General features: G+C 36.0%; 1 non-coding gene across 1 annotated transcript; it reads left to right on the top strand.

The window, feature by feature from the left end:
* Positions 1-37999: 37999 nt before the first annotated feature.
* LOC114671138 (U6 spliceosomal RNA) lies at positions 38000-38104 on the top strand. Its single transcript, XR_003721034.2, has one exon. It is a non-coding gene; the product is annotated as a U6 spliceosomal RNA (small nuclear RNA).
* Positions 38105-144179: the final 106075 nt, after the last annotated feature.

The following is a 144179-nucleotide window of genomic DNA, read 5'->3' as shown; positions in this document are numbered from 1 at the left end:
ATATCATTTTCTAATACTGCAATGAACTTTCTCACTACAGATAGGATTTTGGTCACAGTATCCAAAAAAGGAGACAGAGGCACAACAGTACAAATTTCATGCATGTGACAGCAAAATAACACCTGAGAATCTTCACTTGTGCTGTCGTTAGCTGACATAAGTAATTAATTTCAGCATGCATCTTCCTAATAGCACATAAAGTTTACTCAGCAATATAGTGTGTGTGTGCGTATGTGTTTACATGTGAGATGAATGGAAACAGGTATAGAAGAAACAAGTCAGAGTAAAGCAGTAAATTTTATTTGCTGCTTTACTTCTCAACCAGAGCTGAAGTATTTTTCTGAATTAGATGTCTCTATATGTTTAGGTCATCATAATCACTACAGTATTAAATCCAGACTTTTGCCTGTGAGCGCTTACATTTTACCTTCTAAATGAAAGCTGATCCAAATATAGTCAAGTTTGCTTAACAGCAAGGTACTTTATGGGAAGAAGTCTTCATATGCCTAATACAGATCTAATTTGAGTGATGGAAAAATCTGATTTCATAGAGACATTCTATGCATAATTTTCACGACATGCTACTTTATCTTGATGCAATGTCACCTCATTTATTCCCAATAAAATCTAGTATTAGAAAATGTTGAACTAAAACTAAGGCAGGCATACAGTTCTGTGTAATACAAAAATTATCTAAACCTTTGTGTTTCAACTGTGTTTCTCCCAGTGATCCCATTTAGAAACTGGTTGTAACATACTTGCCAATTTTAGGGATTCTTTTTTTTTCTCTGTCTTACCTTGAAAGTACTAAGAAGGTCAAATCTCATGAGTCAATTTCATATCCTGCCATAGGAAGTGAAATCTTGTGCTGAATCTCTTACATACAAAAAAAAAAAAAGGTCAGTTTCACTGTAAATATCATGTCTGTCATTGAAACAAGGAATTGCTTAGCTACTGACAGATGTAGTTATTCACCTACAGGCTTCCCTAGAGTAGTTTTCTAGTCTTAAAGTCTAGCCCTCTTCAGTATGAATGCCAATCCAGTAACAACAGATCTATGTGAGTGAAGAATAAACGCAACCTGTGCTACCTAAGAGCTGTGTGACCTTCAGTAATTTACTCGGTATCTCTGAGCTTGATTTTCCCAATTTACAGAATGGGGATTTCAGATTATTTTAAGAATTTCTTGACATAATGTATATAAACTACCTGACATATAGCAAGCACTAAACCAATAGGCTCTTACCACTATTATGTTCCATTTCCACTTTAGTTTCCTCTAGTCCCCCCAACCAGCATACTCTTTCTCCATTGTTAACTAAAGAATCTTACCACTCTTGTAAATCCTATCTCAAATTCAACATTTCTTCGGAAATTTTTAAAAATGTCCTAAAATGGAAGTGATTTCTCTGCCCTCTGAAACCCTTGAATGCCTTCTGTAGGTAAAAGTAAAATGGAAAGCAATTGTCACCTTGTTTTAAAATTCTACGTATGCAATTTTCATTTTCATCAGTATGTACTTGGTTGCTAAAACAATAACCCACATATGAGATTTGTTTAATAAATACATGTAAAAATTGATTATCTGAATTGGAGTTATCTTGTCATACACAACTAAATTAGCATTGAGAGACCAGGACAAAAAAGCAGTTGGGCACAAAGCACCTGCCCAGAAGTTATCTCACAAGCCAGCTGCCAAAATGACCTGCTGTAACTTTAAGGGTAGGTTTACCTAGTAGCTGCTGAAATGGCCCACAGCGATTCTAAGACTAGTTTTCCATACCACTGTCACTTAGCAGTCAGAGCTTGCCAGCTCCTGTAAACATTCACGGTAATGAGTTTTATTTCAAAACAATACATAACATTTTTCTTTCTAATAAAATGTCTAACTTTTTCTTTCTTCTTTGTGCATACCAAAGACCACCCTGGTCTGTATGTATGTCCAAAATTGCAATTCTCTTTTTTATATATTGCCAGATAAAAAGTTTTGCTTAGAGATTCATCAGTTTATTTTTATTTTGCTTAGACATCTGGGCTTAAACAATGGATATATGAATAAATATATAAATTCCAGGTCCCCAATTGGGTTAATATGATTTGTTCTTCAGTGGTGAAATATATCATTGTATGTTTCACATATGCAAAATTACAATATGTAGCATATGTAGCTCATTTAGGTGAAAATAAGGAGCAAGCCTAAAAATGTTTGTGAATTAAACCAGAAAAAAAAGAAGAGAATCGTCTGATTTTGTTGTATTAAAACTAACATTGCTTAATCTTCAAAAACACTGGAACTTTTAAAAGTTTATAAAGAAAATATACGTGACAAGTTTTGTTTTCTTAAATGTGAGGTATGTTTTTGCTAACTTTATAAAGTGACACAAAAATTGGTTCCAGTTTTGGCAGTTTTTTCACAGTATATGTAAGATGTATTTTAGACACATGTTTTCTCCAGAAAAAGAAAAGCTGATCTCTTGATATAAAGCCATTTTGAAGGACTTGCTAATTGAAAGTGTTTCTCAATGATTTTTTAGGCAAATTGGCAACTTGAGCAATTACTTAGTGAATTTGATCCTGATATTTGGACTTCTAGACATTTGTTTTTCAGAACTCATGCTTTCTTCATTCAAATAATGATGCAAGCATTTGTTTGTTTTTTTGAAGGAAATCTAAATTTTGTGGAATAATTACACTTATTGAGCAATGAAATTTGATCAACTCAATTGAACAAATATTTGTTAAAAGAACCAATATGTGTAAAGAACAGTACAATTCACTATTGTAGGTTCTAGAATTCGAATATGATTTTATTGCATCATACAATTACGATGATGATATTTTAAAATAAGTATTAACAAGAACAAAAACAGATTTCTTTTACACTCAAGAATTTTTCCTGTTCAAGGGTACCTTCCAAAGTACATGAAAATCTTCTTCATACTTATATTTGGAAATCACATAAAAGATTTTTTAGCTAATGAGTTGATTGGCTTTTGTGGCCCCAGAAGGACACAATAAGCTCATCTATTTTTGACCTTAGTCTCAAGCATTAGTCTCAAGTGTTTCCAATTCATTTCCTAAAATGTGTAAGAGCATCATCAAAAATTTATTAAAATATCCTCTTTTTTCCTTTTTTTTCGCTCCCAGGAGCACTTCTTTCACTTTCATGTCCCTGGTTTTGCATGAGAATTTATATATCTTTATTTGGGGTAGATGAAGGATAGTCAGAGAAGAGGTCCTGAAGGCTCCCTCACCGAGTTATGAAACATGAAGGATAAATACCTGTTACCCTGACGGGGAGGAGGAGAGTGAGGGTCTGTGGGAATCACTGGGAGAGAGCTTGATTTTGTGAGGAGAGCCTGAGAGATGATGTTACCAAATTGTCAAGAAAGAAAACTAACCTCATTAGTTTTATTTATCCTTATTTATGTTTAAAAGATTTTTTTCATAAAAAAGTCTTCAAGTACACATTTAAAACATTGTGTTATTTCCATTTCCAAGGAAACTTCTGAGAAATTGTATCTTAATTATTGCACTAGTGTTTTGCATTCAGAGAGCCACGACGATCAGCTCGGCATTTGGAATTAAGCAACACTGCCCTCTAGAGATCTTTGAGGTGCTGCCTCAAGAGATGTCCAACTGTCAGGAATGAACTGGGAGAAACAAATGCCCTTCAATATTACCTAATGCACTTGGGCTCTAAAAGCAGTGTAAAAAACCAGGCTGTGGTCGTAACATTGCTTTCGGTCATGTACAGGTCTATTGACGGAGATATGCAGTGAAAGGAATCCAAGCTGGCTGGGATGAAAAGCACTTGGCCCCTGAGATAAATATGGTCAAGGAATCCTGACTGACAATGTCAGCAAAAGCAGAAATGTCAGTCAGCACTTTGGAAATAAGGCCCATATACAAAGACTTCATAATTCTGCTGTGGGAATCTTTTCTAAAGCAACTAGATATATACAAAATAAAATGAATTTAAAGGAACTTCAGGGAGGAAGAGCGGTAAGGAGGAAAGAGAGAAAAACAGCAGCGGAGTGTGATGGATCTAGAGGAGTTCAAATAATCTCTTGGGTATCATGAAGTTTGATGATTCAGAAGACATGAAGAACACTTCACACAGAGACCCAGTCAGCTATTGTATATTGTGAACCATAGAATAGTAACAGTCAAAGGAGAAGTAAGGCAATGAGAAAAATGGTCATCAGAACACACCATCTCTAATGCCCCCATTATCACCATCTTAGGGATTCCCTGAGGACATACTCAAAGATAAATTATTAGAATCAACTATTTTTTCAGATTTTGTTGCAGTTTTGGTAAAAACTGCCCTCATCAAATGAGCTGAAAAATATTCCTTTCTCTAGCATTTTCAGGAAGAGTTTGTGAAGGTTTGATATATCTTCTGCAAATATCTGACAGAATTCACCAACAAAGGCCCAGATTTTCTTCGTGGGGAGATTTTTAGTTAGTAATTTAATATCTTTTTTGTTATGGATCTACTCATTTTCACTTTTTTCTTGAGTCAGTTTTGATAATTGTGTTTTTCTTGGAATTTACTCATTTCATTGAAGTTGTCTACTGAAATAAAGTTGTTTATAGTATTTCCTCATCATTCTTTTCATTTCTGCAGGGTCTGTAGCGATGATCTCTCTTTCATTCCTGTTTTGTCAATTTTTGCCTTTTCCTTTTCCTTCTTTTTTCAATGCTTTTTGAGTAGAGGGCTTGTTGAGTTTCTTACTGCACAACTCCAGAAGTACTACCATGTATTTGATTTTTTTTTTTTTTTCAGACAACATAATCCACTTTAGGTGGTTGAATAAAAAAAAATCGTTCCAATATATAATACAGAAGAGTCAAGGACCTAGCCCTGAATATTATGCAACCAGAACCAGGGAAAATGAGCTAGGGGAAATGCTCTGCTATGCCACAGGACTTAGGCAGAGAATGGATATAAAAAACGCTGTTAAAGCAGCCACATGCAAACAAATGCCTCCTACTTTTCTACCTGCCTGAAGATACATTCTTCTAGTGTGTGGTGCCACCTCAAGTCACTCATTTCTGACTCACACCTACTTGGTAGAACTTAGGTCACATATAGCAACCCAATTGAAAAAGAGTCAGAAATGTTTATTTTCACTAGCATTATTATACATAAAATAAGTGTAGAGAAGGTTGAAGTAGGTGTTGAATGAGCCAATTTACGTTTCATACCACAATGACTTCACATGATCTGACCACTTACCATTCCTCCAACCTTATCTCAATACATTCCTCAAATGACCATTCATTATGCACTAATCACTCCGTCCTTTTTTTCTGTCTCAGGATAACTGTGGAAAACCTCAGAAATTTTGCGTTTTCTGTTCTTTGTGAGTTGACGGCCCTTATCTTAGGTTTTGTTAATGTCTGTGTATAAAATGTCATAATCATAAATAAATCTTCCTCAATCATTCTTGGTAATCCACCTCTACTCCCTGAAACCTTCTTTCTGTTTTCCAAATATTCCAAGAGTACCTGTCCCTGGCAAAACCTAGATTTCATCCAGAACCTTAGCTTTAAAGAGGAATATAGAAAAGAGTGATGAAAGATGCCAATTGCCATTGGGAATATGGAATTTAGGTATTTCTTTAGTTGTGCTTAATTTTTGCCTCCATTGGCAAAAATCTTCCCACACTTGGCATTATATCTAATGATGAAAGCAAAAGCCATGGACGCAGAAATGTTCATTACTTTTTATCTTTCTAACTTAAACTTGATCCAGTGTTAAGTCATATACAGATATACATAAATCACAAAATATTTTCCCTAACTGCTAATGACAGACTTTTAAATGTAAAAGTATGAAAGAAGTAACAATTGTATGTAAATCAGATAATAGTTTCCCATCAAATGCTTCTTTTGAAGTCCCAAAAATCTTTTTCACTGTAAATTTAGCTGTTGTCTTTGCATCTCAAAATAAATTTTAAAGTAATAATATGTTGAACAAAATTTCTCTTTGAGTTTTTTGGAGGATGAGAGCTAGGTAAACTGCCAGAAGCTTATCTATATGCATTGTAAACATGGTGTTAAGAAATTGTGATTTCAACTAAAACTAGCCACATACTGCTAGCAGCTATTTAGGAGCAACTAAAGGAAAGTTGAGAAAATCAAAATTAGCATTATACACAAAAAAAAATTTTATGGTTGTAAACTCATGGACAGAGACTACTAAGGTTTATGATTAATGCCAATCTAAGTTTAGAAAGCTAAAGATCTACAATTATTTAAGGGTAAAAGAAGAGAAACAGGCTATAGTTGGCCAGAACAAAATCTGCTTAGTAAGTCCATACCATCCAGACCAACAGCTCATGTTAAAATCACATATACAGTCTAGGCCTATTTTATCCCATCCTCATATGCTTCACTGAAGAAAGGTTAAAGTTGAACCAATTATCCTGCAATTATTTCAAAAGCAATGATTTTAAGTGTTTTCTGGTCAAAAGGAAACACGCTGTATTTCTTTCTAGGAGGTAAGGTTTTATCTATGTTCTATAGTAAGTTCTACACATGGGTTAAAAATAGCTACACATGGGTTAAAGATTTAGGTTACTCTCATTTTTTTTCATTACTAAACAAGTTATTTCTAATCCAATTTAGGGCATTTTTAAAAGAAATATATCAGTTTTTACTAGACAATATTTGAAAGTAGTGGTGCACATTGTAAACTGTGTCAAATAATGGGTGGAAGATGGGAGGATAAAAGCTTTAGACAAGCTGGGGTTATTTTAGATTAGGTGAGCTAGAGAGCATTTCTCTAAGAAGGTAATATGTAAGTAGAATAAAGATAAATGAGAATAAAATAAAGAAGCCACAAAAGATCTAGAAAAATATTTTTGGCAGGGGAAAAAGCAAATGAAAAAGCCCTGAAGCTACAATAGACTTGTCTGGCTCCAGACAGAGCATGGAGCAATATAGCTAGAGGGGAGTAAGTTGGGGGAAAATGACTTTGGTGAGGCAGCCAGAGGCCAGGGCAATCAAGACCTTGCAGGACATAATGAAGACATGAATTTTAAGGGTGATGGCAAATCACTGAAGAGTTTTGAACAATGGTGTGATATGATCCAATTTATAATAAATAAATTTGTAAAACCTCTCTTTGTGGCTAATGCCAAGAGAAAACTACAGAGCATAAGAAAAAGTAGCAAAAGCATCTGTCTTCATTTATTTTTGTTGTTATAACAGAATAACTGAAACTGAGTAATTTATAAAGAAGAGTGGGTTATTTCTTACAGTTCTGTTCTGGAGGCTGGGAAGTCCAAAACTGGGCAGCTACATCTGGTTGGCTTCTAAAGAGAGCCTTATGCTGTATCATAACATGATGGAAGACATTAAAAGGTGAATGAGGAGGCAAGAGAAAGCTACAGGAACTGAACTTGCATCAACCTACTCATGGGAAGCAATTCCATTCCCACAAGAGCTATTCCAGTCTTTTCATAACTAACTCAGTCTTGTGAAAGACATTAATCCTTCTTAATGGCCTAATGACCTTTTAAAACCCCACCCCATAACATTATTACATTGGTAATTAAATTTCAACACGAGTTTTGGTGGAGACCAACCATATCCAAACCTTAGCAGCATCTATCAAAAATTATCCTTAAAAAATAGATCCAACGTGTTATAGCAGTGAAAAGGAAGTAATGATTAATTTAGTCTGTGTGAACTTAAAACTTATTAAAAGAATGAGTGGTTAGTAGAGACTTTGAGATTAAATAGAAAAATACAGATGGACATAGGATTTTAGAGAAATACATCCCCAGTTAAGGGAAAAGCTGATCAAAAACAGGGCCACTGGATTAAGCAAATTGTGATTAGTGAAAGGCTGAGGGTTGGTATGACTACTAATTTCATGAAGAGAAGAATTAGATTAGATTGAGTAGATTGGGACCAGGTGATGCAGATTCTTGCATGCACTGTTCTGGAGTTTGTGAATTATTCATTTAGCAATTGATTCCAATTGTATATTTTATTAATGAGAAAATCTATTTATTTACCAACATTTTCCAAAGTTCCACAGGGTAAAAGATGCTTTGCTAGGAGTTGGAAATATAGGGGTAAATAAAACAAAAACAATAATAATTATCCCTTTTGAATTTCATAGTTTCTACACTTTGGTTAGAATAAAGTAGCTTCTTATAGTGAGTAAAATCACCTTTTCTACAGTCTGGTAAAATGGAATTCTCCCCCAGTTTTGCAGTTACTATGACTTCATTTTAGACCCACTGATTTTCCATTTTTGAGGAGTTCAATGTCAATATGCAAGGTGACATAGACTCTTGCCCTTCTCTCAATAATGACCCCATCCATCCTATTTGCAGTATTCCAAGTTACCAATTTATCCTGGTCTCACGAAACAGTGGGGGGAAATTAGTTTATATTCTCATTAAGCACTCAAATAAAAATTGACATTGAGTCCCCTTGCACATGGTACTCCAATTATTTCTGAGAGCTCTCAAAGAAGCTGTCTTATAAGGGCTCAGGAATACGTTCCTCAAATTTTCCACTTGAGCTTCCTCATTAATTAATTCCCATTTATGTTGATAATAACACATTAGATAGAGAACCACTCTACACAGTACAGTCAGCCACTCCTGGTGATTGTCACTTACTGAAGCACTTGGAAGGATGGCCTCACCACCCTCTCCAATGCCACCCCACCCGTAACATGGATCAGGCTTGACTCACAATTCTCCACTGCATAACTGTGATGATACCAAACATTTTACTAATATTTCACTGAAGATATGAGAACAAGAATACATAAATATAACACCATGAATAATGTAAAACTGGCTCCTCAATATGTCTGTTCTATGGTGCTACAAGTCCACAGCCACTTTCAGGGTCTCTGCCCTATCTAGCTTGTAGGAAGAGGCCAACTCTTACTCAGATCACACACACATACACACATAGGCACATGCACACACACATACACACACACACACACACACACACACACACACACACATCTGAGAAGCTGCTATGAATACTCTCTAAAAGTACCTGTAACTACAAATCAGAAGTCAAATTGCCATGAGGTGGAGAGAGGTCCCAGTTTTAGACTCATATCTGTCAATCTATTTCTTTTTTCCAGCAAAACTCTTCTGAAGATGCTTGATAGTAAGAACACCTCACTGCTTAGAGAAAACCCTATCCTCCTACCTGAAAGCATGTGGAACCATCCTCTCACCAGCACAATCCAATGGGTTGAAATACAGAGCAGCATTACTTGTCATTCATTTAAATAATAACACACATGAATCCTTAGCTCACTATTACTTTTTTACTTTAGAGACTTTTACATTTTTTTAACCTTTTGATCCTTTTGTAATACCATTTAGCTTAAAACACAAACACAGTGTACAGCTGTAAGAAAACATTTTGGTCTTTATATTCTTATTGTTTAAGTTTTTCTCTATTTTTAACATTCTAAACTTTTATGTTATTACAGTTTTAAATTTTTTTGTTAAAAGTTAAGGCACAGACATGCACATTAGCACAGGCCCATACCAGGTCATGATCACCAATATCACTGTCTTCCACCTCTACATCTAGTCCCACTGGAAGTCCTTCAGGGGCAGTAATACTCATGGAGCTGTCATCTCCACTGATAACAGGCCTTCTGGAATGCCTCTTGAGGGACCTTCCTGAAGCTGTTTTATGGTTAACATTTTTTTTCATAAGTAGAAGGAGCACATTCTAAAATAGTGTTAAAAATATATAGTATGGTGAATTCATAAACCAGTAACATCCTTGTTACCATTATCAAGTATTCCATACTGTACATAATTGTGTTGTTGTATTTTTATATGACTGGCTGAGCAGTAGGTTTCTTTACACCATCATCACCACCAGCACGTGAATAATGCTTTGCACTACGCTATTATGACAGCTATGATGTCATTAGGCAATAAGAATTTTTCAGCTTCGTGATGATCTTATGGGTCTACTGCTATATATGTTGTCTGTCATTGACTGAAATATGTTACAACACATGACTGTATTTATATAATTAAAAGTTACATTCTAAGGCAATTTCCTTAAAACAAAAGCACAATTTACTTCAAATTTTCCTTGAAGTTTCTATATCTAGAAACAAATGGATTTTCTCCTTACACACATAAAGATTTCCTAAAATTCTTAAGATCTCTGTTTTGTTTGGGGAATCCTCACAGATGAGGTCAGTTGCTCCAGTGCTCACGTGGTGGACTCTTGTTCATCATCCACTTGCTGGGCAAATTCCATCTCAAGTAATAATAAAAGGTATTATTTGTCTTTCCCACAAGAATTCCAGTTCTCTGGCAGCAGAGACTCTTTTCACCTCTGTGCCACTAGGGTACGTCCCAGAGGAGTGTCTGGCAAATAAAGGTGTGCCTGGCACATGGTAAGCACAGTGCTTACTTAGTGAATTGCTACAATCTAAAGATGTTTTTTTCTAAAAGTAACTGTTAAGTACAAACAAGTAGGGGCTCTGATTACACTCTTAACTGTATACTTCATGCTATCTTATATTTAGTTTTCATTGCCATAGTTTCTTTTTCCATTTTTTAAACTAAATTGACAGTTTCTACTACAATGAATGGATTTTTAAAATAAATTATTACTTATATGGCAAATTCCCTTTTCTAAAATGCCCAATTCAGATACTACTTCAACTTTATATTCTTCCCTGACATAACCAGAAAAAATACTTGTTCTCTAACTTTTTTCTCATAGTGTTTCATAATATTATGTTTCTAATATTCCATTTCTCACAAAGCTTAATTATTTTTTAGTATTTTTACTTTCCTATTTGGTCACTGAATGTTCCAGAAAAGAAATAATTTAATTTTTTTCTGGCTGAGAGCAAATTGTGGCACTTTTATTTTATTTTATTGTTTTATTTTACTTTAAGTTCCAGGATACATGTGCAGAACATGCAGGTTTGTTACATACGTATACGTGTGCCACGGTGGTTTGCTGCACCTATTAACCCGTCATCTAGGTTCCCTCCCCTTGGCCCCACCCACTGACAGACTCCTGTGTGTGGCGTTACACTCTCTGTTTTCATGTGTTCTCATTGTTCAGCTCCCACTTATAAGTGAGAACACGCAGTGTTTGGTTTTCTCTTTCCGTGTTAGTTTGCTGAGGATGATGGCTCCCAGTTTCATCCATGTCCCTGCAAAGGACATGATCTCATTCCTTTTTATGGCTGCATAGTATTCCATGGTCTGTATGTACCACATTTTCTTTATTCAGTCTATCATTGATGGGCATTTGGGTTGGTCCCATGTCTTTGATATTGTGAATAGTGCTGCAATAAACATGCATGTGCATGTGTCTTTATAGTAGAATGATTTATATTCCTTTGGGTATTGACTCAGTAATAGACTTGCTGTGTTAAAGGGTATTTGTGGTTCTAGATCCTTGAAGAATCACCATACTGTATTCCACAATGGTTGAACTAATTTGCACTCTCACCAACAGTGTAAAAGTGTTCCTATTTCTCCACAGCTTCACCAGCATTTATTGTTTTCTGACATTTTAATAATTGTCATTCTGACTGGCATGAGATGGTATCTCATTGTGGTTTTGATTTGCATTTCTCTGATGATCAGTGATGTTGAGCTTTTTTTCATGTTTGTTGGCCCACACCAAGTCAGGATCACCAATATCACTGTCTTCCACCTCTACATCTAGTCCCACTGGAAGGCCTTCAGGGGCAGTAATACTCATGGAGCTGTCATCTCCACTGATAACAGGCCTTCTGGAATGCCTCTTGAGGGACCTTCCTGAAGCTGTTTTATGGTTAACCTTTTTTTCATAAGTAGAAGGAGCACACTCTAAAATAATGTTAAAAACATATAACATTAAAATGATGTTAAATCACATTAACGTTAATGTTAATGTAAATAACATTATTTTAATGTTAAATAACATTTAAATAAAATTTAGATAAATAAAATTTAACATTTAATGTTAAATAACATTATTTTAATGTTAAAATAATGTTAAAATATATAGTATGCATCAAAAGATGCATAAATGTCATCTTTTGAGAAGTGTCTATTCATATCCTTTGCCCACTTTTTGATGGGGTTGTTTTTTACTTGTAAATTTGATTATGTTCCTTGTAGATTCTGGATGTTAGTCCTTTGTCAGATGGGCAGATTGCAAAAATTTTCTCCATTCTGTAGGTTGCCTGCTCACTCTGATGGTAGTTTCTTTTGCTGTGCAGAAAGCTCTTTTGTTTAATTAGATCTCATTTGCTGATTTTGGCTTTTGTTGCAATTGCTTTTGGCATTTTTGTCATGAAATTTTTGCTCATGCCTGTGTCCTGAATTGTATTGTCTAGTTTTCTTCTAGGGTTTTCAGAGTTTTGGGATTTACATTTCAGTCTTTAATCTATCTTGAGTTAATTTTTGTATAAGGTGTAAGGCAGGGGTCCAGTTTTCAGTGTTCTGCATACGGCTAGCCAGTTTTCTCCAGCACCATTTATTAAATAGGGAATTTTTACCCCATTTCTCTTTTTATCATGTTTGTAAAAAATCAGATGGTTGTGGATGTGTAGTGTTATTTCCGAGGTCTCTATTCTGTTCCATTGGCCTATATGTCTGTTTTGTTACCAGTACTATGCTGCTTTGATTACAGTAACCTTGTAGAATAGTTTGAAGTCAGGTAGTGTGATGCCTCCTCCAGCTTTGTTCTTTTTGCCTATGATTGTCTTGGCTATACGAGCTGTTTTTTGGTTTTAAAGCAGTTTTTTTCTAACTCTGTGAAGAAAGTCAATGGTAGTTTGATGGGAACAACATTGAATCTATAAATTACTTTGGGCAGTATGGCCATTTTCACGAAATTGATTCTTCTTCTCCATGAAGATGGAATGTTTTTCCATTTGTTTGTGTCCTCTCATTTCTTTGAGCAGTAGTTTATAGTTCTCCTTGAAGAGGTCCTTCATGCTCCTTGGTAGCTGTATTCCTAAGTATTTTATTGTCTTTGTAGTGATTGTGAATGAGAATTCACTCATGATTTGGCTCTCTGCTTGTCTATTGTTGGTATATAAAAATGCTTATGATTTTTGCACATTGATTTTGTATCCTGAGACTTTGCTGAAGTTGCTTATCAGCTTAAGGAGTTTTGGGGCTGAGAACATGGGGTTTTCTAAATATAGAATCATGTGGTCTGTAAATAGAGACAATTTGACTTCCTCTCTTCCTATTTGAATAACCTTTATTTCTTTCTCTTGATATTCCTGGCCAAAACGTCCAACACTATGTTGAATAAGGGTGATGAGAGAGGGCATCCTTGTCTTGCGCCAGTTTTCAAAAGGAATGCTTCCAGATTTTGCCCATTCAGTATAATATTGACTGTGGGTCTATCATGAATAGCTCTTATTATTTTGAGATAAGTTCCATCAATACCTAGTTTATTGAGAGTTTTTAACATGAGGGGGTGTTGAACTTTATTGAAGGCCTTTTCCATGTCTATTGAGATAATCATGTGGTTTTAGTCATTGGTTCTGTTTTTGTGATTATGTTTATTGATTTGCATATGTTGAACCAGCTTTGCTTCCCAGGGATAAGGTCGACTTGATTGTGGTGGATAAGCTTTTTGATGTGCTGCTGGATTCAGTTTGCCAATAGCTTATTGAGGGTTTTTGCATAGATGTTTATCAGGAATAGTGGCCTGAAATTTTCTTCTTTTGTTGTGTATGCTAAGTTTTGGTATCAGGATGATGCTGGCCTCGTAAAATGAGTCGAGGAGTCCCTCCTTTTAAATTGTTTGGAATAGTTTCAGAAAAAATGCTACCAGTTCCTCTTTGTACCTCTGGTAGAATTCGGCTGTGAATCCATCTGGTCTTGGGCTTTTTTTTGGTTGGTGGCTATTACTATCTCAATTTCAGAACTTGATATTGGTCTATTCAGGGATTCAACTTCTTTCTGGTTTAGTCTTGGGAGGGTGTATGCGTTCAGTAATTCATCCAATTCTTCTAGATTTTCTAGTTTATTTGCATAGAGTGTTTATATTATTCTCTAATGGTAGTTTGTTTTTCTGTGGGGTCAGCGGTGATATCTCCTTTATCACATTTTGTGATTCTTCTTTCTTTTCTTTTGTATTAATCTAGCTATTGGCCTATTTTGTTAACTTTTTTCTAAAAACCAGCTCCTGGATTCATTGATTTTTTGAAGGGTTTTTCATGTCCCTATCTCCTTCATTTTAACTCTGACCTTAGTTATTTCTTGTCGTCTGCTAGTTTTTGAATTTATTTGCTCTTGCTTCTTTATTTCTTTTTATTGTGATTTTAGGGTATCAATTCGAGATCTTACTAGCCTTCTGATATGGACAGGTAGTGCTATAAATTTTCATCTTAACACTGATTTAGCTGTGTCCCAGAGATTTTGGCACATTGTTTCTTTGTTCCTATTGGTTTCAAATAACTTCTTGATTCCTGCCTTAATTTCATTATTAACCAGGAGTCATTGAGGAGCAGGATACTCAATTTCCATGTAATTGTGTGGTTTTGAGTGAGTTTCTTCATCCTAAGTTCTAATTTGATTGCACTGTAGTCTCACACATTGTTATGATTTCAGTTCTTTTGCATTCGCTGAGGAGTGTTTTACTTCCAATTATGTGGTCGATTTTAGAGTAAGTGCCATGTGACACTGAGAAGAATGTGTATTCTGTTAATTTGGGGTGGAGAGTTCTGTAGATGTCTATTAGGTCCACTTGATCCAGAGCTAATTTCAATTCCTGAATGTCGCTGTTAATTTTCTGTCTCATTGATCTGTCCAGTACTGACAGTGGGGTGTTAAAGTCTCCCACTATTATTGTATGAGAGTCTAAGTCTCTTTGTAGATCTCTAAGAACTTGTTTTATGAATCTGGGTGCTCCTGAATTAAGTACTTATATATTTAGGATAGTTAGCTCTTCTTGTTGAGTTGATCCCTTTACCAGTATGTAATGCCCTTTTTTGTCTTTTTTTTTTTTTTTAATCTTTGTTGGTTTAAAGTCTGTTTTGTCAGAGACCAGGGTTGCAACCCTGTTTTTTTTGCTTTCCATTTGCTTGGTAACTTTTCCTCCATTCCTTTATTTCGAGGCTATGTGTGTCTTTCCACGTGAGATGGGTCTCCTGAATACAGCACATGGATGGATCTTGACTCTTTATCCAATTTGTCAGTCTGTCTCCTTTAATTGGGGCATTTGGCCCATTTACATTTAAGGTTAATATTGTTATGTATGAATTTCATCCTGTCATCATGATGCTGTCTGGTTATTTTGAGGACTAGTTGATGCAGTTTCTTCATAGTGTCATTGGTCTTTGTACTTCAGCGTGTTTTGCAGTGGCTTGTACCAATTTTTCCTTTCTATATTCAAGGAGGAGCTCTTGCAAGGCAGGCCTGGTGGTGACAAAATCCCTCAGCATTTGCTTGTCTGTAAAAGATTTTATTTATCCTTCACTTATGAAGCTTAGTTTGACTAGATATGAAATTCTGTGTTTCAAATTCTTTAAGAATGTTGTATATTTGCACCCCTGCTTATGGCTTGTAGAGTTTCTGCTGAGAGATCTGCTGTTAATCTGATGGGCTTCCCTTTGTAGGTGCCCTGGCCTTTCTCTCTGGCTGGCCTTGACATTTTTTCCTTCATTTCCACCTTGGAGAATCTGATGGTTATGGGGTTGATCTTCTCATGGAATATCTTAATGGTGTTCTCTTTATTTCCTGAATTTGAACGTTGGCCTGTCTTGATAGGTTGGGGAAGTTCTCCTGGAAAATATCCTTAAGTGTGTTTTCCAACTTGGTTCCATTCTCCCTGTCCCTTTCAGGTACTCTAATCGATTGTAGGTTTGGTCTTTTTACATAGTCCCAAATTTCTCTGAAGCTTTGTCATTCCCTTTCATTCCTTTTTTTCCCCCAATCTTGTCTGCATGCCTTATTTCAGCAAGATGCCTTAAAACTCTGATATCCTTTCTTCTGCTTGATCAATTTGACTATTGATAGTTACATATGCTGCATGAAGTTCTCATGTTGTGTTTTTCAACTCCATCAGGTCATTTATGTTCCTCACTAAACTGGTTATTCTAGTTACTAGCTCCTGTAACATTCTATCAAGGTTCTTAGCTTCTTTACATTGGATTAAAATATGCTCCTTTAGCTCAGCAGAGTTTGTTATTACCCATTTTATGAAGCCTACTTCTGTCAATTAGTTCATCTCATCCTCCTTCTAGTTCTGCCCCCTTGCTGGAGAGGTGTTGCAATCATTCAGAGGAGAAGAGGCACTCTGGCCTTTCGGGTTTTCAGCGTTTTGTTGTTGATTCTTCCTTATCTTCATGAGTTTGTCTAGTTTCAATCATTGAGGCTGCTAACCCTTGGATGAGGCTTTTGTGGGGAAACTTTTTGTTGATGCTGTTGTTATTGCTTTCTGGTTGTTTTTCTTTCAATGGTCAGATCCCTCTTCTGCAGGCCTGCTGTGGTTTGCTGGAAGTTCACTTCAGGTCCTGTTCATCTGGTTGACTCCTGTGCAAGGGGATGTCACTTGAGGAGGCTGAAGAACTGCAAAGTTGAGTGCCTGTTCCTTCATCTGGGATCTCTGGCTTCAAGGGGCACTAAACTGTTTCCGGTAGAAATGCTACTGTGTGGGATGTCTGACATTCCCTCTTTTAGAGTCTCACCCAGACGGGTGGCATGGGCTGCAGGACCCATTTAATAAGGCTCTTTGGCTGCCCCTTAGTGGAGGGAGTGTGCTTCACTGGAGGGAAAGCCACTGGTCTGGGCTGCCCGGATTCCTCAGAACTAGCAGGAGGAAAGACTAAGTCTGCTGGTCCATGGAGACTATGACCACCCCTGCAAATACAGGCTCAGGCCCAGGGAGATCAGAGTTCTGTCCCTAATCCCTGGCTGGAATTATTGGAGTTCCTGCAGGGAGGCCTTGCCCAGTGAGGAGGGATGGGTCAGGGTCAGACCCAAAGAGGCACACTGGCTGCAGTCTGCTACAGCCTGGGTGTTCAGCGTTTTGTTGTTGATTCTTTCTCATCTTCATGAGTTTGTCTAGTTTCAATCATTGAGGCTGCTGACCCTTGGATAAGGCTTTTGTGGGGAAACTTTTTGTTGATGCTGTTGTTAATAGCTATTGGGACCAAGCCATCCAGCTCCCTGAGTTCTGCAGGGGAAAAGTGTGGCCTGGAGCTATCGAGATGGCTGCTGCCCTTCCCCTGCTCTGGGAGCTTAATGTGTTAGGCAGCTAGCAGTCCCAGTGTTGGCTGCCGCCCCTTTCCCAAGAAGCTCAAAGGCTTAGACAGCAGGTAGCAGCAGCTGTGGTGCTGGTCGCCCCTCCCCTGGGGAATTCATCAGGCTTAAGCAGATTCTAGCTGAGTGGCTGTTGAGACTCAGTGTGGCTCCATGGTTGGGACCCTAGGCCCACAAGCGTTCACAAGTGGGATCTTCTGATTTGTGGGTTGCAGATTTCCATGGAAAAGCATGGTTTCCCAGGCTGTGCCGCACGCTCACTTGCTGCCTCTCTTGGCAAGTGGCTTGTGGGGTGGCTCCCCCATGTGGCTCTCAGGTGGGCCGCAGCGCCACACTGCTCTTCCTTCCTCTCTGTGGGTCATGGGAGTTGCCTAGTCAGTTCTGCTGACAGAATCTGAATATCTAAGTTGCTGGTGCTGGATTTGCATGATGCTATGGTTCTTTTTGATGGGAGCCTGTGATCACCACTGCTGCTTCTAATTGGCCATCTTGGCCCCACCCTCTAAATTTTTTTAAAAGAAATCCTAACAGTAGTTGCTTAAAAACAATTTCTGAGATATTGCTGAAATGGGGAATAATATTCTTACATTATGACTTTTGACAAACAAGTCATGATAATTTACACTAAAAATATATAGTAAATTATAGAATATAATGTTTGGTCTACAGCTACCGTCCTTGGTTAAAATCCTTTTGCAATCTTATGTTGGAAAAACCAAGTTATAGTCTGTTTTATACTGTTGTATCATCTATCCTTACTGTATCATTTTGTCAACATCATTTGCTTTTCATTAGTTGTTTTGGTCATTTCAGTGGCTTATTCTTTTCACCTAATAGTTAATAGTGCTTCATCTTTCTGGGTGCATTAAATAAGACATATAACTCTTTTTCCTGCTTTCAAAAAATTTCCTTTTCTGTTAAAACTCTCAGAAAAGTTTGCATATTTAAGAACCAGTTGGGAATTAATATTTTTATTTTATTTAAGTGTTTTAGTTAATGTGAAAGTTACTATGAATTGTGTTTGTAATGACTTTGAGGGTATAAGCATTTAATTTTCTATTTTCCACTCAAAGACCATGTTAATAAGGTATGCTCTCCAACATAACAATATATAGCAAAAAAAAAAAAAAAAAAAAAAAAAAAAAAACTCGTAAAATTTTAAGATGCTAAAATCTTTTACTCACCATCAAAAATTTTCATTACATAGTAGCATTTATCACCACCTACTCTTTGCCAGGTCTTTCACTGTTTCTGGTTACCTTAACCGAAGTCTTTTATTAAGTCAGATTTGCTTTCCATTAACAGTCATTTCTTTGGTTCAGTTGTACTTAGATCTTCAACTATTTGTTACGGAACTGCTAAGTATTATAGATCTAAAGGTAAAGAAAATGATTTCTTTTTTCAAATATTTCATATGTGAACATGAGTATAATACTACTTAATTCAATAAAAAATATTTCTTTTCTGTCTGCAGAGTTCAGGGAAGAAGTTAAAAAATGATGTTATAAACATGTTATTTAATGATAAGTGGTTCTTCAGCTAGACATGTTAGCTTACAAAGAGATGGTCATTGTCTTTAAAAGAAGTGCCACAATGTATACTGACATAAAAAGCTTCAAAATTGGCAAATCAGAGTAGTTTTAGGCATAAAATGATCTTTCATAAATGCAGCTCTAATCTGGGTAAAACCTAAAACTTCTTAGCTTGGTGTAATAGGTACTTAGTCATTTGACTTATATTAGTTTACCAGCCTCACGATCAATCAGTTCCTACACTGCACCCCTGACCCAAACATGATACTTTTATACTTCAATCATACAAAAATGTTTACACAGTGTCTATATCCTGTTTTGTCTTGGCACAAGCTGTTCTCTGTGTCAAAAATTCCCTTCCTGAATGTGTCTACCTTTCCTTTACAGTTCATCCAACCGGTCACTCAGGGCAGAGCTTGGGAATCTCCATCTTTCATTCTGCCATTGCATTCATTATTATTATACTATAATCATTTATTTCCCTATCTTACTCCCTAAGGAAGAAACTTGTTATTCATCTCTGCATTTCTACCAAGCAGTGTACTTTATAAAGGTTCAAGAAGTTATTGTTAACTAGTTAGACAAATTTATCTTATATTGGTGTGTAAAAATGTTTATATATAATATTTGATTATATATATATAACATTTGGATTCCAGAAAATCTCAGTAATAGACTAAACTTCATTTGGACATTAGATGTGACACAGCAATAATATTTTCAATACTTCCTCCTTCCATCCATGTCTAGTGTTTTCTTTTTATTTATTTTTCTGTCACCAGTAGGATAAAATTAAAGATTTGGTTTTACTTTTAGTAATTTTCTCTGTATAATATTCTATCCATGTCACCACACTCTATCAGCTCTATGATTAATGTTTCATTAGCAATATCCCTTGAAAACAGTTGTTGTTACTGGCTCCAATGGTACACATCGAAATTAGGTTATGTCGGCCAGGCGTGGTGGCTCAAACCTGTAATCTCAGCACTCTGGGAGGCCAAGATAGGGAGATCACCTGAGGTCAGGAGTTTGAGACCAGCCTGGTCAACATGGTAAAACCCCTTCCATACTAAAAATAACAAAATTAGCCAGATGTGGTGGCCCATGCCTATAATCCCAGCTACTTTGGAGGCTGAGGCAGAAGAACCACTTGAACCTGGGAGGCAGAGGTTGCAGTGAGCTGAGACCAAGTCACTGCACTCCAGCCTGGGCAACAGAGTGAGACCCTGCCTCAAGGAAACAAAAAAAGAAATTAGGTTATGTCAATAGATTCTAGAATATAGACAACTTTAGAATTATCTACTTATCTTTAACAGATTGAAAATCAATTGATAGTAAAATGAAAAAATTCTGTTTTCATTTATGACCTATGACCTACAAAGGATATTAAAAATCTAAATGTTAATTCTGCCTTTGTGGTAACAAACAAACAAACAAAAACAAAAAACAAAACAAAAAAAAACCTCTGTTTCCTTTCATCGTATCTTTCTTGCACACAAAGCAGATTTTTTTCTTGATTTACATCAACTTTGAATTGTGTTTGCCTCTGGTAGCTTGTAAATTAGATGGCTTTTATTGTATTCTGGCATCTTCACTAATTCAATGTGTATCTTGTTTGAACATTTAAATTTTAGTAAGACTTTATATATTCTCAGTTACATTCAGTGTACTAGTTTTGCCAGAATATCAGTTGAAAAAAGTTATAAAATGCCTGACCATATGGTCCCTTGATGCAAAACATTTAATACGAAACTCAAAGTAAACATTGCAGAAGTATTTTTGGAATCATTACCAAATGTTGATGCTACATTATAAAGGCTATATGACAACACTCCAAATGTTAAGCATTCTTGAACTGAGAAGCATTTTCATAATAACGAACAAAAGGGGGTTGTAAAAAGGGAACATAGGCATTAATTTCATTTGTAGTGAATTCGAATCAGATGTGGCAATTTTAAGTTGAAGATGTCATGTCCCTAAGCCTCAAGATCTGAGAAAAATAATTATTTTTGGAATAATAGTATGAATGTCATTTTATTGTAAATCTTCCACTGAAAAGTGTTTGGTCATGACAGCGAAGCTTTATTATTATTATTATTATTATTATTATTATTATTATTTTGAGATGGAATCTCGCTCTGTCACCCAGGCTGGAGGGCAGTGGTGCAATCTCAGCTCACTGCAATCTCTGCCTCCCACGTTCACGCCATTCTCCTGCCTCAGCCTCCTGAGTTGCTGGGACTACAGGTGCCCAGCTAATTTTTTGTATTTTTATAAGAGACAAGATTTCACCATGTTAGCCAGGATGGTCTCCATCTCCTGACCTCGTGATCTGCCCGCCTCGGCCTCACAAAGTGCTGGAATTACAGGTGTGAGCCACCGTGCCCGGCCTGCTTTATTCTTTAAGATTGTGTTTATATCAGATTACAAGTTATATCAGTGCTTTCTGGTTACCTAAATTTCTCCTGTAATTCAAATTGGTCATTGAATTATCTTCCTTAGGAGCTGGATTATGTTGAATAGCTAATATGCCATACATAGGAAGCATAGCCTCAAAAGATGATGCACCTTAAATTCCAAGAGGAGAATCACATGGAATTTTCTCAACTTTGACTTTATTTAGAGATATGCAAGATATTTGCACATTTTCATCAGTTTTTGAATATAATCTATATACAATAAAGTCTACTGTAATTGTACAATTGTAGAAATTTTGACAAATATGTAGTCATGTAGCCATCACCACAATCATGTTAGAGAACATTTCCATCGCTCTAAAAAATTATTTAATGTGTATCTGCGACAGATTCTCTCCCCATCACTCCAGCCCCTGACAATCACTAATCTATATTCTGTCATATAGCTTTTCCCTTTCTAAAATTTCCTGTGAATAGAATTTTATTCTATTTATTATTATTCTATTTATTTATTTTTATTTCAATGAATAGAAAGAATTTTAAAATGTATAGTCATTTGTGTTAAGTTGATTTCCTTTGGCATGCTGCTTTTGAGATTCATCGACATCGTTGCATGTTTCAGTAGTTTGTTCTTTTTATGACTGAACAGTACTTCATTATATAAATATACTCAAATTTGTTAATGCACTCACAAGCTGATGGAGATTTACACTTGTTTTCAGTTTATGGCTTTTGTGAATAAAGCTGATGTAAACATTTAAGTAAAAATATTGGTTTATACATATGCTTTCATTTCTCATAGAGAAACAGAGTTAAATTGCTGTGTCATTTGATAAGTACATGTTTAACTTCATAAGATACAACTAAATTGTTTCCAAGGTGCCCGTACCATTTTGTATTCTGAGTAGCAATGTACGAATATTTGAATTGCTCCATATCATTATCAACGGATCTCAAATTTATCTAAGGATATAATATAATCTTAATAAAAATTTGAGCTTACTTTTGTTTTTAGTAAGAAATGACAAGCTGATCTAAAATTTCTATGAAAATACAAGGGACCTGGAATAGCCAAAACAACTCTGAAAACGTTAACTAATGCTGAGGGACATATACTACCTGATTTTAGGCATTATAAGGGCTCAGTAAACAAGACATTGTACTGATGTAAAGATAAACTAATAGATCAATGGAACTGGATAGAAAACCTAGAAATAAATCCACAAATAAATGGTCTATTTTTGACAAATAGTACAAGACAATTCAAGGAGGAAAACATAACTGTTCAATAATTAATTCTGGAATATATGGGTAGTCACACACAAAAGTAAATGAATATCAATCCTGATCTCACAACATATACAAACAAAACCTCACAATGTAGCATAGACCTAAAGATAAGAGCAAAAACTGAAACTTCTTGAGCAAAACAAGAGAAAATCATTGATGTTGGATTCAAAAATAGATTTTAAATTAGACATCAAAAGCAAAAGTATGTAAAAAAAATTAATAAATTAGGCTTCATCAAAATTTAAAACACTGTTGAAAAGGCCTGGGAACAGAGAATTAAAACTTAGATTGCATGGGGGTGGCATTGGAAAGGGGCACAAAAGGAGGAATTTCCACTGGCCATGGGGAACTTTGGGGGATTAAGAAATATGTTTATTATCTTGTTTGTGTTGATGTCTAAATTTAACAATCAATTATCCTTAAAATATGCATTTTATTGTATGTCAATTATACCTTAAAATGTTTTCAAAATTCCAGGGCACGTGAATGCCTATGTAACAAAACTGCACGATCTGCATATGTAACCCAGAACTTAAAGTATAATTTTAAAAAAGTTTTAAAAATTTACTTAATCAAATGCTGTCAAACAATTTTATTTACCTTCTAGTTATATAAGACAATAATATGTACTGTTAAAATCTGTTAAATTCCAGAGAGATTCTGAAATTTCACCCTAGGAATTTTCAGCGTTTCCTCTTGGTGGTGGTGGTGGTGGTATTTATTTGCTTTGCTTGTTCTGCTTTCTTTTGTTTTAAAGAATGGGACACAGGTTGTTAGATTAAATGCTTCCTTTCTGTTATTTATTTTAAATGTTATAATTGGGGTTAACTATTCGGGCAAGGATTTTTCACTCCTTGGAACTCCCTTGAGTGTATGCGTATGAGTTTAAACCCAATTAATTAAAAACTTAAATGCGTTGGTTATTTGACTTGGTCTGCTGATTCGCTTGATTTTGCACTTCGAAGTCTTTTAAGGAAAAAATCTGAGTCTTCTTGTGCATCTAAAATGGGTGAGAACAAGAAGACAGAACATGTTACCTCTCTTACCAGGCAGAAGACTATCCATTTGGCATCTTGCCTGGAAAGTTGCAAACTCAATTAAATGCACATATGGCCCATAGCAGTAAGCATTCATCTTTGCCAAGACTTACTCCTTTATGGCATTTCCAAACCATGGCTATGCTATAAACCTTTTCCATGGAATGAATTGTATCTGATTCCTTAATAATTTCAAATTGCACGATACTTTCTCTACTATAAATGTTATCAGAAATGAACCAAAATAGAACATCAGGACAGATTCTACAAGAGTGCTTTTCCTGCTGAGGTACATTTTATTTAGGAAATCAGGTCTGGAGATATCTCGCGTTAATGAGAAGTAGTGGTAGAATTAATAAATCTCCCAATACTCCCTGAAGCAGCTGCTCCTTTTTGAAATAATGAGCATATGGTTTCATCATATTTTATTGATTTGATCCCCTTGAGCTAAAGAAATATTCCAGTGAAATGCAAACAACTTTTACAATTTCTGCATATTTCTCAAGCCCACTATTTTCTTGACTAAACAGGAAGCTGATGAGCATACAAATGAAAAGTCAAAGGCAGTGTTCAGATTTTTTTAACCAAAGAGAAAGCAAAAGGGAAGGTGGGGATCATGAAACATTTTTATTTCTGAGATATCCCTCTACACATTTATAAGACTTTAAAAACAAAGTGGAACTGAGTAGTAAACTAATGGTATAAAAGAGTCCCCATGTTTTGCACAGATGCAGGAATGTCAGAGTTTGAGCCAATGATGGATATACTAGGAAGGTAGAAAGAGATTGAAACTTTCTAGCAAATTGTGACGAGGGTTGCTTCATGTAAGTATTGTCAAAATGAGAGGTTTGATGTAGGACATAAAAGGAAAGGATATGCTAATCAACCCAAGACTGGGCGGGAAACAGTAGAGTGAGTGAAAAAAGAATTAGGTCAACATCAGAAGAAACAGGAAGATAATTTCCAAAGAAAGTAAACCAAGCTCTTGGAGATTTACAGAAAAATGTATGTTTTAATCAGAGTCTTACCCACTACCCTGTCAATCGTCCATTTTTAGGAGAACCTATCCTCTTAGAGTTGTATAATTTTATGGAACAAAATTATACTTTTAGTTAGAATTTATTTTATTCTATTGTGGTAGAGCATGATACTCCTTCAGTGTGAACTCTGGCATGCTTTTACAATTAGATGGTTGATTTAAAATGTAGATTATTGAGCCTCACCCTCACAGAAACAGATTCAGTAGATATGGGGTTAGGCTAAGATCTACATTTTAATGAGCTCCACAAATAGCTCTGCACTGATAATTTTTCCCTTCTGCTTCCTGCTGTATGTGGTCTGGGAAGCTCTGGATTTTGCCATTTGCAACTTTGACCTGGGTTAATTACCCAAAAAGAGCTACTTCCATGCCTATTACGCCAGAAGAAGCAAGGGGTTCTGGCTAATTTGTTTGCTAGCTTTATGAGGTATAACAATAAAGGAAAAGAGTAGGAAAATATTTTAATATAAAACTATACGAGGTTACCGTTAATTTTATTGTACTTTTCAGCCATAGTCTTCTGTTAATCTCTGTTAAACAGGTGCCTTTGCAGTCACAGGAAACCAAACACCACATGTTCTCACTCATAAGTGGGAGCTGAACAGTGAGAACACATGGACACACGGAGGGGAACATCACACACCAGGGCCTATCGGGGGCTAGGGGGCTAGGGGAGGGATAGCATTAGGAGAAATAACTAATGTAGATGATGACTTGATGGGTGCAGCAAACCACCATGGCATGTGTATACCTATGTAACAAACCTGCATGTTCTGCATATGGATTCCAGAATATAAATATAATAATAATAATAATAAAACAGATGTCTTTTTTGAAAGACTGCTCTAGATCTTTTGTTGTCATGTCAAGGTATCCTATGACCCTCAAAGAGGAATGATTGCAGTCTAGCATTTCTGAAACAACTTGATCACATTATTCCTTTTAGGAGGAGGAGTGCCCATTAATATTCTTTCAAAGCTAATACTCAATAGAATGCACTATGGATAATGCTAGTTTATGGACTCAAGCCAGTGTACATTTGTACAAATGTATAGCAATAGTGAATAAGAGACTGTTCAACAGTGCACGCCCAGACATTATTGCTAATTTACCGCAGGAGTTGATCTCAATATGTTGTCAAGTTCAATCAGACCAGAGAATGACCGAGAAGAACTTCAAGTGAGGTTTCTAAACCACAGTACTAGATGTGACGACGTTAAGGAGACTGGGTTATAGTTGTGTAAAAATCAGTGGTTGGCAATAGCCTGTCTGAGAAAAAGATGTTTCTTAGACCAATATGTTTAAACTTCCTAGGAAGAGCTGCATAAGTAGGGCTGGATTGTAAATGGAAAAACTCACTAAAGGAAAGAAACTTCAAACAAGTTGGGGCAAAATGCTATTGTATACAGAGGAAGTGAATTGCAGGTACAGAAACAAAGGTTGAAAAGTGTGTGTGGCCTGAATCAATTAATGTCATAGGATGAACACGATAGAGTTTTGTATGTCAGACATATATATAGACTCTAAAAACCATAGACTGTCATTTATTGAGTGCTTCTTATACTCTAAACTGATGTCAATCACTTTTCTATTTTTTTTTTTTTAGAAAAAGTATTGTTCGGCCGGGCGCGGTGGCTCAAGCCTGTAATCCCAGCACTTTGGGAGGCCGAGACGGGCGGATCACGAGGTCAGGAGATCGAGACCATCCTGGCGAACACGGTGAAACCCCGTCTCTACTAAAAAAAATACAAAAAACTAGCCGGGCGAGGTGGCGGGCGCCTGTAGTCCCAGCTACACAGGAGGCTGAGGCAGGAGAATGGCGGGAACCCGGGAGGCGGAGCTTGCAGTGAGCTGAGATCCGGCCACTGCGCTCCAGCCCTGGCGACAGAGCGAGACTCCGTCTCAAAAAAAAAAAAAAAAAAAAAAAAAAAAAAAAAAAAAAAAGAAAAAGTATTGTTCGGTAGTGATATTTTTCCCAATCTGTCATCCAGGCTGGAGTGCAGGGGCATGATCTCAGCTCACTGCAACCTCTGCCTCCAGGGTTCAAGTGATTCTCCTGCCTCAGCCTCCCAAGTAGCTGGTACTACAGGCGTCTGCCATCACACCCAGCTAATTTTTTGTATTTTTAGTAGACAAGAGGTTTCACCATGTTGGCCAGGTTGGTCTCAAACTCCTGACCTCAGGTGATCCACCCGCTTCAGCCTCCCAAAGTGCTGGAATTACAAGCGTGAGCCACTGTGCCTGGCCACTTTTCTATTTATCTTAGAAAACATTATCTAAAATAATCCTCACAAATAATCCTTACAGCACAATATGTTACATACTTTGTTAGATGATAGATTATCTAATGCAATTGTGACAACAACCTTACAAAGTGAAAGCAAAACACCACATGCAATGACATGTTTCTCTAAGGTAGGGAAGTGGAAGAGCCTTAAAGTTATTTATTATTGGTCATTTATTTATAATCATTTCATTTAGTTATTACTCCAACTTTAGGTTTTATTTTGTGTTGTTACTTTTAAATAGTTTCTCTCTTAAAATTATATCATTTTCTCTGACTCTCTTAAAAAGTAATGACAACTTATAGTAGTGACAGAGAAGAATGTTTATGAAACATTTTGTTCTGCTATTAGCCAAAAATGATTTCTGTACTATCTTAATAGCTTTTGTTTATTTGTTGTCTCCAAACTTCATAAGATTAACTGATTATCAATAATATTAGGCAAATCAATTATGATACTGCTCTGAAATAAAAATTATTGAACAATTAACTAACAGAATATTTAAAAACATACTTCAGTTTTTTCATGTTAGAGTGAAAATGGATCATATCTATCATATGATGGGCATGAATTAATAATTACTCTAAATGAAAGGTATGGCCCAGGCATAGTAAAATTTCCTATAATACAAACAGTCATCTTCATTTCTTGAATTTGTACAAGTTGTTTAAACTGTTCACATATTCTCCTCCAGAACTCATGGAATAATTCTGTTTTGCATTAGGTTAGAAAAGAATCTTCGGTTACATCTCATGATTGTTTGGCATTAACACACTATCCAGATCATGACCCAATGCTCTGATCTTAAACACTTTAGATCAACAGTTTTTCTTGCCACCACAGTTGAGGATAGCTACTGCTTTCATTGACTTTTTAGTCTGAGAACTCCATGAGGTCAATATTGTTTTCCTATTTTTCAAGTAAGGAGACTGGCAGAAAGAAACCTGTTTAAGTGTCACAATCAAAGCAAATCACTTGAAAATTAAACTTTGAACCTAAAGCATCTGAGATACAGAATAAGGCAAAGCACATGTTTTATGCTGTGAAAGCCCTTGCTTCTTTTTAAAACAAAATATTGTAAATAATGATCTACAATATTGTTTACAAGGAATGAATTCAACTTATATTTATAAGTCTACAGATGGCACTACAAATTATAATAAATAAATGAGTATCTATTATGGATAATTTGGGGATACAAAGCAAATTTTCAGAATATTATGAAACGCTACTTATTTATATTCTGTTCTAATATACATATGACAACCTTTTTTTTTTTGGTCTGGGCTCAAAAATTCATTTTCACATCACATATTACTTAGGGGTGAAAAAGGGAAAAAATCAAAGCCAGAGTGTAGTTTTTATGTTTTCTGAACTAATCTGTTCAGAAGTCTCTCATTTCTGATTTCCCTCATTTAATATTAAATCAAAATGATCTTACTATGAAAGAAGGCAGACTTTAAAATATCTTGAATTTGCAGAACTTGTAATCACCATGAAAATTAAGATTTATTTACTTACAAGTTTGTATATTAATGTTGTTTGGCTTGTCCTCACCCAAATCTCATTTTGAATTGTAGTTCCCATGATCCCCACATGTCATGGGAGGGATCTAGTAGAAGGTAACTGAATCATGGACCAGTTACCCAAATGCTGTTCTTATGATAGTGAGTGAGTTCTCACGAGATCTGATGGTTTTGTAAGGGGCTTCCCCCTTCACTTGGCACTCATTTCTCTTTCCTGCTGCCATGTGAAGAAGGATGTGTTTGCTTCCCTTTCTGCCATGATTGTAAGTTTCCTGAAGCCTCCCAAGTCATGTGAAACTATGAGTCAGTTAAACCCTTTCCTTTAAAAATTACTCAGTCTCGCGTATGTCTTTATTAGCAGCATGAGAACTGACTAATAAATACATTAATATGTAAATTTGTCAGATTTCATGACAAAGTTCTGTAATTATAGCAGAAGTTAGACTTTTTTATGGATATTCAAGTGACAATAAAACAGATAAAGGCAATACCTCTTCTTTGTAATGTGATTTATATGTATGCATATATACACACATATACATACATATATTTGTAACATTGTAGTATAGATATTATATTTAACCAAGATACTTAATTTCTACAAATTAACAGTCTCTTAAATGTGTGGTGAACCAATAAATGACAATTCTGTATAACTTAGTAAAAACAATAAGTCTGAAATTATTTATCTTACTTTTTCCATAAATTAATATAACCCATTTTGACGCTGAGAACATCTGGTTTTATGTGCATACATACTGAGACAGTTAACTCATACTCAAAGGGAATACATAAATGTGGAGTGATAATGAATAAAACAAGGGAGTAAAAGCCACCTTGTGATGTTAATACTTGTTGAAGATTAACAATTAATTCCTATTAAAAATCAGTTATTTAAAATGTGCACATCACAAGGAAAATTATTCAGTAATATAGATGTTTGTTGAACATAGGAGAAATGGAAAAATCCATTTGTTATCTTTAACATATCAAAAATCAAATATTGTTTGAAATATTTGGTCACCTTTCGTAGGCAGAGTATAAAAACTTATGTCTTGCTATTTGTATTTTTTATTTTTTAAATGTGGGTAAAGTAAACCTAATTGTGAACAAAATTATGAAGAAAGCATTTTGTTTATAAGCCATTTTTACATATAATTTCTGATTTTCACTCTATGTCACTGTGCCCTACAGTATCAAGAACTTATGTACAAGTCAGTATTCTCAGTGTTGTCCTACCAGTAGCCATCATAGGAAGAATGCTGTCTCTCGAGAAATTATTATTTTTTTGACCCAATTATCTTTCTACACCAAACATTCATGATTTCTGAATACTGTTTTCAAAAAGAAAGAGATTTGATGAATAAATGTATGCTAAAGTGTGAGTGACTCCAGCCTACATATTATGTTTTATAGAAGTTATTTGATAGAAAAATAACAACGGTAACCCAAATAATTGACTCTATATTGGTGAAAATTCAAAACTGCAATAACCTGTTGGAAATGTTTACAGAGCTAGATCCTTTCCCTAGATTTCTTGAAATCATATCCTATCAGAAAATATGATTTCAATGAGTTAGAGGCAACATGATATTATTAAAGAATGTGTGCTTTGGAATCAGATAGGTTCAGGTTCAGGGCAATTACTACATAAACTGGAAACTTTGGATAGGTTTCATAATCTCTCCAAGTCATAGTTGTCTAATTGGTGAAATGAATTCATAAAACTTGCTTCTATAGCTTTTTATGAAGATTACAAATAATATATGTGGCCAAGGGCACTGTGGGACACACCTATAATCACAACACTTGTTAGAGGCTAAGGTGGGAGGATTGCTTGAGGCTGGGAGTTCAAGACAAATCTGGGCAACACAGCAAGACCCCACCTTGACAAAAATAATTTTAAAAAATAGTCCCAGTAAGAGTAGTAGTCCCAGCTACTCAGGAGGCTGAAATGAAAGGATTCCTTAAGCCCAGGAGCTCAAGGTTGGAGTGAACCATCATTGCACCATTGCACTTCGGCCTCGGTGATGAGGAGAGATCCTAAATAAATAAATAAATAAATAAATATAAAATATCTAGCATGCAGATAAAATTACCACACAATACATATTATATATAATGAATTAAAAACCAGTATTTGAATGAAGGCTTTAAATGCATGTTTTCATATTATTCACGGCTCTAGGAGCATGCTTAATTTGACACAAAATAGTCTCACCATATGGTTTACTGTTTTCCGTATTCAAAGTAAAAATGCCAAATGGTGCTGTAAACAGAATTAGCAAAAATTAGGATAAGGAAAAACTAGAAGAAGGAAATTCAGCAATCAGGCACCTTAAAAATTCAAACCACATAATGAAGAATCTAGAATCAAGGTAGAACAGAATTTGATCGAATTTAAATCTTATGTATACTATGCCATCATATGCTCTTCTGTATTGTTATTACTAGCTGTAGTAATCATGAGAATAATGCTTATAGCTTTAGAAGGGGAAAGAATAGGATATTTGATAACTAAATTGTTTTGTGAAATTTGATTCAGGTATTTCAGTAATAATGGATATCTACATATTACCCTCCATTTTATGAAGCATTTCCATAAAAAATCATATTTAATCCTCTCTATTGGTTCATGAATTTTTATCAGTTGAGCTGATAAACTTTCATATAGCTGTTGTGTGCAGGATACTTTCTTGGCAGTAACTGTTGAACCCAAATCCATTACGCCCACTTTGCAGTTTTTATTAGTCAACACCTAGACTACAAGTCATTATGTCCTCTACCTCTTACACTATTCCCTTTTCTATTGATCATTTTCTGCACTAGGGTTCCTAAAATCTTAATTTCATTGACCTGAATCTGTTCCCCCAAATCAGACTCCTCAAACTGTGACCTACATAAATGCCATATCTCCTAGAAGATTTCTATATATCTTTAAGATGCGCCTTCAGCTTATTTGACTTAAGTGAAACTGGTTCTATGCACCATATCCCCTTTTCTCTGGAGTTTTCTCAAATTGCTGATGTTCTCATTCCTTACTAATCTTGGGGATGAGTTGTACAATCTTTGCTCCTCCTCCCATTATTAATGCTTCTGCTGAATCACAATTTCTCTATCTTTTGAATAAAATTAAGTCTTTTTGAGATTTATAGTACTGAGCTATAGTACTCTCTTCGCTTTCAGCATTTACATTGATAAGTGTTACTATCTTCACCAATTTTTATGTGGTTCCCTTTCATTTGTTAGGGATTTCATTGCCTGGCTTACAGCATTCCTCTGAAATTCTCTGTATCTGACATCTAGCTATTTTCCTGGTGACTTAAGTGTCCCCATGAATGGCATGTCTGCTCCAGTGGCCTCCCAGGTCTTCAAATTATGACCTTGGATAATTTTCTCTTCCTCTAATTTAGCTACTCTCACCATCATACTTTGGCTCTTGTCAACACATGCAACAACTATAAAACTGAAATAAAACATAAAATGCTACTTCTTCTCAACTTGCTTATTCACATTTTGTCCTTCACAAAATAGGGACCACCTGTTTTGGTGGTCCCTTCACTTCTTATCCTCCTTAGATTTTAAAGTTCATCATTTCAGCAACCTCTTGCAAAACTTAATCCTTTCTTCTTAATTTTTAATTGAACACATCTGCCCAACCCTTACTGTGAATGAACCTAACCATCTGTTTCCTCTAAGTTTGCACTGATTATCCTAAGAACCCTGAAAAATATCATATTAGACAATGTATGAATTCTACTGTAAATTGAGAAGTAACAACTTCAAATGGGCCCTCATCATGGCCACATTTCTCTGATTCTCTTAACTCTCTTTTACATTCTCTACTATTATCTCAAACCTTTTCTACTATTTTTTCAGACATTATAATAACCTTATCTTGCTTATTCTCATGAAGTCATCTTGACTTCTATTTTAAAGAAAAAAATAAAAAGTGTCAGAATGGGATGGTGAGAGCTTTCTTGCCCTCTCTGGGCAGGACTCTCCGGGAAGCTTGATGTGCTCACCAACCTGGAAGCTCCTCAAATCCCTTAAGGGAGGTTCTTTTTGTTTTATAAGTTGTTATTCTTTCAATGTAAAGACTGAGCAATTTAAGAAACAATAGGAATGGTATATTGAGAAAAAGGTTAAATAATAGAAAAATGTATTATTTATGATCTCCAAAGGTGAGAGGGAACAGAGCCCACAGCAGAGGTGGCAGAAGCTACCTTACGGAGAAAACGAGAAGTTAGTTCTCTAATTAATAGTATAAAATTAAAAAGGACATGTGAAGATGTGGGTAGGTTGGAATGTTTTAACTAAAGTAAGTTTCAATCTTATACTTTTTATTTTTTCTTTAAAATTCATATATATATATATATCCATTTTATATACACACACACACACACAGACACACAAGCATGTTACAACTATACTGACACAACATAATTTTCGTTACTCTTTGGCAACTGCCTTCTTGCCTTTACCACTATGGTTCATTTAGTTCTGGAGTCTGCCATGTGAGCTTACCTAGGATGGGCAACATGTAAAACGTATATTTTAACACATATTTTACATATTATATATTTTTCTTTTATTTCTCACTGCATAATAAATTCTACTTGACATCTTGTCTTATGCATTTTAGTGGCTCTTCAAATTCAAATGTGAGAAACTGAAAGCCTTTGCATCTTCTGTTAATCTGCCTGTAATGTTCACTTCTCCTATTTATCTAGTTCATTCTTGCTTGCCCTACAGGTTTCAGTTTAAACAAAACTGTTCTTTCTCTTTCACTAGGTCAGTTTTTGTGTTATGGGATCTCATTACATCACTTACATCTCTTTGTTCATCTCAGTTACAAATTACGTTTTTATATTTGTTACATTTGTTTGTGTGATTATTGTCTTTATCCCTCATTAAAGAACACATTCCAAGAAACAAGAGACAGTATCTCACTATGAAATTAACACCTAGAGCAATGTGAAGCATACAGTAGGTACACAATGAACATTTGTTAAATGCATTTCAATGAGCATGTATTGGACTCTCTGACTTATATACTTTATCATAACATGTTAGGGCAGCACATTCTGTTTTTTCTTTGTGTCGGCTTTTACTCCATACCTTGGACAAGCCTTTTCCATCCTGACTCTATGGATGTCACAAGTATATCCACAGAACATAATTTTGGTCACCCTTCTGTAACTACTTTCTTGTTTTTACCACTATGGTTCAGTCTTCCTAGTATTTACCTTTGGAGGCTGCTATATGAGCTCACCTAGGATGAGGAATATGTAATACACAATATTTTAACAAATAATATCTTAATATACTAGTAAAGTAGTAGTAACATAATGAGAAAGTACTATGGTAACAAGAGACGGATAAGGAGGTTAGGGTCAGACATAGGGAGGCTTGACAAGAAGAAACAGGAGAGAAGGCAATGACACCAAGAAAGAATAAGAAAGAACAAGTGCCTATCTCATTCTATTATACTGTAGGCTGGAATTGTCTATAACACAACCTATTTTTTTTTCAACAATAAAAACTCTCCCTTTAGACATAGGTCTATTTCATGACTCTAACCCAGAAGGTGGTGCTCTCACCACTGTTTCCCCTGCACAAACTCCCCTGGAGAAGAGTTCAACTTTGTTCACCCTGAGCCAGTCACTTTCTAGAAACACCCCATCATTCTTATTAAGGCGTCTACACACTGACAAGTTCCAAATAGCCCCACCACATAAACATGATACCGATTTTACAAAAGAGAAAACCAAACCAAGAGTTATTATTAGGTGTACAATCAAAGTCACAGAGCTTGTAATAGTGAAGAGTTTTCAATTCAGGTCTCCTGGTGAGAAATAGCATAATTTTTAACTCTTTCCTAGTGCTGCTATAGCTGATCATGTCTCAATAATGTATTAAACAAATCACTGAAGTTAAAAAGGAAAAGGAGGCCGGGCGCAGTGGCTCAGGCCTGTAATCCCAGCACTTTGGGAGGCCAAGGCAGGCGGATCACGAGGTCAGGAGTTCAAGACCAGCCTGGCCAAGATGGTGAAATCCCACCTCTACTAAAAATACAAAAAATTAGCCGGGCTGGTGGCACGCGCCTGTAATCCCAGCTACTCCGGAGGCTGAGGTAGAGAATTGCTCAAACATGGGGGACAGAAGTTTCAGTGAGCCGAGATCATGCCACTGCACTCCAGCCTGGGCGACAGAGCAAGATTTTGTCTCAAAAATAAATAAATAAATAAATAAATAAATAAATAAATAAATACGAAAAGGAGACTTAAGTTTATTGAAGCATTTTCTAACAAACTAATGAAATGTGTTCACCCAGGGAAAGAGACCAAAGAGACCAAAGGGCAGACCAGCGAATTCTGCAATCCCAGGGAGAATGCTAAAGTTATCTGGAGAGAAGGAACATGATTCCAGTAGGTTTAGTCCTTTGCAGAAAATTGACAGATATTCCTTCACCAAAGATATAATGATAAGTGGCTGGAGAGAAGTAGATGGCTAGTTCATAAATAAGAGGGCTAAAAGAAAGTAAGCGATTTTCTTAAATACCTCTTGACAAGCAAATAATGTATTGTGGGGAAGGAAGGACTATACATTTTCCTTAATTAAAAGTGCCAGAAATATGGGAGTAAATGAGTAAGATATTTAATTTTACAAATTATATTAATCTTTGTGTTACATGAAGCCATCACTTAATAAACACCTTAGTATACTAAAGAGAAGCCATTTCCTTCAAACACTGGAAAAATTTACTTAGATATAAACATGGCTCACACGCTTTCAAAATTTATGAGACTAAGGCCTTGTATAAGTTTAATAAGAAAAAAATTACTAAACATTGACAAAAAATTGTACAGAGTCAAAGTTTATAGCAATATTTAAGTCAATAAAACACCCATGTATAAATGTACCCCATTAAGTAAACTTTACATATTTCATCATTATTTAATCAACTCAGGTTTCCCCAAAGTTGTGAGAATAAACTAAAGACACTCATCTTGATACTTTTTCTTATTTTCCTAAGTTGTGTCTTACATGATGTCTTGAAACACAGTGATGGATGCCTAACAACACACACTCCCCGCCACACACACACATGTGCCTGCATGTGACCAGTAGGATTCCAAGATGAAACAAGTATGAAAAATACTACCTCTGTTATCCTCTTTTTGATATGTACAATAAGCGTTATCAATTTAAAAGCTCGGAGAAGTCCTACAGTAGAAGGTCTGTAGTATAACTTTGTTTAGGCTTTGTTTACAAAATTACTTTGAACCCAAACCCTTTGCCATGAATATGCATTTACATTTTGCATACTATTATTGCTTTTGGAAGACTGTTGGTGAAACAAAAATCTATTTGTAAACTCCAGAAGTTTATGCTTCAAAAAATATGGCTAAAAAATTCTTATGAATGTATTTTTTTGGAATTCTAACATTTTATTGGGAGAAAAATTATAATTGATGGATTTTATAGCATAGGCTCCCTGAGAATGTGCAAGTTTTCTTTCTAAAGTAGTTGACCAACTTCTAAAGAAACTATGTTTAGCAATAAGTAAATACACACATATCAATAACTGCACAGAAAAAAATTGCATCAGATCCTAATGGTGACTCAAATTTTTATTTGCTGACTCAATTAGTAATTCCCATAGTTACTTAAGTGCAAAGTTTTCTTCTGTCTTTATTTAAAGACATTGTCTCTACTTTTCGTCAATTGTCTATCTGTGTGTGAAATTGGTAATTAAAAAGAGGTCTTACAAATAAGCTTCAGTCTATTGACACTCATTTGAATTCTCAAATAGAAACTGGTGGAAGAAGAAGTTTAGCATGGATAAAAAATTAATCATGTCACAATTGAATAAAGATGCTACCAGTTTAGAATTTTCTGGTGGATGAGTTTTTTTCTTTTTTTAAATCCCTAAACTAAACCAATAAAAATTTTTATTTCAGGTGTCAGTGTACTTAATATTTGATATAATGGATTTTTCTTAATGGGAAGGATATGTTACAAGGTAAAGACAGAAGTCAGAATTCATTGTCTTTGTCTTACTTTTTCCTACAGAGAATTAGCCTCTATCTTATATAGTAAGTTTCACAAACAGAAAGGTAAAGACAGATTCCAGCAGGATGTTCAAATCCAAAATACTGAGAGATACAAATATCACGATGAGGAATCAGGAGTAATGCAAGCACTTCCCCATTCTACTAAACTCCACGTTATAAATTCTCTTGAGAGAAATTTCAAGCCCAGGAGGACTTAGTTTTGAAATGTGCAATTAAAGATATTTGTAAAGAATATCTCAATTGCAATCAGTTTGCCAATCCTGGAGTATTTACTTGAGATTTACCAAAGTATGAGAATAAAATGTTCTGTTTTTAATATATGTGGAAGAAAACAAAATCACCATGAATGAAAAATAGTGGGACATTTATCAGGGAAAAGTGTTCATCATTTCTAAAGTTTCTACACATTTATGTATTCTAGAAGTGTAACTTTAATAAGTGTTTCTGTTTAAATATAGAGCATTTCTATTCAGATTAACACTTCTCAGGATAGGCAAAAGAAATTCAATTTAACAAAATGCCAATGAATCTGAGAGAAGGGTTGTCTAGCATCTGTAATCTTAGTGAAATAAGAGGAAAATAAAAATATCACACCTAACAAGTTTAACATACAAAAAGTAGATTTGGTGATTTAAAATTCCAAGTAAAAGTGTTGGGAGCCAGATGAGTATGGCAGTTAGTATGCTCCAACTACAAGTGATAGAAAATCACAGTTTCAATACCCTTAATTGGGTTTTATTTAAAAATTTACTAATTCACTAATTAAGAAACCAGAAAATAACAGAAAAGGACAAATTCAGGATTGGTTATTCCAGTGACGTGAAAAGAAAATGAACAATTTAGTTTATTCCCGTGTCTCTGCTCGACCGCCAATCCCCACACTTACTGACTTTGCTCTTTGACTTACCCAGTGTTCCAGACATAACACTCAGACATGGCAATGATGACCACCAGCAAAGGAGATTAACTCTTTTTGTATTTTGATTTCAAAAAGTGAAAAAATTTTCCAAGTGTTCCCCCAATATATTTTTCTTCTCATACAATTGGCCAGAACTACAAACTATTTCCATATTTTAAGATTATTGGGTGGTACAATGGAACCTCCATCTGCTAGCTGAGACAAATAAGGATTCACTTTCTGCTATCAGGGATGGACCGAATTCTTTGAGTGCAAAGAAGGAGAGAAACCTGAATAAAGTCGAGACATTTTGGGATGAGGTCAGGTGGTGGAGAGCAGCGCGGTAGAGAGTGGATTTTCATAGGCCACCTGAAGTGTATATTATGATACAACCTGCTGTTTTTAAACAATATAAATAATTTTCTTAGAACATTTTGCATTATAACTACAAACATAATCATCTAGATGAAATAAATATGGTGATCGTTAACTGCTTTTATTATTTTATTAGGAAAGCACTTAATGGTTTCCTACTAGTTGCCAGAGGCTCTGCTAGAAACTAGGAATAAAATGTTATTTTTATTTTGAGTAGTGTAGATGTTAAAGGTATATTAAAAAATCACTTTGCATGCTTGTTTCAGCAGTGCATATCCTAAAATTGTAATGATACAGAGACAATTAGCATGGCCCCTGTGCAAGGATGACACAAAAAAAAAAAAAAAAAAGAAAAAAAAAAACACTTTGCTATGTAGACTCTAAATTATTTGCTTATAGTTAGTAGTCTATTAAAAATTATTTTAAAAGTTACCTCATAAGGAGAGTATTGCTTTTCATTGACCTGATATAGAGGAACAATTAATGCAGAGGATTCCTATAAGGAGGACACAATGTATAATGTAGGGAGCAATGTCACCAAATTGAACTCTTCAATATCTAAAACAGGAAGTATCATAGTTATGTTTTTATAAAATATGTTTCAACTTGGCCAGTGGCAAAACAGCAAATGACAATTCTCTCTATTTTTCTCTTTCTCTCTCTCTCTGTCTCTCTCATGCACACACACACACACACACACATACGCACACCTGAAAAGGGCAAAACAATGTGGCCAGGCAGGCACCATACCTATCAAATAGCCTGTTTCCAAAGTCAATAGTGGGTTGTAAATAGATTCTAATAAGACAAGGAAATATTGAGATAAAGTTAAGCAAAGTAAATGTCTTTACTAAAGGACTTCTTAGAGCTTTTACTATGTTAATATGCAGTTATCTAAACAACTAATATTTATTGAGAATTTACTGAATGCTACATACTGGCTGGCATACAGTGCTTTAAATATTTTATCTGATCAACACGATAATTCTATGAGGTAAGCACTGGTTGTATTTTTATTTTAAGATAAGAAACTGGAACCCAGCTAAAGGCTGAGTTGGGGAATAGGGCAGCAGTAAGAAGGTGGCTATCTTCTGTAGTTCATTCAAGAGCTTACTTAGACTTCAAAATTCCTTACATAGCTGAATGGAGGGCTTTCTAGAAATAAGATTATGATTTCTCTCATAAAGTAATTCTGGGTCTGTTCTTCCATATACAACATGAACACAATAATTGTAACCCAGAACACTGTTAAGCAGATGAGTCCATTACAAGAAACATGAAAAATCTCAGTGAAGTATCTATACAATATCTATATAACATGAGTCTATTGAGTCAAATTATATAATCCTAACTTATTAAATACTTGATGTCTTATATTGGATGTTTGGATATAAGCCCATTAATTGATAGGTTTCTGTAAAAGTGATTTTGAGTTTTGGTGTAGTGGATGTATTTTTAAGGGTTGAGTTTCTTATTTTTAGCATAAATATGTACTATATATGTTAATATCAGCTCAGACAGGCCAAGCAAAAATAATTTGTACATGAAAATAATGTATTGCAAGATTATTGAAATAAGCATAAACAAACCAGAATACAGTTTGGCCTGTTTGAAGTTTGTAGTAACAATGCATGTATTATAATTTTACAATATAATTCCCTTAAGGAAATTGTATAGACATGCCACTTAAGATATTATACCCTGAATTCCAAATGTAGTATTATTACTATTAAGATGCAGAAAAAAAGATTAAACTTATACACAGAGGGCCCTATATATTTTATAATTAGTGTTTGCTTTTATAAGGAATAGTGGGAAAAAGCAAAAAAATGATAAAAACATAAACACATAATTGCATATAGAAAAGGAAAAGTGAGGTAAAAAGAATACTCAAGACTTTAATATCTCTACCAACTTTGTTAAAGTATCTAGTATAGAATTAAAGGGATATATAATTGAATTAGATGTTTTGCAATTGATCATATTAATATTCAATACACTAACATTTGTAGTATTGAAGTATAGAGAAATAAAATTGACAGTCTTTATATGATTTAGACCCACTAAAGTGTCAAATAATAAGCATGTATTTAAAACAGATTTTTTATTAGTTTTAATCTTGAAAGTAGCTATGAACTGTGCCTTGGAGCATTTAACAATATTTAATCTGTGAAAACATGGCGAATGGTAAATCCTTACATAGCTTGGAAGGAAACACATGCTCTACAAGAGATAAGTGTAAATATGTATATTCTGAGTAGTTTTTCATTTTTAATCTCAAGTTCTTTGGGGTAAATTCTATTTTTGAATTTTAAGCATTTTGTTCAGCTTATTGCAGTAAATTATCATGCTTCCACAATTATTACTTCCTTTATAAGCATTTTTGCGATGAAAAGAATGCCAATTCTTATCACATTAAATTGCCTTATGAAGAATTATCAACTTTTGTTGCTTCACTGCTTCCTTTCACATCAGTTTTTTTTTTTTTTTTTAAGAGAACTATTTGCTCCATATCAGCCTGGTTTATACTAAGCTATTATCCATTAATGTTTGCTATGTACATTGAAATATGGTATCTTCTTCAATGTATGAAATACTCTATCTTGCATGCTTTGATAATGTCACAATATGAGTACACTATTGGTGATTCAATTTGTATTAAGAGATTGTTGTCTCTCTGAGTATTTTCTAACAGGGATCTTTCAGACATATTTAAAAATGATGATAATTTACATGGGTCTCTCCATAAACATTTTTGTTATACTGTACTGAGAAATTCTGTATTTTTAAATATGAATTTTTTATTCTCTTGAGAAATTTGAGTGGCAGCTATTCACTGCTGAAACTAGGTCATCAGTATCAGACTACAATTTGTCAGAAAATACGTTTAAAAGTTAATCTAGGAGTATGGTGCGAACCTATTAATAGTAAATGACACTACTGACAATTTCAAATTTAGGACTTTCCCCCATGAGTGTAAAACAGTAAATAAATAAACATTTTGTAGGAAAAATAACATTTCTGTTGCCATTCTTTTGTGCATATATATTAAGTTTAGCACGCTGAAGCACAATTTTGTTGACCTTCTTCAACTTCACCTAAACATAAACTTTCTTATCAATTCTTTTAAACATTGGACATATAAATTTTTTCAGATTCTATTGGATTCAAGCATCTAATCTGGAGATTAAAATATAATAACCTGCAGCACAAAGTCACCTTGAGCTTTGTATGGAAAAAAATTTCTATGATGTTTCTCCTCAGATAACTGAAGTGATAAAAAATAGAGACTAAGTTGGAATGAATGATTACCTCACCCTCTGCCTCCTGGCACCAATATTTTGGTAAACTTTATAATTTTATCTAGTTTCCCTCAACTAAGTTCTGTGTGTACTTGGGCATAGAAGGTAAACTACACCACACACTCACTAGACTGATGGAAAAGCCATGAGATGGGAAATTTCAAATACTCTTGGTCAAGAATATATATATAACCTTCTGTTACCTTCTTCATTTATTTGATGACCCATCATGGAATATTGACTAGAGTAAATTATTGTGGTTTATTTGGGCTGGTCTAACAGAGACAAAATTCACCTTGTGGGATCCTGGTTGGGGAACACCTTAAAGAAATAAACAGCAATTCTTGAGAGATTTCAAGAACTGAGTGAGGCTTCTGTAACTTGGATGGAAGAGGCTGTGTTTTAAAACTCCACGGACAGGAAGAACAGCACATTCGTAATCGCAAATGCTGATTTTTAATTAAGTTGCTTCTTTCTCAAATATTCTAAGAGTTTAAAGAATATTGCATTTAAAAAATTAATATGTTTAATAATTCTCAAGGACGCATTTAGACCAATTAACACAGAAGTAAAATCAACAACTGTCTACTTAGTTACTAAAGGCCTGATCATTCAATCAAGTCAATGATGGTTAATTTGTGTGTGTGTGTCAACAGACTGGGATAAGGGATGCCCAGATAGCTGATAAAATACAATTACAGGGTGTGTCTGTGAAAGGTGTTTCCAGGACGGATTAGTGTTTGAATCAGCAGATTGAGCAAACAAGATCCACCTTTATCAGATCTGGGTGGGCACCATCCAATCATCCGATCTGTAGCAGGACCTGATCAGATAAGGCAGAGGAAGTGCAAGCTCTTTCTTAACTGAGCTGGTACTAACATTTTCTCCTGCCCTTGGGTATAAAAGCTCCTTGTTCTTGAGCCTTTGGACTTAAACTGAATTACACCACTAGCTCTCCTGGATCTCCAGCTTGCAGACAACGTATCATGAGACATCTTAGCCTCCATAGTCATGTAAGCCAATTCCCACCACAACCCTCCTCTTAATATATCTAGATATTCCTGCTGGTTCTATTTCTCTGGACAGCCCTGACTAATACAAGGGGACACAATTCCAGTATGAGGAAATTGCACAACTAGGTTTTGGAATCTTACCCCAAGACCGTCATTCCCCCTTCATTCTCCCTAGAAGATGATCTGGCAAGTGCCTTCTGTTATTAGAGAATGTCTTCTGAAAGGAGGCTGAAACAACATCAACTTGTGAGATTCCATAAGTTGCTTCAGTCTAGAAAATCTACCTTGGTGCTGAGCACTGTCTCTCTCCTCACTCCAAGTAATGATAGGGTAACTTTGTTTTTGCCCTGAGAGTTAGCCATCCTGAGAAACTCCTCAGTCTAGGCAAACATATCTGTCTATTACTCTGGTCTGTATGCCAAGATCTAGCCTACCATTTTTTTCTTTTCTTTTCTTTTCTTTTTTTTTTTTCTTTTCTTTACTTTTCTTTTCTCTTCTTTTCTCTTCTCTTCTCTTCTCTTCTTTTCCTTTTCTTTTCTTTTCTTTTTCTTTCTTCTTTTTTGAGAGAGAATCGGGACTACTGGTGCATGCTACCATTCCCAGTTAATTTTTGCCTTTGTTTGTTTGTTTGTTTGTTTTTGTAGAGAAAGGGTTTTGCTATGTTGCCCAGGCTGTTCTCAAACTGCTGGGCTCAAGTGATCCACCTGCCTTGGCCTCCCAAAGTGCTGAGATTACAAGCATGAGCCACTGCGTCCAGCCTAGCCCAGAATTTCTGACTTCTGTACCTCAGGACCTAAATGCTCAAGTAGTATTTCATACAGCAACCTATAATATGTTTTAATATTAATAGCTAACTGATACTTAACATGTACTATAAGCAAGGCACTCTTCTTAGCACTTTTATAATATTAACTATTTTAATCCTTAGAGCTTTAAATCAAACAATTCTGTGAATACTTACCCTCTTTCAAAGATGAGCAAAAGAGGCACAGAGGAAAAAATAATAACCTGTATAAGGTCGCACAGTTAGTAAGTAACAGCGTGAGAATCAAAGTCTGGCTCCAAAATACTCAGATTTTGTCAATACCTGATACTGTTTTTATATTACCTTTAACAACAAAAAGCTTTTCTTTCAGGTTTTAGTAATAACAATAAATATCCCTGTCACTGAGGCTGAAAAATTTCAGAATTTTTTTACTTCTTCCTTTACTTTGCTGATTCTGCTTTCAAAATATCTCCCCTCTAGGTTCTCTTCCTTTGATTACAAATCATTCTAGATTCAACTTGGGTATTTGTTTCTACCTACTGGGACAAATACAGTATTCTGTGGATATTTTCATAGCAGCACATATAAATATGTTGCATTCTTGTAATGGCAGTAATCATGTAACATTATATGATTGTAGCACAATCTATTTGCAAGATGGTCATCCTTTGTTATATAATCTTTTAATCTTTGTCAATATGGCATTAGAAGATTTGTTTATGTTACAAATATGTTCCAGTTTCCATGTCTTTTGATTTTTTTTGAAGATACTTTTACTATTCAAGAGTTTTGACTTTCTAACTGGTCAAATAATTCAATTTTTTTTCTCAGCAGTTTCTCTGTTTTCTGAAATGCATAAAAGCGTTATGAAACAGAAAAAGAAGTCCAGCTTTTTCTCCTGCTACTTTTAGGTTGTTTGTTTACATGTGTGTATAAATATTTCCTTGCTTTGGGGGTGTTCAGGTAGTTATTCTTGGCTTTTTGTGTTGTTAGTTTGTTTTACATTTACACTTTTTTTCTATCTAGCATTTGTTCTTGCTCAAGGTAAAGTAAGGATTAGGCTCTGTTTTCCTCTTGATATGCTCTGCAAGTAATCCCAACACAACTATTGAAATATTTCCCCCACTGATTTGAAATGCAAACTTTATCATAAACTAAAGGTCTAGTGATTTTCAATTAATTTTTTCAGGTTGTCCAGTTGTATTATATTTACATTAACTACAATAATGGTACATTTTTCCTTCTCTTTTGAAAGTATCTGGTATTGTCTTGCCTAATTTCACAGTCATCTAAACCCAATATACAATAAGTACAGTGATAGTGAAAATCCTCGCTTTGTTTCTAATTTTAATGAGACTATTTTTTAATTTTATCATTCAGTTTTAATCTATAATTTTTTAATTTTACTTAGACTTTTAAAACTAAGTAACATGTGGTGAGTTTCATCAAATGTTTTTTCAGCATCTATGAAGATGATTAGTTTTTCTCATTTCACCTAGTAATATTGTAGATTTTATTAATGTCTTTGCTAACACCAAACCATGGGCTTTAGTAGAACCATGCTATTGGATCATGTCGTGTGTTTCTTTTAATAACCAACTCGATTCTATCTGTAAATATTTTATTTTGCCTTAGTATTAATACCATCAATGTTTATAACAGAAACTGTTTTGTAGTTGTCTTTTAGGGAATATATTTATAAGCTTTTGATATCAGTTTTAGAGTACACTTTGTAAAACATGTTTGGAAGCTTGCTTTCTCTAGGTTATGAAGCAATTTAAACCACTACAATTCAACATGTGGCTTGTTAACTAACAGCATCAGCATCACCTGGGAGCTTGCTAGAATCATACATCCCACCCAAATCAATGGAATCAGAATCTGTATTTTAATGACATCTCCAGATGATTGGTAAGTTTGAGAACACTGGTATTAATAATATAAGATTTTATGTTTTTGAAGGCTTAGTAGAATTCACCAGAGAAAAAAATGCCCTAGTGCTCTGTATGTGTATATATTTGGAGAGGGCAAAGGACAGCTGTTTGACAACCTGTCTTATTTTCTAACCAAAACGTTAGTCTGTTTATTTAACCTGAAGTCAATTTGCCTAATTCATATTTTCTGAGAAAAAGACAAATCAAGGATTGCATAAATTTAATCAAAGTGCTCTTTTTTTTACTTATTTTTATGTCTTATAAAAGTTAGATGTTTTTTCTCCTTTTTTTTAGTATAAATTATGTGCATTTGGGCTTCACACCTTTACTCTATATTATGTTACTTACTGCTCTGCTTTTCTTTTCAAGGAAGCAAACTTGTATATGTTGGTTATATAGTTTGATGGTATTCTTGATCACCAGTTTCTGTATAACTATTTATTTATTCTTTTCATTTACTTACTTTTCATGAATTTTTTCTTGTTTAAGATACCATATGCAATTTATGAATTCCTACATTTCGTATCTGTTTGCATTTTCCTTTTTGCACAGACTCTGCTACTAAAAGCTCTCAATAAAAATAGTGTTTCAATTTATAGCTAATGTTTGAAATTACCATTAATTCCCAGCAATCCTTTAATTTCTGCTTTCCCCTTGATCTAATTTGTGAAATAAAAAACAAATTTCTTATTTTAAATTGATGTGGTTGGATTTTGAGTTTTTTCATCTTGGTGGTTTATCCCTAGTTTTCTTGCACATTTGTCCCAGAATGCGGTTGTCCTTGCTATTTCAGTAGTTAGAATGTAAGAAAGTGTCCTTTAGGAACTAATATTTGGTCAATGTTTCATGGGAACTTGATGTTTTATTTTAGGATGGAGTTTAATATGTTTTTAAGTTTACTTTAATAATATTGTTTATATTCTTAAATGTTTTTGTTTACTTTGTCTTGGATTTAGAGAAGTAAGCAAAAACATTTAATGATACATAGATCTTTATTTTATTCATTATAAGTGTCACTGACTATCTTCTATTAATTAAACAGGCTGGTTTCTTCTGTAAATTGCTATTGATGCAGGAATTTTGCTCCTTAATTCAGCTAAATCCAGGTACCTGTCTCATGACCAGGAATAATTAGACACACAGTCACATTGAGGCATGGTGAGGAGGGCAGAATTTATTAAGCAAAAAGGGAGCTCTCAGCAGAGAGAGGGGTCCTGCCAGCAGGATCCCACCTCACAGATCAAATACCAGGCCACCACACACGAGATGAACAGGGTATCCTCCCATGGATGAGGTGTAAATTCCTGCTGGCTCCACCCCACTCCCACAGTGCATGTGGGCCTCCAGTCCATTGCAGGCATGCTCAGACAAGAGCCTGTGAGGGTTTTCTTATCTGCAAAAACACATCTGGTGCAAACACTAATGGGGCAGGTTGGAGATTTTCCAGGAACTCTTATTTATCTGCCTAGGCATTTGTCTGCCTCCTGCCTTTATCACTAGTATGTGAATGTTGCTCTTTTATCCCCCTTATTACATGCCTACATAATATAGAAGTTTTTCATCTTCTACCTCATCAATCATTTCTAAATTACAGGTGTGGCAAATAGTTTCTTGATCTGTCATTTTTTTTTTATGTTTTATGGTATTATTTTGGTGAAAGAAGTTTTGCATTATGATTCTAGGCAAATATGTCAATCTTTTCTCTTATGGTTTTGCTCTTTGTGTCTCGTGAAATAAATCCACTCTTACTCTCAGGTCATAAAAATATATTTCTATAGTCCTGTATATATTTTTAAATATTTTTGAGCTTTGCATGAATTGTCTCCGCAATTCACTTTTTTTATAGAATGGAAGTTAGAGACTCCATTTTAATTTTTTTCCTCTGGATAACCAATTGTCTTAATATATTTATTGAAGAGTATATCATTTTTACAACAATCAATGGTGCCACCTCTGACATAATTCAAGTTGCCATATATGTTCAGTTCTGGTCCTGAACTCTCACTTTTGTTCTATTGATCTCATTATTTATCACTGCACTGAGATGAACTGAGATGAACTCAGTGAAGTGATGAATAATGGTTTAGAAATTGTCATCTAGCTTACTTTGAGGAGATCAAAATGATCATATTTTCTTCCCCTTTAATAATTCATTTACCAAATAATAAGCACCTGCTATAGGCCTAGAAATACGATGCTAGAGAGAATTCATAATAACTAAGGTAAATTGGCCTTAGGAAGCTTACATTTTGTGGAACTATCAGGTAATTAACAAATACGTGTATAATGCAATGTTAGTGATAAGCAATATATAGAAATATAAACTGAATGAGAAAATAAGACAACAAGAATGGGCTGTCTTAAGTAAAGTCAACAACAAAAGGACTCTCTTTAGAGGGAATGTTCGACTTGAGAACAGTGAAAGGAAGAAATAAACTATGTGATTACCTGTAGTAAGAATATTTGGGGCAAAAGGAAACAAGTGCAGGGCCCTGAGGTGAAAATGCATGTCTTTGAGAAGCAGAAGTAAGCATGGTTTCACTAGAATGGAGTAAACAAGTGTGGAAGGGAGACAAAGAGACCAGAGTGAGAGACAGGAAACCTTATACCTAGGGCTTTGAAGGTTACAGTAAGAATTCTGGATTATTTTAAGTGTCTTAGGAAGACTTCTGAGCAAGAGACTAATAGAATCATTTATATATGTCAATAACATTGTTAAGGATGCTGCATGAACTGCTTCTAGGAAGGCACATGTAGAAGCAGATTTGGAAGCAATTTAAACGATCTGGGCAAAAATGATTTGGCTTAGACTGGGATGGTTGCAACGGAAGTGGAGATAAGTGATTTCATTTACTACATACAGTCAGTCCTCTGTGCCTGCTGTTTCTGCAACTGTGGATTCAACCACAAATGGAAAATGTTAAAATGTGTGTGTGTGTATACAATATCACAATAAAAGTAATATAATATTTAAAAAATAATACAGTATAACAGCTATTTACATTCTATTAGGTATTATAAGTAACCTAGAGGCCATTTAAATTATACAGAAGGATTTGCTGTAGGTTATAAGGAAATATTATGACACTTTATATCAGGGACTTGAGCATCTGCAGATTTTTTGGTATGGAATGGTTCTGCAACCAATTCTCTGCAGATACTGAGGGACAACTGTATTCAAATGGAATATATAGATATAGCATCTGAGAAACTGTAAAATATGTAAAATATAACTGAAAAACTCTTGTTAACATTTTCTGAGGAATGGTGAGGTTCATTTGTGACCTAATAAAGACTGGAAGAGGAGCATGTTTGGAGAGAGAAGAAATAGAAAAAAAATAAGTTTTTTTTTTTTTTAAGTTTGTCATATCTTCTAGAAATTCAGGTGGAGGCATTGAGTAAGCAGTCGAATATATGAGTTGGAGATCAGGAGAGAAGCTGAGGCCAGTAGTATCAATTAGATATGATCACCTAGCTTTGAGTTTAAAGCGCGGAAGAGAAATGCACTGGAGTCTTAAAGAATTCCAATGTTTAGGGATAGGAAGATGATGCGTATCTATCAAAGGAGACTGTAAGAGTCAATAAAGTCAAGGGAGGACCAAACCAAGTCCAGAAATTGATTTGTACTGCTCAAAGAAATCAGAGATGACACAAACAAATGGAAAAATGTTTCATGCTTATGGATAGGAAGAATCAATATCGTTAAAATGGCCATACTGTCTGAAGCAATTTATAGATTAAATGCTATGCCTATTAAACTACCATTGACACTCTTCACAGAACTAGAAAAAACTATTTAAAAATTCATACAGAACCAAAAGGAGTCCAGATAGCCAAGGCTATTCTAAGCAAAAAGAACAAAGCTGAAGGCATCATGCTGCCCAACTTCAAACTCTAATACAGGGCTATAGTAACCAAAATAACATGGCACTGATACAAAAACAGACACGTAGACCAATGTAACACAATAGAGAATCCAGAAATAAGTTCCTACATCTACAGCTCTCTGATATTTGATAAACCTGACAAAAAACCAAGCAATGGGGAAAGGATTCTCTATTCAATAAGTGGTGCTGGGATAACTGGCTGGCCATATGCAGAAGGTTAAAACTGGGCCCCTTCCTTATACCATAAACAAAAATTAACTCAACATGTATTAAAGACTTAAATGTAAAATCTAAAGTTATTAAAATACTGGAAGACAACCTAGGCAATACCATTCAGAATGTAAGCAGGAGAAAAGATTTCATGATGAAGATGCCAAAAGCAATTGCAACAAAAGCAAAATTGGCAAATAGTATCTAATTAAACTAAAGAGCTTCTGCACAGCTAAAGAAATCAACAGAGTAAACAACCTATAGAATGGGAGAAAAAATTTATTCTGCATCTATAAGGAATTTAAACACATTTACAAGAAAAAAATGAACAACCCCATAAAAAAGTGGTCAAAGGACATGAAAAGATGCTTTTCAAAAGAAGATGTACATGTAGCCAACAATCATATGAAAAAAAGAAGCTCATCACTGATCATTATAGAAACGCAAATCAAGACCACAATGAGATACCACCTCACACCAGTGAGAATGGGTATTATTAAAAAGACAAAAAATGACAGGTGCTGGTGAGGTTGTGGAGAAAAAAAAAAAAAAAAAACTGAATGTTTATACACTGTAGGTGGAAATGTAAATTAGTTCAACCACTGTGGGAGACAGTGTGGCAATTCCTCAAAGATCTAAAGACAGAAATACCATGCGGCCCAGCAGTCTCATTACTGGGTATATACCCAGAAGAAAATAAATCATTCTATCATAAAGACACAGGCGCACATTATGCTCATTGCAACACTATTTACAATAGCAAAGACATGGAGTCAACATAATTGCCCATCAGTGATAGACTGGATAAAGAAAATGCAGTACATATATATCATGGAATACTATGCAGTCATAAAAACAATGAGATCATGTCCTTTTCAGAGACTTGAAAGGAGCTGGAGGCCATTATCCTTAGCAAACTAATGCAAGAACAAAAAACCAAATAGCATATGTTTTCACTTATAAGTGGGAGCTAAATTATGAAAACACATGAACACAAAGAGAACAACACACAATGGAACATATTAGAGGATGGAGGCTGGGAGGAGGGAAAGGATCAGGGAAGCTAACTAATGGGGACTAGGATTAACACCTGGGTGATGAAATAATCTATACAACAAAACCCATGACACAAGTTTGCCTAGGTAACACGCCTGCACATGTACTCTAGAACTCAAAAGTTAAAAATAATTGATTTAAGGAGGAGGGAGCAAATACACCATGTCAGACACACTTTTAAATTTTGCCATGAATACCTTAGATGAAGATAAAATTTACTATAATTGAGAGCAGAAATGAGTGGCATCAAGTTAAGATAGAAATATATCAAGCAGGAAATCAGTTAGGTGTTTTTGAAGAAAGCATTCATTTAGGACACTCCCTGAAATACATAGTATTTCCACCTTCAGAACTGCAATATTATCTAGGTCTGTAATTTTCTGAGTAACTTAATAATATAAGGGTTCATGTTTTAACAGACAAGAATAATTAATCTTTTCATCTTAAGAGAACGGATCCTTGCATAGAAGATGCTAAAGATTACAAAATATTTAACACTATCCTTATTGCCCCATAGGTTTTCACTCCTTAGTTTTTTAGCCAAGATGATCTGATTCCTTTCAACTTCTACAGCCTCATTTAAACTGTCCTTCTCCTTTACATCTTATATTCTGCATCTAAGCCATAGTGATTATTAAAAATTAATTGTAATTCCATCAAAACAGGATGTGTTCTTTCTATTTCCTTTTGCACATACTTCCCTTTGAGAAATTATCTCATAATTTTGCTTTGAGAATTTAACAATTCTCCCATAATGCACATGACACGACATGTAGTAAATTCTGTTTACATATCAACTCCTCAGTTATGTTTCTCCTTACTTCCATTATCTTTCAGTATAAATTACATTACTTCTTTTTCTATATAATTTCTGTGCTCTTAGAGAAGTAAAATTCATAAAGTCTCCTAGACAGCAGGTGGCAGTTAGGAGGTTTGTCTGGCTCCAAATTTCATGCTCTTTCCATGATAGGATGTGATTTAATCCACTTAATTCATATCCATTCCCTACTTCACAAACTCTTCATGTTGTGCTCTGATGTTGCTTCTAAACCAAGAGAAGTCATTTCACTGAGAAATAAAAATAACTGCTATTCTACCCCTGCCTCCTTTAATGAGGATGAACAGCTAGAAGTGTGAACATTCTGAAGGCCTAGATAACTTTGTCAAGTCATTTTCATATAAAAAAAGAACAACATTATGAAATAAATCCCAATTTAGAGATGGTTTTTGAATGTCATTTTTTCAATGTGGTTTGGTTACAACAGTGATGAGAAAAAATATTGATTCCCAGCCAGAGCCACAGTCTGTGTGGAATGTCTACGTTCTCCTCAGGTCTGCTGGGGTTATCTTCAAGCATTCTGGTTCCCTCCCACATCCCAAAGTTGCTCATGTTAGGTTCATTGGTGTGTCTACACCATTCCAGTATGAGTGTGGGTGTGCATGAGTGCCATGCCAGGGAATGGCATCCAGTCCAGCATGTTTTCCTGCCCTTATCCCTGAGCTGCTAAGATAGGCCCCAGCCACCCACAACCCTGAACTGGCATAATTTAGTACATTTATTTCAATGATTAATATGATTAATATTTAAATATTTTTGGTCTTTATTTAGAAGTTTGGTGATGTTTTTGTGACCAGAAGTATGCCGTAGGAAACTAATTTATTTTTATTTTATTTTTATTTCTTGAGACAAGGTCTCACTCTGTCACCTGGGCTGAAGTGCAGTAGCATGATCTGGGATCACGGTAGCCTCAGACTCCTGGACTCAAGCAATCCACCTGTCTCGGCTTCCCAAAGTGCTGGGATTAGAGGAGTAAGCCACTGCGCCTGGCCAGAAATTAAATATTGTTTATATCAATTAGCCTACAGTAAAATTGGTTTCATTATAGGTCATTTTACTTAAAGTCACTTTTTCCAAGAACTTATCAACGATGTTAACTGAGGAGTTACCATACTAGGTAGGGTCTTCCTAGAAAGCACAATGATTGTTTACTTTTGAGAAGTTACATATACTTTAAAGAAATTAACTTTTATATGAAGAAAATAAAAGAAACCTTCAATTAAATAAACTACTTTATTCCACATTACAAAAACAGGGGTCAGGAAACAAGCTCATAACTGGTTTCAGGAAATTTGATAAAAATGAAAAAAAAATTAGAAGACATGATATAAATAAATGATACCAAATCCAATCTCACTAGTGAAGGTTTGTCATATAGATCTCCAACTTATTAGGTTGGTGCAAACGTAATTGCAGTTTCTGCCATTACTTTCAATGCCAAAAACCGCAATTATGTTTGTACCAACCAAATACTATAGACAACAGCATCAATTTTAGGAAACCATCAGTTCCAGAGATCTTATTCTGTGGGAATGTTACAGCTTTGATCACTCCTCACAACCCCTACCCCCGCCATAATGTTCAATTGAATTTATGAGTATTTATATTTACTAATATTTTTATTTCCATTCAAATATAATTATTAATAGTTCAGTCTTTTTACCATTCCATTTTGAATATAGTTTTTAAAAGCACAGTTATCTTGGCAGGTTGTTAATAGTCATCTACAGTGAGTAACCACTTTAATTTGAATCATTAGTAAAGAAAGTCACATTTGAAGCATTCATCTAACAGATTATGCTCTTAATTTGTGGTTTATATTTGGTGTTCTGATTCAAGGGTTAATGCAAAGGTAATAACTGTTAGTATATTTTTATAACTGTTAGTATATTTTTATAACTGTTAGTATATTTTTATGCTTAGTATAAATATAACTGTTAGTATATTTTATACTAACTGTTAGTATAACTGTTAGTATATTTTTAAGTGAAAGGCTCAATAGCTCCAGGAATTGCTCATTTATTTAAATAACTGTGTACATTGCTGATCTCTGCTTCTTTTAATATTGTGAAGCCATCAATAAATATGGAAAAAAAGATACCAATTATTTATTATTAGACACATTGGCCACATCTACTGCCAGGAAATGTGTACTGAATTTGAGGTACATAAATGGGGATTTTTCTTAATCTTTTATTTATGAAATCTGAAGGAGTCGGTTTTGTTAAAAGAATCAATCTGTAATCTACGTGTGTATACAAAAGGTGATCAATGATTGTTGTAGCCAACAGATCTTAAGGATGAGCAGTAGCACCAAATTGGACAGAGTCAAGACCCATCAGTGTGCTGTATTCAGGAGACCTGTCTCATGTGCAAAGACACATATAGGCTCAAAATAAAGGGATGGAGGAACATTTACTAAGCAAATGGAGAGCAAAAAAGAGCAGGGTTTGCAATCCTAGTCTCTGATAAAACAGACTTTAAACTAATAAAGATCAAAAAAGACAAAGAAGGACATTACATAATGGTAAAGGGATCAACGAAACAAAAGAGCTAACTATCATAAATATATATGCAGCCAATACAGCAGCACCCAGATTCATATGGATTCATAAAACAAGTTCTTGGAGACCTACAAAGAGATGTATACTCCCACCCAATAATAGTGGGAGACTTTAACCCCCACTGTCAATATTAGACAGATCAACAAGACAAAAAATTAACAAGGATATTCAGGACTTGAACTCAGCTCTGGATCAAGCAGATCTAATAGACAGCTACAAAACTGTAGAGCTCCACCCCAAATAAACAAAATATACATTCTTCTCAGCACCACATAGCACTTATTCTAAAATCGACCACATTATTAGAAGTAAATACAAAAGAACTGAAATCACAACAAACAGTCTCTCAGACCACAGTGCAATCAAATTACAGCTCAGGATTAAGAAACTCACTCAAGGCCAGGCACAGTGGCTCACGCCTCTAATCCCAGCACTTTGGGAGGTTGAGACAGAGGTCAGGAGTTCGAGACCAGCCTGACCAACATGGAGAAACCCCGTCTCTACTAAAAATACAAAATTAGCCAGGTGTGGTGGCACATGCCTGTAATCCCAACTACTCGGGAGGTTAAGGCAGGAGAATCACTGGAACCTGGGAAGCGGAGGTTGCGGTGAGTTAAGATCGTACCTTTGCACTCCAGCCTGGGCAACAAGAGTGAAACTCCATCTCAAAAAAAAAAAAAAAGGAAACTCACTCAAAATCACACAGTTACATGGAAATTGAACAACCTGATCCTATATAACTACCAGTTAAATAACAAAAATAAGGCAGAAGTAAAGAAGTTCACTGAAACCAATGAGAGAACAAAGAGACAATGTACCAGAATATCTGGGACACAGCTAAAGTAGTGTTAAGAGGGAAATTTATAGCAGTAAATGCCCACATCAGAAAGCTGGAAAGATCTTAAATCAACACCCTAACATCACAATTAAAAGAACTAGAGAAACAAGAACAAACACATTCAAAAGCTAATAGAAGGCAAGAAATAACTAAGATCAGAGCAGAACTCAAGTAGATAGAGACATAAAAATTCCTTAAAAAATCAATGAATCCAGGAGCTGGTTTTTTTAAAAGATTAACAAAATAGATAGACCACTAACTATACTAATAAAGAAGAAAAGAGAGAAGAATCAAACAGACACAATAAAAAATGATTAAGGGGATATCACCACTGATCCCACAGAAATACAAACTAACATTAGAGAATAATATAAACAACTCTATGCAAATAAACTAGAAAATCTAGAATAAATGGATAAATTCCTGGACACATATACCCTCCCAAGACCTAACCAGAAAGAAGTCAAATCCTTGAATAGACCAATAACAAGTTCTGAAATGGAAGCAGTAGTTAATAACCTACCAACCAAAAAAGTTTTGGACCACATGGATTCACAGCCAAATTCTACCAGAGGTAAAAAGAGGAGCTGGTACTATTCCTTCTGAAACCATTCCAAATGATAGAAAAGGAGGGACTCTTCTCTAACTCATTTTATGAGGCCAGCATCATCCTGATTCCGAAATCTGGCAGAGATACAACAAAAAAAGAAAATTTCAGGCCAACATCCCTGATGAACATCAATGCAAAAATCCTCAATAAAATACTAGCAAACAGAATCAAGCAGCACATCAAAAATCTTATCCACCATGATAAAGTTGGCTTCATCCCTTGGGTGCAAGGCTGGTACAAACAAATGAAAATCAATAAATGTAATCTATCACATAAACAGAACTAATGACAAAAAACACATAGTTATCTCAATAGATGCAGAAAAGGTCTTTGACAAAATTCAGCATGCCATCATGCTAAAAACTCCCAATGAACTAAGTATTGATGGAACATATCTCAAAATAATAAGAGCTACTTACGAGAAACCCATAGCCAGCATCATACTGAATGGGCTAAAGCTGGAAGCATTCCCTTTAAAAACCAGCACAAGACAAGGATGCCCTCTCCCACCACTTATATTTAGCATAGTATTGGAAGTGTTGGCCAGGGCAATCAAACAAGAGAAAGAAATAAAGGTGATTCATACACGAAGAGAGAAAGTCGAATTGTCTCTGTTTGCAGATAGCATAATTGTATATTTAGAAAACCCCATCGTCTCAGTCAAAAAAACTTCTTAAGCTGATAAGCAACTTCAGCAGAATCTCAGGATACAAAATCAATGTGCAAAAATCACAAGCATTCCTATACACCAATAACAGACAAGCAGAGAGCCAAATCATGAGTGAACTCCCATTCACAATTGCTACAAAAAGAATAAAATACCTAGGAATACAAGTTACAGGGGACATGGAGGACCTCTTCAAGGAGAACTATAAACCACTGCTCAAGGAAATAAGAAAGGAAACAAACAAATGGGAAAAAAATCCATGTTCATGGATAGGAAGAATCAATATTGTGAAAGTGCCCATACTGCCCAAAGCAATTTATAGATTCCATGTTATTCCCATCAAGCTACCAATGACTTTCTTCACAGAATTATTAAAAAAAAAAACATTAATTTTCATATGGAACCAAAAAAGAGCCTGTATAGCCAAGACAAACCTAAGCAAAAAGAACAAAGCTGGAGGCATCATGCCACCTGACTTCAAACTATACTACAAAGCTACAGTAACCAAAACAGCATAGTACTGGTACCAAAATAGATATATAGACCAATGGAACAGAACAGAGACCTCAGAAATAACACGATACACCTACAACCATCTGATCTTTGACAAACCTGACAAAAACAAGCAATGGGGAAATGATTCACTATTTAATAAATGGTGCTGGGAAAGCCTATGCAGAAAACTAAAACTGGACCCCTTCCTTTCACCTTATACAAAAATGCACATGGGGCTTAAAACCTAGATGATGGGTTGATAGGTACAGCAAACCACCATGGCACATGTATACTTATGTAACAAACATGCATGTTTTGCACAAGAATCCCAGAACTTAACTCAAGATGGATTAAAGACTTACATGTAAAACCCCAAACCATAAAAATCCTAGAAGAAAACCTAGGGAATACCATTCAGGACATAGGCAAGGGCAAAGGCTTCGTGACCAAACACCAAAAGCAGTGCAACAAAACCCAAAATTGACAAATGGGATCTAATTAAGCTAAAGAGCTTCTGCACAGCAAAAGAAACTATAATTAGAGTGAACAGGCAACCTAGAGAATGGGAGAAAACTTTTGCAATCTATCCATCTGACAAAGGTCTAATATCCAGAATCTACAAGGAACTTAAACAAATTTAGAAGAAAAAAACCTCAACAAAAAGTGTTCAAAGGATATGAACATACACTTCTCAAAAGAAGACATTTATGTGGCCAACATAATGAAAAAAAGCTCATCATCACTGGTCATTAGAGAAATGCAAATCAAAACCACAATGAGATACCATCTTACATCAGTTAGAATGGCGATCATTAAAAACATAGGAAACAACAGATGCTGGTGAGGATGCGTAGAAATAGGAACGCTTTTACACTGTTGATGGGAGTGTAAATTAGTTCAACCATCGTGGAAGACAGTGTGGTGATTCCTCAAGGGTCTAAAACCAGAAATACCATTTGACTCAGCAATCCCTTTACTGGGTATATACTTAAATGATTATAAATCATTCTACTATACAGACACATGCACACATATGTTTATTGCAGCACTATTCACAATAGCAAAAACTTGGAACCAAACCACATGCCCATCAATGATAGACTGGATGAAGAAAATGGGCACGTATACACCATGCAATACTATGCAGCCATAAAAAAAAAAAAAAAAATGAGTTCATGTCCTTTACAGGTACATGGATGAAGCTGGAAGCCATCATCCTCAGCAAACTAACACAGGAACAGAAAACCAACCACCACATACTCTCACTTATAAGTGGGAGAGGATCAGTAACACAAGAACACAGGGAGGGAAACATCACATATCGGGGCCTGTAGGGGGCGCGCAAGGGGACGGAGAGCATTAGGACAAATTCCTAAGGCATGCGGGGCTTAAAACCTAGATGATGGATGGATGGTGCAGGAAACCATCATGGCACATGTATACCCATGTAACAAACCTGCATATTCTGCACATGTATCCCAGAATTTAAAGTTAAATTGAAAAAAAAAAAAAAAAAAAAAAAAAGGATGACCAGTAGCAAGCGTCTAAGGGAATCTGTTAGGGCTCGCACTTGCATTTATTCAACAGATTTACAAAAATGGCCTTAATATCCCAGGTGCTCGCTTTTTCCAAACCAGCAACATGCTATTTTCTGGAAATCCTTTCTAAACGATTTGTGTGTGTGTGTGTGTGTGTGTGTGTGTGTGTGTGTGTGTGTGTGTGTGTATTTAAATTCAGGAACACATGAAACTTAATTTTTTAAAAGAACTACTTATATATCTCAGACAACTAGGTCCAGCCTTTTGTAATATATTAGCTCTCCATTATTACTTCAGATATTTTTTCCATATTTAGATTAAAATGCTACAATGTTTTTGATTGATAAAGTTGTATAAATTGATAAAGTTTTATAAATATTTTAAAGTTTAAAATATTTAAAATTTTATAAATTGATAACGTTTTATAAATATTTAAAGTTTTTAAGATTTAGTGAAAGTATTGTCCTCTATGCCGTGAAAAATATGGTTCGGTGGCTGCCTACAGCTCTTGTAAATGGGTTGCATGAAGCCCATGTAAATAGACTGGGCTTGCTATAGCACAGTGTCAAGTACCAACTGGCTCTAGTCAGTTGGTGCTTATCCTTAGCTTGTTCTATTCCATTACCGCCAATAATCCACATTCTAGTGACCCAAATCTTAAACGGAAATATGCAATTCATCACATTTTGCCACATGAAAAAGCCAACCGATTGCTTTCTGATGGTACATTGCTATTTAACAGACTAAACAAATATTTATTGAATGTCATCCCATGAGACAAATATCACATTTCAACGGTGTCTCCTATAAAATTGCCATTCTTGAAAAAGTATTTCCACTATTTTTTCTTGCCTTAGGTAGCTTAACAGTAGATATGAAATGAGACATTTCAAAAATTGTGATAGGAACAGGTAAAATGGTATTGGTGTCATAATTGGTATAAGGTAGCATGGGGAGTAGGAGAGGAAAGAAATCATATTTTGTTTTGGTAACTAGAAAAACTTAATATTGCACTTACTTGGGTCTTAAAGGTTGGGTAGAATTTATAGATGGAATTTAGGAAGGTGTATTGCATGTCAGTAACTTGTACCTCATATACGGAGGTAAAAATTAGATGGTCGACTTTTGGTTCTCTCTGGAAAAATAGAAAATATGGTTTTACTACAGTTTAGAAAACATTCCCATACATTTGGGGAAACTATGGAATCCATTGCCTAAATTATTGATTTTCTCAGTGATTCAGCTAAAGAAACTTTAATACCTCAAACCAAAGAGTTGGCTTTCCAATCCAATTCTCTAATTGTTTCCTTTTTGCTTCCCATTTTTAGAATGTTTAATTTTTCCAAATAAAGAAGGTTAGGGAAGAACAGAAGGATAATTTCAGTGTAGTCAGTTTTGCTATTTGTTAACTCTGGTAAATGGTCTGATGTAGAAGGTGATGGGAAATAATGATCTTTGGTAATTGTCGTTGGGTAATGTTAAGTGGCAGAATGCTACAGCTGATGGCAGCATGCTGCATCTGTGGCTGCTCTTGAGACGCCAGGATTATATTTCTGTATCAGAAATAGATTTATGTGAGTTTCATGGGCTCAAGAATCCAAACACACATCTGTGTATTTTAATAACACATACTGCCATTGTCCTATATTACAGTGAATAAATGAGGGCTATTTTAAAATATATATTGATGTTTCCTAAACAGACTCTCCCTAAAAGTAAAATTATCAGTGCTCCTAAGCACACATAACAAAAGAGTTTGCTTTTGTTCTCTAGGTAAAACTTGAAACTTTCCCTCATGGTTTTAGCTTATCTTCTGGCTGTTTGCAATATTTTTATAGGGTCAAAGTGTCTTCCAAGTGCAGTGCATTCTATACCAATTGGCTGAGCATTAAGAATCCTTTACTGCTTAAGGCCAAACTGAAAATTGGCCTTACTGAAGGGCATTAAACAAATGGGGGAGGTAACCCACATTTATATATAGAAAGAGAATATTTTTTAAATGCCACTTTCCTCAACTCTATCAAATTGATAGAACGTTAATTTAAATTCCAATAGGGTTACAGATGGAACTTGGTAAGCTGACTTTAAATTTGTACTAGTTTTCCAAGAAGTGAAGGAAGAGGAAGAGGAAAAGAAGAAAGCGTTTGCCCTACAATATAGATAAGGACTTATTGTAAAGTGATAGTTCTTAAAAGCACATGCTATTGGCACAGTGATAGAGAAACTGACACTTGCAATTAGGTGTGAAAGATGAAAGGCAGATCATATCTATATGCAATTTGACAGATGACAGAGGGGGTGTGGCAAGGTCAACATTGGAGTGGGATTTTTTAACACATAATACTATTTAACAATACTGTATTGTATACTTGAACTATTAGTTATCTATATAGAAAAGAAAAAGAAAATAAATTTTTACTTTATACCATCACAAAATTAAAATCTAAATGGATGAATATCTTACATTTCAAAAGCAGAAATTTAAAACTTTTTAGAAAAGATTATATTAATAAAATAATTAATAAATTTTACCTCATTTAAAATCAAAACATTAGACAAAATTTTTAAAAAGCAATGTAGCAAAAGACAACTTAGAAAACTGGGCAAAGCATAGAATTAAGCAAAAACATTTCACAGAAGAGAAAAGATACATGACAAAGACGAAAAAGGCATACTCCACCTAATGAGTAATAATTAGAGGAAAGTAAATAAAGACCTTGATATGTTTATTTACAAGCATCTTACTGTAAAAATTTAAATCCCTAAATTTATAATAGATGTATATCTATGGTTAACTCTAACATATTTCTAATAATCGGTCCAACCATATTGGAAAACAGTTTGAAATTATCTTTTAAAGTCTAACATGTCAGTACCCTACAAGCCATTACTTCTATGACTAGACTTATTTTTAAGAGAAACTATTTCCGCCCCCCCGCCGAGATGGAGTCTCGCTCTGTCGCCCAGGCTGCAGTGCAGTGGCATGATCTTGGCTCACTGCAACCTCCACCTCCTGGGTTCATGCCATTCTCCCACCTCAGCCTCCAGAGTAGCTGGGACTACAGGCGCCCACCACCACACCCGGCTAATTTTGTTTTTGTATTTTTAGTAGAGAGGGGCTTTCACCGTGTTAGCCAGGATGGTCATGATCCTCCCGCATCAGCCTCCCAAAGTGCTAGGATTACAGGAGTGAGCCACCGCACCCGGCCAAGAGAAACTCTTATCTGTATACCAGTAAACTTGAATAAGAATGTTCCCAGCACCACTGTTCATAGTAACACATAAGTTGAAGCAATTTAAGTAGTTATCAACATCAGAATGAATAAGTAACTTGTGTTATGTTCATACCTTGTAATATTTAAAGGATGTCAAAATGAAGAAACCACAAGAAAAGGAACATGTATTACTACATATCTTATAAAAGTAATTTTGATAAATCATTTATTGCTGGCATATATAAGAATATAATTTAAAAAGAAAGTATATGATAAACACAACAACTACAATACTGATTGCCATAGCACTCCAGTCTGGGCAACATAGCAAGACCCTGTCTCAAAAAAATACATATTATTTATTTATGTATTCATTTATTATTTGGTTGGGGGTGGGGTGGAGCATTCAGGTCATAAAAGCCAGAGAAAGAGTATATTGGGGATGTAAGTATGTAAGTTATTAGAAGTACTTTAGGTGTTGTGATGAATTCTACACTCATGCTTAGTAATTATACTATTAATTGCATGAATAAGAGAGAAAGGGCATGCATGGACCAACAATGATGATGTGTGATGAGTCCAGGTTATGATTAAATCAAGTCATGCAACTGAAGTCCAAGAGAAAAAGAAATGATACATTTACCATTTACAGAATTCAGAAAAACAAAAGAATTAATAGGTTCCTCAAAAAATCAGAACTGCCATATGATCCAGTAATTTATCTTTGAGTATGTATCCAAAGGAAATAAAATTACTATCTTTTACTGTCTTGAAGAGATATGTTCAGTATGTTTATTGCAGCATTATGACTGGATAAAGAAAACGTGATGTGTGTGTGCATGTGTGTGATATGTATGTACTCACGCATACAAATATTATTCACCCATACAAAAGAAGGAAATCTTGTCATTTACAACATCATGGATGAATCTGGAGGACATTATGCTAAGTGAAATAAGTAAGACACAGAAAGACATATTTGTATAATTACACTTATATGTAGAATCTAAAAATGTTAAACTTATATAAACAGAGAAAGGAATGGTAGTTATGAAGGATTCAGAAATGGAGACTAGCAAAAGATGTTGGTCAAAGGCTACAAACTTGCATTTATAAGATGGATAAGTTCTGGAGACCTAATGTGCATCAGGGGACTATAGTTTCTAACACCGTATTGTATACTTGAAATGTACTAATAGAGTTTCTCATTACACATAAAAAGGCAGCTTTGTGAGGTGATGGATATGTTAATTAGCTGAATTGTGTTAATCGTTTCACAGTGTATATGTACAACAAAACACACTACGTTGAGCTTCTTGAGTATGTACTTTTCCTTTTTACTTGTGCCTCAAAAAAACTAAAAAAAGACTTCAGAATAAAATAATTCTTAGTGTATGTAGAGTAAGAACCCAAGGGAATATGGAAAAACTGAAACTTAAATATATTAATTTTAAATTTAAGAATATTCAAAAGAAATAACTTCTAAAAACTCACAGAAAGTAAGAAGAGATTGCCCAGGAAAAAATAATAAGTAGCTGCATTGCACACTGTTCAACAACAATAGAGGATCCAAGATAATTAAGTAATTTTTTCATGTTTTAATAAAAAGTAAAACCTCAAACATAATGTTTGTCCATTCAATTATAAGGGTATACAAAGAATATTATCAGGCATACAAGACATTAAAAATGTGTAATTTTAGAACTTATACTGGTATTACTTTCGGAGAAGGCACTCATATGGGAAACACGTCGAGAGCATTCTGCAAGACTGTATGTGGACAAATGGCGATCCGTTTTGCCTGGCGGGGCGGGGGGACATTTACCATTACCTAAAGAACATGAAGACAAGAAAAAGGAAAGGAAAACAGACAATAAGTGATCAAAGAAACATGAGAGCAAGTTAAATAAAGTACTTGCCTTTCTGCAGAAGATTCTACCTGGAAGAAAGCAGGAAAGATGAAAACCAAACAATTCAATAAAGAAAATACTATATTTAAAAAGATAAAAGAGCAGAAATAATTTCCAATCTAATGGTGATTACAATAAATAAAATGGATTAAACTCACCAATTAAAAGATGTGATCAAATTTAATAAACAACCTGATACAACAATATGATATCTTTAAGGAAAAATGGTTAAAATAGAGAGAGAAGAGCCTGACATGATTTTGGGGTCAAGGGAGAGCTTCTAATTTGTTAAGTCATTAGAGAAAATTGATTTATGGGTACAAAGAAGGAAGTACTAGAGAAACATTTAATGCTCAAAAAAGAAAGTATAATTAAATAAGCAATGTTTCAGAGGAGATAAGAAATCATGTAAACAAAAATGATAATTGAAAAGGTAAGTCTTAGGAAGAAGACAAAGCCACCCTTTCTTCTACCATTTTAGGAGGTAAAGGAAATAAAACCATTTAAGGGAGATAAAGTACTTCACCTTAGAGATTTGTGAACTCTGTTGGTTTAAAAAAAAAAAGAAAGAAAGAAAAAGAAAAAAGAAAACAATCTACGCTACTGTACTTGACAGTCTAACTTAATTTGGATTAAAAATTGTGTAAATAGTATAAATGTTACAAGATGTAATGAAAGACCAGTAAGCCGTGACTGAGCAACAAGAGTTGAGATCGGATGAACTGATAAAGGAAGAAGCAAGCCTCAGTGGGTCATGATTTTCTCCAGTGCTGTTCCAGAACCTGGAAGTGGAGAAGGTGGATGCCAGCATTTCTAAGTTATGGTTGCATACAACTGGAGGCAAAGACCAACAAGGCAGAGGGATGCTTAAAGTAGTTATTGTCAAGATAGACTATGGGGTCTCACAAGTGAGGAAAGCAAATACATTCAGAAGGGACTAACGCGGCAAATGGTGAAAGAATTGAAAAAGGATCATTTAATGAGGTCACGGAGCAAGTTCAAGTGTTACAATTAAGTCAGAGAGGGAAGAACAGGAATTGAAAATAGAAGAGAGAAATTTCACAGAGCTCTTCTAATATGTGAACATTTCTGATAATGCGAGTAAAGATGGAGGATTTTGGAACATAGAAATCAAAAACCTACCAGGCAAGCAGTAAACTAGTTCAACCATTGTGGAAGACAATGTGGTGATTACGCAAGGATCTAGAACTAGGAATACGATTCGACCCAGCCATCCCATTACTGGGTATATACCCAAAGGATTATAAATCATGCTGCTATGAAGACACATGCACACGTATGTTTATTGCGGCACCATTCACGATAGCAAAGACTTGGAACCAACCCAAATGACCATCAATGATAGAGTGGATTAAGAAAATGTGGCACATATACACCATGGAATATTATGCAGCCATGAAAAAAGGAGGAGTTAATGTCCTTTGTAGGGACATGGATGAAGCTGGAAACCATCATTCTGAGCAAACTATAGTGAGGAAAAAAATCAAACACTGCGTGTTCTCACTCGTAGGTGGGAATTGAACAATGAGAACACTTGGACACAGGGTGGGGAACATCACACATTGGGGCCTGTTTTAGGGCGGGAGGAGTCGGGAGGGATAGCATTAGGAGATATACCTAATGTAAATGACGAGTTAATGGGTGCAGCACACCAACATGGCACATGTATACATATGTAACAAACGTGCATGTTGTGCACATGTGCCCTAGGATTTAAGTATAATAAAAAAAAAAAAGAATTACATTAAAAAAAGAAAGGTATGCAATAAAACTCCTATTTCAGAGTTTATTTTACTTGATACGTTTCCACTGAATTGATTCTTAAATGTCAGAGTGGCTTACCCCAACTTCAAAATGCAGTTCCTTTGTAGAGATAACTCATTACACTTACAATTGCTTGATGTGCTTGATTTACATTCCCCAGAGTTAAAATGAAGATATTGGTTTGAGAAGGCAGCATTCGAAAGCAGCCTAAACCGTGAAGAGGTGTGCATTCAGTTTGAAAGTAGGTCTGCTTGTCTCTTATCTTGAAGATAATTAGAGTACCCTAAAGACAGAAAATCAATGCATTCTAAATGAGAATAATTTAGTTGTTAATGCATTCAGTCAGCATAAAACCACCAAAAGAAACTCAAGAACTGTATATATTCTCATCATCTCACTTCAAATAATGTTTATAGCATTGTCAAATTACAAGTGTCGAGTTACGTTAAAAATGTTAACAAGACGGATGATGACACATAGTCAATATGGGCAAAGCTTCTGTTAGTACCTTAATGCTCCGTGCACAATAATTATTTTCAAATAACAACTCTATTTAAAATAAGTTAACATCTTTCATTAACAAAGACACATTTTTCCTTTTAACACTCCTTAACAACATAGTCTCAAGATTCATATAATGAGGAATGCTACTAAATTTATTATAAAAATTTTTTTAAAAAATTGTTATGGTCTGCCCTGATACAGAGATTGATGGATGCAATTTTGAAGGCATGAACGAATGGTATGTCAGAGAGTTTCTTCAAAACTTACACAGTACAAAACCAGTAGAGCGCATTCTGACCAAAACAGATGGAGGGTTAGAGTGAACTTCCTTGCAACCAGAAAAAAAGCTTAAATTTGAAATTTTTCAAACTAACAGACAAGTATTTCACCTTTAACAGGCCTCTTATATGTAGAGTTTAACTACAGAAGTCAAGCCACCTTAACAAATATGTTTCACTTTTTAAGAAAAACACAATCACTAAGACTTAGTCTTTAACCACAGCACAATGAAGGTTTTCATCTGTAACCTTTTCCCATGTTCTTTTTTCCTCTGAATTCATTTATTCAATAATATTTATGCAGACAAGTCTTGTGGTAACCTAAGTCAGCAATGGTGAACATTAAAAAAAAAAAAAAAAGGAAATACATGATGGGTGTGCCCAGAATTAGTGGGTTCTTGGTCTCACTGACTTCAAGAATGAAGCCAGGGACCCTCGCGGTGAGTGTTACAGTTCTTAAAGATGGTGTGTCCAGAGTTTGTTCCTTCAGATGTTCAGATAGGTCCAGAGTTTATTCCTTCTGGTGGGTGCGTGGTCTTGCTGGCCTCAGGAGTGAAGGTGCAGACCTTTGTGGTGAGTGTTACAACTCATAAAGGTGGTGTGGACCCAAACTGTGAGCAGCAGCAAGATTCATTGCAAAGAGCAAAAGAACAAAGCTTTCACAGCCTGCACAGGGACCTCAGTGGGTTGCCGCTGGTGGCTCGGGGCAGCCTGCTTTTATTCCCTTATCTGACCCCACCCACATCCTGCTGATTGGTCCATTTTACAGAGAGCTGATTGGTCCATTTTACAGAGAGCTGATTGGTCCATTTTACAGAGAGTTCATTGGTCCATTTGACAGGGTGCTGACTGGTGTATTTACAAACCTTGAGCTAGACACAGAGCACTGATTCGTGCATTTACAAATCTTGAGCTAGACACAGAGTGCTGATTGGTGTGTTTACAAACCTTGAGCTAGATACAGAGCACTAACCTATGCATATGCAATCCTCCAGCTAGATATAAAAATTCTCCAAGTCGCCACCCTACTCAGAAACCCATCTGGCTTCCCCTAGTGGATCCTGTGCTGGGGTCACAGGTGGAGCTGCCTGCCAGTCCTGTGCCATGTGCCCACACTCCTCAGCCTATGGGCAGTCGAGGGGACCAGGTGCCATGGAGCAGGTAGCAGTACACTTTGGGGAGGCTCGGGCTGCATGGGAGCCCACAGGAGTGGTGGTGGGGGGGGGCTCAGGCATGGTGGGCTGCAGGTCCCGAGCCCTGCCACAGGGGGAGGCGGCTGAGGCGCAGAGAGAATTCAGGTGCGGGGCTGGAGGGTCGGCAGTGCTGGGGGACTCAGCGCACCCTCTGCAGCTGCTGGCCCAAGTGGTAAGCCCCTCATTGCCCAATCCTTGACCGCCACTCCAAGTGTGGGGCTGCCAAACCCGCCCCCACCCGGAACTCTAGCTGGCCCACAAGGGCGGCATACAACCCCCAGTTCCCGCCGGCACCTCTCCCTGCATACCTCCCTGCAAGCAGAGGGAGTTGACTCTGGCTTCGGCCAGCCCAGAGAGGGACTCCCACAGTGCAGAGGCAGGCGGAAGGGCTCCTCAAGCGTGGCCAGAGTGGACACCGAGGCCGAGGAGGCACCGAGAGGGAGTGAGGGCTGCTAGCACATTGTTACCTCTCAATGGGAGGCCTAATCTAGATAGAATGAATGAAATACCTCTCTGATTAAAATATAATTCAACTGAGATTGTAAAAATACTAAAAGTTACTGGAAATGTGGGGTGTAAGGTGGTGAAGGGTTGGAGGTAACTGAGTGGTCTAGTTAGAAAGACCAACAGGTGCAAAGATCTTGTGGAGGGAGTAAACAGAACATGCTTGAGGAAAAGGAGAAGTGCAGCAAGGAAGATAGAGCAAGGTATGTGAGGAGGCTACAGCCAGAGTATTACCAGGTGTCCTTGCTCACAGAACTCCCAAGATGGCGGTGGGCCACTTCCAAGATGGTGGCAAGCCTTGTGTTCTCTCACCTGGGGATCTTGGCCTGACAGATTCCAAGGAATGGAATCTTGGGCCATGCGGTGAATCTTATAGCTCTATTAGAAGCTGTGGGTCACAGAAGGGAACCGTGGAACCTAGTGATTAGTGTTCAGCACAATTAGGATGAACCCAGGCACTTAGCCATGCAGGAATAATAGCAAGCCTTTAGCCCTCCATTGATCAGTAGTGTCAATGGGCGCCTTGCTGGATCAGAGCACAGCGGACATCCTGCCGGGTCTGGAAGGATGGAAGTCAGAGGGCGGGTCTGCAATGGTGGCAAACAGCAGTGGTGGACAGCGAGCTAAAGCTCAACTCAAGCCGTAACAAAACACGGATGAGAAGAGTGCAGTTGCAAGATTTAACAGAGTGAAATAGAGTGAAAACCGAGCTCCCATGTAAGGGAAGGGGACACAAAGAGTGTAGCTGTTGCCAGTTCGAATGCCTGGGTTTATATCCTGATCCTTGTCCCTCCTGCTGATTGGCTATTTCTTTACCTCCTGTTTTTGCCTAATTAGCATTTTAGTGAGCTCTCTTTACTATCTGATTGGTCGGGTGTGAGCAAAGTTGCAAGCCCTACGTTTAAAGGTGGAAGTGGTCACCTTCCTAGTTAGGCTTAGGGATTCTTAGTTGGCCTAGGAAATCCAGCTAGTCCTGTCTCTCAGTACCCCCTCTCAACAGGAAAACCCAAATGCTTTTGGGGAGGTTGGCTGATGACCGCTCTAACTGCTTCCTGCTGAATTGGGGCATAGTAGGGGTTGTGCAGTTGAGATTTCCTCGGGAGGGGAGCCTTCGATGTCATTAACATCGGAGCATGGGCTAGCAGGCTGGTTCAGTGGTCCACAGTAGATCTTAGGCATGGACTGCATCTGGGACTCCATTTGAAGAACATTTATAGTTCTACAGCTTCGATTCTGGAAGAGACAAACTCAACAAGGAAGTTAAAGATACATGGATTGAAATGTATGGCCTGCAGTGCAGGGTATTATTTCTTTGGCACACTTTACAGGCCCCGACTATCTGCTTGGTAGTTTTGAAAAATAATAATGGTCCAGTAAATAATGATTTGGCCATCCGATGGGTGCTATCAATGCCTAAGTGAAAGGTTTGGTGAAGGGTTTTATAGTAATTTCCATTGATTAGCTGCAGGCAAAAGTATTTTTCCTTCTTCGGTTGCTAGCCATCCTGAGGGGAGGAAACTATGTCCTCGTGAGTTTCCCCATTCTATTTCTTCTTCTGAGTACTGGGGCTTGGCTTAGGGCCTTCTTTATGGTCTGGAAAGCCGCTTCTGCTTCAGGTGTCCATCTTACTAAATGGGTATTGGCTTTCTGAGTTTCCTTAATTAGTATATGTAATGGTCTGGCTATTTCACTGTACCTGGGAATCCATATTCGGCAGAAACCTGTTATGCCAAGGAACCCTCTTAGTTGCTTTAGGGTTTTGGGATGAGGATAAGCCAGTATAGGCTGGATACATTCCTCACTGAGGGCCATGGTGCCTTTGGATAATTTTAGCCTTAAGTATTTAACCTGCTGTGAGCAGAGCTGAGCCTTTGGTTTGGAAACCTTGTAGCCACAGGCAGCAAAGAAATTTAAGAGCACTTGGGTGGCTTGATGGCACAAGGTTTCTGAACAGGTGGCTAAAAGTAAATCACCCACGTACAAAAGGACAAGAGTGTCCAGGTAGGAGAATTGGCTCAAGTCCTGGGCTAATGCCTGGCCAAATAGACGGGGGCTATCCCTGAACCCTTGGGGTAAAACAGTCCAGGTGAGTTGAGACATTGGGTTTGAAGGATCCTCAAAGGCAAACAAGAATTGAGAGTCAGGATGTACAGGGATGCAGAAAAAGGCATCCTTAAGGTCCAACACTGTAAACCACTCTGCTTCCTCTGGTATTTGGGAAAACAGTGTATAAGGGTTAGGTACAGCTGGATATAGAGGAAAAACAGCCTCATTGATAATCCTGAGATCTTGCACTAACCTCCACTGTCTGTTGGGTTTCTGTACTCTTAAAATTGGAGTATTGCAGGGGCTATTGCATGGTTTTACTAGGCCTTGGGCTTTTAGGTCCTTAACAATCTTTTGGAGTCCTTGTTGGGCCTTGGGTCTGAGTGGGTACTGCCTTTAGTAGGGAAAGGAGGAGGAGTCCTTTAACTTGAACCGGATGGGCATTCTTTGTTTGTCCATATTGTCCTTCTGTTGCCCAGTCTTCAGGATTAATTCCTTCCTCAAGCAGGGACAACAAACAGGTGTTCCTTCTCCTATGTTCAGGTGTATAATGGCCCCTGCTTTTGCTAGAATGTCTCTCCCTAACAAGGGAGTGGGGCTTTCAGGCATAATTAGAAAAGCATGTGAAAAGGGTAAATTTCCCCAGTCACAACTTAGTGGCTGGGGAGAAGTATCTAGTAACTGGCTGTCCTAGGACCCCTCGGATAGTGACAGATTTGGAGGACAGTTGTCCAGGACAGGAGAGTAAGACTGAGAAGTTTGCACCAGTGTCCAGGAGATAGTTAACCTCTTGACCCTCAATGGTCAAGCATACCTGGGGCTCTGTGAGGGTGATGGCATGGGTGGCACTTGCCCTGGGCACCCTCAGTCCTGCTGCTGGATCATCTGGTTAGTGGCTTCTGATTCAGAGGACCTTCGTCCCCTGGGGCAGGGGGCCTTCCAGTGATTCCTTTGACATGAGGGGCATGGATGAGGGCCAGTTTACTTCTACTTGGACAATCTTTTTTAAAGTGTCCTTGTAGACCGCACTGGAAGCAAGCCCCATTAGGCATTCGATTTGCCCAGCTTTTCCCTTTTCCAAAGTCTCCAAAGTCCACTTGCCTGAGGGCCATGACTAAAGCAGTGGCCCTTTTTTTTTAAATCCGTTCTGCCTGCTCCTCCTGATCTCTATTATAAAAAACTGAGGTTGCCAAGTTCAATAGGGTTTCTAAGTTTTGTTCCATGCCTAAGGTGGACTTTCAAAGTTTTTTTCTAATGTCTGCAACTGACTGAGTGATAAACTTATCCTTTAAGATTAGTTGGCCTTCAATAGAGTCAGGTGACAGGGAGGTATGCTTCCTCAATGCCTCCCTTAGTCTCTCAAGAAAGGCAATAGAATTTTCTTCCCTTCCCTGTGTTATAGTGGACATCACTGAATAATTCATAGGCTTCTTCCTAGTTTTTCTTAGTCCTTTTAGCACGCAAGTTAGCAAATGTCTGCGGCACCAATCTCCATGTTCTGATTCTGTGTCCCAGTGAGCGTCTACACTGGGAAGTGCTTGCTGGCCTGTGGAGAATCGTCCTCTTTCCTCTGTTGTCATCCTATCATTGACCTGACTGAGATACCAGAGATCGCCAAACTCTCAGGCTGCAGTTATGGCAGCACTTCTCTCATTTGCGGTTAGTGTCTGATCTAGCAGTAACATTATATCTCTCCATGTCGGATCAAAGGATTGTCCTAACCCTTGTAAAACATCAATATAGCCTTCAGGGTTTTCTGAAAATTTACCTAGGTCTATTTTAATTTGCTTTAAGTCTGAGAGAGAAAAAGATACAGGCACTCTGGCTGGGCCAAATTCTCCTCCTCCCACTGCTTGGAGGGGGCATAATCGGGGAATATTGGCACTCTTGGGTTCATTGTTTACCCCTTTGTCTATCTCCTTTTGGACTGTTTGGGTTGAAGGGGGGTCCTTATTAGTTGGGGTAGGAGTCCGGGGGGATACTGGGGTAGGGAAGTAGACTGAGGGCTTCCTGTAGAGCATAAATCACACTTTTTACATAATTGAGTTGTCTGTTAATGAAAAGATTTTGTACATATGGCACTTTACTCCATTTGCCTTTTTCCTACAAAAGAGATCTAGCTGTAAGGTAGTGTTATAATTTATACTTCCCTCAGGAGGCCAGGTATCTCCCCCTTGAAGAGGATATTGTGGCCAGGCGGTACTGCAGAATATAAACCATTTTTTTCTTAGCATCTGAGGGTCAAATTGGTCCTAATTTTCCAGAATACATCTTAGGGGCACTTCTTCCTTGGGGGAAAGTTTCCTATCTGAAAAAAGAACATAGGGATGCCAGCACCCCTAGTCATTTTCAGATGACCATTAGTCCTAGAGCATCCTCTATGGTCCTAATGCTTATTCCTTTCCCGGGTGTGTAACTGGACCTCTGCTTATCAGATTAGTTATGCTCAGCTCACTGATGTAGCAGTCCTACACTTGTTTTCCCACCTTTCTTGACCACAAAGAAAGGGGTCCAGGCTGCTGGATTCTAGTGGTCCTTTACCAGCATGCCCACATTGCCTTTGCGCTCAGGGGTGAGCTCTAGAGCTGGGCTGGGTTCCTGAGTATTGCATAACAACCTAGCTGCCCCATCAAGATGCATTCCTAAAACAACAGTTCTTATGCAAATTCATTTGAGAGAGAGTGTAGCTAACCTTTTGAGTCAGGATTGAGATAGTCTTGATTCTGTAAGTACTTTAAAGCTTGGTTTAGTGCAAACAGCTCTTATATTTGAGGAAACCAATGATTAGGCAATTTTTCTAACTCTGCTTCCACAGGATTCTCCATATAAACTCTTGAATATCCATTGTGTTTTTTCTCAATTAGACATTTTTTCTAACTCTGCTTCCACAAGATTCTCCATATCAACTACTGAATACCCATTGTGTTTTTTTCCTCAATTAGGCATTTTTTCTAACTCTGCTTCCACAAGAGTCTCCGTATCAATTACTGAATACCCATTGTGGTTTTTTCTCAATCACCTGGGAGGAACCATCTATTGTCCTGTCCTGAAGGGAGTTCCTCCTAGGTCTGGTCGGACCTTTATATGGTAATTAAGATTTAAATCCCCTGTTAGGAAATCTTCTGGGTTAAGGAAATTATCAGTGATTGGAATTACATTACCCTTTTCTAACAGAATAGCCCCATGCTTTAAGATTTTTGAGTTAGTAAGCTACCTTTTTGCTTTTTTGACTTAGAATAATTCTGAACTGGTGAGATGTGCCCACAATGAGGTTTCCTCTAAAAGTTACTTTTCTACTTTTTTCTGTTAGCAAAGCAGTTGCCACTACTGACTGAATGCATTTGGCCCATCCGCGTGTTACTGGGTTAAGGATTTTTGATAGGAAAGCTATGGGTTGTCAGTGGTCTCAGTGTTCTCAGGCTACACCCTTGTTTACACTGACAACAAGGTAGTATTGGAGCATTATAGGGTCATGGAGAAGACCTTCAATTATCAATTACAGGTTTTAAATTTACCCTGGATTTTAAAGGAATAGGGCACACTTTTTTTTTGTTTTTTTTGTTTGTTTGTTTGTTCACTATTTCTATCTTTTTCTCTTTGACTCCCTCTTTGTCTCTCTCCATCTCTCTCTCTCTCTCTCCATCTCTCCATCTCTCTCCATCTCTCCATCTCTGTCTCTCTGTATCTCTCCATCTCTCTCTCTCTCTCTGTCTCTCTCTCTCTTAGCCATTACAAACTTGGGGCCCTGGCAAGGGTGGTGGGGAACGAGTCCCACATAACTGCCCATGTCAAGAGCTGTATACCTAAATCGGGAGGGACACCAGGTAAGACTCCCTGGGTTTATAGCCTAGATGCCCAAGGATGCAGCCTAGAGCTTCCTTAGATCACTTTGGAGATACAACTTGCTGGAGGAAATGAAAGTCTGAACCATTAGTACCTAGGAGGCAGGGATCAGAGGAAGTAGATTCAGAGGTAAGGAGAATTTTGGGGCTACACTTTCAAGAAAGTTATGGTCGGGACCCAGGAGGTATGGGTCAGAAGGAAAGGTAGGGCACACGTATGGGCGACTGTTGAGTAGAGACTTCTGGCTGCATCACGAGCTACTGCTGGGAGTTCAGGACAACTTTCTGCCTCTACTCAGCCCTTGGCTTCCCCAAGAAAATTGAAAGTGGAAGCTGGCTCCAGGCAGACCAACGTTCCCAACCCAGAAGGGTTGGGGGTTGTTAGCCCTTCCCCAGATAGCCTCACACCTGAATCTTAAATCTGGCAGCCGTGCTAATCGTTTTTAACTGGCCAACAGGTCCCCAGTATTTTCCTCCAATTCTAAAGAAGGATAAGAAAGAATAGCAAGTGAAAGTGGTCCAATATTACTCACTGCTTTGGAGGTCCCTTCGTCGTCACCAAAATGCTACCAGAGGGTCCTTGCTCCCAGAGCTCCCAAGATGGTAGTGGGCTGCTTCCAAAATGGCGGTGGACCACTTCCAAGATGGTAGCAAGCCTCATGTTCTCTGATCTGGGGTTATTGGCCTCACAGATTCCAAGGAATGGAATCTTGGGCCATGTCGTGAGTGTTATAGCTCTATTATAAGCCATGGGTCACGGAAGAGAACTGTGGAATCCAGTGACTAGTGTTCAGCTCAATTAGGACGAACCCAGGCATTTAGCCATGCAGGAACAATGCACAAGCCTTTAGTTCGATCAGGAGTGGCAATGAGCACTTCGCTGGATCAGGAGCACAGCAGACACCCTGCCGGATCCGGAGGGATAGAAGTTAGTGGTGGTACTGCAATGGCGGCAAACAGCAGTAGTGGACAACCAGCTAAAGCTCAGCTCAAGCTGTAACAAAACATGGACCAGAAGAGTGCAGTTTCAAGATTTAATAGAGTGAAATAGAGTGAAAACGGAGCTCCCATATAAAGGGATGGCACCCAAAGGGGGTTGCCATTGATGGCTCCAATGCCTGGGTTTATATCCCGATCCTTGTCCCTCCCACTGTGCTCTCAGGCAATAGATGATTGGCTATTTTTTTACCTCCTGTTTCTGCCTAATTATCATTTTAGTGAGCTCTCTGATTGGTCAGGTGTGGGCTAAGTTGCAAGCCCTGTGTTTAAAGGTGGAAGCGGTCACCTTCCCAGCTAGGCTTAGGGATTCTTAGTCGGCCTAGGAAATCCAGCTAGTGCTGTCTCTCAAGAGGATATAGGAAAATTATAGCACTCCAGTGCATCCTCTTTTCCATACATGATACTCATTTTCTGTTCTTCACATCTTGCACACTCAGAGTGTTCTTGCTTTTGCAGGCCAGCCTTTCCCTCGAAAATCCCCATCACAGAAATGTCTGTGTGGCTGTAGGATTCTCTTTATCTATTAGTAAAGATGCCAGTGAAAACTGGTGGCATGAGTTAATGATTTTAATGACAACCTATGTAAATATTTTTCCATTTTAAAATAGTTTAGAAGCCCTCTGGACTCCTATGCACTGTGTGTGTATGCATGTGCAGTGAATTTCAAAAAGGGGAAAAGCATAATTCTCAGAACAAGAATTATCAGTACTGCTCCACACATTACATTTCTACAATTGGTTTGTGGAGTGGCATGTATTTTGGAATAATGCACCTCTGATAAAGTTTGTAAACATTGATGAAGAAATCTGGCCTTAATTATAGAGGGAAATTTGAAAAAAAGATTTTAGATATTTATAACAATTAAGAAAATATTTAAAAATCTAACTGGTGATGACCACTTCATTCTGATAAAGAAATAACACATTTTAAAGGGAAAATAAATCTCCATACTACTCCCTTTTATTCAGAGACTGACTAAGATGGGAGAATAGGAAAAAGTGAAATGTCAAAACCTCTGCCAGCTTTTCCTACTGAAAGGAAAGAATGGAAAGGAAAGAATAGCCCCTTGTTTCAGCAAAGGCACTGAGTCTTTGGATATGCGAAATTATGCCTGGAGTCTCACCAAGCATTCAGAGAACTAAATTGCTCTGCACAATAAGGTGATTTGCATACCTTCAAGGGTACCTAAGGGTAGGGACTAGCGAAGAGGAAAAGGTGGGTTTTTATCAGAGAGTCTAGAGGGGAAAAGGGATGAGTAACTTCATGATATAAAACCTCACCATTTTCTTCAAGCCATTAGTGAAATCTGCTCTTGCCACAAGAGTTTTGTGTGAAATTTGTTCCAATGTTTGTGAGTGTGTGTGTGTGGCTCAAGAACCTTATAAAGAGAATAAATTTTATGTTTATATAAGTGAAAACAGAGGAAAAATGATAGTCAAGGACGATGAGATACAAGTAAAATGGATAGTTCAGAGAAATCATAAACTTAGAAACAGAATTAATTCTAAAAAAAGAAGGCCTTTCCAACAAATGGAAATCTTGGGTAGGCCCTTAGAATAGCAACAGAATATGGGTTAGGACATTCACAATGTCTTTTCTTTCTTAATTTCAAGAGACAATGGCAACTGAATTTTATTAATAAACAATGTAAATTCAGAAGCTAGAATTAAATTATTCCTCTAGTCAAAGGAGGAATTGTCTTAAGGATTGGGCACATGTAACAATCATAGAGTTAGTTACTCTATGAAACACTCTTTTCAGGGCCAACAGTTTAGATATGTCTGACTTTTTAAACCTATTTCTTATCAGTCTAACCTGGAATACACTTTATATTTGGCCACTTTATGCTGGTAAGCAATGCTTCCATTGACATTGGCTGCATTCACTGCCTCCTGCTTGCCTCTCTTCATTATCGCTTGATATGACCACATATCTGTACACAACACCCAGGAAAAAAATAGTTATCCTTTATGGACCTTGCCCAAGTGTAAAATAAGTAGTGATTTTGAAGTTGTATCTCCTGGACAAGGCCTCATGCCTTAGACAGTTTATATTCACCTTGCCAAAGGGAAAGCTAAAGCTTAGGGAGTTTGTTAGGTTTTCTTCACCAAAGAGAAAATAATATACTCAGAGTTGGGTGCCTCCATATAAGAAGGTTAAATTCTAGTTCTTTCATTTCTCTCTCTCTTTCTCTCTCTCTCTTACTTCCTTGTTAACTCATGTTCTTGATCTCTTTCTTTGTAACAGTTTCATTGAGATATAGCTCACATTTCATACAATTTACCCACTTAAAGTATATATTTAAGTGGTATTTAGTATAGTCACAGAATTGTGTGACCGTCACACAATCAATTTTAGAATATTTCTAATAACTCAAAGAGAAATCCTCTACCTTTTAGCAATTATTCCCAATTTCCCCCTGATATCTCTACCCCAGCCCTAATTAAAAGATAATATACTTTCTGTTTCTATAGATTTACCTATTCTGGGCACTTCATATAAATGGAATAATAAAATATGCTGTCTTTTATGACTGCCTTCTTTCACTGGCATAGCATTTTCAAAGTTCATTTATGTTGATTTATGTATCAGTAATTCATTGTACCAATCATTCAGCTTGTAATTGCTGAATACCCTATATAAATATATCATTATATTTTTATATTATTAAAAATATATCTTATGTATTCATTTATCAGTTGGTGAACATTTGAGTTATTTCCATTTTTGGCAAATATAAATAAAGTTGATTTGAACATTCATGTACAAGTTTTTGTCTGGACACATTTCCATTACTCTTGATATTTATGTAGGATGGAGTTTTTGGGTCATATGGAAACTTAATGTTTATTAGGTTAAGGAACTGCCAAGCTGTTTTCAAAAGCTGCAGCACTAATTTACAATCCCATTGTCATTATATCTTTTCTAACTTCTTTAAGCATGTTTAGTTATTTAAACATATTTATGATGGCTGCTTTCAAGTCTTAGTCTATTAAATCTTCATCTGGAATCTCATAGACAGTTTATTTTTTTCTGCTCTTTTTCCTGTATATAGATCACATTTTCTTGTTTCTTTGCATGTCTTATAATTTTTGTTGTTAAAACTTGGACAGGTTAGTTACACTATTACAACCCTCCGGATACTGATATCTACCTTCCAAATCTCACTCCAGGAGCTTATTGTTTTTGTTCTTTGTTTAATTATTTGTTTAATGACGTTAACATGCTAAGGCCTCTAATGGGAAAAGTGAACAACATGCAAGAACAGATGGGTAATTTAAGAAGAAATATTGAAACTAAGAATCAAAAGAGAATGCTATAAGTCAAAAACACTGTAAGAAAAAATAAAGACCATCTTTGATGGCTTACTAGTAGACTTGATAAAGCCAAGTAAAGAATCAGTGACTCAAAGAAATGCCAATAGAAACTTCCAAAACTGAAATACAAAATGAAAAAAAATGAACAAGACAGAATAGAAAATTTAAGAGCTATGGGACAATTGCAAAAGGTGTAACATACCTGTAACAGGAATATCAGAAGGAGAAGAAAGTGGTAAAGGAACAGAAGAAGTATTTGAAGTGATAGTGACTGAGAATTTCTAAAAGTTAATGATAAACACCAAATCACAGATCCAGGAAGCTCATAGAACACCAAGCAGGATAAATACAAAAACAAAATACCTCTAGGCAAATCATATTCAAATCGCAGAAAATCAAAACAGGGAAAATATTTTAAAAAGCTGGGGATTGGGGTTACTTTTTACCTCTATAGGAGCAAGGACGGGGATTCCACTGAAAAAATTCAAGGTGGAAGGGAGTGGAACCAAATGGAAGTAAACTAGAACTGAATGACAGAAGGATACCTGAAAAATCTCAAATAACTTGGAGATTAAATAATTCCACTATAGCACCTGGATGGAAGAAGAAGTCCCAAGAGAAATTTTAAAAAATTTTGAAGTATTTTAAGATAAAAACAAGGGTTATCAGAATCTGTGGGATGCAGTGAAAGTAGTGTTTAGAAACAAATGTACAGCATTGACTGCATATATTCAAAAAGAAAAAAGATCAGAAATAAATAATTTAAGCTATCATTTTAGGAAACTAGAAAAAAGAAGGACAATTTAGGTCCACGGTAAACAGAAAAAAAATTTTATTAGAGCAGAATTAAATAAAATTGGAAACAAGAAATCAACAGAAAACAAAACAAAACAAAACAAACAATAAAACCAAAAGCTGTCATTTCAAAAAGATCAAAACAGGGCCAGGTGTGGTGACTCACTCCTGTAATCCCAGCACTTTGGGAGGCCAAGGCGAGTGGATCATGAGGTCAAGAGTTTGAGACCAGTCTGGTCAACATGGTGAAACCTGGTCTCTACTAAGAATACAAAAATTAGCCAGGCATGGTGGCAGATGCTTTTAATCCCAGCTACTGGGGAGGCTGAGGCAGGAGAATTGCTTTGAAACTGGGAGGTGGAGGTTGCAGGGAGCTGAGATCCTGCCACTGTGCTCCAGCCTGGGCAACAGAGCATGACTCTGTCTGGGGCAGCGGTCGGGGGAAGAAAAACAAAGATCAAAACAATTGATAAACCTTTAGTTTTAGTCAGGCTAACAAAAATAAAAGTGAGAAGTGAGAAAGAGAAGACATTACTGATGTTATGGACATGGAAATGATAATGAAGAACTATTTTTGAAAAACTTTGTTCTCATAAATTCAATGACTTAGATGAAAGAGATCAATTCCTTGAAAGACACAATCTCAAATTTCACACAGGTAGGAATCAATTATCTGTTACAATTGATTCCTACCTTGTATCTGTTAGGTTATATCTGTTAGAGATTTGAATCAATTACTAATAATCTTTCTAAACAGAAACATCTGGCCCAAGTAGTTTCACTGGTGAATTCTACCAAACATTTTAAAAATAAATTATTCCAATTCTCTATAATCTCTTCCAGAAAATAGAAGTGATATCTTCAGTCATTTGTTCATTTTTTGAGCATTATTAAAAAGGTTGGAGCAATCAGTACATGTTGGAACCTCACACATATTTAGTGTATGCATACTTAATTATGCTACTCTAGTGAATCAAAACATCTGTTTAAGAAAAGCAAACAGTACCCTCCAGTGCGCAGGTGGGTAGCAGTTCTAAGTAAGTGACTGTCTAACTCAAACTTGTCACTTTGCCAGTTACTTACAAAATAGACACCAACTAGTTATTTAAACAACAATTCATCAAGTCAGACATTATTTCCAATACATTTGCCACAAGAAATTTATTCCTTAACCTGCATAAAGCTAAAAGCCTTCTCTTTATTACACTGCATCCTTCACCAGTTAAACTATATTGATTATATATGTCATATCAATGACATTCTATCAATGCAACAATTTCAAATATCATTCTTGGTTTTATAAAGTTATTTCTGAAACTTTATTAGGAGTTTGGATTTTGTAATATATATAAGAAAGACAATATTAACATTTAAGTGGTACTTTACTTAAGTATTCTAATAGTACCCTATATGAGATATGCTAAATGTGCATCCTAGTTCTCATTCTCTAGTGAATGTAAATTTAATGTTAAAATCAAATTGAACAATACTAGACTAAAAGTCAAGCCATGACAAAAATGTTAATTTTTAGATGGCAAAGTAATAGGAGATTACATTAAAATATTGATTAAAATATAAATTTTGATGGTCAATGTATAAGATAAAAGTATGATAAAAATAAAAAGAAATATATGTGAATTGAAGTTGTGGATTATATAATGTGTTCTAATTTATTAACCTCTTCATTTCCACTTGATGTACTTACTGGTATAGATACAAAAATTTGTAATACATGAATCTATCTGGTTGTTTTTTAAATTTCTTGAAATGTGGAATATACATGTTATGATTCTCTCAAGAACAACTAAAGTTTTAGGTTAAAAGTTTTTAATAATAATCCTACATACAGAGTTCTGATTAAAGTTGTATTTATCATTCTATTTTACAGACTCTGAAAAGCAAATTTTTCTTACAGATCCCTCAGTTATAAAATATAGCCTTATTACTTTTCTAAAATAGCAAAAATTACTGATTTAATAATTGAAAAAAATGATTTTCCATATGTAACTAAAAACAAAATCTCTCATTTTTGTCTCATTGTGTCCTTGTTGCCTTTAGGTAAGCATATTTTAGGATGTCGTTTATTTTAAAAGCAGTAGGTAGAAATCTCTGAATGTCCTTGTTGGATATACTAAACAAAAAAGGAGAGAAAACTAAATTACTATTTTAGAAGATCTGTACGGAAAAATAAAAATGTCATATGTAAACCAAGATCCCAGAAAAACCTAGGGATTTAAAAGCTTTTCTAACAGTTTGTAATCATCATAGCAAAAAGTAGGATGTATTTTTCTCTATATATTTCCATTTATAAACCTAAAATACTAACTGTTGATACATAAACTTTAGAGAGTTTCTGAAAAACGTGCTTGATAAAATCAATGAATATTTTATAGAATGTTCCCAACATCCAAGTTGTAATCATACACCTCTTCCCAAATTTTGATACACTAAGCCTAATTTTCTTACATCACCAAGTCAGATGTTCACTTATTTTTAATTTACTAAATTTTGAAATAATTTTTTCTTTTTTGTTCCTGCAATTATTGTTCATAATGATGATTATTCAGCTAATAGGGTTTTTCTTTAAAAAAATACTCTACATAAAATTAGCTATCACATTTTGAAAATCATTGGCATATGATATGCTACAGAAAGGCCAAGAACATTTTATTACATAAAAACTTAACAAATATTGATAGACAGCTATGTAAAGGGCAAGCTTATATGAATTTTTATTTAACTCACCAATTATCATTTTTAAAGGGCAATTCAGTGCCTGAAAAAAGAAGTTAAATTATTCTGGTTTGCAGTTGATTCCTTAATAGTGTTTGTTAAGTAACATCCATACCTCAAGGAGAAAAATGAGGTCGCTTATTTTTCTTTACATGTAAAGAATCTGAGACATATTTGACTCAATTTAAAGGTCAATGAAGAGTGGTGAGTTTTTAAATATTGTTCTGTTAAATAATATAATTAATTGTAATGTAAAATTAAAAATCTAACTTTTTAAATGTCATCAATTTCAGATATATGTTTTTTAGGATTATGTTCATTGACTTGCTAATTTGCTTAAAAACAGTACAATATTCTTCAGAGAACATAAAACTATATTTTCCTTGTGTGTATAGAAAAAAGAATCTCATGTTGGTTTTCTGAGGTCCATCTTCCCTCTCGAAGTTTCTTAACTTTGAGCAAAGCTGAGCAAAGATTCAAGGGCTTTTCTCAAAATCAAGGAATCCTTTATGATGATGACCCACCACACCTAAACTACACAGTTTCTCAGTCTCCATGAAAATTCTTCACAGAGCTCCAAATCACTGATCTCATCTGTCTTGATCCAAGCCTTACAAATAACAATTAAGTAAGCAAGGAGTATACAGATGGTCACCATTGTGTTAGGGCCACTCTTGATGCAGTTAGCCATTGGGGTGGGGTCTTGTGGTAGAAAAAGCTTACTTACTGCCTTTCAGAAGGCTCTGGGAAGGGCAGTCTTTTGAGAGCTGCTTTGGGTGAGGAAAGACTTAAACTATGCTTATTGCATTTCTTTGCAAGGAATGTCACGGAGTAGGACATATTGGATTATTGAACATAGCAACCTTGAATATAATTCTGAGAGTTCCAAGAGCACTCCCTCAGGGAGCTTAAAGCACACAGCATTGCTTGTGGCTGGATAGAAAAGCTTTGTTTAACACTGGGGTTCAGTTTTACAAAATGTGATGATAATTCCCATGTGAGTCTCACACACCATATTCTTGAAATGTTTAAGGACACAGTGCTTTGCTGTTTGCCTCACTATTATCTATTTCTCACCAAGTGAGATCAGATGAGAAAGTGGGGTACATTTGCTGGATTACCTTAAATATACACAAACGTATTTCTTTGATTACAAGTGAATACTTTGGTATATGTCAAAATTGCAAGTGTTCCTTAGAATTATGCAAATTTGTATTTCCTAATATTTATCATGTATGTGTTCATTTTACAGAGTGTCTCATTTCATTTATTAATCTCTCTCTGTACATCTATCAATCTAGTTCCTTCTATGTATCTATCATCTCTACACATGTCTACATACATATATCACTTTGTGTGTGTTTGTGTGTGTGTGTATGTGTGTGAGAGAGAGAGTGCAAAAATGTATGTGTTTTTCCTAGACTGATCTGCATATCTAGCATCTATGGAGAGATATTGTTTGTTTGTTTCAGAAAATCCCTGCCAACATGGTCACTCTCGTGGTTGCAGAAGTTGTAATAACCTGGTTAGAACACTCACATTTTCCAATGAAAACCACTGTATTTGTATTCAGTAACCATATAACAATGAGGATGACCAGTCGGTATTTATTATGTCCCTTCAAAGAGAGAACACAGACTTTCAGATGCATCTTAGTTCAGAAGAGCAGTTAACAAGCCCTGCGGGGGGGAAATGCAGCTGGGAATACCTCACTAGATGTGTCAAGGAAAGTTGAATTTGAACTGTAAATCAAAACTTCTTTATTCATCGATTTTATTTGCTTCAGAGATGTTTTATCTTCATTTTTGATCTTCAGTAGACAGGAGCTGCTAATACTGTCTGTAGGACAGAGAAATGGGGTTTGTGCAGAGAAAGAAAGATATTCACTAAGATATTGTGCTCAACTCCCTCCGTAAAAGTTGAAAATGATAAATCCTGTTGGCAGTGTATGTTTCCAAATGGAACTGCTTCATTTTCAATGTGTCACCTACTTCATTCTACATTTTTTTCCGCCACAAGATGGTAAACACTTAAAATGCCTGAAGGGAATTTATTATGAAAAGATGTCTTTGATTTCAAGTGATTTTCTTACCTTTATTTGGAAAAGCAAGCATATACACATTTTTTTGTCATGTGATTCAGACTCCCTGATGCATACTTCTTTGGAGAATGGAAGAGGTAGTTATTTGGGTTTTAAGAAAGAAAATAAAAATATAATGTTCTTGTATGTGTCTTTGGGGTACAGGACTCAAGTTACAGTTCAGACAACTCAATACATTTATTTCCCCATTTAGCAGCATCTGCACAAAAAAGAATTAGGAGACTACCAGTGAATATTTTAAAATAGTCTGAAATTACCCCAACAACAGCAAATCAAAAAAGAACAACCATTCTTTTTCTTTTCAAATTACACATCTCTCAAGTGGTATTTTGTACATTCTTTTTCTCTCTAAAGCTATCTTTGAAAACAAGAGTTATTTAATAACCGTTTGAGCAAATGCAATCTATTTTTCTCTGGTCACACCAGCCTTCAGGGGGATGGGGGGGGTAAGCAGTCACAAAACCAGCATTTTACTAGATTTTCCTTACTTTCTATTAGTGAAAATAGTTTTCTTCAAATTCTACCACACAGTTGACATTTCCCAAGGAATGCCTAATGAATTTTCCATAAACCAACCTTCCAGATTACCATTTTGCCTCCTCTTCTGCCTCAGCTAATTCTGATGGCTGTCGCTCTATTCTTCAGAAAAGAAATTTGAACTGTAAAGCCAAAGCACACAGAAGGCTTTGCTACCAATGTTGGCGGTCATCCAGGGCCTGTCCCAAAGCAGCCTGTCTCTTGTTCCCTGCCTTCTGAATATGACATGCTGATGCTGCTCACTGGTGGTGCTACCAGAAGTACTATTGCAGATGGCCACTGAAGGTGCCACCATGGGGACCAGTGCCTGCCAATTTCTACATTTCAACAGTCACTGACAGAAAGCTAGGTCCTGCATAGCTGTCTGTACTTCTGGTACCATTTCTCATGCTTGCCAGTACAATGGCATCACCCCTCCTTGCCTTTATAACTGCTGACACCAACATTTCTGATGCTCCATGCTTTCAATATTTTGTGCAGGTTTTAAAGAAGAGGCATTTTTTAGTTTTCATCTACTCTTTTATTATTGGCCTTTTTGCCCAAGAATCAAGGCATGAATTTGTAAGGGCCAACTGGAGAACAACTTGAGTGACTAATACCAAGTTGTATTCAAATTTGCCTTCTAGCAGGAAACTACTGCTTTTCAAACAGACTGTGCACTTTTACTTTTTCTTCTTGTAGGGTATGTGTTTCATGGTTTTCATCTAAACAAGGCCTTTGAACAGCCAACCTGCAAGAATGCCAGATATAGCCATGTAGTCCTCAATGCTAAACTGAACACAAAAGAGATTCAAATTGGGACTTTTGATAAACATCACTCAAATAATTGCTACAACATAACACATGCCACATGGGAGCCCATTGGTGTGAGGGCTAGAGTGATCAACTTTTTTAAAGAGAGTTGAATGTCATAGAGAATTAAAAATAAACATAAACACAAATGCACAGTCTTTTTTATTTGAATGAGTAACTAAGGTTTTGTTTGTGATTATCTAATCTTGGAAAATAAAAAGGGGAAAGTAAGCTGTTTGTCAAAAACAAAATTGTTTTGATTTTTCTTCCCTTTGAAAAACAGAGCTGAAAGTACCACTAATGTCAGAGTTCCAAAAGGGTGTTTTGGATCAAATATGAACCATGAAAGAAAGGTAAAATTGTACCAATTGCACTGGTCAGTATAATCTAAGCAAAAAACTCTGACTTAATGAAGATAACTATAGGCACATCTATGAACTAGATTTTTTTCTGCCTGGGTCTTAGGAGGAAACAACAGTGGGAAACAAGCCTCCTCCTGTAAGTGAAGTGACAGCCTTCGGGATTAGGGACTAGGAAGCAATTGGATCTGTTCTGATCCATGGAAAATGGTTTGGGTCAGAGCTGGACAATACTGCCCAATCAGAGACCTGGAAACAAAGACTTACATTTGGTCATCGTGTATGAACAACCCATCTAGCTTTAGATTTAGTGTCTTCTCGCTTCAGGGCAAGAGCTAGCATCAAAACTAAGTCATATTCCAGGAGAAAACATGAACACAATCCTAGCCAAAAGTTACATACATCCTGATAATAAAATTATCTGAAAATTGAATGTGTATATTCCTATGACACGGGTGGGAGAATGAGCAGAAAGGATAGTAAGTATGGTTTCTCTTCCATCTTTGTCTATAAGGCTAAAATAAAGAGATATCATTTGTTTGAGGTACCAGATTCTCTATAAGTTGGAAGAAATTTAAAAAGATTTTCTGTAAAATGTCAAGCTAGTCCAGAATATATATTACAAAACTTTCTCTTGTCAATTCCTCTCCAAATCCTAAAGATGCAATCAAACATCCATACCTAGTAATGATGTTTATAAATAAATATTCAATGAAATAATTTTTAAGGTTCCTTTGCTATAAGAATATTTGTCTACAAATATAAAAAGCATCCACTTGAATTTCCCAAGATAGCCTTTTCAAATGACTCAAATCATCTATTTCATCCCCAGAAGCTCCTGTGTTCTAAAACAAGTAATGCTTTTACTTAAATGTTTGATGTTTCTTGTGGTTAGCATATCAGTTAATGATAATAATTAGTGATGCCTTAGAGTTTTAGTTTATATGTCCTGTTTACATTTTACAGCATGTTAGGGTCTGCTGTAAAGATCCATTTATATAATATATTCCACTTTAGAGAGTTTTATGAGAGATATTTGTGCCATGGTGTTAAGGTCTACTAGCCTACTGATGAGGAGATTAGAATTCTGGCCTCAGATTTGTCTCTGGACACTTGAAATGCACTAGACAAGTCTCTTAACCCAGTGGAGCCTCAGTTTTGCTATATGTAAAATGAGAAGTTGGGTTAGAAAGTCTCTTTTGGTCTGAAATATTTCTCTTTCTTAGATCATAATTTTTATATTAAATTTTAAATTTAGCTTTTACTGGAATTACATTACTACCAATTCTTAATGTCATTTTCTTCTTTTTGCGCCTGGTAAAGAAGTAAATTGATAGTTCTTACATCAAGAAGTGTCCCTAATGGCCTCTTTGTATAAAATGTTAATTAGGCCCACAGTCCTTTCCTGGTTGTGGTTATCTCTTATCCTAAACGATGAAACAGGGTCTCAGGGAGTAATAACCTTCCTCAAACTTATAGTGCCAAGCTGGGATTTGAAAACAGGTCTGCATAACCTGGAAATCCTTGTTTTTTCCTACTAAAACACTAATTTATTAATCACATCTGTGACTTATTTGTGTCCAAATACTGAATCTGAGCGCAATCCTCAATTACATCATTGTTTCTGAGTAAAGCTACTAAAGCTTTATAACTATACACTTCACAACACAACTCCAGGGAAAGCTTTGGCGTGAAAAGCAGCAAGTACTTATTAGAGCAAACATCCTGGGTGATCTGTCAACAATAATGCAAACAGAAAGTCAATGCTGTGCATAGCAATCAAAAACATACATTTTCATAGCTAATTGGCAATCTAAATTAAGAATGGCCTGAAGAAGTGTAATGTGATGAAGTTTTAAAATATCAATCGATGCGTGCTTTCTTTCTTTCATGTGTATTTTGAGCCTGTCTTCCAGCAGTCGGAAGCATCCACAAGGCATTGATGAGAAGGATTGTAAGACAAAAAGAGAAACCATGGATATTCGTGTTTTGACAAATAAATTAAGTTGTTTGGAATCAAAAGGTAAAGTCTTGTAGAGAGTGGAACATGGGGACTATGAGGAAAATCCCTGTTGACTTCTCCTGCCCTGAACAAAACAAATGGCAGTCCGAAACATGGCACCCTTACCCCTTTCAGCTGGAGTGCAAGAGGAAATTGAAATAATAATAATAATAAAGGAGCTGGTGGAAATAATTCTTTAAATTTGTGTACGAAATATTAAGCTCATCCCCAAGTGGTGCATGTGTAAAACCAACTAGAATCAAAACTGCAAAAGCTTTGGGAACAGAACTGTGGTATGGAATACCACCTAGGTTTCAAATTGGTCTCTTGTAGTACACAGGCCAGCTAGGATGTGCTTATTGGTTTTTGTTTTGTTTTGTTTTGTTTTGTTTTGTTTTGAGACACAGTCTCACTGTGTCAACCCAGGCTGGCGTGCAATGGCACAATCTCGGCTCACTGCAACCTTCGCCTCCTGGGTTCAAGAGATTCTCTTGCCTCAGCCTCCTGAGTAGCTGGGATTACAGGCACATGCCACCACGCCCGGCTAATTTTTGTATATTTAGTACAGATGGGGTTTCACCATGTTCGTCAGGCCATTCTTGAACTCCTGACCTTGTGATCCACCTGCCTAGGTCTCCCAAAGTGCTGGAATTACAGGAGTGAGCCACTGTGCCCTGCCAGCATGTGTATTCTGAACCTAAATACTGCCAGTTCAAATGAAACACTTAAATAGCAACCAGTGGCACAGAGTATAATAATCAAAATATCTAAGATACAATCCAAAATCACTCAGCATATCAAGAACCAGGAAAATCTCCAGTCAAATGAGGAAAGACAAGAGATGGCAATGCCAACAAAACACATATATTTGAATTATCTGTGAAGAACTTCAAAACAATTATAAAAATACCCCACTAAGAAATCATAAATACCCTTGAAATCAATGAAAACATAGAAAGTCTCATAAAAGATATAGAAGATAAAAAGAAGAAACAAGTGGAGATTTTAGGAGTGAAAATACAATCAACTGAACCTTTAAAAATTCGGTTGATAGGCTCAATAGTCAATATATCCAGAATACATTAAGGATTCTCAAAACTCAAGCATAAAAACACAAACAACCTAATTAAAAAACAGGCAAAAACTTAATCAGAAACTTTACCAAACAGGATATATAGATAGAATAAGTGCATGAAAAGATTTCCAATATCATTAACCATTAATTAGAAGCAACTTAAAACCACAGTTGTACATACACTTATGGCATAACCTAGCAATCCTACACCTAAGTATTTAGCATAGAGAAATAAGAACTTATATTCATGCAAATACTTGTACATGAATACATAAATATTTATAACATCTTTATCTGAAAGAGCCAAAAACTGGAAACAACTCATATATCCTTCAACGAGTGAATGGACAAACAAGCCATAGTTCATTTTTTAAATCAAACACTACGAAATAACAAAAAGAAACATACTGTTTGTTAGCCCAACCTGCGCCAATTTGTAAACCCCACTATTTAGCACACCGTGGCCAGCATGGAAAACTCCACCTGGGCCCAGGCTGTGAGAAACATCCTGTTGGGCAGGTCCCAGGCCCAATCACCTGCTTGCAGGAAATTCCTCCCTTAACAGCAGCTAACCACATCGCCCCATCCCGTTTTGCAACAATTGCCCCTCTCCTGTACAGATCTGTAACTACCCCAGTCTTTAAGAGGGAGTGGGTTCCAGTGCTGGTGTCCCCCTCCGCAGGTTTCCTTAATAAACCTGTGTTACTCTTGAGCCACTAACTCTCTCTCTCTCTCTTTTACCTTCGCTCTCCCTGACAAACCTTGCATGATTGATATCTGAACTTGGAATAATTCCAAGGGAATTACACTGAGTAAAAAAGTCAATCACAGGGCGGAGCACGGTGGCTCACGCCTGTAATCCCAGCACTTTGGGAGGCCCAGGCGGGTGGATCATTTGAGGTCAGGAGTTGAAGACCATCCTGGTCAACATGGTGAAACCCCGTCTCTATTAAAAATACAAAATTGGCGATAATGGTGCACACCTGTAATCCGAGCTACTTGGAAGTTTGAGGTAGGAGATTTGCTTGAGCCTAGGAGGTGGAGGTTGTAGTGAGGCGAGATTGCACCACTGCACTCCAGTCGGGGCGACAAAGCGAGACTCCTTCTCAAAAAAAAAAAAAAAAAGAAAACAGAAAAAGCCTATCACAAAAGAAAACTTATGGAATAAAGTATATGTTTCATTTATATAAAATTCTCAAAATAACTAAATTGTAGTGATGAAGAACAAATCAATGGTTGCTGGACATTAGGTTTTCACAGAGAGTGTGACTATAAAAGGATAGCATGAGTGAGTTCACTTAGGGTGAGGAAATATTTCTGATTTTGATTATGGTGGTAGTTACATAAATATGTACATATGATAAAATTTCATACAACTATACACGTGCATAGAGTACCCATAAAAAACTGATGAAATATGAATATAGTCTATAGTTTAATTAATAGTATTTTTGTACTTATACTATTTTTCTGGTTTTGATTATCATGCTATCATTACATAAGAGGTTATCACTAGGGAAATCCACGTGAAAGACAAAAGAGAGAATTCTCCAGCTTTTGCAAATTCTAGCTGAGTTAATTAAAAGTATAATTTTTAAATTTTTTTGTAAAAAAAATCAAATTCTCATATAAATATATAATGAGCATGTGTCCGATAATTATTTATTAATGATTAAAGACAAAACAAATTAAAGAGGCTATGAAAGACAGATGCTTAGGGCCGGTACAATGGCTTGTGCCTATAATCCAAGCACTTTGGGAGGCCTAGGCAGGCGGATCACAAGGTCAGGAGATCAAGACTATCCTGCCCAACATGGTGTAATCCCATCTCTACTAAGAATACAAAAAATTAGCCGGACATGGTTGGTGCAGGCCTATAGTCTCAGCTACTCAGGAGGCTGAGGCAGGGGAATCACTTGAACCCGTATAGCAGAGATTGCAGTGAGCTGAGATCGCGCCCACTACACTCCAGCCTGGCGACAGAGTGAGACTTGGTCTCAAAAAATAAAAATAAAGAAATAAAATAAAAGATGCTTATATAGTCAGCTAAAACAATTGATATGGAAATGAGATATCTAAATTAGGTACACAAATGTTTAAAAGACAATAAATCTAGAACACTTGCCTTCTCCCCCACCCCCACACACATATGTACTTGACAAGAATTATCTGCACCTTTATTGGGCAAAAATCAACTGCAATTTCTTATTTTTCCAAGATGACATCTAATTTTATGGGGCCTAAGCCCTAATCAAAATCCAATAATAAGTCAAGCAAAGTTATAAGTCCCTGAATAACAGATGACTTCTAGGCAGATTTGTCATGTTATTCTCCAATATGACATTTAAAAAACATACAGGCATTTTTTGATCTTATTTCCAAGTTTTGAAAATTGTTTTCTTAATACCTTTGGTTTTTTGCCTTCTGGGGGAGGTATGTTAGTTGGTCTCCATTATTGCCTATCAAAGACTTTCTATAAATTGCTGCCTGTTCTTCAGCCTTGGCTCATTCAAAAAGGTTGACCACCCTTGCCCCAAAAGTACTGAGTCTCCGTGAAAATTGGCCTTGTGGGTATAGCCGTATCACAAGAGATCAGGACACTCATTAACATCATCCCCCAAACAAAGCTGTGATTTTTGATTATCAAAGGAAGGGGTAACATAAAAGGAAAAGTCCCAACACTAGTACTTGAGTGTATATGGACCATGGGAAAGTTACCAACATTAACCTATCTGGAGAGTCCCAATGACCATACATGAATACAATCTAATTTTTTAAATAATAATAAAAATAGCATTTCTGATCTCATGCTTTGTCATATAAAGTTACTCTACCCAAAATTCAATTGTATTCATAGGAAGAAGGTATTAGAATGCATCACCAACATCAGATTTTAGAGAAACAAAAATAACAATTCTGTAAAAGTAAATTTTCTTTATGGCTGTAGCTTCTAGAATAAGGAACATCAGAGTGATGACACAGGTGAAGGTATGCTGCAAAATCTACTCGACCAGAAGAGAACTCTGGGAGAACACCAGAGCTAATCAATAAAAGGATCTGGCAGCGGGTACTTCAGATATGTTGCATTTCTAATTAAACCAGAGCACGAATATTTCATTTTTTTCAGTTAATTGTACAGTGTTTGATTTCTCTGGAGAAATTCAGGTCTGGTAAACAGTTTTCCTGAATGCTTTCCATGCTGGTTCTAACGTATTGACACTGAAGGAATAATCTAATTATTATGTGATTAATCGTCGACTGCTGTTGGTCTTAGGCTGATTACATTGATGGTTTATGAAGCAGAATCAGTATTTGGCTCAAATGTCTTCTCCTGAACTGGCAACTTCTACCTAGGGATCAGACTACATTGAGAAAATATTTCAAACAGAAGCACATAAGTAATAATTACTCAGTTAATTCCCATTGTCACTCAGAGACATGCAGTTACTAAGCAATGGTAATTACAACTGCAACATGTGTACTGCTGTTGTCATGTTTAAATTAATGAATATTTTATTGTCAACATGCAAATATAGAAATATCCTGCATTAGTTGTGTAGACAATTGTTTTGTGTTTCAGCAACAGAGACAAATAAAATTTGCTCTCATATGAATTTAATTATAATATGTGATAAAATGAATGACGTTTTATAAATTAGAAAAAGAATTAGAAATTCAAAAATGCTAATTTTTAATAAAGCCAATTAACACACACTAGAATTTAATGCAATCTTTGGCTTTGTCAAATGATTTTTCCATTATTCATTGGTACAGCATTAAAATTCAATATGCGAAGAAAATAAAACATTCAGAAAACACTAATTTCGACAAGAACAGAGAGTGAATTCAGGTTTCCCTTCAGGGGTTACTTTTAAATAGATGCCTGTAACTAGAAAAAATTCTCTTCATCTGCTACTTCTTAGATGCCTGTCTGTCTTTTGTCAATGCTCTCCTCTATTTTATTTGTAATATCTTAGCTGTCTGGGACTCTAAATCCATTCTTTGATTCTTGGTGGTTCATATAATCATAGTGGGGATGGGGATCAATTAAAGAAACAAATTGTCTAACATCGAAACCACAGATTAAGGAATGTTTCTATTGTTATTTAACAAATGACTCTTGATGAATCTTTAAACAGAAAAGAAAATATTGTTGAAGTTTATTCATAGTATGGGGTTGAAAATGAAGAGTTATCTGCTCCTAAATTTGAGGCAGAGATTTTTTTCTACCCTACAAGGTTCAGAGAGATTTTTGTTTGTTTGTTCTTACTTTTGAGGAAGATATTTAAAGTTATGAAATTGGCTAATGTGTGGAATATATAATAGGATCTACTTCAAACTGAAAGAAGTTCCTCACAAAAAGGGTCTAGTACTACATTTTACAAAGTGAGGGGAAATGTGGTACCCCACTATGTTTAAACAAAGTAAAACTTTCATTACATTTTGTTGTTATTAAAATTTACAGCTATAATTTTTATCATTTTCACTCTTCCCATCCTCCCAACACTGGAAATAATTACTATTTGATATTTACCACTACCATACATGTTTTATATTTAAAAGTACACATGCATACACATATATGTAAATGTATTTGTGTTTTTATATTAATAATTATATGCTATATATGTTCTTCTGCAGCCTGACTTATTTGACCAAACTTAGGTTCAGAAAATTTATGTATACATTGAAACATATAATTCCAGTTAACTCATTTTCACTGCTGAATAGCATTTTGCCATATAATTCATTTTAGTACTGAAGAATGTTAAGTCATTTCATTGTCTTTCATTAGAAATAATACTGCTATAATTACTCTTGTATAACTATCTTTTATAGCTATGCAAGAGTTTCTGTAAGAGTGTCTTAAAACAGGAGTAGGTTTAGTCCTGGTGGTATACAAAAAGCTCCCAATGGTACACCAATATGGATAATCTTAAGGTATAAAGTTCCATATCATCAGCTTTTATATGAATTCATTTACAATTGTCCTCCTATTTTACAAAAGAATTGACATCTTTAAAACGACATCTCTTCTGTTCTATAAATCTAGTTATACAGGTTCTCTTCAATAGGTTTCAGTAGAATTTTTTAAAATTCTTCATATATTTTTCCATATATTTTGATATATTTATTTCTAACTCATTAAAAATCCTTTCTTAAGTTATATTTTCAACTATCTTTGCTGACATATAGAAAGGTGATTAATTTCCATATATTGCTAAACTCAAATGCTAATATTTTTTATTTTAAAAACTAATTATACATATTCATAAGGTACATAGTGATGTTTCAATGCATATAATGTATAGTAATCAGACCAGGGTAATTAGCATAACCTTTATCCCAAACACTTGTCATTTCTTTGTGTTGGGAGTGTTCAACATTCGCTCTAGCTATTTGAAACTACATGTCATTGTGAACTATAGTCGTCCTAGTGATATGGAACAGTAGCATTTATTCCTCCAATCTAGCTAGTATTTTTTGTTGTACATTCTCTAGGGATTCCCACGTAGGACAAATAAAACGTCTTCAGATGATAACTTTGTTTTCTACTTCTGAATTTTCAAAGATTTTCTTTTTCTCATCTACTTCAATGGTTAGACCCTCCATTAACATTTTGAAAATGCAAGGTAAAATGTTGATATTTTTCCACTTTATTTTTTGTTTGTTTGGCTTTTGAGGTAACATGTTAAATTTGTAAATATTAATTTAATTTTTTGATGAGTAGGTCTATTCAGTTTTTCTACTTTTTCTTGAGTTTTCTATAATTTTGTATTTTTCTAACGAATATTCATTTTTTCCCTAAGTTTTCAAGTTAATTAGCATAAGGTTATTTGTGATATAACGGGATGTTAAAATGGGACTCCTGTCTCAGCCTTAGCTGAAACCCCAGGACAAATAACACAACCACTAGGAAGTACTCCACTTAGAGCAAGTTACCTCCTATGAAATTGCCAGCATTTTGTTTCATGACAAATTGTTTTGGTGTAAAGAGCAAGAGCTAATAAGGTTCGAAGGAAGCTTGTCTTTGGAGAGACTTGGCAATGTGCTCTTCAGGCCCCTGTTTTTCTGGGTGGGAATGAAGCAATTTCCTTTTCCCTTGTTTTAGTAAGTTGAGTAAAGAGAACTTTAAGAGAGCCATGCAGAAAGGTTCACATGTGTCTCCTGGAGTTGAGAGTATTTAGGGAATGGTGCTTAATTCGCACAGAAACAAAGAGAAGAGGTAATCTGGAGCCGAACATAGCAATGAAAGAGAAGGCCACCTTCATACCAAATGCTCTTCCTCCAAGAGAAGGCCAATTATGCCTCCAAAAAGCTGGAAAAAAAAGAGAGAGAGAGAGAGAAAAGGGCAAGGAGGTGAGAGTTCAGAGAAGGGAGTTGCCCAAGAGTCATCTTAAAAGGGACTCAATCCAAAAGGATCCTCTGAGGAAACAATGTGACCCAGCTAGAAATTCAAGAACTGAGGTAGAGTTATAATTGGCCACACAGCCAGGTTATCCCCCATAAGGAGGATGCCCCCAACAGGGTATCTCTGAAGGAGTCATAAAAGTGCTCCTCAGAGAAAGATCAAATAAGAGTGCATCTACTTTTGGCTTGTTGAACTGTTTGGTTCCCTTATATATTATGGATTGTAGAGCTTTGACAGATGCATAGTTTGCAAATATTTTCTCCCATTCTGTAGGTTGTCTATTTACTCTGTTGTTAGTTTCTTTTGCTGTGCAGAAGCTTTTTAGTTTAATTAGATTCCATTTGTCAATTTGGTCCTGCTTGTAAATTTTTGTTTTTCTTGCAATTGCTTTTGAGGACTTAGTCTTAAATTATTTCCCAAGGTCGATGTCCAGAATGGTGTTTCCTAAGTTTTCTTCTAGGATTCTTACAGTTTGAGGTCTTACATTTAGATCTTTAATCCACCTCGATTTAACTTTTTTGCATGGTGAGAGGTAAGCATCTAGTTTCATTCTTCTGTATATGGAATATGTAGCTATCCTAGCACCATTGATTGAATAGGGAGTCCTCTCCTCATTATTTATTTGGTGACTTTGTTGAAGATCAGATGGCTGTGGGTGTGTGGCTTTATTTCTGGGTTCTCTATTCTGTATTACTGGTCTATTGTATATTTTTGTACCAGTACCATGCTGTTTTGGTTATTGTAGCCTTAAAGTATAATTTGAAGTCAAGTAATGTTATGCTTCTGGCTTTGTTCTCTTTGCTTAGAATTGCTTTGGATATTCAGGCTCTTTTTTGGTTCTATGTGAAATTTAGAATAGTCATTTTCTAATCCTATGAAAGATGATGTTCATAGTTTAATAGGAATATTGTTAAATTTGCATATTGCTTGGGGCAGGATGGCCACTTTAATGATATTGATTCTTCTAATCAATGAGCGTGAAATGTTTTTCCATTTGTTTGTGTCATCTGTGATTTCTTTCAGCAGTGTTTTATCATTCTCTTTGTAGACGTATTTCGCCTCCTTGGTTAGATGTATTCCTAGTTATTTTATTATTTGTGTGCCTATTGTTAATGGGCTTGGGTTCTTAATTTGGCTCTCAATTTGAATGTTTTTGGTATACAGAATTCCTACTGATTTGGTACATTGTTTTTGTATCCCTGAAACATTACTGAAGTCATTTATCAGTTCCAGAAACTGTTTGGTATACTCTTTTGGGGTTTTTAGGTATAGAATTATATTCTTAGTAAAGAGAGATAGTTTTACTTTTACTTTTCCTACTTGGATGCTTTTTATCTCTATTGTCTATGTGTTCTAGCTAGCACTTCCAGTACTATGTTGAATAGGAGTGGTGTGACTCAGCATCCATGTCATCCTTGTCTTGTTCCAGTTCTCAAAAAGAATGCTTCCAATTTTTGCCCATTCAGTGTGATGTTGGTTATGGAATTGTCATAGATGGCTTTTCTTGTTTTGAGGTAAGTTCCTTCAATGCCTAGTTTGTTGAGGATTTTTATCATGAAGAGATGTTAAATTTTATCAAAGGCTTTTTCCATGTCTATTGAGATGATCATATGATTTTTGTTTTTAATTCTGATTATGTAAGGAATCACATTTATTAATTTGCATATGCTGAACCAACCTTGCATTCCAAGAACAAAGCCTACTTGTTTGTGGTGAATGAACTTTTCGATGTGCTGCTGTATTTGGTTTGCTAGTATTTTGCTGAGGATTTTGCATCTATGTTCATCAGGGATATTGACCTGTAGTTTTTTTTTTTGTACTTGCTGTTTTTTTTTTTTCTGTATCTTTGCCAGGTTTTGGTATGAGGGTCATGCTGGCTTCATAAAATGAGTTAGGAAGGAGTCAAGCAAATAATCCCATTAAAAAGTGGGCAAAAGGCATGAACAGACATTTCTCAAAGGAAGACTTTCAAGCAGCCAGCAAACATGAAAAAAATGCTCAACATCACTAATCATTAGAGAAATGAAAATCAAAACCACAATGAGACACCATCTCACACCAATCAGAATGGCAATTATTAAAAAGCCCAAAAACAACAAATGCTGATGAAGCTGTGGAGAAAAGGGAATGCTTATACACTGTTGGTGGAAATGCAAATTAATTCAGGCACTGTGGAAAGCAGTTTGGCAATTTTCAAAGAACTTAAAATAGAACTACCACTTTGGCTCAGCAATTGCATTACTAGGTATATATCCAAAAAAATAAATCATTCTATCAAAAAGATAACTGCACTTGTATGTTTATCACAGCAAAGACATGAAATCAACCTAGGAATCTATTAATGGTGGATAGGATAAACAAAATGTAGTACATATACACTATGGAACACTATGAAGTCATACAAAGGAACTAAAATTATACCCTTTGCAACAACATGGGTGCAGCTGGAGGTCATTGTCCTAAGCAAATCAATGTAGAAACAAAAACAAATACTATTTGTTCTCACTTATAAGTGGGAGCTAAACACTGAGTATTTATGGACATAAAGATGGCAATAGTAGATATTGGGACGTACTTGGTGGGGGAGGGAGGGACCAAAGGTTGAAAAATTAACTATCAGATATTATGCTCACTACTTGAGAGACAAAATCAACCATACCCCAAACCTCAGCATCACACAAGATATTCATGTAACAAACCTGCCCATTTAACCCTCAAATCTAAAATAAAAATTGAAATTATTGAAAAAAAGAGTGCATCTTCCACACCAAGAGGCAAACTATTAGCCATAGAAGCATTTGTCCTTTCCCTTAGTCCCCTTTAATCTTTTTTTTTTTTTTTTTTTTTTTTTGAGACGGAGTCTTGCTCTGTTGCCCAGGCTGGAGTGCAGTGGCCGGATCTCAGCTCACTGCAAGCTCCGCCTCCGGGTTCACGCCATTCTCCTGCCTCAGCCTCCCGAGTAGCTGAGACTACAGGCACCCGCCACCTCGCCCGGCTAATTTTTTGTATTTTTTAGTAGAGACGGGGTTTCACCGTGTGAGCCAGGATGGTCTCGATCTCCTGTCCCCTTTAATCTTAATGTCTTCTCAGAAGAAATAACACTGTAGCTAGTCAGTTGGGGAAAGGTGGAGCAGGGAAAGAGAAGAATCCAACCATCCTTCCTACCACTACCACTTAATAAAGACTGAATCAGGTTTAACTGGAAGAGGAAGGGAATCTTTTATCAATTCAGAGTGTTGATATTAACCAGGACTGGACTTTTATTACTCAAAATTAAGGACTTTTCATTTTCTAAGACACTAGAAAAATTATGAGCTTTGTTAGAGATTTCTTCCAATGGAAAACAAAATATTTTTACTCTATCTTTGCACAAGAAAGATATAAAAATGGGAAATTCATTTCTGCTTTTATCTAAAGAGGTTCAGTCCATTAAACAGGTATGTTCCCTGGTATCGTTTTTAAAATCTCTGCTTGTCTGTGGTTATATTCCACTTTGATATTTATTTGTATTTGTTTCTTTTATCAATTTTTGTCTATTTTGTTAGTTTCAAAGAACATACTTTTGTCCTTCTTGATGCTCTTTATTGTATCTTTATTTCATTATTTTAGATGATTCTTCATTATTGTCATTTTTTGAATTTCTTTAAATTTATTCCATGAATTTTTTCTCCACCTTCTTAAATAGAACATTAAACTCATTGACTTTCAGCTTTTCTTTCTTCTCAACTATAAGCCAGTGACACTGTGAATTTCTGTCTAATGCTTATTCTGTATCTCTCCAAAATCTATTCTCTAGTTTCTGTTAAAATTCTTCTTTGCCTGCCTGGTTATTTGGAAGTTTCTTTCTTTTCTAAATTTATATATATTTTTTCTTTTTGTTATAATATTTGTTATTGATTTCTAAACTAATTACAATGTGCATCCAAATAGCCACATTGTAATTAGCTTGGAAATCAATAACACACATCAGTATGATACTAATTCTTTGAAATTTGTGTTGTTTTATGCCTTGATACATGGTTAATTTGCAGAAATACTCTCTGTGTTCTTGAGAAAGTATCTGTTCACTAATTGCTGCATAAGCATTCTATTTTTAATTTTATCATTATTATTAACTATATAATTCAAATCTTTTTTTCTGCATGATACAGCAAATATGAGAGAACTGTAGATAGATTCATTTGTCCACGTAATTCTGTCAATTTTGTTTTATATGTATTTGAGGCCACATTTTATTTATATACCTAATAATCAACTGATTGTGATGTTCCCAAATAAATGATAAACGTTTGAGGCAATGGAGAGTCCAGTTACCCTCAATTGATCATTACACATTATATACAAGTATAGAAACCTCACGTGTACCCCAAAAATACATGTAACTATTATATATCAATAAAAAGAGTTGTTATAGCTCCCAGGGAACCAAATTTTTTACTACTGAGATTTTAAAGTATCAAGAAATACAAGTATAAAGAGTGTACCCTATGCTTTCTAGATAAGATTGACTCTGCCCAAGAATGGCATGGTACAAGGAATTCTCCAGATATTCAAGAGGTCATAAAGGAGCCCTAACAAATCAAACTAAGAACTCTCTTCCCCAGTCCTTGATCCCTTTATGTGAAAAGGTCCAGAGAGAATTCAGAGTACTCAAAAGAAAACTGTTGTTACCCCCAGCCTCTCAGTTGTAAGATATAAGATCTCAGGATACTTTCATTTCTATTTCCCAAAATTCACAGCTTAGACTTCACTACCTCTACTGAGACTACCAAATCTAATCTCATTGGTTGTATACCTAAGTGTGGAATTCCTGCACCATATGGTAATACTGTTTGACATTTTGGAGAACTGAAGATTGTTTTCCAAAGTGGCTATACCATTTTACATTTCTACCTAGAGGCTTCTAGTATTTTCATTGTGTGACTTTTTTATTATAGCCCTCCTAGGTATGAATAGTATCTCATTGTAGGATTCAAATGCCTTTAAATATTTATTTTTAAAGGTGTTGTAAGTTCATAAATGTGTCACTTCTATTAGAGAGCCTTTGAATTTGTACCTTAATTAATAACGCGTAAATGAATATACACAGTCATTGTGTGTGTGTACATACAGAGAGAGGAGAGAGAGAGATGCGTATTAATGGTAAATTTTCCCAGGTTCCATGTTTCCATGATTATCTTTCATGCAAAAAGCAGTTGGCACATATTTACTTATTCCTCAGGTTGATATACTAAAGTCAAGGTAACGTCTCTTAAGCCCTACGTTTAAAAACTAGTTTTAAAAATCAGGATTTTAAGTACAACCATATGTGCCAGCCCTGCTTATCAGTCATTGGCATATAACTATTCAATAAATATATAAAAAAAGATATATGGAGCCCAAGAGAGGACAGAATGCCATACATGCCATATGAACAAAACATGATGTTTTCTGCATAGAGAATTAATATTCCACTGCAGTATGACATCTTATTGGTTTTTCACTTGCCAGGTTCTAACTACAATTTATTCTTGAGATGTAGTCATCAAAGTGTCAAGGTGTAAGGAGTATTTCTTTAAAAATTATTTTATATTATATTTACATTGGATGTATTACTTTTATAAATAATTGCTATTAATATTATAAAAACTGGAAATTTGGGGAATGAGAATATACAACAGAGGGATTATGCAGAGGTAAATATGGACCAAAATAAGAAAAAATAAATAAAAACAAAAAAACACCCAGATCTTAAAATATAGGTCGTCAAAATCAAACATAGGTCATCAAAAGGCAAAACCATCTGCAAAAATAATCATATATTGAATGGACAGTGAATTCATGTCCCTAATATAAGGATTTTGCAAATCACTGAAAAGAAGATACGCATCTCATAAAATTAAGATTAAGGGAGTTGGCAAGAATTTCATTAGTACAATATACAAATGGTTAAAAAATGCTTTCAATATTCAAACTCACTTCAAATTAATAAAATGCAAATTAAAGCAGCCACCAAATGAATTTTTAGCTAACAACTGAAAAAAGCTGATCATACAGTTATGGTAAGTGGGTAAAGACGTAGAAATTTTTTTATACTGATGGTTGGAAATAAATTAGCACAATTCCACATGAGTGAATTTCTTTTAAATATGTTATTAAGGAATATTCAAAATTAATAAATTAAATACATAATGTGCAGGATTTATTAAGTACAGAGTAATACATAAAATTAATAAGCATTAAAATTATAGGGACAAAGTTTTTAACTAGCAGGAAAATATTGTTGTCACATAGCTTAAGAAAAACCAAGATAACATTCTGATTCCACTTTGATAAACTATATACCCACTATCGATTTATCAATCAATCCAGGTAAACTAGGCTCTGCTGCAATAACAACTCTAAAATCTTAGTTATTTGGCCTAACTTAAATGTATTACTTGCTCATGCAAAGTCCACTACAGGACTGGGCAGTTCTCTTCAGTGTCTGACCTCTATGCCCTGTCTCAATGTTCAAGGCTGACCACCTCAACACCAAGTCTCTTCTCAGAAGGGGAAAATGAGAGCCTAAAAAAATTGTAAGTATTTTACTGTCCCCATCCTAAAGTGACATCTCATTGGCTACAAAAGGGCTGAAAAGTGCAGTCTTTCACGTGGAAAGATAACTAGATATTGCTGTCATTAGTAATGTCTACTGCACATAGTACAATTCCAATTTGATAAATTATATACTTTATCTATCTCTGAATGCAGACACACATCTTGAGAAATATATACATATTCTGACTTTTACTAACATTGGGAATGTAAAGTGCTAATAATCAGAACAGTAAAATTATTTGCTTTGTTATCTGTTCCTGGATGATAATATAACAAAATTTAATTATAATATGACAATATACTCAAGACATTGTCTAGCCAATCCAACAAATTAAGAATGTCATGAGAATGCTTACAGACTTTGATTGGTGGCCTTCTGGGCTCAGCCTTGCTTTGGCAGTGGCAGTAAAGCTATTGTGTGTTGGTACCTATTTAGGCTGAATTGCTTTCTTGGAGAAACCCTGTGGACACCGCTTCCCTTTTCCATGAATTCAAGTTAGCGTGTCAATAAATTCTCAAAGCTTTGTCAATGCAAAGCATCTAAGTTTCTCTCTGCCTCCTGGCATGGCTACTTATTGAGTTGGAATGATGTGTATAGAATTTGCAATTTTCAAAGCTCTTTTAATGCATTACCTCATTTAATCCTCAAAACTTTAGCAGGTAGATCTTATAGCAGATTACTAACTACGATATGAAATTTAATCAGTTTTAGAAGGTGTGATTCGTTCTCCAGGCTAAATATTTTGTCCAATGTCACAATTAGTAGGAGATAGTGTCAGAATTCAAATTAATTTTTACTGCTCATACACCCTCTCCATCATACATCTCATTCTATCCAGAATTCTTTGAGGAGGGTAGTATAAAAATATACTCATTTTATTCCCATAAATGAATTTATTATAAAGAAATAATTTTCAACTGAACCATTACAAGAGTGATTAGCGAGTGGACTACTCCTGACAAAGCCTAGAATTAGGATTCCTGACTCCTTGATCTCCCATTGTTTCACCACCTGACTCTGCCTAAGGGGTTGTATGAGTGGCCCTTAAGAAACCATTCAATTATTGGTGTTCTTTGAGGACATCGCCCTACCTTTTAAAATAGTTTCATAAAACCTGTACTACCAGCAAAGTTTGCAGTCCTCAGTACTGAGGTAAATGCAACACCCTATTCACTTCTTTGACACATTTTTTTAAAATCGAAAATAAATATACAAAGCAGTCAGCTTGGACTTCACACCTAGCCAGGTGTGGATTTAAAAAAACAAAAAATCTATCTCAGGAAAAAGCAAGAAAACATTTTTCTTGCCTTTTTCACAGCAAGGCAAACGGAAATGATCCCTTAAGAAGCAGAACTTGCTTAGAAAAAGATCCCATTTATTTGTAAGTAAATGAAAATGCTTATGTTTGTACATATATTACTTTTGTCCCAGAAAGAATATGAGGAGCCTCCCAATGATATATAATAAAAGGGTACAGCTTAATTTTAGAGGCAAAAGAGAATTAGATAATCTTTGCTATGCATGTACCACAATTTGGTCTAAAATCTTTTTTTTTTTTTTTTTTTTTTTTTTGTGATGGAGTCTCTTTCTGTCACCCAGGCTGGAGTGCAGTGTGGCGACTGCAGCTCACTGCAACTTCTGTCTCTCGGGTTCAAGCAATTTTCCTGCCTCAACCTCCTGAGTAGCTGGGATTACAGGTGCCTGACACAACTCCTGATTAATTTTTTTGTATTTGTAGTAGAGACAGGGTTTTGCCAGGTTGGCCAGGCTCATCTCAAACTCATGACCTCAAGTGATCTGCCCATCTCAGCCTCCCAAAGTGCTGGGATTACAGGCTTGGGCCGCGGAGCCACGTGTTCTAAACTTTTAATTGGAGAGATGGTCATCGAAACTTCTTTCCCCCATGGTCTAGCTTCTTATTCTTTTGTGTTAGGAAAAAAGGGAATCACAGTTTTGGAGACATACAATAAAAATTCTAGTAGAGAATTGAATAAAAATATTGCTCTGCAATGTTAGAATAATATAGCACAGTTGCTGAGGTTAGAAAGGATTAAAATGCTAAGGGTCAGTCACAGCCCTGGACTGTATATGAAATATTTACTCAAGCAACAGCTAGAATCAAAAATATAAAAACAAGTAAAAATATTGAAGTAACTAGGTCATGCAAATGTGCTAATGATAGCCTGTTTCTGTGAGTGAGGTCAACTCCACCAGAAGCTGCATGTTCCAGGAGAGTATCTGTGGTGAGTATTCTAATCCCATACATAGTTGGACAGAGAGTGGGGACAGGGTCCTTTACATTTGACTTGGATAATTCTTCTAATGGCATTTTCTTGCCATGTGTGTTTTTATAAACCACTGAGTTTACAAGTCGCCTAGAACTTGCAGGCATCCTAGGTATGTTTTCCTCTGAGTGTCATCATGATGCTCCTCCTTGTAGGATTCAGCTTATAAGAGATGAGGAAGATAGAAAGGAAGGAAATGCCATTAGCAATTATGGGAGGCCATTGCAGGAATACACCAGGGCAGAAGCAAAAATTTTGAGAATCATCTGCTTTAGAAACCAGATAAGGCTGGAAGCTGCAATTACTGAGGTTTACCAACACTTTCAGGTGAGCTCCTGTATGTCATCAAACTCTAACAGCTTTGTGCCCAAGTCTACCACTAGCTAATTCTCTGTATTAAAATTCTTACTGTTTAGAATATCCAGAATGGCTCATGTTTTCCTGGCCAACCTCTGATACTCCAGCAAATGTGCTTACCAAAATAGCTTCTCAGCAGCTGTGATGTCAAAGAAAGCCAGATCTGTTACTTCTCAGTGTCTATAAAAGAAAACAGAACCAGTTACTCATGAGACATACATCTATTCTCAATGTAAGAGAGCTTTCCTTCAACAACATCCTTCAAATAAAGTTTCATAGTGCTGTTTTATTAAACATCCTTCAACAGAGGGAGGTGGCGGGTTGTAGGAAGGTGAGAGAGATATACAACGCTGTCTATGGCACTCAGCTTCCTATTGATATAGCTTGTTTCAAGAATACATTTTAAATTATCCATCTTAATGGACAGTCTATTCTCCAAGAGATTCTTTGCTTAGCTCAGTTTTAATAAATATCTGTTGGTGCACAGTAACATTATACTGGAGAGCATACTAATCCAGAATATATCATTTTGGGTAACCAGTTAAATACACCTTTATAGACCTTGAAGACAATTCACCTAGATATAATACTGTCTATCTCTGTCTCTACTGAGTAGCATAACAAGACTGAATTTCTGATTAGAAAGTCTCACCTTGGAAGTTATGAAGGTTCCCCTTAGAAAATTGTTTTGCAGCCTCTCTAGCACAAGGATACTTGGGCAATCAGGGCGTATTGATAATTTTTGTTTTGAAATGGAGTCACCTGGGCTGGAGTGCCATGGTGCCATCTTGGATCACTGCAACCTCCTCCTCCTGAGTTCAAGTGATTCTCCTGCCTCAGTCTCCTGAGTAGCTGAGACTATAGGCGCACATCACCACGCCCAGTTCATTTTTGTATTTTTTAGTAAAGGTGGGGTTTCATCATATTGGCCAGTCCGGTCTTGAACTCCTGACCTTGTGATCCTCCTGCCCTGGCCTTCCAAAGTGCTGGGATGATAGGCATGTGCCACCACACCCAGCTGATAAACTTTTTTAAATAAAAGTTTTAATTTTGTCGAAGGCCTTCTCCGTATCTATTGAGACAATCGTGGTTTTTGTCTTGGGTTCTGTTTATGTGATGGATTACGTTTACTGATTTGCGTATGTTGAACTTCCTTGCATCCCACGGATGAAGCCGACTTCATTGTGGTGGATAAGCTTTTTTTTTTTTTTTTTTTTTTTTTTTGAGACGGAGTCTTGCTCTGCCGCCCAGGCTGGGGTGCAGTGGCCGGATCTCAGCTCACTGCAAGCCCCGCTTCCCAGGTTTACGCCATTCTCCTGCCTCAGCCTCCCGAGTAGCTGGGACTACAGGCGCCCGCCACCTCACCCGGCTACTTTTTTGTATTTTTTTTTTTTTTAGTAGAGACGGGGTTTCACCGTGTTAGCCAGGATGGTCTCGATCTCCTGACCTCGTGATCCGCCCGTCTCGGCCTCCCAAAGTGCTGGGATTACAGGCTTGAGCCACCGCGCCCGGCCGGTGGATAAGCTTTTTGATGTGCTGCTGGATTCGGTTTGCCAGTATTTTATTGAGGATTTTTGCATCAATATTCATCAGGGATATTGGACTAAAATTATCTCTTTTTGTTGTGTCTCTGCCAGGCTTTGGTATCAGGATGATGCTGGCCTCATAAAGTGAGTCAGGGAGGATTCCCTCTTTTTGTATTGATTGGAATAGTCAGACAGAATGGTACCAGTTTCTCCTGCTACTTCTGGTAGAATTTGGCTGTGAATCTGTCTGGTACTGGACTTTTTTTGGTTGGTAGGCTATTCATTATTACTTCAATTTCAGAACCTGTTATTGTTCTATTCAGAGATTCAACTTCTTCCTGGTTTAGTCTTGGGAGGGTGTATGTGCCCAGGAATTTCTTCTAGTTTTTCAAGTTTATTGGCGTAGAGGTGTTTGTAGTATTCTTTGATGGTAGTTTGTATTTCTGTGGGATTGGTGGTGATATTCCCTTTATCATTTTTTTATTGTGTCTATTTGATTCTTCATGGTTTTCTTCTTTATTAGTCTGGCTAGTGGTCTATCTATTTTGTGGATCTCTTCAAAAAACCGGCTCCTGGATTCATTGATTTTTTGAAGGGTTTTTTGTGTCTCTATCTCCTTCAGCTCTGATCTTAGTTATCTCTTGTCTTCTGCTAGCTTTTGAATTTGTTTGCTCTTGCTTCTCTAGTTGTTTTAATTGTGATGTTAGGTTGTCAACATTACATCTCTCCTGCTTTCTCTTGTGGGCATTTAGTGCTATAAATTTTCCTCTACACACCGCTTTAAATGTGTCCCAGAGATTCTGGTACATTGAGGTTTTGTTCTCATTGGTTTCAAAGACCATCTTTATTTCTGCCTTTATTTCATTATTTACCCAGTAGTCATTCAGGAGCAGGTTGTTCAGTTTCCATATAGCTGTGTGGTTTTGAGTGAGTTTATTAATCTTGAGTTCTAATTTGATTTCACTGTGGTCTGAGAGACAGTTTGTTGTGGTTTCTGCTCTTTTACATTTACTGAGGAGTGTTTTGCTTCCAATTATGTGGTCCATTTTAGAATAAATGCAATGCGGTGCTGAGAAGAATGCATATTCTGTTGATTTGGGGTGTAGATTTCTGTAAATGTCTCTTAGGTCTGCTTGGTCCAGAGCTGAGTTCAAGTTCCGGATATCCTTGCTAACCTTCTGTATCATTGATCTGTCTAATATTGACAGTGGGGTGTTAAAGTCTGCCATTATTATTGCGTGGGAGTCTAAGTCTCTTTGTAGGTCTCTAAGGACTTGCTTTATTAATCTGGGTGCTCGTGTATTGGGTGCCTATATATTTAGGATAGTTAGCTCTTCTTGTTGAATTGATCCCTTTACCATTATGTAATGGTCTTCTTTGTCTCTTTTGATCTTTGTTGGTTTAAAGTCTGTTTTATCAGAGACTGGGATTGCAACCCCTGCCTTTTTTTTTTTCTTTTTTTGCTTTCCATTTGCTTGGTAGATCTTCCTTAATCCTTTTATTTTGAGCCTATGTGCATCTTTGCAGGTGAGATGGGTCTCCTGAATACAACACCCTGATGGGTCTTGAAAATTCAACAACCCTTCATGAAAAAAACTCTCAAAAAACTAGATATCGATGCAATATATCTCAAAATAATAAGAGCTATTTATGACAAACCCACAGCCAATATCATACTAAATGGGCAAAAACTGGAAACATTCCCTTTGAAATCTGGCACAAGACAAGGATGCTCTCTCTCACCATTCCTATTCAACATGGTGTTGGAAGTTCTGGCTAGGGCAATCAGGTAAGAGAAAGAAATAAAGAGTATTCAATTAGGAAAAGAGGAAGTCAAATTGTCTCTGTTTGCTGATGACATGATTGTATATTTAGAAAACCCTATTGTCTCAGCCCAATATCTCCTTAAGCTGATAAGCAATTTCAGCAAAGTCTCAGGATACAAAATGAATGTGCAAATATCACAAGTATTTCTATACACCAATAACAGACAAACAGAGAGCCAAATCATGAGTGAACTCTCACTCACAATTACTACAAAGAGAATCAAATACCTAGGAATCTAACTTACAAGGGATGTGAAGGACCTCTTCAAGCAGAACTACAAACCACTGTTCAACGAAATAAGAGGACACAAACAAATGGAAAAACATTCCATACTCATGGATAGGAAGAATCAATATCGTGAAAATGGCCATACTGCTCAAGGTAATTTATAGATTCAATCTATCCCCATCAAGCTACCACTGACTTTCTTCACAGAATTGGAAAAAAACTACTTTACAATTCATACGGAACAACAACAAAAAAAGAGCGCATTGCCAAGAAAATCCTAAGCCAAAAGAACAAACCTGGAGGCATCATGCTACTTGACTTCAAACTATACTACAAGGCTATAGTAACCAAAACAGCTTGGTACTGGTACCAAAACAGATATATACAGACTAATGGAACAGAACAGAGGCCTCAGAAATAACACCACACATCTACAACCATCTGATCTTTGAACAACCTGACAAAAACAAGCATTGGGTAAAGGATTCTCTATTTAATAAATGATGCTTGGAAAACTGGCTAGCCATATGTAGAAAGCTGAAACTGGATCCCTTCCTTACACCTTGTACAAAAATTAACTCAAGATGGATTAAAGACTTAAATGTAAGACTTAACATCCTAAAAACCTTAGAAGAAAATGTAGGCAATACCATTCAGGATGTAGGCATGGGCAAAGCCTTCATGACTAAAACACCAAAAGCAATGGCAGCAAAAGCCAAAATAGACAAATGAGATCTAATTAAACTAAAGAACTTCTGCACAGCAAAAGAAACTGTCATCAACATGAACAGGCAACCTATAGAATGGCAGAAAATTCTTGCAATCTATCCATCTGACAAAAGGCTAATATCCAGAGTCTACAAAGAACTTAAACAAATTTACAAGAAAAAAACAACCCCATAAAAAAAAGTGGGCAAAGGATATGAACAGACACTTCTCAAAAGATGACATTTATGCAGCCAGCAGACATATGAAAAAATGCTCATCTCGTCATCACTGGTCATCAAAGAACTGCAAATCAAAGCCACAATGAGATACCGTCTCACACCAGTTGGAATGGAGATCATTAAAATATCAGGAAACAACAGATGCTGGAGACAATGTGAAGAAATTGGAACACTTTTACATTGTTGGTGGGAGTGTAAATTAGTTCAACCATTGTGGAAGACAGTGTGGCGATTCCTCAAGGATCTAGAACTAGAAATACTATTTGACCCAGTGATCCCATTACTGGATATATACCCAAAGAGTTGCAAATCATGCTACTATCAAGGCACATGCACACGTATGTTGATTGTGGCAGTATTCACAATAGCAAATACTTGGAACCAACCCAAATGACCATCAATGATAGACTGAGTTAAGAAAATGTGGGCCGGGCGCGGTGGCTCAAGCCTGTAATCCCAGCACTTTGGGAGGCTGAGACGGGCGGATCACGAGGTTGGGAGATCGAGACCATCCTGGCTAACACGGTGAAACCCCGTCTCTACTAAAAAAATACAAAAAACTAGCCGGGCGAGGTGGTGGGCGCCTGTAGTCCCAGCTACTCGGGAGGCTGAGGCAGGAGAATGGCGTGAACCTGGGAGGCGGAGCTTGCAGCTGAGATCCGGCCACTGCACTCCAGCCTGGGCGACAGAGCAAGACTCCGTCTCAAAAAAAAAAAAAAAAAAAAAAAAAGAAAATGTGGCACATACACACCATGGAATACTATGCAGCCATTAAAAAAAGAAGAGTTCATGTCCTTTGCAGGAAATTGGGTGAAGCTGGAAACCATCATTCTCAGCAAACTATCGCAAGTACAGAAAACCAAATACCGCATGTTCTCACTCATAGGTGGGAACTGAACAATGAGAACACATGGACGTAGGGAGGGGAACATTACATACCAGGGCCTGTCAGGGGGTAGGGGGTAGGGGAGGGATAGCATTAGGAGAAATACCTAATGTAAATGACATGTTGATAGGTGCAGCAAACCAACATGGCACATGTATACCTATGTAACAAACCTGCACGTTGTACACATGTACCCTAAGACTTAAAATATAATAATAAAAAAAAGTTGTAATGAATTTACTTATGTGGATTTTCTTTGAAAAATGTAAATGCCCTTAAGGAGGGTGTTTTATTTTACAGTATTTTATATCAAAAATGACTTTATTAACTAAATTCTAAAAGTAGACAGTCTTTGTGGATTGCCTCTATAAATTCCATAAAAAAGAAGGCACCTCTCTAGAAATGAACATTCTCATCTTTCTAATATTTATTGACCAGAAATCATCATTATCTGCAGAAATTCATATTGATGCTACCTAAAGCTTCTAAATACAAAGGGGTCATCATTTCATTTTTTTAAACTAACAATGTAAATGTATTCATTTATCCAAAAAATGCTTGTTGAATACCTACTATGTGTCCAACCTTGTGTTTAGGGGCTAGGATACAGCAATTGCCGACAAAACTACCTGCTCTCATGGTCTGGTAGTAGGAGCTAGAAAATAATCAAAATAGGTAATATGTTAATGGGTAGTGAGTGACAGTAAAAAATATATGGAGGAAAATGGAATGAGGAGTCACAGGTGTGAGCATTGCAATTTTAAATAGGATTGTTAGGGAAAACCTCAATGATATTATAAGATTTAAGTGAAGAAAGATCAGGAGCAATGCAGATATACGGGAGAACATACCATTCAGAGGAAACAACTGGTGCAATAGTTTGACAATCAACAAGTTCAGTCAATATGGTGCAGCTTATAAAGGGGAAAGTAGGAAGGGAGCAGATCCAAGAAATAACCAGAGGCCAGATTCTGGAGAGGCTCCTAGGCAATTGTCAGGATATTGGAATTTATTCTGAATGATCTGGGTAGCCACTGTAGGACTTAGGGCAGCCAATGATATGATCTGATTCTCATTTTAACTAGATCACTCTGACTGCTAGGTAGAGAAATTAGGAGTTATTATTTCCAGGTGCATCATTTTATATTTATCTCACTGAAATTACTCTCACTTTTTCTTCCAGCATTTATCTGTTTGAGATCCCCTAATGCATTATATCCATTTGAAGGAGAGCTCTATCAACTAGCTTTGTATTTCACATTGTATTCCTTCCTCCAGGTTTATTATAAAGTGTTAAACAATAATACACTCAGCACTTAGAATCTTCCACAATTAACACCTTTACATCCAAGTGCATAATTAAGTGTTGAACATTTAAATTATGATTTTAGGTGATAAAATGAAGATACACTATCATACATTCATGCCCATTTCCAATATAATCTCACATATATAAATCAAATGCACAAAGGAAAAAGGACCAACCAGAAATACTTTAAATGTCCACATGATTATTATTTCTTCCTTTTTTTGACTTTCAGTGTATTTTATTCATATGAAGAAATAACAATTATTAGAAGTCGCAGGAAGTCACCCTCTACACATACACTGTTTTATGTTGAGTTCTCTGAAAGCAAACACTGAAGAGTTTGGGGTGAAAGATACTTGTTAGGGATCAACACCTATGAAAGGAAAGAGGGGGCAGCAAGATTGGGCACAAGATAAATCAAACTGCAATTCACGTCCCACAACCTCAGCCAACTTGGTAAGAATCCTGGAACAAAAATTGCCCATGATAATTTTTTTCTTTAGAGCAAAATGTCCTGGCCTTTATGTCCTGACCTTGATCAATAACTAACTGAAGGCATGATCTCAAGTGAAACAGTTCTCTGTAGTTGAAGGAGACCTGAGGTGCTGACAGCTGAAATTTTCTGCTGGCCAGACTCCTTTCTAAGTGAGTTCTTCCTTGAGGAGTGATTCAAGTGACAGACCTCTTTATTTTGCATATACACATCCATGTGTCAGAATATGTTGGCATTGTCTCCCTAGCCTCTTGCTCATCCTCCATTCTCTGATGAGAAAAATAATTAAAACTGAGTTAACGGATCCTTCCACAAAATAAATAGAAGAAAACAAGGATTATAATCACTTAGACATCTCTAGGAGGTGTGGGAGGGATGAGAATAGGGATGCTTTCATATGTTGTAATGACCGGTACAGTACGGAAGGAAACATTGAAAGATCAAGGTATTGAGAACAGGGAGTTATTCAGAGTTAGGAGAGTCGGGGTAGTAAGAGTCTTGATGTGTTGGAAACTTAGTGATGGCAGGGTTGTTGAGAGTTACTGCTTTCTTTGTACTTAGATCACCTTAAAGGTTGTCACACAGATTTGTGAATATTATAATTTCTGTTGGACTGTGCTTTAAATGGAACCCTATTCTGGGACTAGACATCACGGGCTGTGAATGTATAAGCATTGCAGAACCAGATAGATGAGAGATAGATCAATGATTATAAGGATAGAAGATAGATATAGATGGATATAAACATCTGTTGAGAAGCACATTTGCTTTACTTTCTGATCTTAAGGAAGTTATTTATATATAATCAAACAGTTGTCAGAATTTCATAATTTTTAAATTTAATAATCATGAGTGTAGAAATCTCTCGAGTTCTATTTTCTGAGAATAAATAAAACCACCAGTCCACCATTGTTATCTTTCTTGGAACCTTCAAATATGGTTAAAAATGTAAGATTTTTTGATATTGTCTCCCTTCAAATAGATTTGTATTATTTTTATAGCTTACTGGAAATTATTTAAAATGTCTCAGCCATTAAAGTGAGATTCACCAACAAAATTTTCTTTACACTGATTAATTTTTAAACAAGTGGCCAGTAGTGTGGGCTACAACTGCTGTACAGTTGAGTAAATAATTATGTAAAAAAAATTATGTACAGCCATAAAAATGTGATTGAATCGACAGTTGGGAATACTGGGTAAAAAATTTCCTTGTGGAGATGACAAAAATAAATTAATGATAGAAGAGGAACTGTATATTAGATAACTTCTAGGTCTCTTGATTAATTAATTAATTGATAACTTTCTGTGATTCATACCTTAAACATAGTTTCCAGGTTCAACATTTTAAGTTACTGAAGACTAATGATAAATAAAGTGTTATTTTTATAATTTTTTCTTTGGCATTATTCCAGATAACACTTCTCAGGATGGGTGTTGACAGCTTAGTCATAAGCTTTGTGGTCCCGAAGAAATATGCTCCTCAACCATAGCTTCCAACTATAATTCCTACTGACCATTTCAGAAATTGTAAATAATTCATATGGAAAATGGTTTAGTGCAATCTAAACTCTCTATTGGAAAAAAAGTCCCGATGCCTTGAGACTTTGAGTCAATAGAATCTTTAATGATTTAATTATGGAAAATTTGGAACATAATCAAAGGTAGGGAAAATGGTACAATTAACCCCCTGTGACGATGATTCAGTTTCAACAATGAACAACTCATGTCTATTTGTTCTTCCCATACCTCCAGACTGGCTCACTCACATGGATGACAAGCTGGGATGAGGCCAGGGTCCTTTCCCACATAGGGCTTTTAATTGGGCTGATTGAGCATATTCACAGTATGCTGTCTGGCTTCCTCTGCAGCAAATGATGCAGAAGGCCAAAAGGGAAGCTTCAGTGTTTTTCAGGACATAGCCTCGGAAGTCACACATCCTCACTTCTGTTGTTCCAAACGTGATTCAATGTGGCAAGGGGCTGACTACACAAGGGTATGAACACTGGGGAGGAAAGATCACTGACGGACAAATTGATGGCTAGTTAACACAGTGTGTATGTGTTTAAGACAATAACGCTCTTTTAAAAATATAATTACACATATAACTTAGTAAGAATTTAATATCACCAAATATATACATATAGTTCACATTTTCCCATTTTTACATGGTTTATTCAAATCAGAATTAAAATACAGTAATGCATTGCAATTGGTTGAAATGATTGTCTCTTTTAATCTCTCTAATTTTTCCTTTTAAGTTATTTGTTAAAGAAAGAGAAAGATTTATTTTACAGAGTTTCCTACTTTCTTGGTTGTGTTGATTTCATCCTGATAAGAGTGTTTGTTCACTGGAGGCTGGGTAAATGCTTGATTAATTCCTTTTCCAATATTCAGAGATCTTTCCTTAGCATCCTACATAAGTCACCAGTAGAATTTTACAAAATTCTAACACGGGCTCCTGGATTTAGGTATATTTGATGTGTTTCCATCCATTTCAGTTATTTTCTTATTGATGATCCAATTATACCATCTTTGGCCAGTAAAATCCCTTTTAAGTTCATCCTTGAATCTTTTGCAAGTAACTCCAGTTGTCTTGACAATTTTCTTTTCTTCTAGCATAAAAAATTTTTCTGGGTTTATTTTATATATTAGCTGGCCCAGACATAGAAACAAACATGTCTCTACTAATCCCTAGTTTCTTTTTGTGAGCATGGTCAGGAAATATGTATTTTTAAAGACAAATTATGTGTTAATACAGTTATTTGAAATTCAATTTAATATTTACAGTTTTTTATTTATTGAATTTTATATCAAATTTCATTTTGGGGGTGAAAGATCTTAGTTCTAACTACAATAACTATACATTAACTATATTAGCATATTTTTTATTATACATATTTATTATATACACACATATATTTTCAAAGAATACTGCTAATAATAATATGATTATGAAAATAGTATGAGTTTTTTGCAGTTATTTTTATCCTTAGGATCCATCTACAAGTATATACAATCAAATAACTATACACAAGTCAGTTGAGACAAATCCTTGGCATACAGTCATATTCGTTTATTTCATGTTACTTTGATTTTTAGGTATTATTTTTATAAATTTGATTTTGTTTTATTATTATAAAACACATGGTTGTAAATGTGTATTCAGAGAAGTTGCCTTCTTCACCTGTTCCCACCTTCCACTTATAGGAATTTTTTTAAGCTTTTCTTTTATCCTTCTATCATTTAAAATACTTGAGAAAAAAGTATATATTTGCATATGTGTTATAGAATGGATAAATCACATTCATGACTTCCTCATTTTTTGATAAATGGAAGAACATTATACAAAACCCAACACTTTTGTCCACTTTGATTTTTTTTCTTACTCTCTCTTGCAGATCGCCTCATAAGAGCATACGTTTTCTGAGTCATTCCTCTTTACATGTTATCACACTATATAGATAAACCATGGTTTGGTCAACCATTCAATTAATCGACATTTGGGTTGTTCAGTTTTTGTGTAGCATCATTTTTTATATATTGCATATCTATTTCCTCTCTAATTGTCTAAAATTAATTTGTTTTTCTGTTTAGAAAAAATGCCTGGCATAGAGCACATACTCAGTAATTTTTGTTTTAAATAAAAACAATTAAGAAATAAACTCTAAGTAATTACATATTTATTTATAAAAATTTTCCGACACGACATTTCCTTCCAGTTAATTTCTTATTTTCTTTATTCTTTTTTTTTTTCAAAATGAAATTGTGAAATTGTGTTGAAGAGTAATCTGACACCTGCCTTCTTTTCCTTTTTTTTTTTTTTTTTTTTTTTTTTTTTTTGAGACGGAGTCTCGCCTGTGGCCCAGGCTGGGGTTCAATGGCGCGATCTCGGCTCACTGCAAGCTCCGCCTCCCGGGTTCACACCATTCTCCTGCCTCAGCCTCCTGAGTAGCTGGGACACTACAGGCAACTGCCACCACGCTCGGCTAATTTTTTGTATTTTTAGTGGAGACAGGGTTTCACCGTGTTAGCCAGGATGGTCTCCATCTCCTGACCTCGTGATCTGCCTGCCTCGGCTTCCCAAAGTGCTGGGATTACAGGTGAGAGCCACCGTGCCCGGCCGCCTTCTTCATTTCTTTACCTTACGTTATGGCTTCTGTCCCTATAAATCTGCTGTAACAGATCTGGCCAAGGGCAAACCTGCTGTTTTGAAAAATCTAATGGATATTTTTAGTGCTTAAGTTTGCTTAGTATTGGACATAATTAATCAGGCTTTTGTTCTTAATTACATTACCACATTCTCCCATTCTTGTCCTTCCTTTGTGGGCTCCTTCTCAGCTTCTTTTGCTAATTTCTTGATTTCCTTATAATACCACAATATTACATTTTCTCAGAACTATATTTTGCATTCCTGCACTTCTCTGTCTGTATTATGCCCCTCCTGATGTCATTACTTTTCATTAAATTTTACAGCATCTCTATGAGATGACATCCAAATTTACATCTCCTGCCAACCTCTTACATGAATTCCAAACTTACATGTCAAAATTGCCTTTGAAATCTCCATATAGGTGTCCCCAAGGCATCAATACTCAACATGTGCAAAACTGAACATGTAATCTTTAACTTCTTCACATACACAATAGCTGGTCTCCCATCCTCTGTGATAGTTCTTATAACCAGAACATTAATTTTTTAAAAACCAGAAAGCTAGTATTTATACACTAAGTATTCCAGGTATACTCATTTTGTTCCAACATATGCACTTTCTCTTCCCTCTACCATGACGTTCATACAAGTCATCGTCACATCTTATTCATACTACTCAAATAACTTCATTCTTTTTCTACAAAAATTTACTCTTGGCTGGGTGCTGTGGCTCACGCGTGTAATACCAGCACTTTGGGAGACTGAGGCGGGCAGATCACCTGAGGTCAGGAGTTGGAGACCAGCCTGGCCAACATGGCATAGCCCTGTCTCTACTAAAAGTACAAAAATTAGCTGGATGTGGTGGTGGTGGCCTGTAATTTCAGCTACGCATGAGGCTGAGGCAGGAGAATCACTTTAACCCAGGAGGCGGAGGTTGCAGTGAGCCGAGATTGCACCACTGCACTCTAGCCTGGGTGACAAAAGACTCCATCAAAAATAATAAGAATAAAATAAAATAAAAAGAAAAGAAAATCTACTCTCTAATGAAAGCCAGAGTGATTTTCTTCAAAATGCAAATAAGATCACACTAATAAATCCCCGTTGCACTTTACATAAAAATCCAATTTCCTTATCATTACCTACAAAGTCCTGCATCACCTGGATCTGTCTTGACTCTCCATCTTCATTTCTTACACTTCTTCCCTGAATTCACTCTATTTGAGACTCACTGGTCTACTTTTTCTTCCTTAAATTCACTGAGTTCCTTCCCACCCTTGAGCTTTTGCACACCCTGTTTCCTTTTCTGGACCGCTCCTTCTAACATTTCATGGTCATATTGTGTCCAGAATTGGTTCCTTCCGGTGGGTTCTTGGTATTGCTGACTTCAAGAGTGAAGCCACAAACCCTCGCAGTGTTACAGTTCTTAAAGATGGTGTGTCCAGAGTTTGTTCCTTCAGATGTTCAGGTGTGTCCAGAGTGTCTTCCTTCTGGTGGGTTCGTGGTCTCATCTACTTCAGGAGTGAGTGTTACAGCTCTTAAAGGTGACACATCTGGAGTTGTTGGTTCCTCCTGGTGGGTTCAGTCTGACTGACTTCAGGAATGAAGCCGCAGACCCTCGTGGTGAGTGCTACGTGGTGAGTGAGACCCTCATAGCTAGTGCGGATCCAAAGAGTGAGCAGCAGCAAGATTTATTGTGAAGAGCAAAAGAACAAGCTACCACAGCGTGGAAGGACACCCCAGCAGGTTGCCACTGCTGGCTTGGGTGGCCAGCTTTTATTCCCTTATTTGGCCCCACCCACATCCTGCTGAATGATTCATTTTACAGAGCACTAATTGGTCCATTTTACAGAGTGCTGATTGGTGCATTTACAAACCTTTAGCTAGACACAGAGTGCTGATTGGTCCGTTTTTACAGAGTGCTGATTGGTGCATTTACAAACCTTTAGCTAGACACAGAGCACTGATTGGTGTGTTTTTACAGAGTGCTGCTGACTGGTGTGTTTACAAACCATTAGCTAGACACAGAGAGCTGATTGGTGTGTTTACAAACCTTTAGCTAGACAGAAAAGTTCTCCAAGTCCCCACTTAACCCAGGAAGTCCAGCTGGCTTCACCTCTCAATATCAAATATCATTTCTTTAATGAGGCCTTTGCTGAGAACTCATTCTTAAATAGAGTCCTTGTATTACTTTACTTATTCTTTTTCTTGAGAATGCTTAAACACAACCATTGATTTTACAGTTATTAGTTGGTTTGCTTGTCTGGTATTTATCTCCCCCATAAGTATATAGGCACCATGAGGGCCAGGAGAGTTTCTGTTTTGTTCACTACTGTATCCCTAGCAATTAGTACAACCTTATAGGAGCACAATTACTCAGAGCACAATTACTCAACACCTACTAGGTCCCCAATAAATATTTTCTGTACAAACTAATGAAGTCTTTATACCATATAAACATTAAGAAATGACATCTAATCCTTTCATTTTAGGAAGATAAAATGTCTTTCAAATTTTCTCACCTTTTGTAAAAGGTAAACCTAAAATACAAAAAAAAAATTGAGGACGCTGTCATCCAGGACAAGTTATGTCATCCATCATATCCAAATGACCTCAGGAACCACATCACTGGTTCCTTCCCTGCCACTCTGTTCCTGCTAAAATTTGCTCCCCACATCTGGGACTCCTGGGTAATTTGCCATATTTCAAAGGAAAGGAGAAAAGTCAATGCAAAAATGAAGTACAGCTTAGGATGAAGCCTCCAAAGATATTTATGCCCATTAAATTTATTTTCCCTCTAAACCTCTTGAGCTTCTTAACTGAGAGGAAAATTGCTACATACAGACCTTCTAAAGAAAGCATAAGGGGCTTCCTTGAAAATCAAGAAAAGTCAATACTGAAATGGTAGTGAGAAGCAGCATAGAGTCTCCAAAGGGAACTCACGAGTGTATTTCTTTTAATGTCAAAGACACACAGATACACTCAACTGATTTTAATTAAGGTCTCCTCAGGCTCAATAGCAGGTGAACTTTCCTAGCATCACAGATAAGTAATTTGCCAACCAGGATAAGTGTGAAAGATACTACAGCCCTGGGTAGCTATATAATCCTTAGAAGTAATTAGTAAGAGATTATAACCTGGCATTCTGCTCACAGCAAAACACTCTGTTATCACAGCAGTGACCTTGATAGGTGTTAATTTGACACCTATCGAACAAGTATCTTAATAAGATGAACACATCAGGGAAACAGAAATGCTCTTGTTTTAATGTCATCATCATGTTTCTTATGATGGTGATGATACTTAAGTGCAGCACTCTTTAACACATTTGTTCAATTGACATGCTCCATAATCAGTAAAATTGTAGGAAAGCAGTGCGTTGTTTGAAATTCAACTCTCTCTCTCTCTTTTTTTTTTTTTAACCAATATAAAGTCATGTTAGCCAGAGCAATGCTAAGCAAAGCACCAGGAAGTTTAATGAGAAGCTGGAGTTTTAAATTTATCTGACATGCCAAATTTTCAAAGACCTTTTAAGAATTTTTATCCATTGCCCCTTACAGCAGTCCTGTAAGGCAGCTCAGCACTTATTAGCATCCTAATTTTGCAGAGGAAGCAAGTGGAGATGCAGAGAGGGTAAATGGGCTGCTCAGGGTCTCTTAGAAAGTCAGTGAGGGATTACAGCCTGAAGGTCTTCTTGCTTTCAAGGCAGCAAGTGGAACTGGCTCCGTGGAGTGCTTTTCCTGAGCGATAGAATGCATAGGCAAGCATCTATGGACATTTAAAATGAATAGGAACTTTTTAGAAAGTAGTCCTCTTAATACAAAAAGCTCTTCAAAAAAAAAAAAAAAAGTGATTTTCCAGATAGATATAATGGAAGTCACAGGGAATTTTGATGAGAAAATTTATCTTCAAATCTGGAATCTTTCACTTATGCGTGATCTATCTTTGGGCAAAATAACCTCTAGTGACTCAGTTCCTCTTTCCTAAAATTGATGTAGCTACAGAAACTACTCTCACACAGGTCTGTGACAAAACAAAAACCAAAACAAATTATCATTCATTGTAAGGTTAATAAACAATTCCTCTAGTGTCTTTTATATGGCAAGCACTCCAAATGCTAAGGTGTAGAGACCTGGTCTCCCTCCAGAAATGCAGCACTACTGAATGTTTTAGGCTGTCAATTTTACATTTAGGCAACCAAGTGTCCTGTGGAAATGTGGAAATATTTGCCTCATGCCCCCCAGTTAAGGCACATATTTCCTTAGTAAATCAACCTTTAGTTCTAACGTAGGGATTAAAATAATTGTCCCTGAAGGGTATACAGTTCAAGGCAGCTGTGAAGGTAATTCAAAGTTTGTTTAATGCTTTATTTCCTAAGAGAAAGAGACAATGTAAATAACACTAAGCAGGCAGCTCCCAATAGAATATCTTAGAGAAACATGCAGGTGAGTATAAACACTGTAAATAACTAATTAAGCTAGACACCTACCATCTAGATTCCTATGAATTAATGTGCAGAATCTTCATCCTAGTTGAGTTACGTGTGACCTACAAAACATAAAACATCAACACATTTTTAAAGGAAAGAGATTAAAACCACATAGAAAACCAAAATATAAAAGTATACCAGAATTTATCTTAAAAATTATTTTCTAAGCAATTTTAAATAAGCAATTTTTTTTAGCAATTAAGGCTTATTATGCCTCTTTCTGCAACACATATTTCTGAGTTTTCAGAGCATTTTGATTTGTTTTAGTAAAGTAAAATGAATTTATAGAATTAAGTTTATAAACAGGCATCCTATCTTATTTATCTTATTATACATTTTATAACTAAAAAATGTCTACTGACTTTAAAATATTATTTTTATAGGTGCTGTTTAGTTACCAATAGCTACATAATGATGTATCTCAAAATGTAGTGGTTGAAAACCATAAATATTCATTAGCTCATTGTGTCTGTGGTTCAGGGATTCAGGAGCAGATCAGCAGAGTGGCATCTTTTGAAGTTGCAGTTAGGAAGTTATTAGAGGTCTCAGTCATCTGAAGGCGTGATTGAGGCTGTAGAAACTGTGTCCAAAATTACTTACTCATATGGCAGTCGGCGGGAGGCTTCTTCCTCACAAATCAGCCTCTCCATAGCCTACTTGAATGTCATGATAACTTGTCATCTGGCTTCCCCTAGGGCAAGTGATCCAAGAGAGAGAAAGACAGAAGCCACACTGTCTTTTGTGACTTCGTCTCTGAAGTCTCACATGGTCACTTTCTCTTTTTATGTCTATTTATTAGAAACAAAGAAGTAAGTTCACCCCAAACTCTAGAGAATGTGATAAGCTCCATCTCTTGAAAGGAAAAGAAGAAAATAATTTGTGTACATATGTTTAAACCACCATAGTTATCTATTTTAGAGGTGTTTCTAGGATGTGGCTATTAAAGGGAGATGAGCATGTGTCAGTAACATTTAAGTCTCTATGAGGTGCCGTATCAGTTAGTGGGGCTATCCAGTGTAGCGCTCAGAGCCCAAATTCTGGGGCCAGACTTCCCAGGTCACAATCTTGGCTCTAATATGTACTAGCTGTGATCTTGGGTAAATTGTTTGGATAGCTTGTGCCTCAGCATTTTGTCTTCAAACGGAAGCTAATGATAGTTGTTACCTTTGGCTTCTTGTGAGTACTACATGAAAGGATATTAAAAAGTGCTTAGAATATTGCTTGCTGCGTTAGAAGCTCAATAAGCTTTAATGATTATTCTGAGCTGACTTTAATTGTAATAGCTCAGCCATACATGAATGACTTTATTTCTATAGTCACAAATATATTTTTATTTCTTTGTCAAAAATAGAAATTTAGATTGAATCATTGGACAATAAACATATCTTACCTAACACAGCACAATTGATTAGCCAGTATTTGAAAAGTCACCATAATGATACTTCATTACTTATATTTCCACAAAGATTTACCTCCCTTTCCCCAATATGGGAGTGCTTCTCTTTGTTTTTCTGTTTCTTTGTTTTTTATTCCCATAGGTAGTTTCATTTTAGTCCCCTAAGAAAAGGTTTAATTTATTTAATATTTATTCATCTCAAATAGTTGAATCAAGTAAAAACAATGCTGTCTGAAATTAGTTTGGTTAATGTGTTTTTCTCTTTCCAAAAACTTGTGTCTCGGCTCTACCTGAGTATCCTTGGTTTTTACTCTTTTGACAAGCTTATCCCTTACTATGCTGTGTTTCTTTATAGCTTGATTGCAGTGTGTCAAAACTGCTGGGCTCTAATCATGAACCTCCTTTTAGAGATTCACTTGCTTCCCAGTAGTTGGATACTTACATCCATCCACTAACTGTTACTGTCAGTATCCTGCTGCCTTCTCATGTGAGGAGTTCCCAAGCCCTTTTTACTTCAGCAGCTTAATGAGCACTTTGAGTTGTGAATACTCTTTTCTCTGTGAGTCTAGGGCCATAAATCCTTCCAAGTCTGCCCTCTCTATATTAGAGATAGGACAAAAATACATCCCACCTCTCCCCACCTCACCATTCTTTCTCCTGGCAGATCAAAAAAATTATTTTAGCTCTTCTAAACTAGCTATTACCAATCCTGCATCTCAATGTCTCTCTCTGCTTCCTGTTCAGAAACAAATGTAATTTTTGTAGAAGCAACTTTTGATAGCAGATCTGTCACACACCAAGGTGATCATGTTGGAGAAACTCTTCCAGGACTGCAGAATAGAAAAATGAGTTGGTGTAAATAAACAGGTTAGTTGCAAACTTACCTTCAAGATTTCCTTTTCGCTTTCTTTCTGAGAATATCTGTTTATTTCCTGGTAAGACATAGAAGGATGTTAAATAGCATTTTCTCTTCTAATTTGCAAAGTTTTGGTATTGTTAGGTGTGCTACTCAGTAATTTTAGTTCCCATCCCCATTTCTGACTACCTCACTGGATATGCTTTCACCTTTTAAACACACACACACACACACACACACCCCTACCTTTCCCCAAGGTGGAATCACACTATACAAAATATTCCTTAAATGATTGCTTCCTGAAATTAATATGTGTTGTTGCATCTATTCAATCATTAACAACATGGAGACAATGCTCTTGAGATTTGCAATTGGACTATCTGGATGCAAATACTGTCTGCTTCACTCAGTACTGGGTGTAATTGGGTAAATTATTTAATCTTATTAACTACTGTCTATCTGTAGAATGGAGATAGCAGAACATCTATGTCATATGATTATTGAGAAAATTAAATGTGATACAGTAAGCACATAACATATTGCCTGGTAATTGGAAATCAATCATTGTATTTCAGCTATTAATTTATAATTCTTATTGCCATATCACTAGTAATAAATATACTTCATTTATTAAAATGACCAAAAATAGTATTTTACTTTATGGAGGTTGAATCTTAATGTGACCAACAACTCCCTATTAATGACTCTTGACAGTGTTTCTAATTTTTTGATATTATAAAATATGATGCTATGATGGACATTCTTGTACAAACATCTTCACACATGCATGGCTATATTTGTGTTTGGAATATTCCCCAAATAATCAATAATCCTATGAAGAATGACTACACAGAAATTAAGAATTTTTCTTCTATAAAAGTGTATTTTCCATTATTCTGCTGAGATGTTTACTGAACACTAGGGATGTTTATAGCTTTTGTTGCATAAGGCAAAAGGGTTTGTGTTATGGCTTGAATTGTGTCCCTCCAAAAGAGATATTGAAGTTCTAACCCCTGGTATCTGGGAATGTGACCTTATTTAGAAATAGGGTCTTTGCAGATGTAATTAAGATAAGGTCATTAGGAGGGGGCCTAATGCAGTATAATTGCTGTCATTATAAAAAGGAGAAGTTTGGACAAAAACACAGATAGGCACTGAGGGAAGACAGTGTAAAATCACACAGAAAAATAATCAGGTAACAACATAGGCAGAGACTTAATAAGGAATGCATTAACACACCAAGGAGTGTTAAGAATTGCTAGATAATACCAAAATATAGAAGAGGCAAGGAAAGATTCTCCTTTTCTGATTTCAGAGAGAGTATGATCTTGCTGATACCTTGATTATGGACCTCTAGTCTCCAGAACTGTGGGACAGACAATAAATTTCTGTTGTTTTAAGTCACCCAATTTGTGATACTTTCTTATGGCAACCCTAAGAAATCAATATAATTTTCTCCATCTGTGTTGGTAATCAACTTCAATTATTGTTTCATATGAGATGGAGAGAAAAATGGAAAGCTTGGAGCATCTGGTCCCCTGCATAAAAAATCTATTTTACAGAAAAAAATATAATTGCAGAATTATCCATAAGTTAGTTTATATTGCAGGAAGTGCATAAATAAAACTTGGCATATAACACAAGCACTCAATAAATATTAATTGAAAAGCACAGTTTAGCATACTATAAAAGCCACGCAGACAGAAATCAACTAGTTAAGCTCTATCTACCTATCTATCTATCTTATACACACTCAGGATGGGCAGCATCCTAATTTAGATGGGGTTAAAGCAAACAAAGTTAATGTTGATTATCTATCAATGTTAACAATTAACAAATATCCACTCACTGCAGTAGTCAGAATTAAGATATTCACATCTGTGAACAATACAAGCTAATATTTATTTGCCATCTACTCTGTGTCAGTGGTACATATACACCATAGAATACTACACAGCTATAAAAAGGAACAAAATTACATCCTTTGTGGCAACATGGATGGAGCTGGAGGCCATTATCCTAAGGAAACCAACACAGGAACAGAAAACCAAATACCACATGTTTTCACTTATAAGTGGGAGCTAAACATTGAGTACATATGGACCCAAAGAAGGTAACAGCAGACACTGGGGCTTACTTGAAGATGGAGGTTGGGGGGAGGGTAAGGATTGAAAAACTACCTATTGGGTACTACATTTATTGCCTGGGTGATAAAATAACCTGCACACCAAGCCCCTATGACATGGAATTTACCTATAACAAACCTTCACATGTACCCCTCCACCTAAAATAAAAGTTACAAAATAAAAAATTTCAAAATGTCCACATTAAAATAAAAATATACAAAAAACTGTAACATTAGGTATCTTTTTATTTATGATAATGATTGACTTTTTGACATATAATTTTTTCTATTTTATTCTTACATTGTTTAATTATACACATATGTAAATATAAATCTATAAAAATGCATACCTTTACCTATAAATCTTAGCTCTATGGTAATGCTTATCTAATCTTCTCATGTAGGATATCAAAATCATAATTTTAAAAATGTATTGAGTCAAAAACATTAATACTATAAAGGAAATAATAAAATGAGAAAAAAATCATAAATCAGATCTTTGAGAAATAGTTAATGTGTTTGAGATAGTGGCTCATTCCTGCAATCCTAGCACTTGAGGTCAAGGCAGGAGGATCACTTGATGCCAGGAGTTCAAGACTGGCCTGGGCAACATAGTGAGACCCTGTTTCTACAATTTTTTTACAGTTAGTCCAGCATAGTGGCATGTGTTCATAGTCATAACTACTTGGGAAGCTGAATCAGAAGAACTGTTGAGCCCAGGAGTTCAAGGTTACAGTAAGATATGATTTTGCTGGACCAAGACTCTGTCTTAAAAGAGAAAAAAAGGTTAATGTTGATTAACTGTTAATGGTATTTAATCATAACTAGTGGAAAATTCTGTGAAATGCTGATCAAATAAATCAAAAAAGAGCTAAACAAATTAAGATATATTCCATGTTCATCGATAGGAAGACTCAATACTGTCTACATGTTAACTCTGCAAATTGATCTGTGAATTCAATGCAATCCCAGTCAAAATCCCAGAAAGTTATTTTGTGGATAAGAAAAAACTGATTTTAAAATTTATGTGCAGAGCAAAAAGACCCACATATCATCTGGACCTGTTGCTTAGTGCTTAAAAAATTGTTAATTAGTAATTTAACTTATTTAATGGATATAGACCTATTAAGATTATTTTTATGTGAGGTTGGATAGATTGTCTTTTAAGGAATTGGTCTATTTCATCTTTGTTATCATATTTGTGGGTATAGAGTTGTTTGTAATATTCTTTTATTGTCCTTTAATGTACAGGGATTTATAGTGACGGCCCCTCTTTTATCTCTGATATTAGTGATTTGTGCCTTCTGTCTTTTTTTATTAGTCTAACTAGAGGCTTACCAATTTTATTGATCTTTTAAAACAACAAGCTTTTGGTTTTGCTGATTTTCTTGTTTTTATGTGTGTGAAATCTTTGAAGTTTTCTGTATGTGCAATTATGCCATCTGCAAATAGAGATAATTTTACTTCTTCCTTTCAAATTTGGATGCCTTTTATTTCTTTCTTGTCCTATTGTTCTTGCTATTATGATCAGTACTATGTTGAATGAAATGACCAGACTTGGTATACTTGCCTTGTACCGGATCTTAGTGGAAAGGCTTTCAGTTTTCCCTTATTTATTTTAATGTTAACTGGGTTTTTCATAAATGGCTTACTATATCGAGAAATTTTCCTTCTGCACCTAAACTGTTGAGAGTTTTAATCAAGAAAGTATGGTGAATTTTGTTAAATGCTTTTGCTGTGTCAGTTGAGATGATCACGTGGTTTTTATCTCTTCTTCTGTTAATGTGAAAAATCACTTTTGTTGGTTTGCACAAGTTAAACCAGCTTTGCATGCCAGGAGTAAATTCCACTTGAATATGATGTGTAATCCTTTCTATAAGCTATTACTAAATTTTACTGAGGATTCTTGCATCAATGTCCATTATAGATATTGGCCTTAGTGTTCTTGAGGTGTGTTTGTTTGACTTAGTTAAGGTGATGTTGACCTCACAAAGTGTGTTTGAAATATTCCCACTAATTCTATTTTTTGGAACAGTTTAAAAAAATATTTATTTTTATTTTTTTCTCCATTTTTTTCTTTATTTTTGGTACTTGAGGAAAGTCAGACTTCAGAAATATTTTTATAATAACCTTTTAAATTTAATTGTGCTGAATTTCTACTGGGTTAGTTTCTTGTTTGTGCACGGTACCTTCATATATCCGATTCTTATGATTTTCAGTTTATATGTCTGGTCAAAGTTTCTGTCACAAAAAGGATATTTATACATTGCAGTTTCTTTAGTAGTATTATTTGTTTTACTTTCTGTGAAACTAGTAATTATTGCTGCAGCAGTGATTATCAAAGTGTTATCTAAGGACTCTTGTTATCTAAGACACCCTTTCTGTGTGTGTCTAAACATCCAAGGACTTTCTACATCAATCATTTCTCATCCTCTGATTTGAGTTCAAAGGACATAGAAGTGAAGGGAATTTATCTCTACAGAGTAACATGTGCAAAATATTTTACACATTTTAGTCGTATAATCTCTCAACAAATTAAAATCATTTCATGAGTTCCATGCTGCAGAAGAAAACATCTAGCTCTCAGAAGGGTAAGTGAAGTTGTCCACATTTTCACTCCCAGTCATGAGATTCAAAATGAGAGCAATCAGACTCCTTTCCACCTTGCTACAGTGATGTTGTGGGCCAGGATGATTATTCATGACTTAATAGTAAGTAGATACTATTGTAAGCCTAAATAATAGTGGGCTAGAGTGATCAGGGTCAAAAAAAAAAAAAAAAGGCCACTTGTTCATTTATTCAATAAATATTTATTAAATTATTATTAATTAGGCACTGTGCTAATAGGTATGGAGAAAGGAGAAGAAATTAAACTAGACTCTTATGACTATTGATTGATATAATAACAGAAAGAAATAAGTGCAGATCAATTTGTACTTGGTTTGGAGGTCCAAAAGAGTCTGGTTATATGACACATATATTTCACTCTTTTGGGGTTTGTGTATGTGCACATACCCATATATGAGTGTCTTTTCTGTTCATTTGTTGTACAGCTAGTGTATTTTGTTACCTAAGGCAAAGTCCAAAACAAGAGAATATGCGTTTTCTAAATAAATTATTATCTGTTTCCCTTGTTTATGGCAGAAAAGTGTTTTTCATCAAATAAGACATTCAGTTACTATCATGCTTTGATTAGTATCTACTTAATAAAAAAACAGCTGATTTTTCTTCTATCCTTGCAAGCTTACACAAGAATAGGGAACAATTCAAAACATGTGTGGTACCTAAGCATGGCTGAATGGTTTCTGTATGAGAACATGAGAGTTCCAGAGCTTGATGAGAGAAGACTGATTGGATTAGGTGTATACCTTTAAATATTTATTGGTGTTTTTGAGTCATTAAGTGTGATGTAAGACACAGTTTAATTGGCATGTGTTGAAAAGATTAAAAATTCCATATGAATATAAAATTATGTTCAAAATGTAATTTGTTTTTATTAATTCCTTTTTACATGAGAAACTGGTACATATGAAGTGAAGAAAACAGTGAAGTTTCTAATTCAAAACTTCAAAGAAATAAAAATGAATGTGACCACTGAAAAACTTTTAAAATGAGACTTACTCTCCAGAAACTCTAAGTGTTATACCATGCTTTTCTAGTTTTTCACTAAGTCACAGTTAAGGACAGATAGATAAGACTGAAAAAGAATTCACAGGTGTCTGGAAATGTGACTATAAACGGCATGCTACTGGGCTACAATATCTTTGAAATTTTAGGTTTTATCTGAAAAACTAAAAATTTTTCACTTAATATATTATTATTTTACTATTAATATAACATTCTTTATTTTGCAATAAAACTAATGTTTTAACTCTTTAAATAAAATAAACATTTCAGGAAGGCGTTTCATGTTTACTGTGCGTTGGACATCTGAATTATAGAAACAAAATAATACTTATCTTGCAGGAAGCTGAGAGATGATTATCCTGTCAATTTGCCAAATATGCCCTCATTTCCAGCCATACAGCAGTATGAAGAAAAGCTTTTCAATAAAACGAGCATAGGTTTAATATTCTAATACTTTCTGTCCATCTGAACTTGCATAAGTTACTTAATCTCTGTGAACATCATGTGTCTCATCTAAAAACTGACTTGTTTACAGGTTGTAAATAGCATTTGTAAAGTGTTTAATGGAGTCATAAATATAATAAGTGCTCAATAAATGGTAAATATTGTTTCATTCTTATCATCATTCATAGTAATAGCACCATATCATTCCCTCTTGTTGGCACTGGCCGTCAATACTGAAAAAGAAACAGCCGAGGCTAAATTGCTAAAAATGTTAAGCTTTATTATCATTGTCATTATTGCCACCATCATTAGGCTATCCATCAATAATTACTGGGCACCTGCTATGTGCCGAATCTTGAGAATAACAAGAGGTAGGACACACAGGCCCTTTCAAAGTGACTTGAACTCAACATACTTACAATTTAATTCAGGATCTTTACCCTAAAACCTGATTTTTCTTCAGAGTTCCTTATCTTTATGAATCACATCACTACACATGCCAGACATCAAGAGTTATCCATGATTCCATCCCATTTCCTCACCCCCTAATATCTAATCTATTAACAAGTCCTGCTGGTTTAACGCCAAATATCTTTTCATGTATGCTAGGTTGAACAGTGTCTTCCAAAAACGTATGTCCACCCAGAACTTGTGAACGTAACCTTAGTTGGAAATAGGTACTTTAAAGATGTAATCAAGTTAAGATCATATGGGATTAGGGTAGTCCCTAAACCAATAACTAGATAAGTTAACTAGGTAAGTTATCCTTATAAGAAGAGGAAACTTGAACACAGACACCCAAGGGGAAAGCCATTAGAGACAGCGACAAAGATTGGAAGAATGCATCTACAAGCCAAAGACAGCAGGGATTTCAGACAACCACTTGAAACAAAGAAGAGGCAAAGTAGGATTCTCCCCTACAGCCTTCAGAGAGAGCATAACACCATCCACACCTTGATTTCAGACATCAAGTCTCCAGAATTGTGAGAGGATAAAATTCTGTTGTTTTAAGCCACACAATTTTCTGTACTTCATTATGGCAGACCTAGGAAATTAATACACCATCTCTGCCTCACCACTCTATTCCAGGCCATCATCATCCACATGCTACAAAAGCTTTCTGCCTTCACCTGTTGGAACCTGAAACAAAGGTTAAGTACTAATGTTTAATTTTTGAGGCACCACCCCAGGGCATGGAGAGTGAGGACACAGCAAAGTAAGAGAGGGAAAGATTCGAAGTGATGCAAAATCATGCATTATTATGTTGACCACTGCATCATCATGAGCCACAAAACAGATGCAGCTGGTTGTTCAGCCACGTGAGATCTCTCTAGACATACCATGCAAAGGAAATGTGCCAAGATATTGTCCATAGGGAGGAAGAAAGAGACAACATTTGTTTACGGGCTTTCTCCTGTCACCTGTTTCTCAATAATCAAAGTGGCTTCTCAAAGAGTTAACTTCCAAACGTTAGAAAAATATTATCTGACCCCTTTGGTGGCAACTTGAAAAGCTAGATCTCTTATCCTGTGAAATGATACTTTATACAAATCCAGAGTTAGCAGGAAAAACTGGAAACTCAGAACATGAGGTTCATTGAATCGGTAGTTTCAGCAGCAGCCACAGGGGAAAAGTAGGCCTCCCAGGTGAGTGACTGATAGACTCCAGGGAGTAGAATAGCAGGGGGGCCAAGCAGCTGCAGCTGGAGTGACACAAAGAGCTGAATGCACAAAGGGAGGTGCTCAAGAAGTATCAGATACATATCTTGACGATACTTTCTACATTGACTGATAACATCTGTAACTACTCCATTATCAACACCGCAGCCATAATCAATTTTGTGCGATATAGTGTCATTTGCTTAGAATTCATCAAAGACTCTCCAGTGCTGTTGGGATAAACAGTAATATCTTTAACATGATGTATGCTATTTGGATTCTATTGCTTCAAGCCCCTCTCTCAAGTCCCCTTGCTCTCTGCCCTGCAACCACAGTGTTCTGCTTTCATTTCCCACTACTTGATATCCTGTGTTACATCACAGAGGCTTTGAATATGCTGCTGCCTGTGTCTAGAATGTTCTTTTCTAACCACAGCCTTGCTTTACCTAGTTAAATCCTACCATTTCTTCAGATTCCTTTTCAACATTTCTTTCTTTAGGGAGAACTATTCTCACTTACCTAGCCTCCTAAATTTCCCCCATCATATGCTTTCATAACCATGTACTTCATCTCTGTAGCACCTACTACAGATATATTTTATATATATTCATGTAATCTTTTTTCATGTAATCGGGGAGTCAAAAGTTATATGTTTATTTTTTAGATGGAGACTTGCTCTGTTGCCTAGGCTGGAGTGCAATGGCACAATCTCGGCTCACTGCAACCTCCACCTCCTGGGTTCAAGTGATTCTCCTCCCTCAGCTTCCCAAGTAGCTGGGATTACAGGCATGCACCACCATGCTTGGTTAAGTTTTGTATTCTTAGTAAAGATGGGGTTTCATCATGTTGGCTGGGCTGGTTTCAAACTCCTGGCCTCAGGCAATCCACCCGCCACACCCTCCCAAAGTGCTGGGATTAGAGGTGTAAGCCACTGTGCCCAACCTGTATTCAATCAATCTTTTATTAACTTCTGTATCCTCCAATCTAACATAAACTCCATAAGGTCAGGAGGTTTTCTTTTTGTGGGGATGTTTATTTGCACCAATATAAACCCAAAATTCAGCACTGTGCCTGACACATGGTGTACCAGACACTCAAAAATACCTGAAAGAATTACTTCAAGAGTTTAAGAACTAGTTTTACAGGGACAGGATGTTCATAAAAGATAATATGTACAAATTTGACTCAATAGTTAAGTCTTTAAATAAAAAATCAAGGCAAGAAGAGCTACAACAGCTTAGAAGAGAGCATATTCCTAAAGGATAGGGCAACTAGAAGCTGCCAAAGAGGAGCCTAAAGTGAATTCAAGAAACAATGAACTTTAGATAGGAGGGAACAGAGCTTCCTTGATCAAATATGCTAGTGTTGGCTTCCCCCCGGTCCCACCTCCTGCTTTTTGGCCATGAACCATAAACCTGTGATTTTCTTATGAGTGATATTATCTTAACGTAATATTTTATTCTGGTAATTCTCAACCTACCACTGTGATATGATTTATTTACTTGGCTAGTGTGGAAAAAATTAGGCATTTGTAATAAACATGCCATAAACCCATTGTAAATAATAACTTTATGTACCACTACTATCTCATATCTCACATGATTTCATTTGCATAACACTCTTTATGTTAGTCATATAATTGTAGAAATATCAGACAGCAAGGATGCAATTCAGAAGTTGCATTACTAAAAGAAACTAGTCCTAGGAGCAGGCTAGTTGGGGAACAGTTTAATACTTTGACAATCATAGTTTTATGTTGTTGCTTTTGCAATTATTAATGTTTTAAGAAGTGATACATTTCAAACAAAATTTGGGAAAAGTTGTTTTGTTATGATACAATTACGAAATTGTATTTTCGTATTTCAAATGATAATCTACTAGAAAATTAAAATGTAGGATATGTTATAAATAAGGACCTGATCAATCCAGTTGAAATAATGAAATATTCTGTTTATTTTAACATAAACTTGGCTCTCCCATCAATGACTTTCTTTCTAATCTGGTAGTGAGCTAGAAACTTAACCATTCCCTTTTCTACTTTGCGTGTCTTGAAGACCTTTCTACCAAGATACTATTTTAATGAGTGTCACATGTACCTGCAGCAACTTAAGATGTGGTCTTGACTTTGGGACTGGGTGGCAGCCAAATGCTATAAAAGTGTTGAGGAAACTGTTATCAAAATCCAAGAAAAGAAAACCTGTTAGTGGACTCCAGAAACTATGTGAAGAAACTGATATTGGAGCCTGGAAGTAATGGTTAGCCATGCATGTAGTAGTGGAACAAGCTGTCAAAAGATCAATATGAAGTAGAGTATACAGGTGACCCTTGAGCAAGGCAGTTGACCTGTGTGGGTCCACTTATATGCAGATTTTCTTCCAAGTCTATCACCACTGAGTAAGCAAGACAAATACCTCGTTCTCCTCCTGGCCTACTCAACATGAAGACGACAAGGATGAGGACACTTATGATGATCAACTTCCTCTAAATGAAGAGTAAATACATTCTCTCTTCCTTCTGATTTTCTTAAAAACATTTTCATTTTCAGATTAGTTTATTATAAGAATAGAGTATATAGTACACATAACATAAAAAATATGTGTTAACCAACTGTTTATGTTATCGATAAGACCTTGGTCAACATGCTATTAATAGTTCAGTTTCGGGGAGTCAAAAGTTATATGTGAATTTTTGGAGGGTTGGGTTCCCTAATCTCTGAGTTGTTCAAGGGTAAACTGTATATATAATTGTAAATCTACTAAGAAGGTTTCTGGGCAGAATTATTAAAATGTCAATTGTCTTCTTTTAATGGCATAAAATAAAGTACAGAGTGAGGAAGATGAGCTTAAGAGAAAACTATTAAGTTTTCAAGCAAAATTAGAAGAAATACAGAGAAAACAGGACTGCTGAGTTTGACTATAAGGACTATTTCACATCTCCACTCCTTGACAGAAAAACACTCTCAGAGAAAGAAAAGGTCACAGAGTAAATATCTCATCAAAGACATCAGGGCCTTTGTTAGGACTTCTAAAATATTCAAGGTAGTACCTATTTGACCCTCTCATTTTTGACAGAAGACTTCAAGAACATTAAAGTTATGTGTCTTTAAAAGTATAATTTCAAAATACTTTTAAGGATATCTAGAAAAAAGATACCTTAAAAATAAAATAGTAGTAGATGTGGCTTTTGTCTAATGAAGTGAACTGTAATTCATGGAAAACATAACTTTTTTAAGGGAATTGGATCAGTTTGGATGTTTAATAAGGACAGAAACAACTCAAAAGCAAAGAGGGCTTAGGGATCCCTTTTTCTTCTGCTTGTTATTATTATTATTATTATTATTATTATTATTATTACTACTACTACTATTATTTAGAGACAGGGTCTTGCTCTGTCATCCAGGCTGGAGCACAGTGCAAGCTCCCTGCAGCCTCCATCTCCTGGACTCAAGAGATCCTCTTACTTCAGCCTCCCAAGTAACTGGGATTACAGGCTAATTTTTTATTTTTTTGTGGAGAAAGGGTCTCACCATGTTGCCCAGGTGGGTCTTGAACTCCTGACTTTAAGTGATCCACATTCTTTGGCCTCCTAAAGTGCTGGGATCACAGACATGAGCCACCATGCCCAGCTGGAGATCCAACTTTCAATAGACAGGAAACAGGATGAAGAACTTACTCACCCACTTATGAAAAATAAGGTTTTTTGTGGGGAGTGGGGGGCACAGGCAAGAACTATGAAGCACAACAGACTAGCAAATGACTATGAAAGCAGAGCAGGGTCCTGATAAAGGAACATTCCTTGAACTAGTAGTAGGGATAGGAAGCCTAACAAAATATGCCTGATCAAATTTCATAACTGCTATGAACAAATGACTGTTGTATGCCTTCTATTCTTTGAATGAGATTGTCTAATGCAGTTATTGCAGCTGTCTTTTTTCCTGTCTCACAAATATAGGTTGTGTTTTTTGGGGGAGGTGATAGATAATTATTTTAGTTCTAGTTAGTAGGGGAGATGAGACCTTTGAGGCCAGAGGTTATCTGTGGTGTTATGTTTCTATAGTCACTTCCAAGGAATCAGCTTCCCTGTATCCATGTTTTTACATGGTACCCTCCAAAATTGACTCTGTTATTGGCTGCATGATGTGCTTTAGCCTATGCAACATTAGCAGAGGAATTACAAGCATAAAATGAAAAGCATTTGTGAATTAGAACTTGCTATCTCCTGAAACATTTTTACCCACTATGTGGAAAAGCTTGAACTAACTTCTTCATGTATAAGAGAGTATATGTAGAGGGGTTCCAGTCTTGTTCATCTCAGAAGAAGTCCACTTATTTGTCTCCACTTTGAAGCAGAAGAGCTCTCTTTTGTACCACCATGTCAGTCATTTGTTTGTTATCACTACAGGTACTTCAGTTTGCCATTTCAGAAAGTGGGATTAATCTCCCAGCTATGGCAGCTCCTGTGCAGCCATAGGCAATTCTCTGGAAAAGGGGACAAACATGAGCCATTAGCAGTCAATACTCTCAGCAACTGGGAAGTCTATTCACTGACCTATTAAAACGGATCTGAATAGAGCACCAATCAAATTGACTATCTGTATAAAAATGGGAAGGATATTCAGAAAACAGCGTGTGGAAAGAGTGAGCATGTACAATAGGACATATTTTGTGTTCTGTTGGCATGTTATATGCATGTATATATGTGATAAATATAATATTTAACATACATTATATATAATACAAAATATAAGCATGTCATATGTATAACTCATGCTACATATGTACATGTATATGTTTATATAGCTTATACACAATGAGAAATGATGCTGAAATAAGCAAATATCGTCAATGACTTTGAACAGCAAACTTTAGACTTCAGTCTCTAGGTTTTCTCCTTTATATCAATGTCAAAAATAGTTAAAAATGGATAAAAACATTGATTAGGATAGAGTGCTATACCATGCCCCCAAGGATCCATTTCCTGTTTGGCTCTGATCCACAATCTAGCTCTCTTGGAAATTATTTGCTTAATAGTTCATGAAATTACTTAGATGGTCCATATTATCCATAGAAGTAACATAAACATGCTTTTTGAAGTAACATTTACTGTTTGTTTTTGTTTTTGTTTTTTCTGCTTCAGTTCACTTTTCTTTTTTTTTTTTTTTTTTTAATTATTAGACTTTAAGTTCTAGGGTACATGTGCATAACGTGCAGGTTTGTTACATATGTATACTTGTGCCATGTTGGCGTGCTGCACCCATCAACTCGTCAGCACCCATCAATTTGTCATTTACATCAGGTATAACTCCTAATGCAATCCCTCCCCACTCCCCTAATAGGCCCCGGTGTGTGATGTTCCCCTTCCCGAGTCCAAGTGATCTCATTGTTCAGTTCCCACCTATGAGTGAGAACATGCGGTGTTTGGTTTTCTGTTCTTGCGATAGTTTGCTGAGAATGATGGTTTCCAGCTGCATCCATGTCCCTACAAAGGACACAAACTCATCCTTTTTTATGGCTGCATAGTATTCCATGGTGTATATGTGCCACATTTTCTTAAACCAGTCTGTCACTGATGGACATTTGGGTTGATTCCAAGTCTCTGCTATTGTGAATAGTGCCACAATAAACATACGTGTGCATGTGTCTTTATAGCAGTATGATTCATAATTCTTTGGGTATACACCCAGTAATGGGATGGCTGGGTCATATGGTACATCTAGTTCTAGATCCTTGAGGAATCGCCATACTGTTTTCCATAACGTTTGAACTAGTAACTGGATCCTTTCCTTAATCCTTATACGAAAATTAATTCAAGATGGATTAGAGACTTAAATGTTAGACCTAATACCATAAAAACCCTAGAAGAAAACCTAGGTAATACCATTCAGGACATAGGCATGGGCAAGGACTTCATGTCTAAAACACCAAAAGCAACGGCAACAAAAGCCAAAATTGACAAATGGGATCTAACTAAACTAAAGAGCTACTGCACAGCAAAAGAAACTACCATCAGAGTGAACAGGCAACCTACAGAATGGGAGAAAATTTTTGCAATCTACTCATCTGACAAAGGGCTAATATCCAGAACCTACAAAGAACTCAAACAAATTTACAAGAAAAAAACAAACAACCCCATCAAAAAGTGGGCAAAGGATATGAACAGACATTTCTCAAAAGAAGACATTCATACAGCCAACAGACACATGAAAAAATGCTCATCATCACTGGCCATCAGAGAAATGCAAATCAAAACCACAATGAGATACCATCTCACACCAGTTAGAACATTTACTGTTATCTTTTAAAAATGTTTTAGAAATTTTTTAAGATACAAAAACCAGAAAATTTCCACTCAGCTGTTTTAAAGAATAAATAAAATATATTAACTTACATGATAAAAAGTCTTGGGGGCAAGCTCCTTTAAGGCTAATGAATTGAGCTTTTGCATAACGTCATCAAGCTCCTCAGTTCTTGCTCTGCCATGCTCAGTGTGTCCCTGATCTTTCAAAATGACAATAAAGCTACCCAAGACCCAGTCATTATAGTCAGATAACACAGCATTTAATGGGAGAAGAAGTTATTTCCTCCTCTGTTTCACTTTTTATTGCTGGGGAATATCTTTCAAAGAATAACCTCAACCTCTTTGAATATCTTTCAAAGAGACCTCCTCGTATTTTATTGACTAGAAATGTATCACCTTTATGTAAAAATATACCACTAATGAGAGAAATAGTACCACTGTGATTAACTTCAACTGATCATGGCTCAGTCTCTTTATTTAGATATGGTTTCAATTCAGACTGAGCATACCTCTGTAAATAAAATCAGGACTTTATTTGGAAGAAAAGAGAGAATGTTGGTTTAAAAGGCAACTGAAAGTACTACTATGACATAAAAATTAAAAATCAAAATCAAAATTCCAAAAACAATAAAAATAAATGAAGCTAGGTTGGTAGATCTTACTACAATTAACACGTATTACTTTCTAACAATCATGACATTCTCTTCTAAACTCCCTTGAAGAGTCTTTGTTTGGAACAGAAACAAGTATATTCAAATCGATTAGATTATAAATATAATGAACTAAAATGATATCAGAAAGCACACAGTTTTCTGTTTTAGATCCACTCTTCATTACTCATGTACTGTAGAAAGACTCAATCATCACAAATTGTGATATAGGCATTGCCAACATATAGTCCACCTTCTCAAAAATTAAACATTATTATTTTCTGATATCTCAATGAGTAAATTAAGATATATTCTAAACATGTATCATCCAAATTCTCCACCCAGACATTGACAATTTCATGGAATCTACTGGTTCCATGACAGAGATATGGTGAGATTATCTTTGAATAATAATCCAGAGACTGAATCTAAAAATCAATGAAAAGCAAACAGTCTTGTTAGATGCATTTATTAAATTTTCAGTAAGTTAGGTGTGTTAATTAAATTTTCAACATGATATATTCAACTTACAAAGGGTTTGGGGGACATAACCCTATTAAGAATTGAGAAGCATCTGTATTCCTCAATATTGAGGCAAGATCCTTCCTGGCCCTGTATAAATACTAAATATTTTTCCCCTGTGCTTTCAGGTGGTTCTTTCATTGGACACAGGTAGTTTCTTCATATTTATGTGTTAATCAGTACTCAGTTAATAACTTCAGGGAAATCCTCCGCAGTTTTCCAGAGTTTATTGTGTAGCAATCTCCTCTCCGGTACTTTGTATTAGAAACTCCAGCTGACTTGGTGTTACACTGGCACTCAGCTGAGTTGTTTTTATAACTCAGGGAGTCTCTCAGGTTCTACCTGACTTCCTCTGTGAAAACTGTGATCTGTAAACTGTCTTGGGAAATAGCCTGGGAAAATAGTAAGGAAAGAGTAAGAAAATAGTAAGGTTTATTTCACATTTCTCAGAGGCCAGTGACTTACATTTTTTCTGATTTTCAGGATCATGGAAACTGTTGCCTTCATATTTTTTTCCTTTTTTTTTTTTTTTTTTGGTTGTTTTGGGTGGTAGGGTATACCTGGTCTCTGTTACTTTATCTTGATTGAAAGCAGAAGTTAGATTAACATATGTTTATGCACAAAGTAATAGCACCCAAATATATGTTGGCAAAAACTCATTAGAAATTTAAAGAGATATTAAACAAAACAAACAGAATTTAAAAATAATTTTTGTTATATAATGAAAATTAAAATGAGACTGTATTGTATTTGATAAAAATAATCAATATAGTAGGCCTGTATATCATACTTAGCTTCCTACAAAGAATATACATTTTTACTCAGTCTTGGATATATGAGTTATAACTTATAAACCATAAAATGGACTTCAATACGTGCCATGAAAAATAAATTACACATATTGCATTATTTAACCACAAGTAATACAAGAGAAATCTATAATCTCAACGAGTAAAACACAATCTCAAAGAAATTAAATATAGAAAATTGCTTGGTAGGCAACTGAATAAAATAAAAAACTAAAATTAAAAATTGCAATTATAGTTGTTTCATGTTAATCATAAAAATATAAGAGGTTTTCAAAAGATTCATTGGAAAACGTGTATTATGAAAAAACTATGCATGGATTTCAATTTTTTTGACACCAAAATAAACTCATGCTAACTTGTTATAACAGATCTAAATAGGGTGTCGCTTGAGGCACTAAGAAGGGTAAGACATCAGTTTGAAAAGTGTTTCTATCAGAGCAGTATTAATTCTGCTAAAATTAAAGCAAGAACAAACATCAAATTAATGGTAAGGCGTAGGTGAAGAACGGTGAAATCATCGATGCTGTAGAAAAAGTTTACGAGGACAATGCCCCCAAATAAATCAACAATTTAAAATGGATAACTTCTTTTAAGAAGATGTGAGATGATGTTGAAAATGAAGCCTGCAGGGGCAGACCATCTATATCAACTTATGAGAAAAAATCTAACCTGTTACTTTGTGTACTGATTGAAGAGGACCAGTGATTAATGATAGAACAATAGCCAGTACCATAGATATCTCAACTCTGCTTACACAATTCTGACTGAAAAAATTAAAGGTCAGCAAGCTTTCCACTCTATAGATGCTAAAGGCATTGCACTCAAATCAGCTGCAGATAGGAGGAGGACTTTCAACAGAAATTTTAAACAAGTGGGAGGGAGATCCTGAAGTATTCTTTGGAAAAAACATGTAACAGGAGATGAAACATGGCTTTACCAATGTGATTCTGAAGACAAAGCAAAATCAAAGCAAGGGCTACCTAGAAATGGAAGTGGTCCCTCAAAGCAAAAGCAAACTGGTTAAAAGCAGTGAACATGGTGATAGTATGTCAGAATGCTCAGGGCATTTTGTTTATTGACTTTCTGGAGTGCCAAAGAATAACATCTGCTTACTATGAGAGTGTTTTAAAAACTTAGCAGAAAAATGTCAAGGAAATCTTCAGTGAGTGCTCTATCATGACAATGCTCCTGCTCATTCTTCGCATCAAATAAGGACAATTCTGTGAAAGTTTGGATGGGAAATCATTATCCATTGTCCTTACAGTACTGATTTGGCTCCTTCTGCCTTCCTTTTGTCTCCTGATCTTAAAAATTCTGTAAAGGACACCCATTTTCTTCAGATAACAATGTAAAGAAAACTGCATTGACATGGGCAAATTCCTAAGACCCTCAGTTTTTTTAGGGATGGACTAAATCGTTGGTATCATCACTTACAGAAGTATCTTGAACTTTATGAAGGTTATGTTGAGAAATACAGTTAATATTTTAAATTATGTATCATTCAATTCAAATTTCCATGGATTTTTGAACTCTCCTTGTATTTAATATAAAATGTAATAAAATGTGGTAAAAGCTATGGTCAAAGACAAGTATGATGCTCAAAAGGTTTTATTACCAGAAATAAATTTAAAATAATTAACTCAGCCTTTTGCTATTTTCTACCACATTCAATATATTTTTTAAATCATACTTTAAGTTCTCTGATGAATGTGCTGAATGTGCAGGTTTGTTACGTAGGTATACATATGCCATAGTGATTTGCTGTACCCATCAACCCATCATCTAGGTTTTAAGCCCACCATACATTAAGCATTTATCCTAATGCTATCCTGCCCCTAGACCCCACTCTCTGACAGGACCTGGTATGTGATGTTTCCTGCCCTGTGTCCATGTGTTCTCATTGTTCAACTCCCACTTATGAATGAGAACATGCAGTGTTTGGTTTTCTGTTCCTGTGTTAGTTTGCTGAGAATGATGGTTTCCAGCTTCATCCATGTGCCTACAAAGGACATGAATTCATTCTTTTTTATGGCTGCATAGTATTCCATGTTGTATATGTGCCACATTTTCTTAATCCAGTCTATAATTGATGGCCATTTGGGTTGATTCCCAGTCTTTGCTATTGTAAATAGTGCTGCAATAAACATATGTGTGCATGTCTCTTTACACTAAAATGATTTATAATCCTTTGGATATATACCCAGTAATGGGATTGCTGGGTCAAATGGTATTTCTGCTTCTAGATCCTTGAGGAATCACCATACTGTCTTCCACAATGATTGAACTAATTTACACTCCCACCAACAGTGTAAAATCGTTCCTATTTCTCCACAACTTTGCCAGCATCTGTTGTTTTCTGACTTTTTAATGATCGCCATTCTAACTGATGTGAGATGGTATCTCATTGTGGTTTTGATTTGCATTTATCTGATGACCAAGGATGAGCTTTTTATCATATGTTTGTTGGCTACATAAATGTCTTCTTTTGAGAAGTTTCTGTTCATATCCTTCACCCACTTTTTTTATGGGGTTGTTTGCTTTTTTCTTGTAAATTTGTTTAAGTTTCTCCTAGATTCTGGATATTAGACCTCTGTCAGATGGACAGATTGCAAAAATTTTCTCCCATTCTGTAGGTTGCCTGTTCACTCTGATGGTAGTTTCTTTTGCTGTGCAGAAGCTCTTTAGTTTAATTAGATCCCATTTGTCAATTTTGGCTTCTGTTGCCATTGCTTTTGGTGTTTTAGACATGAAGTCCTTGCCCATGCCTATGTCCTGAATGGTGTTGCCTAGGTTTTCTTCTAGGGTTTTTATGGTTTTAGGTCTAACATTTAAGTCTTTAATCCATCTCGAATTAATTTTTGTATAACATGTAAGACAGGGATTCAGTCTCAACTTCTACATATGGCTAGCCAGTTTTCCCAGCATCATTTATTAAATAGGGAGTCTGTTCCCAATTTCTTGTTTTCATCAGGTTTGTCAAAGATCAGATGGTTGTGGATGTGTGGTATTATTTCTGAGGGCTCTGTTCTGTTCCATTCCTCTATATCTCTGCTTGGTACCATGCTGTTTTGGTTATTGTAGCCTTGTAGTATAGTTTGAAGTCAAGTAGTGTGATGCCTCCAGCTTTGTTCTTTTGGCTTAGGATTGTCTTGGCAATGTGGGCTCTTTTTTGGTTCCATATGAACTTTAAAGTAGTTTTTTTCCAATTCTGTGAAGAAAGTCATTGGTAGCTTAATGGGGATGGCATTGAATCTATAAATTACCTTGGGCAGTATGGTCATTTTCTCAATATTGATTCTTCCTATCCAGGAGCATGGAATGTTCTTCCATTTGTTTGTGTCCTTTTTTTTTTTTTTTTTTTTTTTTTTTGTTGTTGAGAAGTGGTGTGTAGTTCTCCTTGAAGAGGTCCTTCACATCCCTTGTAAGTTGTATTCCTAGATATTTTATTCTCTTTGAAGTAATTGTGAATGGGAATTCACTCATGATTTGGCTCCCTGTTTGTTTGTTATTGGTGTAGAGGAATGCTTGTGATTTTTGCACATTGATTTTGTATCCTGAGACTTTGCTGTAGTTACTTACCAGCTTAAGGAGATTTTGGGCTGAGATGATGGGGTTTTCTAAATATTACAATCATGTCTTCTGCAAAGAGGGACAATTTGACTTCCTCTTTTCTTAATTGAATACCCTTTATTTCTTTCTCCTGCCTGATTACCCTGGCAAGAATTTCCAACACTATGTTGAAAAGGACTAGTGGGAGAAAACTTTCTTGTGTCAGTTTTCACAGGGAATGCTTCCAGTTTTTGCCCATTTAGTATGATATTGGCTGTGTCATAAGTAGCTTTTATTATTTTGAGATACGTTCCATCAATACCGAATTTATTGAGAGTTTTTAGCATGAAGGGCTGTGGAATTTTGTCAAAGGCCTTTTCTGCATCTATTGAGATAATCATGTGGTTTTTGTCTTTGGTTCTGTTTATATGCTGGATTATGTTTATTGATTTGCATATGTTGAACCAGCCTTGCATCCCAGGGATGAAGCCCACTTGATCATGGTGGATAAGCTTTTTGATGTGCTGCTGGATTCAGTTTGCCAGTATTTTATTGAGGATTTTCGCATTAGTGTTCATCAGGGATATTGGTCAAAAATTCTCTTTTTTTGTTGTGTCTCTGCCAGGCTTTGGTATCAGGATGATGTTGGCCTCATAAAATGAGTTAGGGAGGATTCCCTCTTTTTCTATTGATTGGAATAGTTTCAGAAGGAATGGTACTAGCTCCTCCTTGTACCTCTGGTAGAATTTGGCTGTGAATCCGTCTGGTCCTTGACTTTTTTTGGTTGGTAGGCTATTAATTATTGCCTCAATTTCAAAGCCTGCTATTGGTCTATTCAGGGATTCAACTTCTTCCTGGTTTAGTGTTGGGAGAGTGTGGTGTCCAGGAATTTACCCATTTCTTCTAGGTTTTCTACTTTATTTGTGTAGAGGTGTTTATAGTATTCTCTGATGGTAGTTTGTATTTCTGTGGGGTCGGTGATGATATCCCCTTTATAATTTTGTATTGCATCTATTTGATTCTTCTCTCTTTTCTTCTTTATCAGTATTGCTAGCGGTCTATCAATTTTGTTGATCTTTTCAAAAAACCAGCTCCTGGATTCATTGATTTTTTGGAGGGTTTTTTGTGTCTCTATCTCCTTCAGTTCTGCTCTGATCTCAGTTATTTCTTGCCTTCTGCTAGCTTTTGAATATGTTTGCTCTTGCTTCTCTAGTTCTTTTAATTGTGATGTTAGGGTGTCAATTTTAGGTCTTTCCTGCTTTCTCTTATGGGCATTTAGTACTCTAAATTTCCCTTTACACATTGCTTTAAATGTGTCCCAGAGATTTTGGTATGTTGTATCTTTGTTCTCATTGGTTTCAAAGAACATCTTTATTTCTGCCTTCATTTCATTATGTACCCGGTAGTCATTCAGGAGCAGGTTGTTCAGTTTCCATGTAGTTGAGAGGTTTTGATCGAGTTTCTTAGTCCTGAGTTCTGGTTTGGTTGCACTGTGGTCTGAGAGACAGTTTGTTATAATTTCTGTTCTTTTACTGGTGGAGAGTTTTGTAGATGTGTATTAGGTCTTCTTGGTGCAGAGCTGAGTTCAATTCCTGGATATCCTTGTCAACATTCTGTCTCGTTGATCTGTCTAATGTTGACAATGGGGTGTTAAAATCTCCCGTTATTATTGTGTGGGAGTCTATGTCTCTTTGTAGGTCTCTAAGGACTTGCTTTATGAATCTGGGTGCTCCTGTATTGGGTGCATATATATTTAGGATAGTTAGCTCTTCTTGTTGAATTGATCCCTTTACCATTACATAATGGTCTTCTTTGTCTCTTCTGATCTTTGTTGGTTTAAAGTCTGTTTTATCAGAGTCTAGGATTGCAACCCCAGTTTTTCCCCCTTCCCCCCATTTGCTTGGTAGATCTTCCTCCATCCCTTTATTTTGAGCCTATGTGTGTCTCTGCGTGTGAGATGGGTCTTCTGAATATAGCACCCTGATGGGTCTTGACTCTTTATCCAATTTGCCAGTCTGTGTCTTTTAATTTAAGCATTTAGCCCATTTACATTTAAGGTTAATATTGTTATGTGTGAATTTGATCCTGTCATTATGATGTTAGTTGGTTATTTTGCTCGTTAGTTGATGCAGTTTCTTCCTAGCTTTGATGGTCTTTACAATTTGACATGTTTTTGCAGTGTCTGGCACCAGTTGTTCCTTTCCATGTGTAGCGCTTCCTTCAGGAGCTTTTGTAAGGCAGGTCTGGTGGTGACAAAATCTCTCAGCATTTGCTTGTCTATAAAGGATTTTATCTCTCCTTCACTTATGAAGCTTATTTTGGTTGGATATGAAATTCTGGGTTGAAAATTCTCTTCTTTAAGAATGTTGAATATTGGTCCCCACTCTTCTGGCTTGTAGAGTTTCTGCCCAGAGATCCACTGTTAGTCTGATGGGCTTCCCTTTGTGGGTAACCCAACCTTTCTACAATAGTTCTAAGTCGGGTAGTATGATGCTTCCACTTCTGTTCTTTTTGCTTAGGGTTGTCTTGTCTATACAGGCTCTATTTTTGGTTCCATATGAAATGTAAAGTAGTTTTCTTTTTCTAATTCTGTGAAGAAAGTCAATGGTAGCTTGATGGGAAGAGCAGTGGATCTATAAGTTACTTTGGGCAGTAAGGCCATATTCACAATATTGATTCTTTCTATTCATAAGCATGGCATGTTTTTCCATTTGTTTGTGTCCTCTCTTAGTTTCTTGAGCAGTGGTTTGTAGTTATCCTTGAAGAAGTCCTTCATGTTCCTTGTAAGTTGGATTCCTAGGTATTTTATTCTCTTTGTAGCAATTGTAAATGAGAGTCAACTCATGATTTAGCTCTCTGTTTGTCTATTATTAGTATATAAGAATGCTTGTGATTTTTGCACATTGATTTTGTATCCTGAGACTTTACTGAAATTGATTATTAGCTTAAGGAGTTTCTAGGCTGAAATTATGGGGTTTTCTAAATATACAATCTTGTCATGTGCAAATAGAGACAATTTGACTTCCTCTGTTCCTATTTGAATATACTTTATTTCTTTCTCTTGCCTGATTGCCCTGGCCAGAACTTCCAATACTATGTTGAATGGGAGTGGTGACAGATGCATTTCTTGTCTTGTGTCAGTTTTCAAAGTCAATGCTTCCAGCTTGTGCCCATTCAGTATATTGGCTGTGGATTTGTCATAAATAGTTCTTATTATTTTGAGATATGTTTCATCAATACCTAGTTTATTGAGTGTTTTCAGAATGAAGGGGTGTTGACTTTTATTGAAGGCCTTTTCTGCATCTATTGAGA

The sequence above is a fragment of the Macaca mulatta genome, chromosome 11 (assembly GCF_049350105.2).
Source record: "Macaca mulatta isolate MMU2019108-1 chromosome 11, T2T-MMU8v2.0, whole genome shotgun sequence".
NCBI lineage: Eukaryota > Metazoa > Chordata > Mammalia > Primates > Cercopithecidae > Macaca > Macaca mulatta.
The sequence above is the reverse complement of the archived record's forward strand: the minus strand, read 5'-3'. Positions and strand labels throughout refer to the sequence as shown.